This window comes from Thermobia domestica, chromosome 12, assembly GCF_964235325.1.
Source record: "Thermobia domestica chromosome 12, izTheDome1.hap1.1, whole genome shotgun sequence".
Classification (NCBI taxonomy): Eukaryota; Metazoa; Arthropoda; class Insecta; order Zygentoma; family Lepismatidae; genus Thermobia; species Thermobia domestica.
In genome coordinates, this window is record NC_137465.1 from 184,682,868 (window position 1) to 184,827,046 (window position 144,179).

Genomic DNA, 144,179 nt, shown 5'->3' on the forward strand with positions numbered 1-144,179 from the left:
ATTAATAACAAGCTTTCACAATTTATTCCTAATGATCCAAAAGGTATAGGTTATTTGATTAAGATCTTAAATACGTTACCACCACGATTCTGGAATGATGAGAAGCTTGGAAAAGGATTAGTAAATGATTTGATTAATAAACTCCCATTTGAATTACATATTCCAGGATTTTCATACTGTGGTCCGGGAACTAAGCTACAAGAAAGATTAGAAAGAGGTGATAAAAGTATTAACCCATTAGATGAGGCTTGTAAAGAACATGATATATACTACAGAGACAATAAAGATACAGAGTCAAGACATATTGCAGATAAGGAACTAGAAACTAAAGCATGGAAAAGAGCATTTAGTAGTGATGCGCCAATTGGTGAACGATTAGCTGCTTTTGGGGTTGGTACTGCTATGAATGCTAAGGTTAAGTTAGGATGGGGACTATAAGTTTTTAATTGTTATTATGCATGAATCTTTTATGGGTATATTCCATAAAAGCGTTGTTCCAAGATTTTCTTTATAATAAATGGATAGTGTTGAGAGTTACGAGTTACAGAGCTTTAAGGCTAACACAACAACATTTAATAATTTGAATGAAGCTAACAAAGATATTGAGTTCGATTTCAATGTGGGCGATGGGTTCATACATCCACACAAAGCAGATTGTCATATGACTTTTGAACTTGTTGGTGCATCAGTTGTAGGAACATTTGGTGCAAATGATACTATAAAACTTGTAGATAACTTCTTTCCATTCTTCTTTTCTCAAATTGAGGTTAGAAAGCATGGAGTTGTTATAGATAAGATTGAACTACCAGGAATAACATCTACAGCTGTCGGAACATTAAAGATTTCCAAACCAGAAGTTGAATATCTAAAACAAGCAGGATTTGAAACAGATGATAAACTTGGTCTGAGAAAGGACTTTAGTGTTTTGTATCCATTAAGATTAATTCCAGGCTTTTTAAGTGATTATAAAGAGGTTATGTGGAAAGGTGGATTGAGAATAACATTTACAAAAGCTAACAACAATAACGATGTTTTGTACAAATGGGCTGGATCAGGAGCAGCTCCTCATGATGGAAAAATAACAATAAAAAGTATGGAGATAAGAATGCCTATTGTTGAATACGAATCTAATTATGAAAACAAGTTAAAGTTGAATATTCTTAAAGAGCCTAAAATCATGTTTTCATTCCATACTTATCAATGTGTTCAAAAGGCTGTTGCAGGTTCTTTCTTGGAATTTGATGTTACTACTCAATTTAATTCTAGACAATTTGATATGCCTGATTTCGTAGTTGTAATGTTCCAAACTGATAGAAGTGGCAAACAAACAGCAGATGCAAGTAAGTTTGATCATTGTAAGGTAAAGAATATCTATCTTAAGAATGGGAGGAATGAGGTATTTCCAAAAGAATCAAGAAACTTAGATATTGCTAACAAGGATTATTTTAAGATGTATGAAGATTATACTGCGTTTAAGAGAATAACGTGTGGTAATACCGAAATGTACTATGACCCTAAAGAGTTTATAGATAACAGACCAATGTATGTGATTAATTGTAGTAAGAGGAAGAAGGTATCGGTAAATGAGAGAACAAACATAAAGATTGTTGTAGACTTTGCAGAAGCTGTGGCTGCTAATACTATATGTTATGCGATTTTAATTGGACAAAAGAACTTTACATATGATCCCAAGAATGAGAAAGTGGTAGAAGAGTTTTAGATAGTTAACAAAATATCAAAAACAATTCAAGGATCTAAGGGCTACATCAAAGGGAGACAAGAAAAAGAAAAGCGAAGAATAGAAAGTTTAAGAAATGTTTAGATATAAGTTTTAGATGTAAGTTTTTAGATGTAAGTTTTTGTGATTTTAAATGTCATAAAAGCATATTCAATCTCACTTTGGGGTATCCCTCTGTGTTAAATCTCACTTTGGGGGTCCCTCTGTATTAAAGTACAATGGTCAGTGGAGGATTTCATATATAAAAAAGCCTGGTTTGAGGAAATGGCCCCAAACTGGTTTTATGAATACTACTGCTATGCTCATTACTAATTATTTATTTATTTATTTTCCATATTCAATTCCAGGGGGAGCTCATGTCGTTTGCATTCCATGTTATACTGTAGGTCCGCGTTTCATATAGCCTCGCTGTTCAAAGAGACGCTAACCTTAAAATCAACTCAAAATTGACCGCACAATATCATCATAAAAGAGAAATATCGGAGTCTAATTCTGATGTTTCCAAAACCTATGATCAGAATATTTGGCATGGCCAGTGTAGGAAATTTAATGGTCAAGGACCTCGAGTTCCCCCCTTCCCTGCAGTTAGTGACTGTGGAAAACCTACCTGCCTATTAGAATATTAATACTAACAATTTCAAAAATTGTCGCTATTTGCCCCGAGAGTATATCAGTATCTGATCATACTACCTAACACGCTATAACACTATTGTATCAAAATTTTAAATTTTCAGAGCATGAAAATTACGTATCTTAAATGAAACTTAAAGATGTTTTCTGTTGTTTTTACAGGTGCATATCAGCTACTGTGAAGCATAACGTCTGCTGTCAAACAAGGCAAGGACAACTGCATCACATAATCCAATCCGTGTCGCACTGCACCAACTAGTGGTTTCACAAATAAAGAATTAATGACGTTTTGACGCTCTTTACCCCTTGTCGCTCGTTACCCCACATCAGTATACAGGATGAATGAAAAATAACAATAATATTGCTCTAGATGTAATAAATTGTAGCCACAAATACACATTGTCTTGATGCGTATTCATAACAACTTCTACACTAAATATGTGCTTTTTGGTTAACTCAAAATCTTCCACACAAAAACTGCAACTTTTGGTAACTTAACATTTCCTGCAAAGAAAGTGCAACTTACTAGTAGTACAGAAGGGAAGATATGTATATTTTCATGAAAGGAGGAAAGAGAAAAAATGAACATCCAACCCTGCTCAGAAGGTACATTGGCACGTGTCGAATCAACTTGTTTGCTGTGCGATGTTTTGCCTTCAGGCGAACTACTGACGATCGACTAGATAAGAGCCAAGAAAAAAAGAAAGAAAAAGATACGCTTATTTCACGCAAATATGCTTACTTCTTCGCAATAAGTGTTTGAAAACCAAAACTTCTGAATATCCATTTTCTAATTTTCATAATAAGATTGAAGGGAAATGTTAATTCTCATATATATTGGAAGAAAGAAAAAAATATATTTCACACAGATAACAAAATAATTTATTCCACTTAACTACGCCTTGGCCTTGTATGTTTCAAAATTGTTCAGAATGTGTTTCCTAATTCCAATAGAAAAATGATGGAATAAAAAGAATCGTTAATTCCCATAGAAAAATAAAAAATATAATTACAGTTATTAAACAAAATGAACAAGATAAAATATTTCAGTCTGTCTTGGCAATTCCGAATGCTTAGAACTATTTGTTTTCCTTCTGCTCGTGAACATTTTATATTAGTCTTGAACCAAACACTTTTTAATAAACTTAAAAATCTTATAATTTTAAACAGAATAGCGTGTCCACGAACCATGATTATCTATCACGGCATTGATTCGAGGAGGCATTGAATCAATTAGTGACGAAGGAAGACAGGAATGGGAAAAGAAGGAAGTGGACTGGGACCTGTATGTTAGGTGCCATACCGGCATTTGTCTGGTATGAACGAAGAAAACCGAATAGAAACCTCACTCACAAGGACCTGACAAGTTCGAATTGGACGAAATTTCGTATGGATACTAACCCAAGGTCGGTGAATAACGTAGGAGTAGTCATTTGATTCGCTTTTGCGTACTTTATGAGATATATAGGGTGATGCAAAACAGAATGCAACATAAGACAAGTATGTAATCCCAGTCCGAATTTAACGAAATTTCGTATAGGTGCTATTTGAGGTCGGTGAATAACGTGAGAATAGTCATTCGATTCGGTTCTGAATACTTTGCTAGATATACAGGGTGATGCAAAAGAAAAATAACATAAAAGCATTCTGTAATACACCGGTATAAAAGTAGGTTCCAAGTGAAAATAAAAGGAGAAACAGTGTTCGATGTTGAGATCCTGCAAAGAAGTACGAGTCTTTGAGGACACATGTCCCTGAAATCGCACCGTTTACCAATTGCAGTTACACCTTGGAAGGTCAACATTAGAACGGAAACTGCGTTCCATTAGGAACAAGATTTTACATGTTTCCAAGAACCAAAAGGAGAGTTTGGACCTAAAATTAAACAAACTCTAGACAGACACCTTCCATTTAACCTTGTCGTTGATGCTAGCAAGTCGGGAAAACTCACGTAACTACATGTGAGTAGATGGCTGATAAGCGTGTTTATTCCTGTTGTTACGGATGACACGTTACTGTTATTAGATTCCTGTACTGGACCGACTGTGCATGATATTTTTAACGACCCCCAAATACAACAGATGTTGAACAAGAAGACGCTTCGAACACAAATAATTCCTCGCAAGATTACGAGATTTGTGCAGCCACTTGCCACTTACTTTTTCCGGCAGTACATACTTGTCATTCGGAGAATTGAAGAGTACTTTCGACACAAGATTATACTTGAAAATAGTACAGAAAAGTTGCATGATAAAGTCTTTATAATGAAATTACATTCCGTGGTCGATCATCAATTCCGTTTCTCTGCACTGCAAGACATGTTAGTGTATGCGTGGCGCAAGACTGGTTATATAACAAAAGAACTGAACAGTGGTTTCCGAAATATTCTTCAAACTCTATTTTAAGTTGACGATGATATATGTGCAACAGAATATTGTGAGGCAGCAGCATTTTTTTACCTGCACGTACTGTTCCATGGTTCTTTGCCCAACTCTTTTGTTTGCAATCCACACTACCATCGATAGGGTATCTATCGTTTTAACTTTCATTCAATATATTTCAACTGTAGTTTCTTTCCTTTGTATGCTATTATGTCATTCATTATGGTAAAGCGTATGACATGTTGCTTCTTACATAGTTGTCTTATGTTGCATTCTGTTTTGCTTCACCCTGTATATCTCCTAAAGTACGCAAAAGCGAATTAAATGACTTTTCTCATGTTATTCAAAGACCCCAAGTTAGTATCCATACGAACTTTCGTCCAATTCGGACTTGTCAGGTTGGGATCATTTCCTTGTTAGAAAGGCTGGACTGAAAAAGCTGTTACACCTTTTCGACCAAGTGTCCCCGTACACATAGTGAATGAAACATCTTATTTCTCAATACTTTCAATCAACAGTTTTATTGGAGCGTTTTATTTGAGATCTGATATTTGATTATTTAATGGAAGACGAAAATGTCTGGATCACTGTCCATCTGTTCGTTTGGTGTGGGCAGAATAATATTCAACAACAATATCTTTCTTATTGCTGCTACCTAAGGGTCTTCATCCTCTTACCTAATACGTTTTCTTACTACTTCCTTCAAGACTAAGCACAATTCTTCCTTAACCTCCTAATCTCGCTTATAAAGAATTTATATTCCAAATTTTCACCTTAACAAAGAGAAATAATGAAACCTGTTAAGTTAAACGATTGAAACAATATTGGTGAAAATTTCACGAGCTGCAATTACGCGATAGATGATTAGGATATTTAAAACACAACCTATATGATAGTAGAGATGCTAAACTATATGATCTTTTAATTGAAATGTACGACGAATAAACGAAACGCTATAATACCGAAAACTGATACACATGCTATTTATTGATATATGTGTGTTATTGTGTGCAGAAAGTAGTGTTGCTGAGGAAACGACACGACGACATCGTCCAATAGAAATAATTAAACCTTTTTGAGAACGAAATTGAATCTCCATGATACTTCACGAGACGAGAAAGACCCCCTTCGTGAACAACACTAGCAAAAACCACAAAGTTTACCTCGTTGTTGAAAATGGTATGTATGTGTTTCGAATATAAATAACCCTCACAACTATGCTGATGTAATCGCAGTTCTCATTCTTGATATCTGAGCATTTGAGATTAAGAAATAAGCTCTTATACCTTGTTCTGAGAGATCATATATTTAACCCTGTAGCTGTAAGAGGTTCTAAAAACAAAGATAATTAAAAAATGCACTGTTTCTGGGTGTAACTGGGTAATATTTACTGTTGTCTGGGTTTAACAAACGGTTCTATGAACTGAAAATACTGTATTTTAACACAGGCTGAATAGCAACACCGGACCGCGGGGAATTCCCTTGTAATAGTTAGAGTGGTCATCTTCAGCACACGAGACCTGGGATCGAGGGAGTTCGGTGGGAGCTTATGTGGTTCAGATTCCACGTAAAGATATAGGTCCACGTCTTAAATTGCCTCGGCGCTGAACAGAATACTAAACTGTAAATCAATCCATCACCCAAACAATCGACGTCGGAATCGGGAGCGCCTTTCCGTCATAATCTGCTTATAGTGAATCAATGATAGAGCGTTGATTTTTGGTTTTAAGGTCATAGGTTCGATTCCAGGCTATACTATGTAAGTTTGTGTTGAACAGCATTGTGTTCATTTGCTTCTAAGAGTTCTTTATTGCCTTCCACTTCATTCCTCAGTTCCTTTCATTAATCATTTCGTTCACTCATCATCTATTCCTTTAGACTCCACGACATAATCGAGGCTCTAGAAATAATATTTATTCGTATGGCTTTGAGATTTATTAATATTGTCCCCTTAATAATTTTGTCATGTATGGAATGGGCCCAGGGAGTAACTAACGGAACCGCAGACCTGGCCGTGCGGGAGGGCCCACAGGCTCCGGGAGGCCCATAAAGATTAAGAGAATGTTCGAAAGAGGGGACCCAAAATTCAGCAGAACAACTTTTTCTAGGGGGGCCAAATAACCTTATTAATAATTGCCCCCCCCTAGAAAAGAATCTAAGTTAAGGCTCTGGTCATCGGTTGTAGGGATTGCCCCGATTTACATTACATTTCGTCTTTAGCATAACTTCTAATTTTCAAAAAAGAAAAGACAGCAGAAATTATTTTCACATTCTTTGAATAGTATCAATACGATTAGAAATATACAGTTCTATGGTTATGTTCTATAACTACTAGTTTATTTTCTTATATTCATATAAGGGGTTTGTGGCAAATTAAACCGATGGCACTAGCCGAGTGATCCTGGGCATTCGGCTTCCGATAATGAAGCGCAATCCACTAGGGGTTCGAATTCCTCTGAAGTGCAAGGAATTCTAACTGTCCTAAGTAATTTTTTGTGTTCCTGTAGTGTTTGGAATACATCGAACGGACATGAGGTGCCAGTGGCGAACAATGCTCCGGTTGGGGCGATTTGCTTTAAAAAATGTGAAAGCAGGAAACTCCCATTCTAGCTACTTGGGTTCAAATCCCGTCGTGGTTGTTAGTATTTTTTCTGAATGGGAAGATAATGTTTATGTAATTGATGTAATTACCGTATGTTATTCCTTTATTATTATTATTATTATTATTACCACAGAAGGAAAAAAAGTAACATAGGCAAAGTCATTCATAGAAACAGAAAAATTAAAGAGTATGTCAGATGTTTCTTAGTTTTAAACATGAACGCAATAATATTATTACGTTTATGGATTTACAGATAGAATTATCATTTTATGACAACAAGAAATTGAATATAAATATTTGTTAACTGATAACAGTAATGCATTTTGTTTCGCCTTTCTTCTAGGTAGAAAGGTGATGTGATATCTTAAATAGGATCATTCCCTTGACTAGCGTTGTAAGTTCGATCACAATTTGCAATTTGTGCACAGCTACGAACAATTCCTCGGAACTCATTTTTAGCCCATTCTACAGCAGCAAGGACGTATTTAGCCCTATCTGTTCATCAATTCTTGTCCAAACACGTTACTTGCCAGACAGTTACGAAGGTTGATACGGATGGCGTAATTTTGTGTTGTTGGCATTTCACCTGTAAAGGAAGTTGTCTCAACTCTTAGACCCAGTGAAATTAAATATTTTTAATGTTAGTATGGATCAGAAGTATCAGTTTTGTACATAATAAAAATTTCCTGAATTGCCACACCCGGAATCGAACTCGCGTCCCCAACATTACGAAACTAACGCCTAAGCTAGTAATTTAAGACATCACTGTTCTGGGAGAAAGAAAAAATGAAGCTGTAGTGAATTCAGTAATTACACACTTTTACGATTCCAGTGTAATAATACTGAAACTTTCCGATTTCAGTCATGATAAATTAGTAAAGTATTACGCAGAAAGAATAATCCAGAGAAGTCAACTTTAAATTGACAACTCATATGTACGGAGGCGCTGCAGTATGCTCTCGCCTCGGGCCCTGCTTTTGCACGGCACGGCATTGGACAGATATTTATATTGATTGGAATCTGCTGTTTCAGGGCACTGGATTATTTTTGTAAGTTAACTAATTTAACGAACCTTCCTCAGTACCTTGTTTCCTATTTTTACACGTTTTACTGACTTTTATAGTTTTCCACTAACTCTTTAAGCAGAGGCACAAAAGCACAGAAACATGGAGGACAGTAAAACTCGCAAACACAATTCGCGCGTTCTTCCCTTGCTTGAAATAAAACAATAAAATGTAGTGAACATGCAATTCTTGGTCTTCTATTTTCTATGTAGTGTCAAAACCAGAGTTGGAGTGGGTCCGTGGGGCAAATTAATCGAGTTTTCTGAGTGGGTCAGTGAGTCATCAGCATGTGACCCACTGCAACGTACCACACACCGTGATCCACCACTCACTATGACGCAGTCTGACCCACCGACATCTCTGCTCACTGCATTGTAGACAGCATCTTATGACGCGAAAAAAACTCCAATGAACCACAAAATTACACCCCAAAAATATGTTAAATCGCCTATATGTGTGAATTGCTTACATTAAGGTGAGTCTTAAAAACACTAAAAAACTAGCAAAAAAGTATCCCGGAGGGGGCTCCGACCACAAACCTTATGATTGCTGGTCGGGTGTTCTTCCGACTTCGCCACGGAGGCGATGACGTAGACGTCGCTTGTAAAGGGATAAATCGTTGAGATCTTTTTAATTGGGTCAATCAGAGTGCTCTTTTAACCGTACGTAAGGGACGATAACTGTTTGGGATAAGATAAAATACGATCGCCGGGTAATTTTATAACAAAATAATTATACGTGTCTATTTACTTTATTTCATGGTTCTCCCATACCCACTTTCTACTGACCGACAACAGTTGCCATCTAACTTCATACAATTATCACACTCAAGATTTTTCACTTCATGATGTTGAGGCAGACGTAATTCTTGACTCCTGGAGCTCACTTTAGAAACAATTCGTCAGGTAGAAATAACATATAATAATAACCGCATGCACATAACTGACGATAGTTCGTGTTGGTTCCTTCGTGATTCTCCGCGATGAATCGAAGGAGCGCGGACAGAAAGGAAGTCCTCGCTGCTACGAGGTGGTAGTTTCAACACTCCGACGCGAGATATCTATTTCGACTCGACGAAACACGGCCGGCAGTGGGACACTAGCGGCAATCCTTCGACTCGTCTCTATATTGACGATGACGATTTACCCGCAAGTGGGCCACTAGGTGTTGGCGACGTTTTCGGCATGAGGTAGGTCCATGTTTCATATAGCCTCGCTGCTGAAATGGACTCAAAATCAACCATAACAAAAAATACAGCTCTTCGCATCATATATCCATATATGCTTACCATGCGCTTTATAATAATTGCTGAAGCTTGTTTATTATATGGAGCGCTTAGAGCACAGGGCAATCAACCCTGAAAGTTGTGAGAAAAATAGACAAAATTTGTAATGTAAGCTTCTGTATGTTGGTCTATGTATCTTGATGTGGGACATTCAAATTTCATCCGTTTTTCCACTGAAAAGTATAGATAACTCAACAAGAAAATAATTAGACTATGATAATTTAATTGAAATTCTTCGTAATTTTGCCCATGACAAACACTTTTCCATTTTATATCGTAAAGGTCAGATCCATCATTATTGTAACAGAGCCTTGCTTGAGGGATTGGCCTTAGAAATTCAAACTCCGATTAGTTAGAATTTGACAACCTGGTTTTATTTCAAGTATAATTTCTTTAGTCGGTAGAAAAGAGGACGTGGATTATGTGTCAGAGTTGATGACGATGTGTTTTGGTGGGTGGAGGTTCAGGGGTCAGAGTGGGTCGCGGTGGGTGGTGGGACAAGTTATCATTTACCCACGCCATCGTCACAACCTTTAGCGTATTATAGGGAGCTAGCTTGTTTACCAGCGGGGGCTGAGGTAAAGGGTTAAGAAATTCAACAATACTTTTGCCTGACTCTTGCAATACTCCCTTACCTTCCTTCTATATGTAAGAGTTGCCAGGGTTAAAAATTTGTCACATGAATGTCATTCTGAAGAGTTATTGTGAGTTGGTTATTTGATCTGTACTGTTGTGGTTGCGGTTTTGTTGCTTATTATTCAATGGCTTCACAACGGCCATTGTGAGAGGGCAAACTATACACAGCGAAGCTAGAGAAGTAATAAGGAAGGCCATAGTGCAGTGCGACGAAGGAGTGGGGGAGAAAAAACTGAAGCATTTGTTATCACAGCCTAATTTGCGTGTGTCCACGTATACAGCGATTTTCGATAATGATTGCATAATTGCATAAACTCTTTGAATTAATGAGTATTAGCTGAATTTTTTGACAACGCTCTGGCAACCCTGTCCAGGACCGTCGAGAGGCCGTTTCTTGACGATGGGGTGGGGAACCTGCCAATCAACTCTGAATTCCTCAGCCTCGCATTAAAGCTAGCTCCCTATAATACTTCATGTAGATATAGAAAGGTAGAATGTAGTGTCCAGGCTTGCAAGTAAAATAATGAAAAGTAACAGTATAATATTTCCCTCCTCCGTACCCTTTAAAGTGGAGTGTGTTGATTATTCAACAAAAAGACTTGAAGTTCAATCTGAAAATTCATAAAATATAAAATATGTAGCCAAGTCTCGACTTTGCAATAATAATAATAATAATAATAATAATAATAATAATAATAATAATAATAACAAAGGAATAACAGAATTACAAAATCAATTATGTAAACAATACCTTCCAATTAAGAATAATGATTGACACAACGCAGGTCACTGCCCCCCAAGGAAGCTCTCCGCCGTTCGAGGGATTCCCATTTTAAGACAAAATTAAACCATATACGATACGAAAATGAAATTATAACTGAAGCATCAAACAGGTTCACTACAAAGAACAGCATACTAAAGGTAAATAAAACAATAATGAGTCGTGGGCCAATTTCAGTAAAAAGAATGTCTACTATTAGGGGCACTAGAAATAATATATATTCATATATTACTGTCAGATTTGTTCAATATTGTCCCCTTAATTAATTTGTCGTGTATGGAACGGGCCCAGAGGCATAACTAATTACCCCCGCAGACTTCGGTGTGCGGGAGATTCCAGGAATTTCAGATATCCTCTGATCTTATTGGCCGATACAGATAGGACATCAAGAGTCATGACCTACATATAACGGAAATTAAGGCGAACTGCTGTCGGCCCTCATGGCTGGGTATTCTAGGGCAACGTACTACTAATGAAAATAGTTTTTGGCCTGTTTTACCTTGCCCACGGATTTTTTAAATGTTCATAATACTTTTTTTTTCATTAAAATAAGCTTGCAGTTTTACTATACGAATCCATAGAAAAAGTAATAATAATAATAATAATAATAATAATAATAATAATAATAATAATAATAATAGTAGTAGTAGTAGTAGTAGTAGTAGTAGTAGTAGTAGTAATAGTAGTAGTAGGAACAGATAAGAAGCTCCGCAGGAGTTGGTTAGGTTCTGTTCTCTTGCTCAAATTATTCTGTACATTTTACATGACCAACTTCAAACAGCTATCTAGGGAAGCGCGCGAATACTGAAACTCTTGGGATCATCGTAAATGCAGCCGGCTCTTCTTCTTTGGAAATTAGAAGTTACGATGAGGAAGAATGGTAGTAACGTAAATCTGGAGCAGTCAAAAACGATGAGGTAGCCTCAACTTGAAGAACGTTTCGTGATATTTTCCTCAGTAACGAAGATTTATATAACTTGCTTTTGAGTTAAAGAAGGAAATCTCGAGTAAGTCAGTGTGACACTCATAAGGAACGTCTTCTCATACGAGCATTAGTAGTTAGTATAGTCTTACATGCACCGATTTTAACTAGCTAAAAGTTTTGGTAAAAGGTTAAGTGACTCGGTAGGTAAGTGGTTAGCGCATTGAACTCCTGTTCGGCGGGACCGGGTTCGAATCCCGGCCAGCTTGAAACTTTTTGAAATATTTCAATTCCAATACATACTCAGTGTGACAAGAGAGATCTTCTCTCCTCCAGAAAGAAAAAGATGTTGGAATGAGGAGAATTGGAGAAAGTCTCTCAATGAATTCAATCATTTACCAACCTATTTCCAGCAGTTAGTTGTTCTAGATTTTATATTTTCAACTACTTTCAAGCATTTTCCGATTTATGCGTGGTCAGAATTTTTATTTCTCTAAACATTATAAAGAAATAATACATTACATACAGAGCAATATTAAGATAAATGTATGGTGTTCTTTGGAAAACACGATCAGAAACATAGAGATTCATCTTAGAATGGAGAACTGTTTCGTTAGTCACTACTTTACAATTTTATCTGGATAAACACCTGAATCAGGGCTGCCAACAGCTGTTAGTGCCGAGACAAGTTACGTGAAAGTTGGGTTGCATCTGTCTAGGCGTTCTCACAACTGCAAATTACCTGGACCCCAAGTAATGGAACTAGAGCACTTAGGGGGGAGATACTTTTGTGGTTGAGTGTACCTTACAATTGGAATAGGGTGCGGTGCAGTGTGGAAATTTGAGTTTTCTTCGTTAGATGGAAACTTCGCCAAGGTCAATCGGAATTGTGCAGTATAGTTTTGTGCTACTGTGTATGATTAGAACGCAGTGAGAAGAGTCTACTCTTTGGAGCAACATGAGTTTATCATTGAAAGCTTTTGGAGAACGGAGTCTGTTGTTGCTACGCAGAAGGCATTTAGAAACAAATTTGTTTCATGTTCTGCCACAAGATAGAACATAATATGGTCGCTAGTGAATAAATGGGAAGAAACAGAATCGTTTCTGAGTAACCCCGCAGGAAGTTGTTGTAAAAGATGTTAGTTATCTATTCCTTAGGTAACCTAAGAAATATCTCCGCCGTTTGTAACAAGAAACCAGCTATAGCTATTCATTATATGTTTAATGGGTGTTACCCTAACACTTAATTTATATTCTCATTAACATTTAATTTGTATTCTGCAATTTGCTTAAAAAATCCGAAACCTCATTCCAATTGTAAGGTAGGCTGGTAAAAATTTGCTGTTTTTCTTGAAGCATGTTCGATATTATGCAGCATGAATTTAAACCAGTAAACATAGTCCCATAAATTTCCCATCCTTGCTTGATCATTTGCCACAAATCGCATGAAAATCGGAGTTCAGTTAGAAATTCTAGACCCTAATGAAATCCGTGAGCTTTAAAAAAATCACCCTATATTTTTGCTTCCATTGCACATTAAGCTGGGACTCACGAAAAAATTTGTTAAAGCCATGGATCATAATGGGGAAGGTTTCCAGTACCCATCGAAAAAGAAATCCCTAAAATCAGTGATGTAATAAAGGAAGACATCTTCATTGGCCTCCAAATTCGAACTTTATGCACGATCCAGCGTTTGAAAGTTGCTTGAATTCAAAAGAGATGGCTGCATGGGAATATTTTACCACCATTGTCAAAAACGTGTGAAAATCATACCTAGTGTGGTGTAGGGAATCCTTTTGCATCCAAAACAGCTTGGATCCGACGTGGAATGGACGTATACAGCTCCTGAATCGTGGTGTGTGGAATTTTTCACCATTGTTCCTCCAAATCATGCTCCAGTTCCTTAAGGGATGCTGGTGAAGGATAATGAGACCGAACACGCCTTTCTAACTCAGACCACAATGGCTCAATGATGTTCAGATCTGGTGATTGTGGCACCCAGGGGAGGTGTTATAGCTCCTGGCCATGCTCCTCAAACCAGGATTTTTGCAGCGTAACAGGGTACCAAACCATCTTGGTAGATGCCATCACCATCAGGGAACAATATTTGGACCATCGGTAGAACCTGTTCTTCCAAAATGGCCTCATACGTCTTAGCACTCATCATCCCATGCAGGACTATGTTGGGACCTGCAGAAAACCACGATATCATTGAACATACTGTAACAGAACCACCCCCATGCTTTACAGTTGGGAGCAGACAGTCTGTATCATAGGCCTGCGACGCTGCTCTCCGTACGTAAACACGACCGGAAGTTGGAAACAACGTGAAGGTCGATTCATCGAACCACATGATGTGTTTCCACTGCTCATGATTCCATGCCTTGTGGTCCTTGCACCACTGGATACGCCTCTTCGCATTTACTGCTGTGACCAGGGGTTTGGCGATAGCAGCCCTGCTATGAATTTTCATTTTATGAAGTTCCCTTAGCACTGTTTTCGATGAAACCGAGTTCTGTAGGCCGGAATTGAGTTCAGACGTAATTTTCATTGCTGTAGCCTTCTTTTTAGCTGCTACAATCCGTTTTATTGCCCTCCGGTGCCTATCTCTCAGGATTGTCTTTCGACCTCTGTTGTGCTTTGCAAACGTCGTTTGCCCATGAATTCTGTATGCCCTCGTGACATTGGACACAGTGCCTTTCGATACCCCTACAACGTTCGCCACTGTTGCCACTGAAGCTCCAGCCAGACGGGGTCCAACGATAATGCCACTTTGGAAGTCTATCAGGTCGCCCATTTTACCGCACCACGTTCACATCACGACACCCACAGGTGAACTGGTTACTGCTGACGGAAGAGGAAGGTCCACATGGCACATTGAATGCCAAAAACAATCGGCAAGCACAACAGGGTGGCCCATTTTAATCTTTGCACGGAAATATCTCGAAAACGGTTGAACATAAATGAACTGAACAAAAACTCAAATAGGAAATATCATGGGGAAAATCGAATGGTGATGTTGCGGTGTCCCCCAGGGCTGCTCTTCAAGGGAGCCCGGGGTCCAACTTTAAATTTTAAATGGAAACATGGGGCGAGTGACACCTTGTTCGATAAATTTTTAAAAACTAAAAGGCGATGTGGCAAAAGATTTTTCTTATCGGTCACCGTATTCAAAATGGCCACCAAGATATGTTTCCTGTATCAAATAAAACGTCCAGTACCACTAATAGGAAAACGGTTGGAGATAAATTAACAGGATAAAACATATAGGAAATCACAGAGCGTATTTATCATTCTACGCCTCGAGAATAATCCAACGGAGAAAAAGATTATTAAAGTATAAGTGAGATAATGGTAAAGAGGAAATCTAATTCTTAGAAAATTATCTTTCCGACCTCGCTGCGTAAGTGGGTGAAGCAGGAATGAATGGTAAAATCTCAAATGAGAACCCCACTTTTGTTTGTAATAAGTATGGTTTCTGAAACACTTCGATGTACAAGTAACTGGAACTTAAATGAACCAATATTGTGCAGACTTTTGAGCAATACTTTCTGTGATTTCCTATGGGAGTTTTATTCTGTTCATCCGTTATCATGGTGGCCATTTTGAATACGGTGACCGATATGAAAAATCTTTTGCCACATCACCTTTTAGTTTTTAAAAATCTATCGAACGAGGTGTCACCCGGTCCATGTTTTCATTTAAAATTTTAAAGTTGGGCCCCAGGCCCCCTTGAAGAGCGGCTCTGGGGGGTACCGCAACATCACCATTCGATTTTCCCCATGATATTTCCTATTTGAGTTTTTGTTCAGTTCATTTATGTTCAACCGTTTTCGAGATATTTCCGTGGAAATATTAAAATGGGTCACCCTGTATATATATATATACGTTATCTACCAAAAAGTCATCGGTCAGTCCTCCTGCAAGGCGGTTTCAAGTGCGGCAGGTGAATTTGGACGAGTTGGTCTGGACCTTTGACCTTAAACACCACTCTAATTCATCCCAAAGATTTTCCACTGGGTCAAATCAGGCTATTGAGCAGGCCAATGGAGTCGTTGCACATTGTTCTCGTTATACCACGACATAACATTGGCAGCTTTATGGCAAGAGGCATTTTCATCCTGATAGTAACGCGGGTCCATTCCAAAGAATTTCCACAATGTGGTAAGCACTGAATTGTCGAAAATTTCCAGATAATATGCACTCATTATGTTAGCAGGCACAACAAAATGCGGGCCTAGGTCATTCCAACAAAATGCACTCCACACCATTACACCACCAACAACTATATTTCACTTTTGGCACAATGCAGTCTGGTAAGAAGCGTTCCTAGGGTTGTTGCCACACCCAAACTTGAACATCTGACGTGAAACACATGTAGCGTGATTCATCAATCCATAACACATGTTTGCTTGTGGGCAGGTGCTCTACCATGGAAAACAAATGCATGCAGTTCTGCCCTGACAGTGTTCAGCGAAACTGATGTGCCCAATGTAGTGTGGATCTCGTGCTGGATGGCAGATACAGTTTGATGGCGATTGCTGGATACCATTCGTTTCAGCACTCTCCGGTCAATGTCCGTCTATTTCTTGGGTCGTCCGGGCCGTTTAGGAACAATGGTATTTTATATTGAACTGCTTTATCGTTTTTGTATGTAGACAACAGGGTAAGTGCGTTGAATCTGTCTTGAATCATCGAGCTCAGACTTGGAGAAATAGAATGGTAATCAACAATGATTTTATTACTGGTTACCAGCAAATGCCCTTCATTTTTGTTAGGATACAATATTTGATCTGGGGTAGGGTATTTGCTACTCGCACTGAAACATCCTATACTTCACGAACTAAAAATTAACTTTGAACGAACACTTTTTCATTATGTGATAAGCAGAAAAAAACAATCTTCTTGGGACAAACCACTGATTTGAAGAGAAACAATGGTAATCCAAAGATATTTTTATCCTTAAACTCGAACTGTGTAGGGTACTATATAATGCATACAGTAACTCTTTCTTCCTAGGCGAATCGGGTAACTGCCCAGGGCTATGCGCACGAATGGACCTTCTGCTTCAGAGTAATACCTTTAGTTTCTTTAGAATAATTATAGACAACAGATTATGTGTCATTCAATAAAATTCTGAAGCGTTGAAAATCCCGAATGTTCAAAATGATTTCAGTTCAATAGCTGTCCCATCTGTAGAACACCAATATGTCCATTCTGAATAAAAAATGATCCCATTCTTCCTCCATCAAAATGTTCAATGCATTAGTAAGCCTGTCACTGTTCAATTCATCCTGTAATTTCTGGAGATCAGTACCCATGAGGGAAGTGCTCTGTGATGTCATCGATACATGCTTTTTAACGGCATTTATTCCGAAGTTGATCCTGGTTTTCGACGGAAAGCGTAATAACAGAACGAAAATGTAAAGATAATCCATTTTTGGGCCGCTTTATGAGGGCATAATAGGGTAGGGTAGGGTAGAGTTGCGTAAAGTAGTAATTAGTAGTGATAAGTAGGGTAGTGTAGGGTAAAGTAGGGTCAGGTTAGCTTAAGGTTATGGAAGTTTTGACCAATTTTGTTAAAATTAATAGAATGTGATTTCTCGTCTCTCCGTAAGGATACCAAATGGAGCGTCTCTGTACGCCTGTAACCCTGTTTAGAATACAAATGTTCGTTCGTTACTTTCTTACAATATAATTATGCGTTAACATTGCGCGAAGTAGTTCCCTCACTGGCCAAATAGTTCTATGTTTATAATTTCTTATAAAGAAAAATAAACATAACTTAAGCTCTCCTTACATATTATCAAGCACGCAAACGAGTAAATTATCCATTTCTTACCGGTAAATTTTCAAAATTTTACTAGGAACGGACAACCAACTTTGGAACTTAAACCTTTTTAACTCCGAGGAAACTTCGAAGCTCAGACAGATCATTCAGCTGTCGGAAGAATTTGTTGCGAGACTAAAATAACGTTTTATCAACAAAATTTCATATGTCAAAACAATCATAACTTTATCCAGTGTAGACCTTCCTGTGTTTCTTGAGTAATCATTGTCAAAATCTTGGTGAATTACTTATCAATTTTCATAACATGCTAACAGCTAACTTGAGTGTCTCAATCTCTAGCTGAGGAATGCTATTTGCTAGAGGAGGTGAATTTGTATAATATTGTGTTATATTGAGAACTCTTTTTTGGGTATATGTTTAGCACAGAGCCTGGGTTCGATTTCCATTGAGCTCATGTGGTTCGCATATCATATTAATATGTTGGTCTATTTTCACAAAGTCTCGTTGCTGAAAGGAATATAAAACTTCAAACCAAAATATTTTCCCCATAAATAATAGATGTTACGTATAATAACGAATTAAGTAATCAAATGTCAGTACTTCGGAATTAAGCGACTCAATATCTCATTGCATTCTGAAAACAAACGATATTAAACAGTGAATACAGTCAACAGCAAAATTATCACCTTCCCTGACATTCGACTCCATATCCTCGACGCCAATTACGTTGGCATATTCACTACGTTACACTTTTGCCTTTAATAGTATGACAATATTCATAGGATTAATTCGCCTCATGATACCGATGTACACTTTTTACACTCTAACCCACAACCAAGCACTCTAAAAGAAGGCCTCTACTCCAGCTATACTGTTCATATAATTAGAATGAGCAGATCTTCGTGTAGGTACAATATGCCATCGTCTAATGGCGGTAGCAGACGACAACTGCATTTTACATGGGAATGACTCACACCACTGTTTCAGGATGAGCGATTTATAATCTCAGCAGATTTTCGTGCGATTTTGAGCGTTCGAGGTTCACGCACATCCCTTGTTAGTATGGTTCAACGTGGTGAAACGGCCGCGATCACAAAAACACCCTCATTGAAAGAGAAAATTTCCTCTGTACATTGGACTTCTGGTGCATAGATGGACAGACCACAGACAGGGGAGAATAGAACAGAGGACTCTGTTGATACTATACATGACATGAACGACTTGTCGTGGCCAGCTTACGATTCACGACAGGATGAACAGAATACTGTGTATGTGAGGAGTCTTGCAGCAGTGGCCGAAGATATAAATTGACCTGTTAGAATACAATATTACATGGACATTACTATACAGACTACTCTAAGAAATTAAATCTCGCGCAAGCCACTGTCATAACTACCGATCACCTTCTGTACGCCATTGCTAAATAAAATCATTGGAAATATCCAGAGTACATGGTGAAAATAAGGTCATATTACCGTGAGGTGGGTTACAGATTGAAATGTCCTTTGTGTCTGTCATAAGCACATGGTTGAGTGAAGCAAACTTAATGCTCAGTCGAGCCGATGCACTCCTTACAGCACCTCATGTGAAACAAGTCAGATATAGCCATGAAGATTTGAAAATTCTAACCTGTTCTGCAAGATATTTTTCAGTATGTCAGGAAAGGGAGGGCGATGTCAGATGTTTTTTTTCTCACGAGAATATCAAATTTCCCGCCATCTGGATATCTGAATTTGGAAATCTCACACCTCCAATACGCACATAAGAGATTTTGAAATGTTTTGAAAAGAAATTTGATAGGGGTACAAGTACTGTCACCTCCATTCCTCAGGTCTTATCATTAATGGAGCGGTGCTGATACAGTAACTGCAACCAAAAGTAGCGAAAATTTTGCAGAGTATACCGCAATTGTTAACAACTGAATTTCTTCTACGCTCCTGGACATTAACCCCTTGGACATTGTCTTTGACCGCTACATTGAAACAAACTTGAAAACACAGGCACTTCAGACGGGTGGACATGGCAACGGTTTTGTTGTCAAGTTAACGGAAATTCTTCAAAAGAGTTTCCAAATGTTTCTTGCAAACGATGACAATAGGGAAATATCGCGGAAATCGGTACTGTAACTAATGTTTCAGAGAGAAATTCGTATATTAAACGAACGGAAATCAAGTCGTATACTGTTCCCCACGCTTGGATATTACTAATATTTCTTTTTTGAGTATTCTGCACGTCCGTCATGCCGCTGAGAGGGGACACGAAAATATTACCATTCGCAAAGTTCACTCCAAAGTTATTATCGTTCCTGCATTTCCACATCCCCCACCCATTCTGGATAAACTAGTTGACTTTGGTTGAGCAAATATGCGACGCTTCATTTCTATACATGTCATGTGTACGCGATAATCTTCTGAAACAATAGATTTACTACTGCTTTTCTACAGCTTTACGGGATATTACACAATATCTTTCTTCCTTGACACTGACAAGACAAGTGGATGGAATACGCTGATGGCGTTTAGAAAAGTGAATACAGCTTTATGCTGTCAATCGTTCATTCTCATCCTGTTGTAAACTGGCTATCTCACACGCTATACTAGCAATTTGTAACGATCATGTACATAAGAGAAGTAAACAAAGCCAAACGTATTCTATTCAACAAGGAAAGGCTCACAATAGACAAGATACTTCTCACCGAGGACGTATTCAATCTCCATACAAGAAGAACAAATTTTGAGTACAAAATGTTGTGACAGTGTTTCGAAAAGAATGTGCTGGATTGAGGTTGGAAAGAAACAGACGACGGGCTCGGTTATCAGCTTGTGCGGACTACGTTGAACATGTCCAATAATTTATGGATAACTAGTGGTATGCCGTTGCAAAATGGTCTGTACGGGGACATATACTTCTATGTTGCCTTGTGAATGAGAAGAAATGCTTACAGTGATATCACTATCTAGCAATCAACTGAGAATGTTTACTAATGTGAGTTAATGATGTGAAAGTGTAGGTGAGCTAACTGCTGTAGCAAACGTATTAAAGTTTTGTTATCTAAAGTGTATTACTTGGTACTTAAGATACAATTGGGCCCAATTTCGAGGAAAGTTACTACATTGATGATATTTCAAAATGGTATTACTTCACAAGTCATCCTTAAACTGTTCGCATAAAGTAAGAACCACAAGAAAAAAGAATCACACAAAGTGAGGTCGGGTGACCTAGGAGGCCACTTTTCCAATTAAATGACTTTAATATCAGATGATTCTTGGTATCTATTGTTTTTTCATCCTGTCTGCCAACAGACTGAAGAAGAAGAAAAGTGTTTTCTAAATAATTTATGTAATAATGTATGTTTAGTTGGAAGAAGTTTACCATTTGCAACATAACCTGGAGTTTGGGATAGTAGAACTTTTGAACCTGAAGTGATACACGAATAATGGTCATACCAAAATGAAGCCTTATTCATGCATGTATTTGTAACCTAGGAAGCAACGATTGAAGTACACAATGAACCACCACACAGTGTTGCCAGATGTAACCAAAGGTGTAAATCTTTTTTTTTTTTTTTTTTTTTTTTTTGGCAAAACATGCAAATTGACTCATAACTCATACGTATGGATGTTCTGTCGTTAATTTTCAGTTTGTTTCGTTGGAATAGCTTGGAAACCATGAAGCAGAAAAAAGAATTTTTCATTTACACCGACAACTAATCGTATGAGGCCTCTGTAAGGCACTTGCATAAATTAGATCTGTGTGAGATAAATGGGGATTAGACTTGAATTTTGCGCCTTATGTATATTTAAGCTGAGTAGGAGCTAATTAATATTTTTTTAAAAAAACACTTATAACGTTTTCTTTTTAGTATGTTTTATTTTTTAATGTTTTGTATTGGAACTCACAGATAATGAATTTTGAAACATATGCTAGAGAAAGATGAAGAATACAGTATATAACTAGTTCGATGAATTCGTATGAAGATTTTAATATAGGGCTTTTGTAAAGTAAATTGTTTTTTATATGACTCTACAATACTTTTTTTTGTTTGTTTTCAAACTATAAAAAAGAACGTAACATCGAAATCTCAAGTAGAACATACTGCATGTAAGGAGATTTCATTTTCAATATTACTGCACAAAGGGGCAGGAAGCTTGAGACGGGTCATACCCTCTCTGACTGTATCACTTCCCAAGTGAATTGTCAAAGTTGGTAGGTAGATACAATCTGAAATATATTTAAAGAATAGTTAAGTTATTACTCAGTAGAACTCTTGTAATTAACATAAACTATTACTTACTAACCTATATCGAAGTAAAAAGAGATTCAATTTTTTTATCTTCTAACAAGCGTGGGTTCGTTCCCACTATTATTCCTTGCGAACAAGGGCTGTAAAAGAAGTTGATTTATCAGAAACAGAATGTTAATAGCATTAAATAGAGCTATGTGAAGTTCAAGTAGCTAATTTTAAATCTTTGTTCACGAAGGTGTCATGCTGTTTTATAGATTGACCACCCTTAATCTAGTGCCAGATATGCGATTACGGGACAGATTCCTCTGAATAGCCTCATGCTCTGTTTGCGTACGCCCCCTCTGAGCTATATTTGTTTGGATACCTGACAAAAAACACACATATGAACGTTCCGCCGAAAGCTATTCAAAACTCGGTGCCATTATCAGCTACATATGATAATCGGTTCGATCTCAGTTGATGAATTAAATAAATACTTCATAGTACCTCATGGCATGAGTCCATGAAAAGTTGACCAACGATCCACTGACCCACCACCCATAGTGACCTACGATCCACTGGACCCATGACACATCGTGACCCACTCTGACCCACAACCCACCATGATCCACCACCCACCGCGACTCACTCTGGATTTTGGTGGGTGGTGGGGACAGAGTAGGTCTCAGTGGGTCACTTTGTGTAGACCCATGACTCACTGACCCACTCAAATATCTTGACCCACGACCCACTGATTCACAACCCATAGTGACCCACGACCCACTGGACCTACGACACATCGTGACCCACTCTTATCCACAACCCACCATGATCCGCCTCTCACCGTGACTCACTCTTGTTTTTGGTGGGTGTTGGTGTCAGAGTGGGTCGTAGTGGGTCACGTCCTTTTGACCCACTCCATGTCTGGTCTGTATGGATCAATAATTTAGGAAATTGAGCCACCGCATCCTTCATAGTTTCCCACCCTACACTATTGCGAGCTACCAAGGGCATGTGGGAAAAAATCGGGAGGATATACAAGAAAGAAAATGAAAAGAACTCTGGACTAGATTGACTTAAAAGAAGCTCTGAAATCTCATTTTGCCTGTTGCATTGAGAATTTGGGGGGGATTCTCGTTACGATATGAACCCACAGAACGGCTGAAAATTACTGTAGGGCGGAGCACAACCGAGTATAGTTACAATAATAATTATTATTAATTTTATTAAATCAAAGTGTATTAATTGTTAAAGATTATTATAAACTTGAGCAAGAAATAATAGTATATTCATCTAAACTTGAGTAAATAATATCTCAACTTCAGGATATAATAATAATAGATTCCTCTAAACTGAGTTGATTTATAAATATTTAAATTATACGGTAAAGCTTAGTAATGACGTAACATGAGTAATTTTATATTATAGCATCTACCACAACGTAATCGCGTAGCAATTGCTGTGCTTACTCGTTCGTATGTATGTTACTTAACACACGATTTATTCAGTTATTAACAAATGTTATTATTATTATTATTATTATTATTATTATTATTATTATTATTATTATTATTTAGTTTATGTTAGTGAAAATAATAGAATCCAGTGTGATCATATCACGATAAAGTAACAGCTTACGCACCACGCTACGACCATAAATATTATACATTTAAGTAGCACTTGCCAATATGCCTTATTTACGATAAATTAATCAAATTTTAATAAATTAATTAGTCTTCCCTGGTCTTAAAAAATATATATTTTTTGAATAGATTTTTCGTGAGTTTTATTTATGCCATTAAAGTAACCTGTCAAAATTAAGCCAAATGTAGGATTGTTTCTTTTATTAAATTTCATGGGCCTTATGCAGAATCGTCCTGGCGCGTGATTAGTCCCATACTAAAGACTTCGACTAACATATGTTTCCTGCAGTAGTTAGGCCTTTAGTATGACGCTAATCATATGTCAAAACGACTCTGCATAAGGCGGCATATGTTTAAGTGAATGTTGCCCTGTTTAGCGACGTATGATCCATCTAGCGAGTAAAAAGGGAATCAAATAGTGTGTAGGATTACCAACTCAGAGAAATCTGAATAAATGTAAGTTTTATATAACGTACAACAATTTTTTTCTGATTATATTCAGCCACTTTAAGATAAACTGATTAAAAAGTTTACTATTATTGTTACAATTACTATTTAGTTTGTGTCAGTGGAAATAATAAAATTTCTAGTGATTTAAGACGACTTCCAGTATTGTTGATTGTTAGCTTATTAAAAAGTAGTTATTTATTTAATCAATAGAATTTGTGAAAATTCTGTTTTGTCTTTGTATTAAATGCAAGTTTCAACTTATTTTAAGTCGTAGAACCAAATCAAACGTGAAATGAAAATGATTTCATTTTCACACATCGAATTAATAGTTATTACATAATTTGTACAGTGTTGCGAAATTTAGACATGTTTAGTGAAGTTACAGTAAATTTTCTCGACAATATTCAATTTCCAACATGAGCAGTGCAACTGTAATTTCTTCTTATTTAATAATTCTTTCAGATTAAATGCGAGTATTTCTTTGCAGTCGGAAATAATCACTTCGAAGTCTGATTAGTAGTAATCCTTTTATTTTGAATGATAAGTGGCCTATGATTTAAGTGTACTGGGTTAAGTGCTGCATCGCCGGACCAATTTTAGGAAATTTATAAGGTCAATTGGCTAATTTATTTTAGTTTATGAGGAAGAGTGCGTGAAAGTCAGGTGAGGGGAGTAGTTGAAGATAAAAAAGGTTGTTGTTCTTAGGTTTTTTTTTTTTTTTTTAATGTTGTAAGCGGCACTATATGTGGAGGCAGAAGGGATTATTTGACGGACAGATACACTTGTTATGATTTAGTCCCGGGACAGGCAGTGTAGAAATAGCGTGTCTATTTCTACACGATTGTATACGTACTCCCTCGCAACCGCTCACGTCCTGCTGCTACGCTCCTGCTCTGACTCGGTTAGTGTTTTTAGTGGCCACCTAGCACAAATTAGTATCATTTGCACAATAGTTTTTATCTTATACGTACACTGAAGTACTTCTAAAATAAGTCTGCACAGAGGAATCCAAGTCCACGGCCCCCATTGACGGCTACGGAGCTGGTACTTAGGCCAGATTCACTACCAAGTGATTTGAAGGGGAAATAATAGCCTACCCTTTTCTCTGTGTCCTGGAAAAGTTTTCACGCCTCTGTTTTGAAGATTTAACGTAACCTAACCTAATTTAGTGTATTTCTAATCTAATTTAGTACATTTGGGGACTTTTTACGATGTTTTGTGTGGTCCGGCGATACAGCACTAATGCCAAATATTTATTTAACAACGAAAGTAAGTCATTTATTTCTTCGTAATAATGTAAGCGCATATATTGATGTAAATGTAAATGAAGTGATAATCCATTGAACACTAGTTTGTTCTGTTATGACATTTTTTATCGCAATATATATGCAAAATAAGTGATTCACCTATGCAAGGTTTAACAGCACTTTTGATTAACAAGATTTTATGTCTTATGCATTTCGATTTTCTGTACGAATGGATTGTAATTAATTCTCTGAGTCAAGAATAAAAGAAAAATAAAGCAAATGCTCTGTAATTTAACTGACTTACTTTTCAGTCAGTGGCGAATTTAGAAGGTAAAAACTGGGGGAGCCAGAACCTGGACTATGATAGGTATATCATGAGTTTACTATAAACTTTCAAAAATATATAAATAATAGCTTAAATTATTCTTGTCACTCAAAAAACTGAGGAGACTATTACCCCGGTCTCGGACTAGACCTGCCACTGTTTTCAGTTCTTTCAAATGCTTTGACAAAAAAATTGTTGACATTTTGTTTTTCAAAATTATTATACGACGTATTTGACGAATTTTAATTTTCTGATATTTCTTAGAAAATGATAAAATTTAATTTATTTATTTTAATACATTCTAAAACGTACTGTTAAAAAAAAGGATACCGGTACCTTTTTACCTCTGAAAAAACTGTTTTAACCTATAAGAAATATTAAAGAAGCTTTAAATACATATTTTGTATTCCACCATTTCATTCATTACTCATCATCACCGTCTCCTCTAGTCTAACCGGTATAACCGTGGGGCGTAAAACAAAAAAAAAATCATTTCATTTTTTCATTTTCTTTCCCTATAGCTATATTGTTCTCATTCAGCTGAATAATTATATTCAAGTTTAATTTCTGAGAATATTTTTCGCACACCTTACTTTACGTTTTTTCGCGTACGTTATAGGCAACAGGAAACGTGTAAAGTTTCCTACTCCACGCTCGGTTATATTGTAGTAGACGGTATCATATATTTTACGTATATTGTGATACTACCAAACTTTATCCTATATAACAAATGAAGGTACGTATATTATGATGCCTCAGTAGTAGGAACCTGATGGAATTTGGTTCAGTCCTAAGTAAAGTCAGTTTGTGGAGGTCAGCATCGTAATCCTTGTCTAGTTCTCTCGAGTTTCTCATTTTCTTCCACATTCTCATTTCACTATTTTTTATAAGCAGTCAATCATTCGTTTACTTTAGCCCAAAGACAGTGGCGGATTTAGCTCAAAGTCGGGGGTCTAGCCCCGTTCGCAGTTACTTGAGTGACAAACGTTTGAAGGTTTATAGTAAATTCATGATATACCTATCATAATCTGGGTTCTGACTGTCCCCCCAAGTTTTACCTTGTAGATCCGCCACTGCCCAAAGAGCATAATTGTGGGACATTAAACTAGATATTATATGTTATATGCTAATTTAATGTTTACAAAGGAAGAGACATTGCAACAGACTTGAAGGAGGCATACTAAAATCAAATAATTAAAATTCAAAGTTGATATATATATAGTAGGACAGTTCCCAACATAAAGCAATGAACTTATAACAGAAATCATGTAGGATTCAATACCCTTGAAGTCACGTCAGGTTTCAACACAAAATTTGTAATCAAAATATATATATGCAATATTTAATACTTTATTTAAATATTATATTACATATCACTTTAACATTTTTGGTATATAACAAAAATTACACAAACAGGTAACGACACAACTTACAAACAAATATATTAAATAACAACTATGAGAATACAATACAATAACATAATATCGAATTTACCCTACTTCACATGACAGTAGCGGTAACTAATATATATAAAATTGCATTTAAATAATAATGAACTAATGATATAAATTAAAGAAATAAAGCACATTAGAAGGCTTATTATCTATACGATAATTAGTATAAAGCATCACATATAATTATTGTATTAATTGCTTGAATGTTACACAATATTTTACGAAAATAGTATCTAAGTAGCGGTGAAATGTTATAAATGTCATATTAACTTTCAGTTACATGAAATCGTCATATTAGTGTTTGGTCAGTAGATGTCAGAAAGTGCAATAAATCACTCATACTGGCAAATTTAAGTTGAGAAGTCAGTCTTATAATAGGTTGAAAAGTTCGTTTATTCACTACATTTTTTTCTTTCCACTTAAAATGTCTACGAGTTAAACAGTCAAATGTAGATGTAAATACTCTCATTTAAAATACTCACTTATACGGTATCATAGTATTGATTTGTCTATATAATAATATACGATAGACGTCCGAATAAGATTCACACAATCCCAGATTCTCTTAAGTGAGGTACATAGTACAGATGAAATTGTTACGGCGTAAATTGAATATTAGGTCTATATATGGAGTATGCAAGAAAAGTCTTTATATACGTCCTTCGTCAATTACGTTATAAACGTATAAAAGTAATAATTAAAACTGAATGCAAGACAAAAGTAATACATTAATATGTTGTATTTAATTTTAATCAAAATTCTTTATAAAATCTTATCTTTAAACCATGTTAGCAATAGTGTTAGTTGAGGTTAATTATTGTAAAAATGTAAAAACAAACCCAAAATTTCTAGCTTAAATCAGCTTATGAGATAACTACCGCTACATAATCTTATATATGAAAACAATACATTTTCTCAAACACTTCAAACAAGTTTGTATATTTTGAGTTAATTTGATATTTGGTTAAAAGATGGTGATTAAGTATCGTACACCAGGATTTCTCAACCTTTTCCACCGGCGTACCATGTTATTAATTAATACCATCATAAGCCGTACGTACCACCAACAGCGTCTCGCGTACCACCAGCAGTACGCGTACCGTAGATTGAGAGCCCCAGTCGTACACTATTAGTAAGTTTCATTAAGTACTATTATGATTAATAAGTAATAAATATAATATCCTAAGGATATCCTTTTATATGAGAGCATTGACTAACTTACATTCCGTGTTAGTTTATTAAATAGGTCTTCTTCAACGTAACAATAGTTTAGAATTAAACATGTTAGTAATAAACTGTTAGTATTTTTTTAAAAAATCTTGTCATGTGAGTCAGTCGTGAAGTATTGTCACTTGTATAGATCATTGTTACGTATAGAAATTGTTGTTAACAATTGCTAGATGTCGCCGTCTTCATTGTCCATTTGATGTCAGATTATGTTAAGCTAACATTTTTGTCATCTTAATTTCCTGATGTCGTTAGTTTCAAAAGCGTGAATTATGAATAGCATAAATATTTAAAAAGTTTCAACAATAATATAAATAGCAATAACAATAACAATGCTATAATTATTACACTCCTAAATTACAATAATGTACTTCAGCACCTCATAAATCAGCGAAGAATTGATAATAATGATTATGGAATGATGTCTCCAGGGGGTAAAATGATCTTAGCCATTTTCTTTTACTTGCCGAAATGCTTAAATGGTTGCGCAGTGAGTTAGATATTAGGTGATTTTATTATATGGTCATTTTGGTATGAATATATTACTTTTATTTTTAAAAAAATGAATTTCCACCCCCCTAAAAATGGAATGTACCTTTAGAAGCTTATAGCTTCAATTTAGCCAGTAAGGTGTAAGGTATAGGTTGTTTTTAGAAGTATCACTGATGGCCATATTCTGAGTCAATATTGATATGTCAGTATTTCTGCTAATAAATTATTCCATGTATCAGATCTTAATGGAAGGGGAATATACTACATTTAATTCAAGATAATACAGGGGAATACAGGATAATACATATTCAGATCAAGGTTTTCAAGCTTGTGTAGTTATTTTCTGAAAGGATATGAGTAGTTTTGGGGAGAAAATAGTGTTAATTGCCACCCCAAAATTTCTGTTGATCAGTGGTGATTTTATGCGGAATGGTGGCAACAAGTCACCTCTTCAATTCTAACCACCACAAATGTATATTTAACAACACATATTTTAAGAATAGATTTAATTTTTTAGTTATTTCAAAAGGCTTAACAAGGAGATTTTGTCCACCTACATTTTTAATCTAGTTATGGTGCACTCACTTGAATTACCTATACAATAAAAGCAGAATAACAAATTTCTTAAACAATAATAAGCAATATAAGAACAGGGTAGCTGTTTTTTTTTTTTAATCAAACTTATTAAATTACGTTTATAGGTATTTAAGAAATATCACTATGATCATTTTTCCCCAGGAGTTTCTTTCAAATACTTTGCGCACATATACATCCACACAAATTTATACTATATTAGGCTATAAAGGTACTTTTTTACACATTAGAACATTAGCGGAGATAGGACTGGATCTGGGAATACACACTGGTCTCTGTCAAGATTTTTGTACGATGATATTAAGGAGTATATATATATATATATATATATATATATATATATATATATATATAATCGTTATTTGACTTAGAAAGTAGCCAATATTATTATATGATGAAATTCTTACTACCCAACGTTTCTCTGTTTCTCCTACAGTATTTTTAAGCTATGGCAATTTCTTTTTGTTTACGACTACCTTAAACAAAAGTAGTTAATGTAGTTAACGTAATATTACTCTAAATGTAGTTAACATTTTTCATTCATAATATGGGTTAAAATGATAGATAATACTTAAAGTTGTCTCTATTCTCAGTCATTAAAATATTAATGCCTCTATCAAGTGCTTCTAGTGCTTCTAGAGATGTCTACAGAATAAAATATTTTATTTTTATTACGTCATTTTTGTACAAAATTTCTAAAAAAAAAAATTAGTTATCAAGTAAACTGTTTTTTTTAATGGTAGATATAACTAGTCCAAAGACAAATTTAGATTTCTGCTTAATTTTTATGTTCTGATGATGAGTCTTTGAACAGTTAATTGTTTTAGAGATATTTTATCACGATTTTACGAAAATATAGATTATTCGAAAATGTTCAAAAGAAAACATAGTAATCAACTATAGTAACCAATTGTACTACGATTTAAACGAGAAGAAGTCAGTAGAATTTAATTTTCAAAAATAAACATTTCAGTAGTCATCTTATACTTTGGTTTATATGGAAACTAGTAAATAATAGGATTTTCTTTTTCAAACTTTTGTAAATCATCCTAAGCTACGCAACGCCATTGCACATATCGTCATTATTACTTGTCTGAACCTACAGTTCTAAAACGTTTTGGTGTAAAACTAGCAACATTGTCTTTGATAGAATTTTCAAAGTGATTATGCTGATTCAGATTGCAAACACGCGATGTTACTCAATTGACATAGTCATAAGAATTTAAACTAACTTTTAAGTGATTTTCTTATAATTGAAAGTGCACGTAATGTTTTACGGACACCGTTATTTATCTGTCAAAGTAATTTGTACACTGATATAAGTTATTGAAAAGAATACACACAAGTGCAGAAGATAAAGATAGTCCTAGAAAAGTGGTCGGCACAGCAGCACCTAGAACAATTAATCGTATAGATTAACTCATCGTATTGGGTGAAATTTTGAGCTAATGTTAACCTGTTTGGCCATTAAAGATGCACCAACTGAGCTTAAATTTAGAGACGATTCAGATGTTCAAAATATGATGGTAATTGCCTTCTCAAATGGTGTTTAAAAGCATAACAATCGTAGGAATAAATATATCGAAGTACAAGATTCGTTTATAAATAGCATCTCTTAATGTTTTCGGAGTAAACTTTGTATAATTTAATTAATTCACCTTATTTATTGATTTGTCCTCGTATATATTTATCTCGTTTTTGTGCACTCCCAGCTCGGATGACCTATCTCCGCCTATGTCTTAATGCACACTTAATGTCCATCCTTGGTTTCAGTAGCTTTTTGTTCTGTTAAGTGGCCCCTGTAAGCCAAAATTTGAGGGTCCTGATTCTGAGCTGATCCTTGGAAGCTACGTGCGTAGTGTCCTCCGTGTCCTCCGCCTCCACCTTCGTAACTACTGCTATGTGAGTGTCCGTGAGAGTAAGTTGGATATGAAACAACTTGGTATGACGTTTCCTCATGTCCACTAAATAGTTTCTTCAATCCAATGATAGCTGCTAGTGCTAGAGCTAGTTTGCTTACCAACAGAGCTTTGCCAGCTAACATGGCGAGCTTACCCATTGCGATCATTAATCCTGTACCTGCCATCATCTTCATCATCAACAAATAAGGCAAAATTTTTTTCATTTTACCTCGAGCTGAAACGAGAAATATAAAAGATTATAAATGACAAGTTGTAATAAATATTTTTAATAGGCTTAACCACGAGACCAGATTGTGAGCTTTGTCATCTCGAGAAAGTTTCGTGTACGTGCTATCTCGTCTCAAAAGGTATATATATATCAATATTGGAAGAGTCTTGTGTCGTCTCGGAGGCAACACTATTTGATAATGTTTATTTATATTACATAATGTATTCAGTTGAAAAAGTTCCAAAACTAAAATTTTCTCAAATGCCTTACGTTAATAAAAATAAATAAATAAAACATAACCATACTGTCTACAAATGATGTATTCAACATAGTAAGTTCAGATAATATTTAAATGGTTATCATAAATAACCATTGTTATCATGGCTAGCATTGTTATCATAAATAACTTAAATTAGAAATACAATTCACTGAAGAAAACAACGTTTATTTAAAATAACAAATGTTTAACAGTTTCTCCAATATGTTCAGTTAGACCTCGAAACTGTTACAGATTTATTATTTTAAAATAAACGTTGGTTTGTTCATTCAATTGTATTTCTACTTTAAGGAAATGTTTGTTTTTATTTTCGAAACAAAAGTGTGGTAACTGTGGGTGAAAAAAAATATATGAAACGAATTCAAGATTTCACCGTATTTGCATGTTTTCTTGCCCCAGCATGACAAAAAAAAGAAAAAAAAAAGGCTATTGAATGTTCGTCCAATGTAGTTCGTCTAGAAGCCATACTGCTTAACCTACAAACATCAAATTTTAAACTTAGGTTTATTAAAATATTTTTTCCAAGGATTTTTTTCGAATTTTCTTTCTACTATCGAAGATAAAAGGTATAGTCTACTGGTAATTGAAAAGAAAATATTGCGCGTTCCGCAAACTACAACGAGATACTTTGTATCGGTCGATAATTACCTGTATCTTGGGCAGAAAGTGCTTCTACACAAGCACTATACCTAATATAATGTTACTTAAAAATAACAAAAGAAGAATGTTTTTAAGATGTAAGAAATATACATTATTATTGTATAGTTGGTTGCTATGTAGTTGTTTATGAATATATATAATTAACATGTCTGATTGCAAGACAGTTTGTGTGAATATACGTTACAAGAAAATCAACGAATAAATTATCTAACACTTATCATGGACTTATAATTTCCGTAGAAAAGGTGATAATACTAGTGAATATAAGTACGGAAGATATTTTAAGGTGTAAACGATTACTGCCACTAAAGATTTACTTATATTATTAGCCGAACCAGGGTTGATGACTACCTTTGGTGAGTCGTTGTAAAAATTTTGGTTTACCTCACCCGGGATTTTTGTAAATTCATATCCCGAAGTCTAAAGTAAGGGTGAATTTACCTCTGTAAGAAGGTTCATGAATACGAACTTCACTATTCTCAGAAGTGGCAGAGTAATCACAAGAAAAATTATGATCGGTGAGATAGTAGAAAATGAAACTGTTGACAATGCTAACGACGAGCAAGATATAGCTCCCATTACACCCGAAATGTTGACATTCGAAGACAAAATTTTGATGGCATTACAGCGACAGGAACAAGCCATGAAGCAAAATTTTGCTCAGATGTCCAACGAATTAAAACAAACGGTCCAGCAAAAGTCAGAAGAATTGAGTAAAGGATTAGAGCATTTAGAGCAAAAGTCAGAAGAACTGAATAGAAGATTAGACCAGATAGATCAAAAATCAGAAGAGACGAAACAATCTGTTATCCAGGCGGTGAGAGACATCACATTACAGTTTGATGAAAAGCTAAAAAGATTATCTGAAGATTGCCAGGATAATTACAACCATGTAATCCAAGAAGTCAATTGTGTAAAAAAGGATTTGGAAGTAATAGAATCTTCTGTTCGTCAGCAAAAGATTCAGGTCACAGATAATTCTAACCAAATACGTGCAAATACTCAATTGATATCTACCTTACAAGAGGAAATTAGGACGTTACAGATTAAGGACAACGCATACCACAACAACATGGTTAATGATCGTTTGGAGTTCCCTTGTCCACAAGAGATGACCTCGCATTCACCCGCAGCAGATCAACGTGGACCTTACGTTATCTCTTCTTCAAGTAATCCATCCGATGAGGACATTATTTTGGAAAGAATTCATCCAAGGAATACAGATGGGCGTAAAAGAGATGGTGGAACCACGCATAACGCAGTAGGTAGAAATTGTCACTCAACACGAACACGAAATGGTGAAAGGAATGTAAAGTTAAGTGTAAAGATGAGTGAAATACGTGCTATGAGTAAGTTTAGTGGTAAATGTAATGAAAATGCTACTTCTTTCCTAGAAAAATTTCAGGATGAGTGCAGTATAATGTGTATAGATAAATCGCAATATATGAAATTAATCCCTCATTTATTACTCCCACCATGTTCTTTATGGTTTAAAGCAGTACGAGATCACGTCAATACATATGAGGAATTCAAAGCCGCGCTGATTGCAAATTACGAAAACGACTTTTTACTTGCAAACAGAGATGCCACGATTAGAAACCAACCTTTTAATCCTCGTTTGCACAAATCTGTTGTTGATTTTGTTGTAAATACGTATAACGAATTAAAAGTCGTAAATCTGTTGCAATCGGAATCTAGAGTGATTGCATCTGTTCGAAATCTACTACCGTTTAAATTACAACAGATCCTGTTTTCTACGCAGTGTATGAGTTTTAATCACTTATTAATGCTTGTCCAATGTTATGAAACTCAATACCAGGCACTGAATCATCAAGCGGGAGTAGGTAAAATTAAAAACAATTCAGATCACCTTGTACCTGTTCCTTGTACCTGTTCGTAATCTAAATATCCGTAATGTGAACGATACGGAACATAACCTAAATCGAGCAAATTTAAACAATCAGAACGAGCAAAATAGGCAAAGATATGTTGGGAATCCACCTAACCTAATTAATCGTGACAATAATTATGTCAGATCACTTAATCGAAGTAGACTCAAAAACAGTCGAAATACATGGCGAAATTCCAGAAATACAGTAAACTACATGGATAGACGTAATCGTAATTCAAGAGATGGCACTTCGTATCAAAATCAAAACAATGACGCAATTCATGTACAAAATAATGCGGAACATAATCACGATTGTGCAGTACAATGTACTTTATTAGAATCATATGCAAGTACGAATTTAAATTGACTGCAATTGATGTAGTAAGGGTTAAGTCTATATCAGTTATAGATTCTTATGAACATTTATCTTCAAATTTATGTGTTAATGACAATAATGAAAACAACTCTTATAACTTTGAAGTACAACACATTAAAGGAGTAGGTAATGGATCCGTAGATATTTTATTACTTCTGTTTCAATAAATGATAATTTTCAAATGATTTTAATTCTTTCTTGTTAATGTGAAGAATTATAGTTCGATCCATAATTGATTAAAAGCAAAGGTTATTTATATTATAGTGATTTGTGTTGAAACTTAATTATCAAGGATTATGTTAAGTATAAAGTTCCTTCTATTAAGCTAGTTATTCGATGACTGTCTTCATGCACCACCTTATATGTTACTCGAATAAGATCCTTTTGTATCATGACGCCTTATTGATATAATGTATACTGTAAAATATCAACTGAAGTAATTACTATATAATGCGCCCTAGAAAGACCGAACATTGTTATCGTCACCGTTTTTAATAATGATTGAAACTGTTGATCATTGTATTGTGTTTTAAAATGAAATTATTTCTTACGTTTTTGACTTCGTACCCTTCGCTGATTATATTAGTAAGCGACGACGTTTTTATAATAAAAGATAAATATTAATGAAATAGAAGACTTGTTATAAATGTATTTATATGAAGGAAACCTAATGAAGTGATATATGAGGTGCGATCAAAATGTAAAGGACACAATCAATATAATACCATTATTATAAACGGACCAGTGGTTCTTAAATATAAAAATCAAGCTACCTTGTAACTTTTATATTCAGTCCCATCATCGGGCGACATTTTATACAACGAGATACTTTGTATCGGTCGATAATTACCTGTATCTTGGGCAGAAAGTGCTTCTACACAAGCACTATACCTAATATAATGTTACTTAAAAATAACAAAAGAAGAATGTTTTTAAGATGTAAGAAATATACATTATTATTGTATAGTTGGTTGCTATGTAGTTGTTTATGAATATATATAATTAACATGTCTGATTGCAAGACAGTTTGTGTGAATATACGTTACAAGAAAATCAACGAATAAATTATCTAACACTTATCATGGACTTATAATTTCCGTAGAAAAGGTGATAATACTAGTGAATATAAGTACGGAAGATATTTTAAGGTGTAAACGATTACTGCCACTAAAGATTTACTTATATTATTAGCCGAACCAGGGTTGATGACTACCTTTGGTGAGTCGTTGTAAAACTGCTCTAACGATAAATTCCCTTCGGTCAATTTTCTTAAAACGAGTTCTCTCGTAGCTAAGCAGTTAGAGTACACACCTTTTCGCGTGGGAGATCCGAGTTTGATTTCCGGTGGGGGATAAAGTGGTTCAGATTTCACGTTAAGCTGTAGGTTACATTTCAAATAGCCTCGTTACTGAAAGCATCACTAAACTCATATCAAGTCAAAATCAATTTTCTCAAAACTAATTATGGTGATTTTGTTTATATTTTATACATAAATGTTCGATGAACTATCTCACAATACGATATGTTTTTCTTTCCTGAAAAGATTCACACGGGCTGGCTTATTTTTGCGTGAAATTATTATTATTATTATTATTATTATTATTATTATTATTATTATTATTATTATTATTATTATTATTATTATTATTATTATTATTTGTGAGAAAACACACGCAATTTTGTTCACATTTCATAAATAAATGCGTTTATGGGGTCCCTGGTTCGATCCCCGAGCATGTAAGTTTGTGATAGACAACAACGTGTCCACAGGTTTTCTCACGATACTATTCCCGTTACCTCCTACATTCTCATCCTACTAATTTTCACATTATCATTCACTTGCCTTAATCTTCTGCCTCACTAAGCCTAAAGAATAATCGTGTGAAGTGACGTTTAAGATTTTCATAAATAAATGCATCAGTGATAACTACAGTATTATATAAGAAATGATTGCGAGAAACTTTAGAATGGTCGCCCTACGTTTTATTGCAATTGGAGATGAAAATGACAATTCTATTTGTATATTTAGAAGTACTATTGCGTGAAAAGATGTGTGCGTCTCCGTTAGGAAAAGAACAACAATAATAGTGTAATAACATAATTAACAGTGTGTCTTTTTACATATAAACGTAAATAAATAATTATTTAATCCAGCCAAATAAACAATCAAATTATTATTGGCAATAAACGTCATACGTTTTAATGCAACAAAAGTTGGTTTTCATAGTTTCTCTCAAAAACTACTCATAAGAATTTACCCTCAGGCATATTAGTTTATTCAACTTAAAATGGTCTATCGACTGATATACTGTACATATGCCTTATCTTCGGACAATATGTTAATCAAATAGAAATTAACATTTAAGAGCTAATGGTAACTTCAGGCTTAATCTCATTACCCGTATTAGATATAAGGTCAGGTGTAAATAAACTTTATGTCATTACCCGTATTATAGAACAGATATAAGTAGTCTTTTATCTCATTACCTCTATTATATATAAGATCAGGTGTAAATAAACTCTTTTATCTCATTACCCATATTAGATATAAGATCAGGTGTAAATAAACACTTTTATCTCTTTACCCAGGATATAAGATTAGGTGTAAATAATCACTTTTATCTCATTACGCGTTTTATATATAAGATGAAGTGTAAATAAACTCTTTTCTCTTCTCCTATACTCGTCTAAAGATTACTCAAATGCGTTCTCTGCATACACCATCCGTGTATGGAATGACATTCCACCCAACACCCAACGATTTCGCTCAGTCAATCTATTTAAGAAGTCAGTTGAGCAGACCTTCCATGAGTCTCTCTAGGCTTACTGATATCTGACTAAAATGTTGATTTTGATTCTTCTTACCATTCATTTGATCTTTTATTATCTAAATTTATCTTAATATATTATATGTTTATTTGGGTAATCTATCTATAAACAGGAAACCAGGTAGAGAAATGTACTTTTATCAATTAAAGTATATGAAAACTTTCTCACATTTGTTTTCCGCTTTTACCTGTGTTCATGTGGGTAACATTCATAAGTCCGCGGCCGTTTAGGTCTTGTGCCGCGAAATGATTGTTAGGTCTTGTGCCGTTTAGGACTTATGCGGCGAAATGATTTTTAAGTCTTGTGCCTTCTTTATTCACTTGCCTTAGTTCTGAAATTCGCCACCACCACACGAAACTGCGACGATGCAGTAACTAGTCGGAAATAATGTTACTTACGAAGCTAATTCCAACGGTAACAGTTATATTTGTACTACTAAAATTATTATTATTAACTGTTCTCCAGTTATACATCAATTACATAATATAACCTATTTCATTTCAAGAATTAATTATATAATTGGTTTAGAAATTTTTTTTTTTTTTTTCAGATGAAGGTACGAGATTCCCATGACAAATTCCTAAAAGAAAATTAAGTAAAAAATGTTTAAAAAGGATATTTTACCAGACTTTTCTGAAACCAAGCAAACATTCAGAATTTCAATATATAATCTGTAGCGTATATTTTATTAAGAGTAGGACAAAAATCCACTCTAACTTTCCAAAGGTAGGACAAAAGCCCACCAAAATTTATTTAATTAGGACAAAAGTCCACTGGATATTTCACAAATAAACATTAAATACAAACTGTATACATTAAGAACGCAGTAAATTTAAAATTGAACAAAGAACATTTATTATGCAATACAGTTACTATATTTCACAGTGTGTTTTGATAGAGTTGATATGTATAAGCAAGAAAAAAATCAACAAACAACGCTAACTTATTAATGTAATATGCAAGACAATACGTTTTCAGAAACCAGTACATTGTCATTTAGGGATGTAGCCTGCAAACTTTTCTAGGGGAGCAGGCTTTTTACTAGGGATGCGCTCGAGTCGAGTCGAGACAGAATTTTCCTGACAAAATTCGAGTCGAGACACAGCTCTTCCAATAGAAAAATATATATTTTTCGAATCGAAACATCACTTTTACATCACATTTTCGAGACGAGACAGTCTCAAATCTTGTCTCCTGCGCATCCCTACTTTTCACATATTAAAAGCAAACGAAAAGTTTATTTCCAGATTACGAAACCTTCAATAAGAGAATAAATATATACATACACGTGCATATATATACATAAATACATATTATTATATTTCCAGTTTGTTACCTTTTTGAAACCTGAGTCTTGACAGTGCGTGAATTCAAAATCACAGCTTGTGGGAAATGTACAAATAAGTTATTCATAAGAAATCGGAAACTGTTCATGAAAGTCAATTTATTTGACGTGTTTATCTTTTGTATTCTTACACGAAAGAGTGACTTTCTGATAGTACTACTAGAAGTAGAGTCGTTAAATTTTAATTTTAAAAAAACATTTTCTTACGGAAGCAAGTTATAAGAAATAATTTTTGGAAATACGTATCGTAAAAAGGGTGGGATAAGATTGTTTAGAGTAGTGTATCTCGCAAATCTCTGAGGCTAGTTAAATGAAACTTGGTATATAAACTTTCCACTGTAAAACAAACAGAAAAACTGAAAATTCAACACATAAAAGGGAAAGAACAAAGGGGACACTTTCTTTAATGTTCTGAATTTTACTTATTCAGAAAATATTTATAAAGCAAGGAAGGACTTGCTGAAGCTGGATGCGTGAAACTCGGTAATTGAACTTTTAAATAAAAGTAATAAAATATATGTTTCAGAGTCTTGAAAATTACATTTCTAAGAGGGAAGGAGGGTCAATTTCTATAATATTAAAATTTCCCACTGCTTATGAGATTTGGGCAGAAAACTCTTTCAGGTCTCAGTTCTCCCAGTTAAGCAATTGAGAGTACAAAGTGGATGATTAATTAGGTTCTTTTAATTATTTTAACATATTGACGTAGTTTACTTTTTAAAAAGTGTTTTCTTTCCATTCTATTATAAACATTCTTAATTTGCTGTAATTATTAAAACGTTTAATAAACATAAAGAATACCCTATTTGGGAAGGCCAGGGATTTCTTTTGGATATTAAGCCAGCATTTGCCGTCCGTGACATAATCTTTTATTTTAACTTCACATACAATCAAGGTTCAGGTCTCAAAAATTAAGCATATCTGAATATACTACTAGTACACAGAGAAAAATCCGTTCTCCGGACAGCAGTATATTGTACAAATATACGGTATCCTCTTGCTTACTATAGAAATCAGTACGGAGCATACGTTATCCGTATGCTACATAGGCACTACCCCTAGATGTTACATCATGCCGTTGCAGGATGTCTGACATCTAACAGTTTTCCGTGTATCACATGCATGTATTTAAGCTACCTTCGTCAACTATGTGTTATATACGTCCATTTATATGTGAGATCCTGATCGCCTACATTGTTTCATACGGAAAGTTCATATAGATGGAACACTTATACAGAAAGTATTATAAAAATCCGTTTTCAGTTATACGTCTGCTGTACGTTAAGTCCAAAAACTACAGGAACTATGTACGTTTTTCCTGTATCTTTTTAACTACGCCACCTACATTTTTTCTAAGTAATATGTTATTATTATTGTTATAATAATAATAATAATAATAGTTAATTTCAACATTAACAGCTATGTTAGTAACATTAAATCTATTTTATTAATAATAGTAACGAGTAAGGAGTAATGCTGTGAGGAGTATGAAAACTATTTGCTACAGAAAGACTTGTATACAATAAATATGTGTGTAAAAACAATTTACTTCAAATCAGCAGAAAGAAAGCAAAATTTATGACGTATATAACTAAAAGACAATATTATGTTACTAATACAAGATCAATGGTGTGGAAATAGAAAAAAAATATACATTATGAAAGATCTAGGAATCACATTTGATAGGCAGTTAAAATTTTGTCGCCATACATAAAATATCATGCAAAGAGCAAGAAAGGACAATAGGCTTTATTTATTTATTTTTGAACAGTAATAACATGTACTTATACAAATTACTTGTAAGAACTAAGCTAGAATCTGTTTCTGTAATATGAAACAGTATATTTGAAACTTAACAGATTGACAGTATTCTTGGCATGGACGCGATGATAGCCCCACAAGATATTTTTTGGTCTTGTGCCGTTTAGGTCTTATGCCGCGTAAGGGCGCCGATTCTGGGGGCCGAGTGGGCCCCCCAAAGCTCATGTGGGCCCCCTACTGTATTTCTGAATATATAATATTTGGCATAATTTGAGTGCAATTTGTCTTAAAATTTTCATATATATATATATATATAGATCCCTGCCTTCTGCATCTGAATGGACCCCCCCCCCCCCAAATTTACAGAGAAATCGGAGCCCTTGGTGCCACAAAATGGTTTTTAGGTCTTATGCCGTTTAGGACTTGTGCCACGTCCCCGTTCATGTTAGCCAAGAAGAAAGAGAAGGTATCAGTATTATTATAAGGGAGGTATTAGAAAAAAAAAAAAAAACTTCAGACTACACCGTTTGACCAGAATGATATAAATGTAATTCATTGTTTTCACAGTAGATGACAAACAAAAGCTTCATTAATTACATATCTATTATTCACATCCAGTGCACCCTAAAATATATAACAACGCATAAAAGCTTTTAGTGTTTACACATTCAACTCAAACATTTTAGAATAATGTTCATTTTATAGAACTGAAAGCTTAAAATAAGATTACTTTATTACTCATGATGAGTTAGATATTTTACAGCTTAAAGTTCATAGTTAAGGATACTGATATAAAAAATTGCTTTTCAACAGTTCCGCCTATGTTTTTCTTTACGCATATTAACCCTTGATCAATATTTCGCAAAAAAAAAAAAAAAAAAAAAAAAAAAAAAAAAAAAAGTGAAAAGAGATACCATGAGGCAAGGATATATGTTACTTTTTCAGATAGATTTCATGGAAATACTGATACCCTAGGCCCTTGCTAATGATGCCTAATCCCTTTAAAATTTTCCCAAAATGGCATACTTCCTTCATTTTGCATTTGCTAGGCATGTGTGAAGCATCATTTGGAAGTCTAATTAGCAATGATGTAAGGCTAGAATTTTTGATACTTTCTTTACTTCTGTAACATGTGTCTAGTTCATTATCAGAAACGAAAAGTTTGATATTGCGCTGACGCAAATCGATAAGAAATGGGCCTACCCGATGTTTTTATTTTTTAGTACTAGCATAGACGTCGAAGTTAGGTTTCAATGTTACAAGAAATATCTATGAAGGTTTTCTTTTACTTGGCAAGAACTTTTCCACCTAATTGGGTAATTGGATGGCTTCGGATGGGAAGTTTGCTGTTACGGTACTGACAACACTATGTTACAGTGGCTTCTACACTGATGTGCAAAACTTACGGACCAGATAGATAAAGCAACATAAAATATTGCTTAGAATATGAAAATAAATTAAACCTGAGCTAGAGGTCTCTCCCACATGTGTACAGGGAGCAAGACATTACATAACGTGACATTGCTGCCAACTTTCGTCTTTGCAGTACGAGTTCCAACTGGGGTCAAACGCCACTGTAACGCGGAGGAAGATATGCCAGGCCTTTGGTGAGGGTGTCGTGACTACGCGGAAAATCCAGCGGTGGTTTAACAAGTTTAAGGACTATGGCGAAATACTCCAAGTCGCACCACGTGCCGGAAGATCAACACATGTACAAAATGATCTTCAGGCAGCAATTGAGGTGAACAGTGGCCAGACATTTAAGGAACTGGGACTACAATTCAGTGTGAGTGGAGAAACCATTCGGCAGCACCTGCAACAAGTGGGGAAACACTACAAGTTGGGTCGATGGGTCCCACATGATTTGACTCCGAGCCAGAAGGCAACGCGAGTTGACACGTGTGTTTCTTTGCTGTCTCGTCTGAGGAAGGAGCCATTTCTGGACAGGGTGTTGACATGTGATGAGAAGTGGGTCTTATACGAAGCTCCATGGTGCCGTCATCATTTGTTAGCACCCCACGAACCGGTTCCAAAACAGCCGAAACCAGCACTGCACCAGAAGAAGGTCCTCCCGTGTGTTTGGTGGACTGCTCGCGGCATCGTGCATCGGAAACTGCTACCAGCTGGTCAGAGCATCAATGCAACTATGTACTGTCAGCAGTTAAGCCGTGTTCAAGAAAAACTCAAAACTCTGGAGCCAGCACTTCTGAATCGCAAAGGGTCCTCCTGTTACAGGACAACGCTAAGCCCCACGTGACAACGGATGACCCGGGACACCATTTTACGCCTTGGATGGGAAACACTATTGTATCCGCCATACTCTTCGGATATTGCACCGTCCTATTATCACTTGTTCCATTCCTTGGACAGTCACCTTAGAGGACGCCAGTTCAATATCCTGTAGAGGTGCAAAATGCACTTGATACCTTACCTTCTTCGCTTTACGCCCACAAAATTCTACCGCGATGGAATTCATGGCCTCCAGAACGTTGACAGAAAGTCGTCGATTCTGATGGGGACTATACTTGATCTTCCAGGTACGTCTTAGCCCCAGTTGACATATCTACAGTATGTTGGAAGTGGTGGGTGAGAACTTTCTTGGTTATCTAGGTAGATAGGTTCTGTGTATATATAAGGGTTTAAATTGAATTAGTTACGCACGAAGGTATAATGTTTGGTCGGGGGCAGTAGTTCTTGGTGAAACATAATAAAAACTACCTGAAATATAATTTATGGAGAAATAATAATAATAATAATAATAATAATAATAATAATAATAATAATAATAATAATAATAATAATAATAATAATAATAATAATAATAATAATCTAAGGAAACAGTCTTTTTAGTTGTTCAGAAGGAAATCAACATTTTCCGGTTTTTCAGGCCTCAAAAGGACGCTGCAAGACATTTTTTGGTTTTGTACATTGTAGCTGCCCCCCCTTCAAAAACGACGGCCCCTCCTATATAAACCTGCTGACTACACCCCTAGCATCTTCAAAAGTTTCCCTGCACTGGTAATAAGCTCCATACACATCGTGCCATTTGTGGAAGAAATCATGTATGTTACAACTGTCTATCTGCATCAGTTTGAAGCATCAGCTTGCATACTGCATGACAATAATCCAGTCTGCACGGTTGTTGTCAAAGTTGCAATGGCTGTAGGGTGGATGCTGAACCTCCTGGAAAGCACAGTGTTTCACTTCAGCCTAAGTAACAACAGCCATGCATCACATTATATTCACTCGACCACATGATCAAACCATTTCGACCTCACGCTGACACCATTTCAACGTCGTGCTTACTCAATCTCACTCTCACATTCTTTCGACATCACCCTCACTCGACCTTATGCTGACGACTTCCTATTGACATCACGCTCACTGAACCTCACGCTCTTAACATCCTTTTGACATTACGTTCACTTCGTGAGGTTGAGGTTGGTAAGCATGAGTTTAGAACTCATGAGCGTGAGTTCGAGCATCTTTCATTGTAACACAGAAATAAATCGTTCTGCGATTCCGTTATCAACCCGAAAAGAAAAGTAAATCATGTACCAGAACAGATGAGCAGAAGAAAAATGAATACAGTCGCTCATCCACACATAATAAACATAGAGACTAAGTTAGAGAGGAAAAGTTAGGATTATTAAAATTTAAACAATAAAAATTTCATGTGTTATGCATCTCGTCTGATCAAGAAGAGACATTTTGAAATTAACATTTATTGAATTATTTAAAATAAATGTTATGAAACTGTTATTAGACGTTTCCAGTTTCTAATATCAGAAAAAAAATATAAAAATTACTACCATAATTTACGTATGCGAATCCAACGCTTTGAATTTGTATACTGGACAAACGTACTAACAAAGAAACATACAAATATTTGTTTTTATATATGAGGTATGAAGTGACTTGTATCAGTTTATTTTTGTTGCGTATCAATAGGAGTAAACATAAACAATTGCATAAATAACAGAAAAAAATATCATACTTCGGAAATATTACTGTATTTACAAACGGCAAACGTATCACTTCACAGGCCCGTATCCAGCCAAGACCGCGGTGGCTCAGTGGTAGAGCATTCACCTCTGGTGCTTGGGGTCCCGGGTTGGATCCCAGCCACCGCCAAATGGACCTTGTGTTGGACAAACACCGTGTGTGTGGGTTTTCTCGGGGTTCTCCCGTTTAATCGCATTTTCTTCATTCCACCATTTCATTTCATTACTCATCATCACCGTCTCCTTTAGCCTAACCGGCATAACGTGTGACGTAAAATTTAAATATTTCATTTCATTTTCATTTCCGTATCCAGCCCAAAAATTTAGGGGGTTGGGGGTACGATTTAACCATATTATATTTCCTCACCATATTATAGTTCATTTGCAAGCCTACAGTGAAACTTTTAGGGGAGCAGTAAAAATTTAGGTGGGCCGGCCCACATCCCCCCTTGGATACAGGTCATTCACATTAATAGATGTCGCTGCCAGTGCTGTCACTTGCTTGCTTGACATCAGTAGATGTCGCTAACGAGCAAAGCAATTTTCTGATTTAAAATTACAGTACTAAGACGTTTTATCTGCAACTAAAAAAAATATGTCGGGTTAACATAATTATTCCTAAATTGACAAGGGGTCAAATTCAGTAACAGTCCTTGCAAAATTTTGCGTGCATGTGAATAACAAGTAGTAATCTGAGCATTATAATGCACATATTTGTGGGTGGGCAGACTCAAAATAATGACAATAAAGTTGTTAAATGTTAAACCTGCAGCGTACATCCGGATGAAGGCACAGAAACAGCAACCAGTATTACTAATATTAAATGTAATTTTATGTGACAAAACTAAAATTTACCGCCTCGCATAAGTGGATAATGGATACCCAGCAGACTAAAAATTTGTTTTATATCTTCTTTTACAGACTAGAATCTCTGACCGTTTCACCATAATTTCTTTTAATATAGAGGATAGCTGTGTTCTAAATTGAAAGATTAATGAATTACTTTTAATTTCCAAATAGTAAAGTAATTTCCATGCTTCATATTAATGCAAGTTAAGTATGTGTGTATTTTTTCCCCAGTTTTACTTTCTGTTCAGCAGATAGGACTTAAAGATTATTTCCAAATTTCTGTAAATCGGAAGAAAAAAAAAACGATTTACAGAAATTGAAATAATGTTTGTTTTATCGAAGTGAAAGCTCTGGAAAAATTAAAATAAAACATTTTTCTTGTTGTATCGTAATCTGCTACACCAAAAAATTAAAAAAAGTATCACCTAAAGTTACTCAACATAATCGTTCAAATCACGTATAAAGACTGTCTAATGCAGAAGTATGTAGTACTTTCCTGATTCGGCTGCGCCTTCAATTAAATAAATTCAAATGTTTAAAACTATTTTGATTATTTTTTTCTACAAGATATCCTGAGATTTTTTTTTCCTTGACCAAACTGTATCTTTTCTTTCCTTTTACCAAGCAAATTGCATTCAAGTTACGAAGATTTACAAATTTGTGGACGGTCATAAGATATGTTGTGTCACTTTGTAAAGGTTCTCGCGAAATTTGCGAATCACAATGCATCAGGGAAATTGCAATAGTTAACCATAACTGTTATCTACCAGTAGCATCAGTTCAAATTTTGCTAGGAGAAGGTAAGATTGTTCACTGACATAATAGTTTCACATTGTTAATTAGTATATTAGTTTACAATTTATTAGGGAGCATGTGTTTCTCTAACTCAGGAAAGGAATTGACAACCAGGCCATTCCCAAATGACGTCCTTGGTGACTACTATCGCACACTAAAACTCAAGTTTGGTGTTACGTTGCCGCAAATCGTTATGGTATGAGCTTCTTGGTGAATTTTGCGCCAATACAAATCATGATTGGAAACTTCAAAAATTAAACAAGTGAATTTCATTTCATGAGCAGGGGCGTCATTTAGGGGGGGGCAGGGAGGTGCAATTGCCCCCCCTGAGTTTGAGATTTGTATAGTTTTATCAATAAAATAGTAGTAAATCAGTGAAAAATGCGAAATTTTACTTATATCAAGGGGTCTTGCCCCCCCCCACGCAAAAGCCGAAATGACGCTCCTGTTCATGAGTATACAAGTATAATAGTTTTCTTAACTATGAAGCAGTGGCGGATCTAGATAAGGACCGGGGGCTTAGGCCCCTCTCAGTTTTTGTGACAAAAAATAAGCTATTACTTATATATTTTTCAAATTTATATTGAACTCACTATATATCTATTATAGTCTGGTTTCTGGCTGAATCCCCAATTTTTACCTTCAATATCTGCTACTGCTTTGTAAAGTCAAAATTGATACCGGAAATAGATGACCTTGTCACTTTCGGTTTCAATAGAGGAACATGGTCGAAAACAAAACTTGTTCTTAGAACACTGAATCATTATCAAACAAGTAACACTGTCAAGTACACATCACGTGAAGAAGTTTGTTTTTGTATGACGTAATAGTTCTCAATTAATATTGAAACCGGAAGTAGTAGTATTTTCTACTACATCCGGTTCTAGTAGAGTATTTAGAGTAAGGAAGGAATATATACTTGAGATGTTTAATTGATTGCAGAATCCAGCTTCTCGCTATCTATTATTTATTTTTACTGTATTACGCTAATAAAAAAAAACTGGAAGTGGTTGATTTCTAGTACTTCCCGTAGATGGCTTCATCTCCATCAACGGACTCATTCCTAACTTTAGATTCTCCATATTCTGACCAAAATTGAAAGTGATCCGTCAAATAATTCTTGAGATTATATTTGTTTGCGAACTGACACATATGTTAAAAAATGTTTGGTAAGTCAATCTTCTTGAAAACCGTTTTGTTACTACTACTTGGGAGATTTTGTCCAATAGAATCCAATATTGAAAATTGTAATACTCCTAATTGATTTCAGTCAGACACGTAGCCAAGGGGGGATCCGAGGGTCCGGACCCCCTTTCGAAACCAGAAATGAAAAGATTTAAGGGAGGATAAAACAAAAAGAAACGAGAAAAAGAAGAATCAGCGTAAAAGCAAAAAGCTACAGCAAGCTTTTGTTTACTCTTTCTTATGAGGAGATTTATATTACTTGCAATATATGGTGGCGAATGAGCGGGATATCCTGGACAAGTCGGGGAATTGGAAATTTCTAGAAAAGTTCTGCTACTAGGGAAATTTAAAGCTTTCGAAAGCATAGTACAGTTCTGTAACAGTGTGGACATTTTTCTATCATGATTTTTCGTCATCGCATCTCTACACTATCAAACATGTTATTTCAAAAACAGTTTTCTACTGCTCCTTTAACCTGTTATTTAAAATTGATAGTAGTTGACGTAATAATGAGAACAAAAAGTTATGTCGAAAGAAAGCTCTGTTATCATTTAATTCAACAGAGAAAGGAACGGAGATACTGTAAAATTTTTTACAAGATATTATTGAATATGTACTTTTTTATAATAGTGAAATGCACTTTTTATAGTAGTTGAGATCATAATAAAAGGAATTTAGTTATATTTGAATGAACAGAGGAAGGAACGTAAATATTGAAAAAAAATACTTTTTTTGTTCTTTTACTCAAGATTTCTTCATAGTTTATTAAAATAGTTACTAGCATATTCTCATTTTATTGTCCTAACAAACCAATATATATGTTGTCAGCAAAGTAGTTTAGATCGTTCGAGCTCCTGGGCCTTTTGTATTTCATGTAACCCCCCCCCCCTATTACGAAATCCTGGATGAACGAACCAACATATATTCCAGTAAAATAGTTTAGAATGATCGAGCCCTGGTGTGATGACCACAGTATTTCATGTCACGGAATTCCCTACCCCCTTCACGAAATCCTGGCTACGTGCCTGATTTCAATGGAAGAATGAGAGAGTTGAAGTGGAATCTGTTCTCGGGATCTTGATTCTATATCCAAGAAATCATTTCTGGACTTTTATTACCGTGTTCGTTCTAATAGTTGTAAGTGCCGTAGGAATAAACATTGAAACGTTAAATGCAGTAAACCTCCAGTACATCCGGTTAAAAAAGAAAGAGGTATATGGAATTGGAGATGAAATTATTCTAGGGACAGTGAATCATAAAGTTATTCTTCGTTCTCTTTAACGAATTCTTCTTCCAGAGAGACAACTTTGAAAAGTTGTAAGCAAAATCCTGAAATAATGAAATGAAATCTTTGAGTTTTACGTCCTACGCTTATGCCGGCTAGGCTAAAGGAGACATTGATGATGAGAATTGAATGAAATGGTGGAATGAAGAAAGTGGGAGGAAACGGGAGAACCCCGAGAAAACAAACGCACACAGTGTTTGTCCACCACAAAATTTACTTGGCGCGAGCTGGGATCGAACCAAAAAAACCCTTGCAGCAGCAGGAGAACGTTCTACCACTGAGCCACCACGGCCTGCCGCAAACTCCTGAGGTTTTGGTAAGTTTTCATATATTACTTGCGATCATTTTATGTGTGAATTTATTTAGAAAGAAATTGAATCTGTTAAGAAACTTTTTAGTTCAGTGTAATTTAATAATAATAATAATAATAATAATAATAATAATAATAATAATAATAATAATAATAATAATAATAATAATAAAGAAATGTTTTGTATTGCTGTATAAATTTTACGTATGCCTCCATGAGCGTAGAAAGAGGGGGAGCTTTTGACATTTCTGTGGCGGATATCCTTAGTTACGCCTGCTATCGCTATCAATAAACGTTTCTCTCTCTCTCTCTCTTTCTGTCTGTGATGATCCCAATGAGACCGGAAATTGATTATTTTCTGACAGTTTCAGTTTTAGTAAAGGATTATAAGAGCTATTGTTTGAATCAGTGGTCGAAGTGAGGCAGTATGCGGTGGTATGCCATACCGCCTCTGGATTTTTTAGTGATCAAGACAGACCGTCAAAGGAGAGTAGATGCTAAATACCTTTAGTAAATCCATTTTTATACACCGTAATTGACGAATAGCTTTGCACGTAAGAAGAATTTATTTCTTACGTTCAAATAATCTCTAAGTTGACTACAACGACATTTTTTTTTAAATCTTTTTTCTACCTTTTGCTTTTAAAATGAAGTGACTTCAAAGAAGTTAATCTAGATTATAGTTTAATGTGCCATATTGAATTGCTTATTTTTTATTTTGTGTGTGTCTTCTTGTCTTAATGGATATAAATGTCGTGTTTTGAGCATGGGCAGATCTTCTGGCTGTTTGGAATACCCTTCAGTCGAATGGAGGAACCGGCAGTTTTCCCGCAGAAAATTGTTGGTATAAAAACTCGGTTTTCGAGCATTTCTCTATAATGCAACATAAGAGGATATTTTATTTTTTCAGAGTTGTTGGCTGGGAATCAAAGTCTTTCCATGTCCCTCCCTTCCGTAACTACAGAAAGACTATCCAATGGTTTTTAGTCATTATGTAAAGAGAAATACAATCTTTTTGGCAACCTACCGTCACTGTACTTCAACATTTAGTTAGCCGGTATGTCGAGTCAAAATTGAAATAAAACATAACGCCTCTGCTTTTTTTTTTTTCCCACTTCGAACACTGGTTTGAACACAATCAATATCAGGAAATTGCTTCTCGATATCTCGGACTGTTTTTTCCTCTGTTTCCTATCGACAAATGGAAATCGCCATTTTATAAAACTTCTCATGCTTATAATTAATGTAGTTTGGAAGTTTGGAAAACAGAAAAGTGTGATCATTTTAAGTACTCTTACGAGAAAGAAAACGGATACATTGTGAATAATACCAAGAGCCGTTTCCCATACCAAGTTCACTATAATTTATCAAACTAGCTAACACTTTAATTCTCCATTTCGGAATAATGCTAAAATTTTTCTATATGATTATTTAGATCTTAGTACACAGTGAAATAGCCTATATTAAGATAACACTAGTGAGCCTTGCAATGTTAGTTCGTCCTTCCGTTATTCTGCACGATACCTCTTGAACGTAAGCGAATTTTTGATTTCTTTCCTTTTTCAGTAGATAGCTAGCGCAATTAACCAGACCGAACTCGTTAATGGAGCTAATTCATTAACAATAACTTGTATGCAACCTGCATAGCAGCAGAAAAATGAGGGTTGCCTACAGGGCCGGATCCAGGATTGTCTGGGGGAGGGTGCACCAATAACTACCAAAATAACCAATCACACTGAAACTCTTCAAATGACATGTGGCAATATTCTTTACCCCTGATGCATAGAACGGAGGAAAATATTTTAAAGAGGGTCGCAAGTATTATGCAGGAATAAAATGTTCTCTCCTCCTGGCTTCTGTTTTCTTACCTACTTGACAAATGATATATATTGTTTTGCTTGGTGAATCCTTTGCCTTCAATCTTCAGAAAATCGACTTAAACTATTGCTTTTAGAAAACTCCGCTTTCTTTCAAGTTCCAAACGAAAACATGACGGCAGAAAATTTCGGAGTATTGCTATTTTCACTGTTAGCTTCTCATTTTAGATAGTGTATATTTACGACGAAGGGGGGTGCGCGTGCACCTTTGTACACCCCTAAATCCAGCCTTGGTTGCCTATAATAAAAGGTTATAGAATTACATTATTCTCTCTCCTTTCTTCAAGCCAAGTTTATTACTTTAGAAAACTATGCTATAACATCGATATGATAATACTGCAAGATTTAGAGAACGGCTATAGTTATCCTTTTGTCAGCAAATATCAGAATAAAAATGGTAAGGCAAAGCGGGAAATAATTTCTGTTTGATTTGATTTGAGTGTCCCCAGGAATAATTTTCATCTCCGTTTTTATTTCTCCACTTTCAATGGAAAGTGCTAAAAAAACAAAACTGGATTTCAATATGGATCTCCGTAGAACAAAATCGCTACAAGGTAGCGATAAATAGTTTCTGGGTATTGATTTGGGATCCGAAGAACATCTTTCTACATCTTCATAGATATCTCTTTATTGAAACCCAAACTGATAGATCAAATATTTCCGGGATTTGTAGAATTTTATACCACATAGTTTGATAATCTACCACCAATTCACAACGTTAAACGAAATGCACTTGTTGTCGATATACTCTCCAATACTGAAAGAATGCGCCTTCAAATCAAACATAATGTCACAGTCTTAGTTGACACATTGTAGGCAAGAAGGAAGAAAAATCTCATAATCTTAGCTAGTTGGAAAGCAAGGAGCAGTGTCACATGTACACCACGTGAAGAAGTTTGGCTTTTATGGAGTGATGTTTTCTCAATTACCATTGAAACCGGAAGTGATAGTACATTTCCACCATTTTTTTTTTTTTTTTTTTTTAGTAGAGAGATTGGAGTGATGAAAACATTTGGACATTCTTGGAACATTTCATTGATTGCAGAAAACCACTTCCAGCTGTCTATTACCATTTATATTCTATAGCAATCAACGTTCAAACCGGAAGTAGTGAATTGCTACTACTTCCGGTTTGAACAGAGAGTTAAGAGAGAAGATGGGACCTATTCTTAAAACGCCAAATCAATATAAAAATAACCGCTTCTCACTGTCTGGTACCATTTTTGGCTCTATGTATCTATTTCAATATTGTAAACGGAAGTTGTAGCGAATTTCTATCACTTCTGTTTTAGTAGCGAGTTTAAACATGGAATTAAAATGTGTTCTTTGGACGGTTAATTGACTGTAGCAAGCCAATTTTCGCTATCTATTTCCGTTTCTATACTGCAGCTAGTAAAAATCGTGAAAGCCAGAAATTGTGTATTTCTACCACTTCCGGTTTGAATTCACTTTCGTCAACGAATTGGATTCCTACGTTTCGACTTCCATATCCTGGTCAAAATGGATGGTGGTTCATGAAGTAGTTTTAGGGAATTTTGTTTCCCGGACGGACTAGCAGAGTGAGAAAATACTGTAGATAAAGTAGTTTTTGTAAACCAAATTCCTTAATTAGTAGTTTATTTTGTACTAGCATCAATTACAAGCTTCACTGGGTTAAACTTTGAAAAACTAGTAATATGTTCCATTAGTCAATCACTTTTTACTATTACTAAATTGCTCTTTGATATTGGTCAATTTCGGTGTTTATATATATATATATATATATATCCCTCTCCTTCCATGTTGCGGGGCACTGCATCGGAAGTATCATTGTTCATCTCAGCGACCCCAAAAAGCATGAATTCGACACTGATATTGGTCATTTCAATCATTTATATATATATATATATATATATATATATATATATATATATATATATATATATATATATCCCACTCGCCCAAGTTGCGGGGCTGAATTTGAATTTAAACAGCACTAGAAGTACTACTGTTTATCTCAGCGACTCCAAAAACTATAGATTTGACATAATATCGGTCATTTTCGATCATTTTCAAATGTCTCTCCCCCTCCCTTAAGTTACACCGTCAAAATGATATAACAAAAATCATCTCAGATTCGAACTTCATCTAGGTTGAAAATTTGATCGAGATCGGTCCGGTGTTAAAGAGTTGTTAAGTTTTACTTATTTTTATATATCTCTCCCTCCCATCCCCATTCCCTAAGTTCTACCGTCAAAAGGATATAATAAAAACCACCCCAGGTCCGAACCTCATCTATGTTGATAATTAGATTAAGATCGGTCGGGTGGTTTAAGCGTGATAAAATCACAAAGACAGTCACTTTTATTTTTATTTTTTACATATATGTTCCCTCTCTCCTATATTCTGCCGTCAAAGTAAAATGATGAAATCATCCCAGGTCTGAACCTTATCTATGTTGAAATTTTGATCGAGATCGGTCGTGTGGTTCAAGAGTTGTTAACTCCCGAACATGGTCACTTTTATTTTTATGTTTATTGATTTTTGTATATCTGGCCCTCCTCCCTCTCCCCTATGTTGTTTCGTCAAAGTGAAACGGAAAAATTTATGCCACACACGAACATAATCTATGTTGAAAATTTGATCGTGATTGGTCCTTTGGTTCAAGAGTTACTAAGTTTTATTTATTTTTTTATAAGTCCCTCTCTTCCCTCTCCCCTAACATCAACCGTCAAAGTGAATAGCCAAAAACACTCCCATGCCAATATTACATTTACGTCAAAAATTTGATCGAGATCGGTCTGGTGGTTCAAAAGTTTAAGAGTCACAAATATAGTCATTTACAATTTTATAATATAGATTTCTAAAACAAGAGAAAATGTTTTTAAAAAAGTAAGTTTTTTTTTTTTTTACTTCTAGAATACATGGTGAGGCAAAAGTCAGGTTACTTAGAGACGTATAATGTTTGGTCGATGCGTATACTTTAGCATCAATGCATGTGTGTAAGCAAGGCTTCCATTTCTCTGAGAAAATCTTGTCAATACATTGCTAAATGCATTCTTTCAGATGATGTGTATTCTGAATGTCAACTGAGTAGGTAATAGCTTTTAAATAACCCCACATTGAGAAAAGGTACATCGGCCAAATCCAAATTCTATTGTCACAAGTCATGAGAAGAAAATCCACCAAATATCTCAATTCTTCTTTAAACGACATATAAGCAAGAATTAATAAACTAAGCGAGTCCTCGTCCCTTAACTCACAGAGCAGAAATTCCTATTCTCACGGATGGGATTTCTCTCAAAATCCGTCACTGCATCAAAGAGAGAAATTCATCGGTATTAGGTCTGGAGACCGTGGTGGCCATTCAACAGAACCATGTTCAACCAATCCATGCGTCAAGAGATTTGACACCCAACCATTCACGGACAATTAAACTTGTAATAAGGAAGGCTACCGTTCTGTTGAAATATTCCTCTGTAACCTAACTTTTGACTCCATGTGTTCAAAAAAAAGAAAGAAAAAAGAAAAGAAAAGAAAAGAAAAAGAAAGAAAAAAGAAAAGAAAAGAAAAAGAAAGAAAAAAGAAAAGAAAAAGAAAAGAAAAAAGAAAGAAAAAGAAAAGAAAATATCAAGGAGGAAAGATTAGCACCTTTACTGTCTGGCGAGCATGGTGTCTCAAACCGTAATACAAAGAAAGGGAAATGAAATGAAATCTTTCAGTTTCAGCTCCTACGTTTATGCCTGTAGGCCAAGGCGGACGATAATTAAGGCAATTGAATAGTGATGAAAAAATTAGTGGAATGATAAAGTAGGAGGAAACAGGAGTACCCCAAGAAAATCAAGGAACACAATGTTGTTACCAAACGATTATTTGGCGGAGATCGAACCAAGGACCCCACACATCAGAGGTAGATGCTGTTCCACTGGGGCACTATGCCTCCCCACCATAAGACAATGTGTATCATATATTTTTCCTGCTTCGCTATTGCTCACCCCACAGTTAGGATTGCTAATATATGCCAAATATCACAACATTACTGATTTCTGTGAGGTATTGTTATAAGATATTTTATTTAATTGTTATAAAAAGATAATTACTAAGAGGGGGTCGTAGTGGCTCAGCGGTAGAGCGTTCACCTCCGGTGCTTGGGGTCCCTGGTTCTATCCCAGCTCGCGCCGTGTGGACTTTGTGGTGGACAAACACCGTGCTCGTGGGTTTTCTCGGGGTTCTCCAGTTTCCTCCCACTTTCTTCATTCCACCGTTTCTCTCATTATCACCGTCTCCTTTAGCCTCACAGGCATAACCGTGGGACGTTAAACTTAAAGATTTCATTTCATTTCATTTCATAATTACTAAGAACATTATAAAAATTTTCTTTGGAAAACGTAATTAGGATATAAACTTCTAATTATTAAATATATTTTTTCAATAAATGAAATGTTTTTTTTAATATTTCTAATTTATATATTAGCTATTTGTACTTTCCCTGTTTTACATTTAAAGCAAGACAGGGCATTTGAGTACAATATACTTAGGTTTAAAATAATACAATACTTAGATTTAAAATAATTTGTAAAATACTATTTATAGTAATTACTATTGATTGAATCAATTCATGGATATTTAATATCCTTTTTGTGTACGGAACGCACTAACATCATTTCAGGTTTTGCCACGGAGGAAGGGGCAAGGATGTTCACTGACATAAAACTTTGACGGATTTTTTTTAGTATGTTAGTATGCAATTTGCTTAAAAAAAAAATGTTTCTAAAACTCAAGAGGGCAATTGTCCCTGGTCTTATCAAATGACGCCCCTGACCGAAAGTACTCGTATGGGAGAAGTCCTTCTGCTTAATGTGTGATTCAAGTTGGGTTTTATTTCGAAACAAGTAACCTTATCAAGAATTGAACCCAAGACCAGGCCAAATAGAATTACCTATAGTTCTGATCAGCCCGAGAATATAATCGAAAATAATGTTAATCAAATGGGATTTATTACAAAGTACTGTATTTGAGTTTCAAAGTCTTTCACGTTCGATACTGTATGAGATATTATTCACCAAGACCGCCGATTTCTCTGTAAATTTAGGGGGGCCCATTCATAAAAAAAATACGTATAACAATAACAAATACATATAAAAAATTAATATTCATTAAAATACATGGGGGTCCATATGAGCTTTAGGGGGCCCGGACCCCCCAAGATCGGCGCCCTTGTTATTCACAATATTTCTTAGTGAACTACCGCGTACTAAAGTTAAAAAGTACAAACACTAATATTAATTTTAAATAAAGCACTGTTGTAACGCTATATTTATCAGGTGAAATAAGTTTAACGACGACCATGAACAAACGTTTTAAATTTGCCATCTGTTTACCGTCGCTGTGACTTCCTTATAGGGCACATGCAAGAGAAATAAACGAAAGAAGTGTATCTTAATGCAGACATCTTTAAAGCAGGTAATAAAAAGTTACCGTTTGCACTTCCATCATATCATTACTGTTATTTTATCATTTAAAATTTCAAACAAACATAAACAGGTTAATTTTTGTTTCTGAGAATTAAATGAAAATATTAATGGCTATAATAAAAGTATTAATTCTATTCTGTTATGCTTAACATTTTTTGTTTAATGTTTGAGTTAATACGATTTTAATATTGATAATACAGAACGAAAATTGTTATTATGATATAAAACAATTATGCTGATCTTCCTAGATCCTAAATCCTTCCACGATGCTTTTTTTTTTAACTACTCAATTTATTTCGACTTCTATATCTGTACCTATAGCTTAATTGTAGGTATGGAATTTTCGTATATTCCAGTTGTCATATTTTCCTTAAAATTTTTATCTTTGGTGATAATTTTTGCCTAAATTTGAATTATCTAAGCTGTGTAAGTTGATAACGTAAAGAATTAATAAAAAACTCAATTTTTGATTTGATTTTAGTGTCTCAAATGTCTCAATTCTTATCAAAGAAATCAGAATACTTCTCCACAGTGGCGTATTTAGGGGGGAGAGCTTCCAGGCTTAAGCCCCCCGAAATCTTACTTACTAGAGTAAAGTATATGAAATATCTTGCAGAATTTTCACATTTTCAGGCAAAGCCTTCCCCCAAAGTTAGCAAAGCCCCCCCGAAACAAAATCGTAAATACGCCACTGCTTCTCCATATACATCTATCAAAAATTATAAATAATATTGAATAAAAGTATAAATCAAGAACTACACAATGTTGAACTGTTAAACTAGGATTACAAATAGCTTATTACTCCCTTTACTTGAAAATCTCTATGAAGGTTTTTTTTTTTTTTTTTTTTTTTTTTATTGATCAAATAATCAAAAGTAACAGTCACCGATATGCATTTGTATAATTTGGTTCATTCCTTACTTCCTTTGCTGGCCTAAGTTATTGTACTGCCACGTAAAGCTCTCTTTTGTTTTTAGCTTTTTACCCTGTCACCTACTGACAATACTACAAAGCTTACTGATGCTATTCGTACGTAGCAACATCGCATTAGCATTGAATGACCTTGAACCACAGAATTTCCTGTCTCAGACTATAGTACTGTTATTGTCAACAGGAAATATTAGTAACCCGCACGTCACACCCTACTAATTCTGGAGTATAACTTTTCCATTCTTCGTAACACAAATGTAAACAAAAAGCAGATATCTAAGATTGGTTAAGACATAAGGTAATGAAAGTCCATTAAAGTTATTGTTTAAATAAAATTGATTGTTTACTTTCAGCGCCGTAACTTAGATATTTTTTCTGGGGGCGCAAGCATTAATATTTGGGCCTCCTAGAAAAAGATCGAAAGAAGGGGTCACAAAATTCGAAAACAGGCTCCTTCTTTCCATCTTTTTTCCCTGATTTTGCCCGCCCCCGCCCCCCGTTCCAAACTTATCCCGTCATTTTACGTACTTTCAATGTTCCAAAATGTCTTTACTTCTTCCAGAATGTCGTAAGATGCTTTTTACTTAGCCATAAGATTTAAAATGCATTCTCCCCGAGTGGCATGGAAGCTAGTTTTAAAATTTCAGTGAAGATTATCTTAATAGAAGATTAAATTTAATACTGTCTGCCTCGAAACAACAATACTTCCCTTTTAGAGATTGAAATAGAATACAAATTTGGATCACAATGGTTCAATGCCAGAACGCTCATCTTTGGTGTGAAGTGTTCCTGGTTCGATCCCAATCCATGTGACTTGTGGTGAACATTACGTAAACTAATTCACAATCATTCATTTTCATTATTCATTCGCCTTCTTCAATATAAAAACATACCGATGGGAAGTAAAATTTCAAATTTCATTTTTTTTTCAATTTTTGAAAACGGGACATCTAAAATAGACTATTCTTTAAATTTAATATTATAAAATAAATTATAATAATCCTTACTTTCAGTGTACATATTCAACATGTTTCTCTACTTTAGCACCATGGTTCAGGGGTGGATCCGAGGGAGGAGCGATTGGGGTGATCGACCCCCAGAATAGGATACTTTTTATTTTAAAAATAAAACCTATCCTAAAAATTTTCTCCTTTGTATTATAAATGTAAGATAAACCCTATTGACTTCGAACGACGCCCCCCCCCCAAACTTTCAGTCTAGATCCGCCCCTGCCATGGTTATAGTACATCATCCAATGTTTAATTTCGGATGAAGACTATACTTGTCTCAGCACCATTAGTGGGGGATCTAGCTCTAGGCCGGGGAGCTCAGGACCCTCGGTTTTTTGAGTGACAAAAATAATTTAAGGTATTATTTATATATTTTTGAAAGTTTATAGTAAACTCATAATATACCTATTATAGTCTGGGTTCAGGGTGGCTCCCCCAGTTTCTACCTTCTAAATCCACCACCGCAGGAGGCAATCATCTGGTTAGTTTGTGGTTTTACGTTATTCTCGAGCACTGAAGCCTCATTGATCCAGGAGCGGATCCAGGACGGACTTCTCGGGGGTGGTGGTGATACTGCTACTTAGAGCTACTTTTAAGAGATCCAAACTCTAGGATGGGTTTTATTTATATATAAAAAATAAGAAGGTTTTCACTTCTGGGAGGGCAATCGCCCAATCGCCCCCTGGATCCGCCATTGCATTGATCCTATGTTTACATATTAATATAGAACTAGAACTAAATAGACTCTCAACAGGAATCGAAATTGTAATTTCTTTTAACAAAAGCTGTATTGTAAAGCATTTAACCACAAGGAACGCACTATAGGTCAACTGAACGTGCTATTTGAAAACGAGAATCATTCCAAAAATGAAAAATGAAATGAAATCTTTAAGTTTTACGTCCCACGTTATGCAGGTTAGGCTAAAGGAGACGGTGATGATGAGAAATGAATGAAATGGTGGAATGAAGAAAGTGGGAGGAAACGGGAGAAATTCAAGAAAACCCACGAGCATTGTGTCTGTCCACCACAAAGTCCACACGGCGCCAGCTGGGATCGAACCAGGGACCCCATGAACGCTCTACCACTGAGAGAATCATTCCAATTTTGCGAAAATGAAACATTGCTATGTGTTTTGAATAGTATAACAGCTATTACAGTTCTTTCGGGAAATAAACTTTACAATTACATTATTTTGACAAGTATTCAATGACATACTGACGTAAAGAACAAAAGAAATATGGCCAGAAGTTTGTTCATATTTTCTCAAAATCAGCTAAACGGAATGTTTCCCTTCCTCAAATCACACATTCAAATTAGAAGATTAAATAAATTAAGAGGCAGTGAATTCCAATCTAAAGAACCAGAATTATCAGCAATTAAAGTCTAAATATTGACCTTACACCATACAACCAAAAGACGTGTGCCTGGCCATAGCCAGTTGCGGATTCTTTTGCCAGGGGACTTCAATTCCTTCCTTCGTTTCATGGTCAATTCATTTTGTAGTTCAAAGTTCCTTTTCAACAGTGAAAGCTATATGAAAAGCGACATCTACAATTTATAAAAAATGAAATGAAATCTTTGTTTTACGTCCCACGATTATACCGACTAGGCTAAAGGAGACGTGATGATGAGAAACGATGGAATGAAGAAAGTGGGAGGAAACGGGAGACTTTCGAGAAAACCCAATACATGGTGTTTGTCCTCCACAAAGCTCACTTGGCGCGAGCGGGAATCGAACCAAGGACCCCATGCACCAGATGTGATCGCTGTACCACTGAGCCACCGCGGCCCCCATTTACATTTTGTTATTTAGACATAGGAAATACACAAGAATTAGCCACATGTCTACCGAGAGTTTGAGATTTTATTTTCTAGAGAGGGATTTCGTATTAAGCTGCAGAATCTCACGATATTATAATAAATACAATGAAAAGTATTTATAAGTTGCCCACGCAGGAAATGGACAAAACTTATAGAAAAGGGCAATTTACGGAGTAATAATAACAATACTCGGACTTGTAAATGGGACAAAGTTCTCCCATCGGAAATCGAACCCGGGATTAGGCGCACAGGAAACCAGTTGCCACAAAGAGATACATATTAATACAATTCTATTATTTTTAACTTCGAAAACAATAATCTTAATTGAGTGTACTATCTTCTAGAAAGTTTTTCCTTTCTTTTTTTTCCTTCTTTCTCTCTTTATGTATATTGCAAATATATCAAAATTAATTTTCCTACATAGAAATTACTGACACAAGTAGCCTACATTTTGGTGAGAAGGTACCTTGTTTTCCCAGTCTCTTTTGGTTCTATAGGGCCAAGTTACTAGTGTGCGGCTCTTCTTCTTGTGTGATGGTCATTAGTTCGAATACTTGTTTGCCTCAAATATTAAACCGACTACAAAAATGTATCCAACATGAAGAAATAGATCTTGTCCCATATAGTTTCGGTGTTAAAAAGGAATATTGAACTTCAATCTACCAACGTCTTTTTAGTACACAGTGGTTCAATGGTAAACAACTCATCTCTAGTGTAAGAAATCGTTGGTTCGATATTAAGTTATGATTTTTTAATGGATAACATAATATGCGTGGGTTCACCCGAGGTTTTCCTGTTTCCCCCAACTTTCTCTTTCCACTAACTATTTTACAATAATTCACTTTAATTAATCATCTGTCTCCCTTAGCCTAAAGGGCATAGACGTACAAGATAAAACTGAAATATTTCATTTCATATTTTCTATAAACGTTTTCCTTAATTAAATACAGATATAGTAGCTGTCCATGAATATTACAAATTGTTGAGAGAGAGAAAAAAAAAATATGAAAAGGATACTATGAAATGCAATCAGCAAAATATGAACTGAGAATTTCAATATAAGAAATTAATGAAGTGAAATCTTTCAGTTTAACGTCCCATTATTATGTCTTTTAGGCTAAGGGAACAATGGTTAAGGCAAGTGAATGGCAATGAAACAATTGGTGGAATGAGCATGTGGCAGAAAATGGGAGTACCCCGAGAAAATCCACACTTACTTAACCAGAAATCAAACCAGGGACCCCACGCTCCACCACTGAGCCACCGTGCCCCGTTAATATAAGAAATTAAAATTCACCAATTAATATAACAATAAATTTTTAAAAAAACTCACCTTCACTAATGTTGTCTACGCCTTCCGTAAGATCTGCAAGTCTGAATTGTACTGTCCTGGTCCTCAAGAATTTGTAAATGCGATCCAAAAACATTTCGTCCAATTTTTCTTCTCGAGCCTCTTCACTTCGGGGTAAATTAGCCTCAAGGTCCTTCTCCGAAAGCATTTTTCCTTCCGGAGTAGCTGAGTCTCCAGCGGTTGGTGCTTTAACAAGAGTAATACTATCTGTTAATTTAATATAGTCCATTCTTAGTGCCCTATCTGCAGCCACAACAGCTTTCGTCTTGAGACACGGCATCACATCAGTCCCTTTAGTAATACATTCACTATAAATTTTATACATCATTTTCAAGTCACTCCAGGATGATGATGATGATGATGATGAATCCATGCCTCTTCCTTCTACTTCGTCATCACCGTTGTCTGTCACTTGTTCTTTATGCAATGAAGTTTCTTTGTTCACCGTTGATGACGATGGTAAAGGCGATATTTTGGCTGTTACAATGCCTAAAGCGGTACAGATGACCGCAAGGGTCCACAATAACTGGGCATTTGCCATTTTGTTTTTCTAGCGTTCGTTACACGCACACCAGATGATAGTCCAGCAGCTTATTTAACGTCCTCACTGGGATGTGGCTACTTGCAAAATGTTATGATGTCCTATAAGGTTGTGCGCTTTTATTGCGATAGGTATCCACTTCGATTCTCCCCTCTTTCATCTCTCTCCCTTCTCCTGTACGACTGGCAACAATCAACCCAGTCTAGTTGTTAATCCTTTTCCTCTTTTTTTTTCCCTTAACAATGTTCTTCTCCCTCTAGTTATAATATGCACTTGGCGGTCACGATTTGCTTCTACAAGTCTCTCTCAAGTCCACCTGTGCGAGAAAGAAAGATCCCGGTAGGCGGCGCGGGGGGAAGGCAGGGGAGGAACAGTGCCTCTAAGTGGAGCATAAGAAATCGAACTCTTTTCCTGTTGTTTTTTTAAATAAAAGAAAAAGAAGAAAAGCCGGCAGAAGCCACTATGTCTACTACAATATATGTGTAAAACATTTGCAATTCATTCAAAAGTCCCATATACTTATACTTGTGTTAACCCTTTTCAAAGAAGCTCATAAACGCTTTACTTTAATGGCATCTTTTTTCTTTCATACTCTAATTCTTATTGTCACTTTTCAAGTGCAGGAACACTTTCAGTGTTGCTAGCTTTGAATTAAGTTTTCTAATTAAACAACGAAAATGTAATCAAGTTATAAATTCTATTGTTTAGTAATTCAACTGAACAATGTTTTTTTTTTTTTTTTTGTGAATATGGAAAACACAACGCTTAATGGACTGGTTGGATTTGAAGATTAGAGTCCGTCTCAGCACCGAAGCTGTATGAGATATGGACTTAAAGTTTTAAGATGAAATCAGAACCATCGTAATGCGTTCAATTTTTTAAACCCTCTCCCAGTGGGAATCGAACCCAGAACCCTGTGAACCAACCTCGCGAGCCCTACCAAATTGGACCAGTAGGTAGGGCTAATACTTAATCAAAGTTAATGTTGCTTAGAGACAGATGATCAGACCAGGTTTTTACTTGCTTTTACTTATAACTAGTGACCGGATGTTATGAGGTTATAGGGGAGCTTACCCTAGTACCGGATTGTTCCCAGTGCCGGACAGTAGTAGTTTTAGCATTCCGATGCTAGTGAGCAATAGCTGTTCTACATGCATCTGTAGTATTTATCAACAGGGGTAAATATTTGGCTCTACTTGTCTGTCGTGCGCGCCAGTCTCATGTAAGTAGCTAAAAACTGGTCGTCGCTGTTGTTTTGCATTACGCATATAAATTTTACAGAATATTTTCACCCTCTTCACGTAAGAGAAGTAAATTTATTTTACTCTCATAATACTTTTAATAATTAAAGAATCGTTCAGTGTGGAAGCATTAACTAAAATTTCCATGGTGTCTAGTTGGTAATAATGTTTTCTAATAGATCGTGTGGTCTTCAGTACCGGACACACCGTATGTTCCCAGTACCGGACAGAAGAAATACCTAATTAGTCTTAGTTGAGACGATATTTAGGGTGGAATTTATTTTCCAGGACTTGGCACAAGGATGGTTACATTTACATATAAGAAAGGGAAATGAGATGAAGCGGATCCAGGGAGGCGATCGGGAAAAACTTATTTTATTTTATATAGATATAAATAAAACCCATCCCAGAGTTTGGAGCTCTTAAAAGTAGCTCTAAGTAGTATTCTATGCCTATTCTATGCATTACCCCCCACACACACACACACACAGAAGTCGGTCCTGGATCCACCGCTGAGATGAAAAAAGTATGAAGAAAGCTATGGATTGTGTGTTAGCGGGAAACTGTAGTGTTCGGAGAGCTGCTGAGCAATTTGAACTGAAAGTACTAATATAGCTCATCCTGTCAGCTAACATTGTAAGAACTGGATAATATAATACCTACTAACATAGCAAATAAATTGTATTTGACAGCTATAACGTAACATCTGCTTGCATATTCACAACCACTTTTCGGTTTGATATTTATAGTAATCTGTCCGTTACTGGGAACAGTTTTTTGAACAACGCCATTTTGAGCATTTCAGAAAATCGAAAAATTTAATGTTCAAATCTTATAATAAAAATGTTGTTGTTATACTATATCATTATCAATGCTGTGATTATTGTCAGCGTTTCCTTGTATCGATTTGTTGATTGGTTTTAAGCAAATAGAAAAAATGCTTAGGTGTCCGGTACTGGGGCAAGCTCCCCTATTTATAGTTTCAATTTAAGCCAATTTTATTTTTGCCTATTTTGCCCCTTATTGCCTAAATAATTGCTTTAGTGGCTAATGTTGTCTATTCTATGCATTTTCTTCAAAATAAAACTTCATTGGGAAAATATATAATGCATGTCAACCTTCGGTTTTATAATTAGAGTAAAAGAAGATATTAATGAACAGGTACGTTTCTATATTCTTCAAGCATTATCTAAGACTTGCATTTAATTTTCTTAATTGTATGAGGATTTATCTTCATTATTTCGAGTTACATTTTAGTGCCTATTTTACTACTTACTTTTTTAAATTTTAAGTGCCTATTTGCCTGGCTATTTTCCGGGTTTTCAATGCCTGAACATCCTGTCTCTACTTATAATTTATAGCGGCCAGTGATAGAGCGCTTACCTCGTGTACATGCGGTCCCTGGTTCCATTCCCGACTAAGTAAGTTTGTGGTGGACATCATGTCCATGATTTTTCTCGGCGTACTTCCGTTTCGCCCACTTTTCATTCCACCAATTCTTCCATCATCATCACCCTTGGAATAAATGTCATAATTGTGGGACGTTAAATTGAAACAGTTTATCTATAACTTATCAGTAATTGATTTTCGGGTTTGGCCGAGCATACATACTCGTATTTTTCTGGTGTGGAAGAATGGTGTGATTGTTAAAATGAGGATTGATATTACTAATGCAATAACACCTCCTAGTTTATTGGGAATAGAGCGAAGAATAGCATAAGCAAATAGGGTCTGGTTGAATGTGTACAGGGGTAACTAGGGGATCATTTATATTTATAAGATATGTACTTTATATTTCTAGTATAGTGATTTATTATAGTGAACAATATATAGGCTCTGAACGAGGGTAGTTATTCGCCAAGAAGCCACAAAGCCTAAGGCAAGTTTTCTCAAACTGTCATCCTTTCACCTTGAACATTAGTTCCAAAAAAGCAGAAAAATAATAAAGAAAAAAATCTAAATGATTTTTGCGTATCACGCACTACATTTAAGAATCTCCAAAGTAAGACTATACAATGTCGTCAGTTAAAAATATTATATAAATTTTAATAGCTAATTACAAAACAATAGAAATGTAGTATTATAAAATGTTCTTGCTAGATTTCAAACCCTTTAAGTGGCAAAATTCCCTGTAAGTCCCAGTACAAATATTTCGTTGTATTTAGTTTCTTAGTATCTTACCATGATTTTATAACGTGCTACCTTGCCTGGGTAATGGGTATTATGTACGCTGTAGAAAAAAAATCGGGTGGTTATTTAAGTAACCACTATCCGTTCAGGTATGCAGCGAGAACTTATGAAAGAGTGGGTGGTTAGAAATATAACCACTATCACCTAAAGGGTTTAGAAAGAAACTAAAATATACCCTAGTGGAAGAGACAACTTGCCAAACACTTGCTGTAAGCTTGAATTGTTAGTCGGCCAAAAGAAGTCCCACATCAAGTAGGGTCTACCAATGTCTACAGTGTTGGTGTTGGAATATTTTAAGATATACTCACACACTGTGGCATATTTACGATTTTGTTTCAGGGGGGGGGGGATTTGTCAACTTTATTCCTGGAAATGTGAAAATTCTTTTTTTCTACTTTAAAATAGTAAATAAAATTTCAGGGAGGGCTTAAGGCCGGATGTCCCCCTTAAATACGCCGCTACTTACACGTCTCTTTTGCAGTCAGAAGGCGCCTCGTTATCACAAAACACCGAAATCTACGGTGTAATCACAACCAGTGGCGCCGACTTTCCAAAATTGCTGTGGGTGCATATCAATAGCTGGACGTGTTATAAGTTTACAAGGAGGTCTCGATAATTTTTGATTGATTTCCTTTTAGCTAAAAATCTTTTATGAACACTCTCATAAAGGGCTGTGCTCATTCTGTTCACACTATAGTTCCAATTTTTATTGTGGGAACTGCCTTTAACTAGGCCAGAGACAGGCAAGGAAGGGATGAGTGTGTCGCTTAATTATCTTTGCACAAACACATTTGAAACAAACAATTATGCTTAAGATGTTTAACTCTCATCTCAATGTTTTAATTGATTATTATTTTTAGATAATGACAAGTGAGAAATATTTATTTTATTTTGTTTCTATCAAACTAAAAATTTTTGTAGATGCGGCGCACTCACAAAAATATTTGTGTGGGCGCTGGAGCCTCGGAGCACCCACGTGGTCGGCGCGCATGGCCACAACCCGACGAAGTCCGATCCATGATTTCGGAACTATCTTGAAACAAGGAACGGGTTATAATACCAATCCTGTCTACCTCAGATTAGGGCTAAGACATCGAATACACTACCGGAACCATTGACTCGTGCAGGGACGTACGCAGGAATTTATTTCGGGAGGGGTCTAAAGTGTTTCAGGGAGGTCAAAATACAATTTGAGGCTAAATTATGTGAACATTTTTAAAATTGCCCCTAAAAGTAGACTACATTTAGAAAAAAGTCGGGATTTCGGGGGGAGGGTCCGGACCCCTGCGTACGCCCCTGGACTCGTGCATTCATTCCATTTACGAATGGAATGAATCTCTATTTACATTTGGCTCACCGTACTTTCATGAGAAAGAAAACAATGCCAGCGTAGGATTTACTTGAACTCCCAATACATTTAACACTTTTTAACTAGAGCTTCTTTGTGGCTATGTGGTAAGCGTTCGTATCTTCAGCGACGGTTTCGATTCTTGGGAAAAGCTCATAGGTTCGGGTTCTAGGTTAGGCTGAAGGTCATATAGTCTCAATGCTGGAAGAGGCGCTAACCAAAATCTAACTTTAAAAAAAATACTTTACTATATTCCATAGGAAGATGGAGCTGTGTGATGCTAATGCAAAACTGAGGAAACCGAGATGCTGACATGTTGACGAAATGTCTACCACACTTACTTATCTTTGCTGGATGGGAGTTACCCTCCTTAAAATGTTATACATATAGGCTAACCGGTAGATATGCAGATGTGTAATGATTGCTCGTTCGAAAGTTACCTAGTTCGCACATAAAACATTTCCGAAAAAGGGTAATGGGATACTCCCATTAGCGAAATGAACCGGCTTCCATCTCTCAGTTACACGTGCTGGTGGAGGGAACTGCCCTAGTGAAGTAGGAATCGACCGAAATCTCCAGTTTCGAAGACGGAGCTAGGACATACGTTTTGGTGCCGAGTTCCACGGTATGGTTACAACTTTGCAAAGTTTAATTCTTGGAAGCCCTGGGTAACCTTATGTGCTGAAGCTCCACCTAAACCTCCGGACCCAGTGATGTTAATCGCCCATTTGGAAGATGAGACATGCTTCTCCCCAGTAAATCCAATTCTGGGAAGCCCAACCTGTTTCAATTTTAATAACTGAGATATCACGTGTACTCCCGGATCCAACGTGTTTAGTTGTTCATTTGGGACATAGGACAAGACTCTCCTCCGATAGGGGTCTGAGATGGTGACAATTGAATAGCCTCTGGTTTGTATTTCTTAATGATGTACAGTGTATGTTATTGTATACTCTAAAGTATCGTTAATATTAACAATACTAATTGGTAATCATAAGTTTTTATTATTGAAATAATGCTGTAAATCTACGTCTGATATATTTCGAAAAAAGGTTTAGGATTATTGACATAAATGCAAAGAGTAATGTGAAATATACATCTATAGTTAATCTTTTAGAACATATCTCAATAAAATGTCATATTTTTGGCATATTTTGCACTTTTCAATTTTCTTATTTTGTTATTTTTTTCCTTATACTTTGCCCCTCTAATAAACAAATGTCAGTACCAGCCAGTTATGGCAAGTTGCTCTCGAAGCTTCTCATACGAAGGGATAACGTGGATACATGATTAGAGCACGCGCCTATGACGTGGGAGACCCGAGTTTTATTTCCGATGGTAGCTCATGTTGTTTGAATTCTATACGTCGAGCTATAGCTCCACGTCTCATAGGCCATACTCGGCGCAGGACGGGATGTTAAAACTCCAAAATACTTGATCTTTCGAAAGGACAGCTTGCAACTATATAAAAGTATGGTTGGTATTCGGCACGGGAGATTCGGTTATTTGGATTGGAATTAAATGTTCTTTTCATCAGCACGGCTATTATATGAGACGTGGTACTACAGCTTAACGTGGGATACGAACTGCATGAGCTAACACCGGGAATTGAATTCTTGTCTTCCCTTGCCAAAGGTGTATACGATAACCATATAGCACGAGGGAGGACCACGGAAGATTCGGGTACAGATCCCACTTAATTTCTGAGTCCATGTGTCATGTAGTCGCTACCGATATAGGACGTTGATCAATCAGATAATAGCGTATTACCACAGTTTAAAGTATTCATACTTTTCGGAAATTTGATTAATTAAGAGGAGCATCATTTACAGCTCAAAATATTGCGCTCTATGACGTAAATGTCTTCTAGTGTTTTGATTAGAAAATGAAATCTTTGAGTGTTACGCCCCACGATTATGCCGACTAGGTTAAAAGAGACGGTGATGATGAGAAATGAATGAAATGGTGGAATGGAGAAAGTGGGAGGAAACGGGGGAACCCTAAGAAAATACAAGCACACGGTATTTGTCCACCACAAAGCCCACTTGGCGCGAGCTGGGGTCGAACCACGGACTCCCACACACCAGAAGTGAACGCTCTACCATAGAGCCATCTCGGCTCCTGTTTTGCTTGGCTTATACTAAACTATATCGTATTTTTTTACTTCACATGTGGAATAATGTGATTTTACAAGTTAATATTTTCATGCTATATCTGTTTGTTGATACATAAATTGTTTTTAATAGATAAATAAAATAATTATATTACTGTATTTTAAATGTATAAAGTAAGAATTCTGATAAATTGTTTGAGTCTTTTGAAAAAAAATGAGTATTGAAAAGGTATGAACTTTTTTCTATTTATTTCGTTTATTTGCACTTTTACTGAATAGTCTACGTTATTTCATACATTGGTATCAATCATTAGCAATAATTTGTCTTGGACCACTAATCCAAATCACCAAATAAATTCCTTTTTTTTTTTTTTTTTTGCTGAGATTTTTAAAGATTAAACCTGTGTATTACACATGAAGAGTGTGTACTAATTCCATATCTATAAAAATATTTACATTTCTCATAGAGTGGGTAGTATCTATAGAAGTGTTTTCATTTCTCACAAGTTAGGATAAGCTGAATAGGAACTCTCAACTTTACATTTTGATATTGTATAATGTATGTATTAATAAATCTAAAGCTACTTTCTTTATATTATACTAAATATTACTGTCGAAATGATTGAGCTGATGTTCTACCACCTTTTGGAAACGACATGAACTTTACCACATGCAACACTAGTGGGACGAATTTTCAGGGTCTCCCTACTAACGGAGTGAAAATGAACACTAGAAGGGTAACTTGGAACATGACGGAAACAATGAAACTGAAGACAATTGAGAAATTATGTATGTGTCTGATTAATTGACGGATATAATTCAAGCCTGTTGTTAATATGCTATCAAGAAGTTGTTAATATGTTAGCACTTGCAACAGATGATTGACTTCATGTGTTCTTTAAAAATTCTTTTTTTTTTTTTTTTGATTAGAATGTTCAACGAAATTAAAAAGCTGATTACTGAATTCTCTATGCAGTGACGGATCTACGGGGGGGGGGCGATTGCGGTAATTGTCCTCCCAGAAGAGGAAAGTTTTTTTTTTTTAATCTATATATATAAAAGAGAACGCACAAATCCTTTGTTAGCTCATCACGCTAATACGGCTGAACCAATTTCTTTCATTTTTGGGGGGTTGTTAGGATTTGGACCCTAGATGGTTTTTATCATATCACTTTAATTTTTAATTACCAGTGTCTTGAGATAATTGACCATTCAGGTGTCCACAAATCCTTTGTTATTAGTTCATCATAGGTAAAAATAAACGTATTTATATGCAACCCGCATGACCGTTAACTCGGCGGGTTAACATAAATGACAGGCGATATACAGCGGAAAATAGCTTGAATCTTCTGTTTAAAATTTTTTAATTGATTTGCTTATTTTTACAGACACTTTTACAATATGCCAGCACCGGGATGACCGCAGCGAAGCGGGGCGGGTTAACATAAATGACAGGCGATATAATGTTCACCGGGATGACCGCAGCGAAGCGGGGCGGGTTAACATAAATGACAGGCGATATAATGTTAAGATTTACTGCAATCTTCTATGGTTTTTATCATATCACTTGAAAGCGAAAAAGTAAAAATTATCTAAGTAACAAAGTTTATTGCGTTCCGGGGTGACCGCAGCGAAGCGGGGTGAACGCTGCTAGTTTTATATATAAATAAAACCATCTCCGAGTTTGGAGCTCTTAAAAGTAGCTCTAAGTAGCAGTGTTAAAACCCACCGCCCCCCCAGAAGTCTGTCCTGGATCCGTCCCTGTCTCTATGTCTGTGTGCCTGTCTGTTATTTAGGATTTTTTCAATGTTGAGCCCTCCATTCAACAGAGCATCAAAAACTATCTGAGAAAATGATGACATTTTTCGCTCCACTCTTACCATTCCCGAGATATTGGTCAAAAGACTTCCCATTTCGAGAGATTTAAGGAGCCATATCTCAGAAACCGTAAGTCATAGAGAGATCATATTGATGTTGATCAATATCTAAGAGGATGGTAAACATTTTGGTACCAAATAGTAACCGGTGGCCACTGGCCAACTGGCAATCGTGCCCCAAATATTGGCCAAAGAATTTCGGATTTAAGAAGATTTAAGGAGCCATATTTCGGGAACTCTAAGTCATTGAGAGATGATATTCGTGTTGATGATTCAATTTTGAGCCCTCCATTCGATAGAAAATCAAAAACAATCTGAAAGAATCAACGTCTTTTGGTTGGAGTAAGATTAACTTTTCTCAGCTTGATTTTGGCCCTTGTGCCGTGAGCAGATCAATCAAATTTCTTTTCAGGATGGTAACAACTATTTCGTTCTTTTCAGGCAATTTTTTGGTTACTACGCATGTCTAATCTTTAACCTTAAGGGTCTGGTGCAACTTCTGCGCTCGTTAGGTTTTCCACCGGTCACCTAGATTTGCTTCGAGGGCAAAATTTTTCCGAGCCCTTTATAAGCTGTTTTGGGCTCTATCGGCAACTTGCGCCCAAAGGGTCACTCTTGGATGTCGTGCACATGGTGGAAGTACGCAATTGCCTAGGCACGACTGACTCAATTGGACATTCTCCTTGTTCTTGGATCGCTTAAGGTCGTACTATTAAGACGAAGTCCACAATATCTTAGGACCCAGAGCTCCGAGCTTGATTCCTGGTAAATCCTTGTCGTCATTCTGCCCAACTTCCTAGCAAAGTCATCCTATCTTATCCTCATGGCCAATTTGACACTCTGTTTAATACGTTATTGATTCAATAATTATGCGTCATTAGTTATTGACTCAATAATTATTGCGTCATTAGTTATTGATTCAATAATTATTGCGTCATTAGTTATTGATTCAATAATAATTGCGTCATTAGTTATTGATTCAAGAATTATTGCGTCATTAGTCATTGATTCAATAATTATTGCGTCATGTTATTGATTCAATAATTATTGCGTCAGTAGTTATTGACTCAATAATTATTGCATTAATTTATTGACTCAATAATTATTGCGTCATTAGTTATTGATTCAATAATTATCGCGTCATTAGTTATTGATTCAATAATTATTGCGTCATTAGTTATTGACTCAATAATTATTGCGTCATTAGTTATTGATTCAATAATTATTGCGTCATTAGTTATTGATTCAATAATTATTGCGTCATTAGTTATTGATTCAATAATTATTGCGTCATTAGTTATTGATTCAATAATTATTGCGTCATTAGTCATTGATTCAATAATTATTGCGTCATGTTATTGATTCAATAATTATTGCGTCAGTAGTTATTGATTCAATAATTATTGCGTCATTAGTTATTGATTCAATAATTATTGCGTCATTAGTTATTGATTCAATAATTATTGCGTCATGTTATTGATTCAATAATTATTGCGTCAGTAGTTATTGACTCAATAATTATTGCATTAATTTATTGACTCTATAATTATTGCGTCATTAGTTATTGATTCAATAATTATCGCGTCATTAGTTATTGATTCAATAATTATTGCGTCATTAGTTATTTACTCAATAATTATTGCGTCATTAGTTATTGATTCAATAATTATTGCGTCATTAGTTATTGACTCAATAATTATTGCATTAATTTATTGACTCAATAATTATTGTGTCATTAGTTTTTGATTCAATAATTATCGCGTCATTAGTTATTGATTCAATAATTATTGCGTCATTAGTTATTGACTCAATAATTATTGCGTCATTAGTTATTGATTCAATAATTATTGCGTCATTAGTTATTGATTCAAGAATTATTGAATCAATAACTGTATGGGTATTGGAAAAAAATAATTCTTCTTAAGTACGTTCTGGCAATGCTCTTCGGGCATTAGCAACTGGTTGTAAATCAAATAAAATTTCTTAACATTCCATTGTTAGAAATACGCATCGAGGATAAAGGAGACGCTGATAATGATAATAAAGAAATGACGGATTGAAGAAAATAGGAGGAAACGACAGAACTCCGGGAAAACACTCACAAACCCATAATGTTTGCCTAATACAGAGCCCTCTTGTCAGTAGCTGAAATCGAACCAAGGATCCTGCACGTCACTGATGAGAGCTCTACCACTGAGCCACCTTTCGTTTATTTAGTAAATAATTCGTATGAGAAGTAGATCTTACATGTATGTATACCTTCCCAGTTTTCTTGGGCAGAAGTAAACCTGAATGTTAGGTAAAACACCACCCTCGGCAACTGTACTTGAGACCAGTGGTTCTCAATCAATGTGTCTCGACACACTGATGTCACGCAGTCTCCTAAAATGTGTCGGGAAATTTTAGAATTTATATATGATGAAGAATTGGTCAGATTGTACCAGTCAACATCTCTAACGATGAAAATAATGCTCAGTGCTATATAGAGTCATTATAAAAACTAATTGGTTTCACTATTAATATATTATTATTATTATTATTATTATTATTATTATTATTACTAGTAGTAGTAGTAGTAGTACAAATATTAAAATAATTGTGTTCTGATGTTCTGTATGTTCAGAAAGTGTGTTGTCAGTCAAAAAAGATTGAGAACCACTGCTCTAGACAACAACTTGTTCAATTCCTCGTCGTTACGGATAGTTAATTGCAAATGACAAGGAATAAGCCTAATTTTCTTTATGTCATGCTTAGCCTACCAACGCGAGAACTTCAACTGCCATATTCCATCACTGCAACTAAATACACGAGAATGCCAGTGTGAACTCGTTCTGCATAGTTGACCTTTCTCAAAAGACGATGGATTCTTCCTGTTGAGAATTAAAGGCCGACCCTACTGGAGCGGGAGTTGATCTTACCCTTGTCCTTGCTGTCTTTGCATCGATCAGACATCGTTCAGTACTCTGTCGTAAACAATTAATGGAATATTTTCTTATAAAGAGAAATGTTGATAATTGTTAACGACAATGTTAGAAGAAATACCTATTTAAAACTGAAAAGTATTCAGAGCTATTATTAAGCATTCGTTGTAGTGCATAGAAGAATATATCTATGATTCAGAAATTTGTGTTAAATTGTGATTAGGCCTCACTGATATGTGAAGGTCAGTGCAAGGAGAGTTGAGTTGATTTTGAGTTTAACGTCCTTTTAAGCAGCGAGGCTATATGAGACGGAACGTACTAATTAACGTGGAATACAAACCACATGAGCTCCGGCCAAGAATCGAACCCTGGTCTCCCACGCATCAGTGCGAGAAATGTAAAATATACGAGGATAATATGAACTGTTTTGATTTCAAGAAATTAAACCTTGAGAATTATCGGTCTGATTATTGCTTCCCTGTGCAATTTGGCTCAGGTCTAGTTTAGTGAGACCTTACAAGTAACTAACATTTTTATTATAAAGATAAACCGACCTCAATTTTAAATCGAAGTAGTTTTACAATTGTTAGCCATTTTTCACTCTTCTGGTTTTACTTTCATAAACAATTCTTCTATAAAATGCATTAAAGGCAGTTCAATGTTATTGCCTTAGAAATATAGAATAAAAAGTTTTTTTTTTTTTTTTTTTTTTTGGTGGGGCAAAATGAAGAAGCGTGACTGCAATTTGGTGGTCTTCTTTGCGTTCAGGGCAAATATTCTTATGAATGTGGATATACAGTGTGATTCAAAACAACACCGACAACGTTTGAATTCCTGACACCAAGATAAGACAAAAAAAATATATAGACCATCCTGGGTGCACAAACGCTTTCTTTCGGAGTTATGGGCTGCCGAAAACATGAAACAATGAATTTTAAAGGTCCATTGCTCCAAAACTATGGTACCTACCGTTGTCGGGTCAAAACTTAGCCGAAATTGTCATACTCAACCACAACCTTAGCGTCCAGCATTGTTTTTCATGGGTTTTTTAAGAGGTTCTTATGACCGAGTCATAAGAAAGAGTCCGAAAACAACGTTAGCAGAATTAGCGGGCACATCCCAGGTATAAAGAACAATGGTTGAAGTACTAGTCAAAGCACTGGAATTAACTACAAAGTTTGATTCTTTTAGATCAATGAGAGGAACAAGTCTCGACCTGTGTTTCCTTGCATTTTCTGTACCAAAGTGTCCAGTTTTTGTCACACAATACGGGCAATGAGAAGTGGGTCAGTACCGAAACGTAAAGCATTGCAGGACCGTGTCAAGTTTCTGAACTATCACAATCGGCGTCCAAACCGAGAATTTCATCCAAGAAGGCGTCACTTAGTGTGCGAAAGGAAAAATTCACTGGAAGACTTTAAACTTCGTAACCAATTGTCACCGTGTACAGTTATTACGGAACAGAGTACACAAAACATTCCGATCCAAGCAACCAGGCCAATCACCAAGGAGTACTCGTCATTCTACATGAGAACCCTAGACCGCATACGTTTCCCATGACATGCCAGTAATTAATGGACTTTGGTTGGGATATTTCACCCTATCCGCCCTACTCTTCTGACTTGGCCCTACAGACTATGTTAGCTGTTTCACGTATCAAAAAACTTCTTCCTGGGAAAATTTCTGATCATGTGAAGGCCGTGAAAATTGGCTTGTGTGCTTTCCGACTCCCAACCTGCGGATTTTCATGATGTAGGAGTCAACTCCTACAAAAAGTATTGCAAGACTCCATCGATAATGATGGTGCTTATAAATAGTCCTACGTGAGCTACATCTTTTTCTGGGTGTGTGTTACTACAGAGTGCCTGGCGTAATGCTTATGTTTAGGTAGCTTGTTGCAAGTTCAATGATACCTCAGTCAAATCATAACTTTGGATCATTCCATGTCAAATCACCTAAAGCACTGTGCTTCAATGTCTCAGATTCTCTTCAAAATTTTTTCATACATAAATACCAATGAAATTATGCTAAATAATTTTTTTTCCGATTTTTTGGATGACAAATGGGCCGGGGAGAGATTTTTGAAAAATGTGAATTTTGCTTCAATTTCAATTTTTGGCACTCAGCATCATGGATCTAAATTACCATAACTTCCTTATTTTTGAAGTTATTGGGCTCATCCAGATATCAAATGAAAGCTTAATTTTCACTCTTTGAGTAGATTTTAGGGGCTACAATGTCAAACATTAATGGGCATACAAACAAATTTTAGTTTTTATTTTAAAATACAAATTGTGCCATTGCTCAAAAGTTACAACTATGAAACTTTTTTTGTACATTCACCTTAACACGTACTTGGTATAGTTAAAAAATAAAGAGGGTGTTTTTTTTGTATTTTTGTAATTATTATTTTTTATGTACGGAAATATACAGTTTTAAGTTTTGTTACAAGTTGTGTCATTGCTCGTAAGTTACAACTATGAAACTTTTGAAATTTTTAAAATAGAATCATCTTAGCACCAGGGGTGCCCATCCCCCCCAAAGCTGATGGCGCACTCCCCCCAAAACTAAAAATCTCTTCCCTCCTCAAAACTCAAGTCCTCTAGAAACAATTGCCCAGTGTAGCAGTAGTTTTTATAGTACTAGTAATTGTTATTTTTGTTGTTGTTTTTATTTCCTGTAGTAGTATTATAGAATGCTTGTAGTAGTAGTAGGGGTAGTAGTAATTATAAAAATTGCATTACTTTTATTAGTAGTCTTGGTAGTGTACAATAATAAATATGTTCTATAAGGATATTGAAGGGTATAAAAACTTCTACACACTGTGTATGGCAGAGGTATTCTTTTTTACAATTAGTAGTATTATTTTTTTCTTTACAAAATATTGATATATTTCCCTTGTACATGAAAAGTAAGACGCAAGTTACAAGCTATTGAGTTTGATACCAAAAGAAAATGTTATCCTCGAAATTAGCCTACAAAAAGAAGTGATATCCAACAAAAAACATTCCTGTAAAAGAGCCAAGTACAAGTGGCCTTAAAAAGAATTGAAATCACAAAAATAGGTGCCAAGTTCTGGTGGACAACAGTTACAAACACTCACTGGCTCACTTCAAATTTAGATTTGAAACTTGGCTGTTGTCTGTATGGTTACCACTAGCTTACAATTATGTAAAACTACTTTATAATTTTCAACAGACAACATAGGCAAGTTTCAAATCTAAATTTGAAAGTGATTCCTTGAGTGTTTGTAACTTTTGTTCACCAGAACTTGGCTCTCATTTTTGTGATTTCACTTCTTTTTAAGGCCGCTCATACTTTTTTTTTTTAAAAAAAAAGAATGATTTTGTTGGATTAAATTATTACTGGTCGTGGTGGTGACATTAACCTACCCTTGATGTCTTTATAGTTTTTTTTTTTTTTTTTTTTTTTTTTGCTCACTCGACAAAGCAAATTTGTCTATAATATCGCTGTTGGGAATGCATTCTAAAATGTCTTTAATTCATTTATTCATTAATTCATTTATTATACATCATGTAGTAATTGAACAGCATTACTTATTAAGTGTCGTACATGGTATAAATAAGAAATAAATAAATGCTCCCAGCAGAAAATGGGTAAATTACCTACACAAAGCGATAAACCGACCAGCCCATCCTTTCGTATAGCAACTTCTGCGGTACTTCATTCATAGAGTTTCAAAGCAGGGGGTAGGGGGATTCACTCGAGATTTTAAAAAAAATCGCATCGTGTTCCAATGTTATTCTGACGACAGCAAAATTACTTATTCGACATTAGAGTAAAATTCTTCCCCAATTTTTTTATTCCCCCCAATTTTTTTCTCGATGGCACAACTTACGCCATTCATCCCTCCTGTGAGCGGCCCTTCTCTTTTAAAACGAACCAACCTTTCCTTTCATACGGCTACTTGCGCGGTACTTCATCATCGAGTATCGAAGCGGGGGGTACGGGGGGTTCACCCCGGAAAATTTTAGCTTCTCAAAATGGTGTTTTAATGCTATTCCGACAGTAAAATTGCTAGTTCGAAAGTAGAGTAAAATCCCCCCCTCCCCATTTTTTCTCAATGGCGCAGCTTGCGCCATACATACCCCCTGTGGGCGGCCCTGCTTAGCACATACATGATATGGTTAAAAAATAAAAAGGGTGCTTTTGGTATTTTTGTAATTATTATTTTTGTACGTCAGAGTGCAATTCATGAATCGCTCTGGGTCTTCTTTATTCTACTGGTCTCAAGATAAAGGCTTTTGTTGGATACCTTTTGAAAATATCATCTGGGAAGTTCCTGTTCCATCTCTTAGAAGCCAATCAGCCCGGACTTACGGAACTGAAAGCAAAATTAAAAGAAGACCACATCATCAATGAAAAGAATGAGCTGTGAAATATAGCACACAACATTTTGTATGTAAATCTATGTGATTTTAAGAAGTATTACTGGTATGTATGTTTATTGTTTCATCTATGTACATTAGTCTATTATTTCTTATTTCTGTTGATAGGGTTTGTAATAATCACTCAACCCCTTACATTGCTAGGCCTATATTTTCCATTCACAAAACCGCAAGATTATTACAAAACAGGTATACCTTTTTGTCATTTAATCATACCTAGTAAATGCAAACTAATCCCATAACAAGTTACAAAAGGTTGATAGTTGTAAGCGATGGTACAATTGGGAAAAGAGTTTAACGTCATAGTTAAAGTACAAAAATATAACATTATGGTAATACCAAAACTACACATTACACCAGTTCTATTTTTAAGCATACCTAATATTTACTAAGATGATTATTTGAAAAATTTTAAAGTGTGACAGTTGTCACTTCAGAGTAGGAATAACCAAAATTTTCCGGAATCGGAAATTTCACTTTCCGAAATTTTTTCGAATTCCAGATTTTTCTGAAATTAGAATTTTTCCGATTTTACTTTCCGGAATTCGGAAAGTAAAAATTCCGGAATTGGCAATCACTACTTCAGAGAAAAGGCATAATCTGTTGACAACAGTAAAACTGTATATTTCTGTACATTTAAAACACAAATAGTAATAATAATAGTTGCAAAAATACCAGAAGCACCCTTTTTATTGGTTAACCACATTATGTGTGATAAAATTATTCTCTAAAAAGAAGCTTCAAAAGTGTCATAGTTGTAACTTATGAGCAATGACACAATTTGTAACAAAACTTAAAACTGTATATTTCCGTACATGTAAAATAAAGAATGAAGAAAATACCAAAAGCACCCTTTTTTATTTTTTAACCATATCATTTATGTGCTAAAATAATTCTATTTAAAAAGTTTCAAAAGTTTCATAGTTGTAACTTACGAGCAAAGACACAATATGTAACAAAACTTAAAACTGTATATTTCCATACATGTAAAATGCAAAATAATAATAATAATAATAATAATAATAATAATAATAATAATAATAATAATAATAATAATAATAATAATAATAATTACAAAAATACAAAAAACACCCTCTTTATTTTTTTAACCATACCATGTATGTGTTAAGGTGAATGTACAAAAAAGTTTCAAAAGTTTCATATTTGTAACAATTGAGCAATGCCACAAATTGTTAAAAACCCAAAAATTTGTTTGTATGCCCATTAATGTTTGACATTATAGCCTTTTGCAAGGTTACTTAAGATCTACTGGAATAGCAAAAATTAAGCTTTCATTTGACACCTAGATGAGCCCAATAACTTTAAAAATAAGGAAGTTATGGTAATTTAGATCCATGATGCTGAGTGCCAAATAGTGAAATTGAAGCAAAATTCACATTTTTCAAAAATTTCTCCCCGGCCCATTTGTCATCCAAAAAATCGGAAAAAGTTAATTTAGCATAATTTCATTGGTATTTATGTATGAAAAATTTTGAAGAGAATCTGAGACATTGAAGCACGGTCATGTTTTAAAATTAGGTGATTTGACTTGGAATGATCCCTTTATTTTAAAAAAAGAAAGTTATGTAACCAACATTGTTTGTATCGCGGGTTGTCTGCTTGACAATTAAACACTTTGATGGCCAATAGAAACACTCGAAAAAATGCTACATACTTACTTTAATGTTACATACTAAAACAGAATGAGATATCGCTAGCCACTAGACCATATTTCATTTGTTGTGGAATAGTCATGTATGTCTTGAATTGTTTCCAGAGGATTAGGAATGTTGTGTCATTCCTAATACAATGAAAAACTCAATTCTGCCGGAGAGATGGATGAGAATATCTAATTCAGAGTCTGGGCTCCAGAACTGACAAAAAATTGTCCAATAATGTTTAAATCTGGGTATTGAGCGAGCCAGGGGACATGATATAGATCGTACATTGAGGATGCTGAATGGAGTAACTTACAGTGGGATAATTTACACTTGACATCAAGATTCAGTTTTTTGCTTGTTCGTAAAATTTGATAAAGAAAATATGCGTTGACCTCTTCATATGAGGCCTAGACGTAGAGTTCAACTATAGATCACAACAACATGAACCACAAGCCAGATCCCTCGCATTAATGAGGAAAATTAATAATCTAGCTCTTTACTGAAACACGTCTTAAGAGCCTGCTTTACAAAAAATAATGCAAAATTTACCATTTTCCTTTTGTTTGTTTTTCATAAGTGAAAAGAGATAATGAAATGAAACTCTTTATTCCCGAAGTGCCTGGAGGGATTTAACGTGCAATACCTTCCAAACTGTACAAGCTACGGTAAAATGTACTACACCAGTGAACTACGAAGAAAATTGTACATGAATTTGATGTATCATTTGCACCTATTCCCATTTTAAAAGCCGAACGTTGAATCCAATATGGCGGATCCAAGATGGCTACATGGGGTGGGTTACATGTGTCAGAGAAGCAGCACTTGATCGAATTTGTTTTGCACATGCCCACATTCAAGTCCAGGTAGTAGTGTATGATATGATTGAATTCCGGATATATGAAGGTCCATAAATATGCAAATTACCGGTATGGGCCGTTAAAATTAGTACAATACACATTGGTCCGCGAAGAACTTTGCATTTCAATCAATTTTACAGGAATCTCGAGGGAACACTTCGCTAATGATGTACTTTGTAAGGAAGACGGATGATTAAGACAAGCAAATAAGGATGGAATAATTATTGGAATGAAAATGTGTGACGAAACGGCAGTATTCTGAGAAAACTCACGAACACAGTGTTGTCCACTACAAACTTACTTGGCAGAGTATTGAACCAAGGTACCCACTTTTTTCTTTATAGAAGAAAACTAATTATATCATTCGAACCAAGGACTCTATTTCTTCCCTTATAACTAGTTCTATCATTTTTTCCTGAGAATATAGGTTATCGTCTTTTCGAGAGCAGAATAGCACTGAGAGTAAAATATTACATAGACGCAATGTCTCGTAAAGTCAGCGACGGAAGTTCTTTCCGTTTGTTAAAATTTATTTTGCTAATAACAGTGGTATAGCTGGAACGTACAGAAAAATAAATTCTTTTAATTTAGTGAAAACGATACTCAAATTGCGTTCCCATTCTGAAGTTATTTGCGAAACTTATTTCATCAAATGGAAAAAAAAAACTTTTGTCGCTGACTGTACTATTGGATCCCTTCGAACAACAATTTGCGCGCTTGACGAGGACTGACCATACATAATACAAATTAAATTAGACAAAATTTTAATACGCCATGGATTAAGAAATATCCACTTTAACATTGGATCATCATAGAATGTTATTCATAAGTATTATCGAGTATATTAATGAACTAAAGGTAGTAATGTTGAAAAATTTTAACAAGAAGTATATTTGAGAATAAGGTTACAAGTTCAATCCGGGTTTTACATAACATGTTTATTATTAAAACTAATATACATCACATTGTTAGGTCCCCTGGAGTGGAAACTTAACTGTACATTTCTTTGAATATAACATTAGTTAAATAAAATGCATAAACGTAAGTACTTTTAAGTGACATGTTTAATATACAACACTCTTCAAAAGTGAGAGGAAGGGGGAATATGTACGTTCATCTTCAAATATAATGTTGATCATTTAGTTCATAGGACAAAAAATAGATACATTAATACATATATATATATATATATATATATATATATATATATATATATATATATATATATATATATATATATATATATAAAGTGGATGTCTCTAGTACTTCGCAAGACGTGCTGACCTTATTATATTCTTAAAGTGTGTCGGCGACCATTATCAAAACGATTCATGGCCAGTTTTAATCTTTCTCATCAGTTCTTGATTCGTTCAGCAGCATATAAGGGTATTTTTCTTCTTCGTATTATGAGGTTAATGGAACTTTTTTTTCATAGACTTATAGAGTTACGCACTACATGACTTACTTTTTTCTATTTTCAATAATACGGTGGTTTGTTTTAAATTTTATCTATAACGAACCATCATTGGTCTAAAAACAAGCAAATGTGTATTAAACACATAAAATTAGGGTTAGCAGAGTTTTGGATACTACAATACAGACAACTTGAATTTCGCTTAGGATTGATGAAATCATTTGAGGCAAAACTATGTACTTAACAGCATATTTATTAAAACTCTCTGGTCAGACAATTAGTTAAAAGATGTGTTTATGCTACATGACACATAGTCTACATGACACTGAAATTCTTTTTTTTTTTTTTCAGTTTAGTCAACTTAAGTGATTTTTTATTTATTACATGTTACATAGTCAAATGTGTTAAGCGGTGGAACACTGATGGAAGCTACGGGACCTCAAGTCCAGGCGCGCACCCAATTTTTTTTCTTTCTTGGGAGAGCTCCAAGCTTGGGGGGGTGTCCAATACCACAAGCTATTATGTCTGTGCAGTACTGAACGAGTATTACTCTGTACCCGAAAAGACGATAAATAATAATTATAAAATACTTCCACCTATATTTTCAGGAAAAAAATGATAGAACTAGATTGTTTCTATAAGAGAAAGAGTAGGCCTACAGATGAAGTGTAAGATCAAATTTTTATGCTACATCAATCACTTCCCTATTAAACAAGTATACACTGAGGAAAAAAAAGGACTAGGATTTCCGTATGGATACATCGTATTTACGCAGGTGCGCTCCTTAAGTAATGTAATTTCATGTATAAAAGTACACCAGGTGGGAACACCATGCCAAGTCTGGAGTTCGGCGTCGTGTTAAAAACATCTTTCCTCTCTTTCCTTCTCACAGAATGATATGACATCCTATTACTCTCGTAAGGTAATGAGTCACAGATTTAGAAAGAACCAAGAGAGGACAATCGTAGGAAGGTAGTAACAACATTATATAAGTAAGTTACCACAGACGGAATGGGTATGGCGTTAATTCTAGGTTTGAAATGGTGGTCCCACAATACAAAATTTTCGCTGGACGGTGGTGTGATCGTACTACGGATGAAACAACATTACTTAATGTGGTGACGCACGTAACCTGGTAAAAACAGCATTTACATGCCGACTGGATTATGCATTTTTCTCCGTGTAGTTTTATTGAGAAAGTATACACTGTATGTTGAGTTAGGAAGTTTTGGGGGATTCTGAACTCCCCGTGGGTGCATCCCTGCTCAAGTCTGTATCTGTGAACGACTTTTCAAGGCGAGGCATCTTGCCCAGTATTGGAAAATAACATTTCCAGTTTCACTAAGAGATTGTTTCCTCCTCGCTCACAACTCTGGGCACAGTTCATAAATTCACTCGAAAGACCGCTGTGATTCTCTTACAGAATCCAAAATCTGTTTCGGTATCTTTCATCTATCTATAATATGAAAGAGTACAAAGCTTACTCAACGGTTATTTTCCTTGATGAGCGTTCATATTTAAGAAAATAGTTAGATACTAATTAATATATTTTCCGACATTTTGTCACTTTTTAAAGAGTACGATACGACCACGGACACATGTCTTAATAATATACAGACTGTGTGCACTAAATACGGACTTCTAGCAACTCTACATAAAATGCATCGTAATGCATACTATATAGGAATGCGCACGAGACAAGATTTGTGGCTGTCTCGTCTCGAAAATGTGCTGTAAAAGTGATGTCTCAACTCGAAAAATTTATATTTCTCTATTGGAAGAGCCGTGTCTCGACTCGAATTTTGTCAGGAAAATCCTGTCTCGACTCGTGTCGTGCGCATCTCTAATACTATAATACCAACTCGGGTATTATAGCATCGTAGAAATGCAGACATAAGTAGAGTATGTAGATTTTAAAACTAAAAATACAAATCCTGAGCAAATCAACGTTTATTTAAAAATAATAAATGTGTAACAGTTTCTTCGACTAACTTAAAGTATTGGCTTCATCAAACACTGTAAGAAACTTCCATAACTGGGTAAAATTAACCTAACATAAGGATTTTTGTTCTTTTCACATTTTTTAAAAAAATTTTCTGGAAAGAAACCGGAAAATACTGTTTTTTACCAACAGGTTCAAAATTTCTGGAAATTGTAAAACACTATCCAGATCTTTACTGAAGGACTTTTATCATCATTCATTAACTTATGTAACTAACTAGGGACTGGTTGTTTTTTTATTTTTGTTTTTACCAAGAAGAGAAGGCTAATAATAAGGTTTCACTTATCCACATTTTCTGCTTATTTTATTTTTATTTTCCCCCCGATCATTCTTAGTATAAGTAAACTCAAAACAATTCTAAATATTAAAATCAAACTCTCTAATCCTTAAAATAAGCAATAAATAAAAATTTGAACTCCCCAGAAAGGTCTATACCCCTCCCGAAATAAATTTCTGCTTACGTCCCTGTAACTAACGATCCGCAATTTTTTCAGTTTCCTTACGCCAAACGGGTTTGACCTAATTTGCTCTAAACATACAAGACATACACAAAAATCTTCATTTCTCTTAACAACACGGTTAATATGTTAAATTCTCAACTCACACTGGCGAAATTATCTACTGCAAATCAATATTGATGTTCATAAATCCTTCATCAGGGAAACATTTCTCGATGTGAATTTTCCCACAAAGACTTGGCAACACTTCATTGAGTGGATTAATATTACCAACGACCTATTGTGTAAAAGGTCTTTCTTCTTCTTTCATTCTACTTGTATCAAGTATCAGAAAAGATATAACATAATTTTTACGCTCCAGTGATAAAGTGGCATACCTCTCATCCAAGAGTTTTATTTACAAAAGACCATCTGATTAAACAAGGTATTCATTTTTTCGTTCTCCCTTTTTTTCTGTGTCCAAGAAAATATCAAATAAAACGGAAAATTATGCCAAGGAGTACTTTGCTGAATTTTAAGGATTTGAGAGTTTGATTTTAATATTTAGAATAGTTTTGAGTTTACTTATACTAAGAATGGTCGGGGAAAAAAATAAAAACAAAATAAGCAGAAAATGTGGACAAGTGCAAATCTTGTATCCGCGAAACCTTATTATTAGTCTTCTCTTCTTGGTAAAAATAAGAAACACTCATCACAAAGGATAAGAGGAAAGGTTTGCAATACGACCTTATTTCCTATACATTTTCAAAGTACTTTCCACCACACATTACACATTTTTTCCATTCTTCGAAACCAGTCGTCGAAAAAACTCTACCATCTTTCGGCAGAGATCTGGGCACACTCATTGTTCCAAGTCCTTAGTAGGGCGTCATCGCTTGTAAAAACGCCTTCCTTTCAGCCTGGTCTTTACATGGGGGAACAGCGCGAAGTCACAGGAAACGAGATCTGGACTGTACGGAGGGTAGTCTAACAGTTTTAGTCCAGTGCTGGCCAAATACTCTGAGCAAACTTCTGAACGTTGCACTGGAGCGTTATCGTGGTTAAGAAACCATGTGTCCATCCTTGAGTTCGGGCGCAACTGTTTGAGAGCTATAAGAACTTTAGGCAGACATTCCTCTGTATACCACTTCCCTGTGACTGTCTTCTGTGTTTCCAAGACAACTCGCTCGACAATTCCTCGCACACTAAAAATACCGCCACCATTCTCTTCTTCACTGTTGTGCACTTTCAAACAACCACGAGGGTCTCCTCATCTTCGAACACCCACATTTTGTTTTGAGCCTTAGTCGGCACGTTATAGTAATAGAACCTAGTTTCGTCATCTGTTACAATACTGTTCACAGAGGAAGATTTTATATACTTAATTTTTTTCAACATTTCACGGCACCATGAAACACGGTGTGCCATCTTATCGTTGGTCAAGTCATGTGGTACCCAAAGGGTACAAAGCTTTCTAACTCGAAGGTGATCGTTGAGAATAGCACGAACTGGTGCTGTATTAATGCCCAAGCACACCTCTACCTGATGGTATGTAACCCGTCTATCTGTCTCAAGCATTTTCCTTACGGCAGCAATGTTTTGTTCAGTCACAGATGAAGATGGCCAACCTGACCTTGGAGCGTCCTGAAGGCTGAAATTTCATTTTTGAAACTCTCGGTACCACCTAAATATCGTTGTATGATTAGAACAATCCTCTTCAAGCACAGGAGTCATTTCCTCTAAACACTGATCAATACTTAAACCACGTAAAAAATTGTAGTGCAAAATTGCCCGGTATTCAGTTTTTGACCACGACGACATTTCCACCTTTTTCACTAACATAGCTGAAAATCAACTGACACTAAGATAGTGGCTAGAGCTTCTACAGTGCAAGTTTGGACATGTGTAAACACGCGCTAAGTTGCAAACTCCTGTGAGGATCCGTTCTGTTCACATTATCTTTGTAAGTTTGTCTATAACTGTTGTGCTTTAGTAGTCTACTATAATTATTTCTTGATCTTTTGTTATAGACAATCTTAGTCCTAGGTAAAGAGTATACCAAAATTCCTTTATACAGCGTTATTACAAATGATTGATCTGATTTCATAAATTCATTGTAGCTTTATATTGCCACAAAACTTCGCAGACGAATTGAAAAACTCAAAAAAGTTATCGTGTGTGTATGTGAGAGAGAGTGTGTTGCCACAGCCGACTCGATGTTTGTCCTGTCCCTTCGATGTATGGGTGCTGCAGATTTGCTTCTGATTTCTACCACAAGAGCGCAGCAGTGAACATTTATTCAAGATGGCAACAGACTCAGACAAAAGCTTATGTTGTACTTGAGTTTCATTCACATCGGTCTGTCTTAACAGTGCAACGATATTTCCGAAGGAAGTTCACTAACCACTAACTTCAAGATCCACTAACTAATCACCAAGATCCACTAACTTCCGAGTTCATTTGGCAACGGTATGCACAATTTATATCTTCAGGATGCCTCTGTAAGAGGAAATCAACTGGTCGGCCTACAGCGAGAAACCTTGGAAGATCTTACGGAAACGGTTGAAGCAGAAGTCTTACCCCTTGCAATTGCTTCAAACCCTGACGCCTAATGACTAAGTCACACGCTTTGAATTTTCGGCACAGTTGCAATAGCTTATGGAAGGCGATGGGTTTTGTGAGAAACCAACGTTCAGTGATAATTTTTTTTTTTTTATGAGTGTCACTTAGAAAAAAAACTTTTTGAGTTTTCCAATACGTCTGGAAAGTTTTGTGAAAACATGTCCAATAATAAAGCTGCAGTAAATGTATCAAATCGGGTCAATTATTTGTAATAACCCTGTATATTTACTCTGTCTGTGTGTTTATCCGGGAGATACAATATCTCAAGATCTACTTGATGGATCACCATCAATTTTGGCCAGGATATAATGGATCAAATGTTAGGAATGAAGTTCGTTGATGAAGGAGACTCATCCAGTCAGTCGCGATGATATGGACAACCAAAACTCGGTTCCCTACATATTCCAGTTGGAGTAATTATTGATATCATTATTGCTTGCTTGACCCGAAGTACTATTAAGATTAGCATGTTAATATAATGCTCAGGATTAAAAATACTGATGTCCGTGGAATATGACGCTAGAATGAAACTAAATTACTATCAACCAAGCTTCTTCAAGCCCTAGCTATTGTGGCACTACTACTTGCTCTGAGTTCCACAACCAGCCAAATTCATTTAAATTATTTTTGATTTCGGAATTAGATTGTGTATAAGTAAAGGAAGTCTTGGGCAATATCATTGTCGATCCGTCTGTTTGTCGGTAGATATCAGAGCAAGAATGATAATACAGTAAGAGAAAGCTTTTGATACATTTAGCATCCCAAGAAGAAGTTGCCACCCTCATCCACATCTTATTTTCCTATTGAAATAAGAAATGATACATCTTCCGGTTTGAATATCAAATCCCATTTTCGATTTCAATATCAGACTGAAAACAGTAAGAGAATATTTTTTTTCCTAATAAGGTTTGACTTGACCATCCTAAGAATGGATTCGATCTTCTTTCTTGTCCCAGTATTGAAATCACTGATTGAATTACACTTCTGGTTTTATCATATGAGCGAAAAATATAATTATTATAGATAACGATTAATGCTTTTATATGCAGTCAGTGTCCCAAGAATACGTTTCCCCTCCTGTCTTACAAGGTTAGACCTATATTCAAAATGAAAGAGATGGTAATCAGGATTTCCGGTTTCAAGGTTGATAACCACAGAACAAAAACGGTTACAGATAGCGAGAAGTCCTTTCTGGAGTGGATTTAGTGTCCCAAGAATAGCTTCCGTCTCCAGCTTTGCATCTCTACTAAAACCGTAAGTTCTTGAAATCTACTAGTACGAAATCCTAAGAGAAGCTTATATACGAGGGCAATTCTGAAAAACCTCCGTTTGTGCATATATTACCAATGATCAGGAAGAGCGACGTCAGTCCTGTGTGTAGTAGTCATTATACAGAGAGCAGTGTAAGAAGATTGTATTGCAATTCACTCGTCCGCTATAACAATTGAAAATGAACGGTCCAACAGAAAAACTCAGCAAATGTGAAGTGCGTGCGATAATACGATTCCTCAGTGCCAAAAACTTTCGGCAGCTGTGATTCATTGCGAACTGTGTGGTATTTACTTACCAAACGTGAAGAGTGAAGTTGTCGTATGTGAATGGAATCGCACGTTCAAAGATGGATGAACTGACGTGCACAATGTGGCAAGAAGTGGGCGCTCATTTGTAGTCAGCAATGAACTCGTTTAAGGAATTGACAAAACTGTTCTTGAAGTCCGTCAGTTCAAGATATCTGAACTTTCTGTTCTGTCTTCAGGCACATGAAACAGTGGGTTGAGTCGCACCGTTCCAACAATGACAATGCACTTCACAATGCTGATAACGGATGACTTTATTCCCAGGCGGGAGTTTTTTTTCTTTTTTTTTTTCAGAACGAACTTCAAACCTTGTAAAACGTTATGATAAATGCCTTAATTTAAATGGTGAAAGCAATGTAATGTTGTACTTTTCTAATGTGTAGCCTATAATAAAAGTTCTGTATCTGCGAGTTTATGTCAATAATAAGCAAACTAAACAGAGGTTTTTATTTCGAATTGCCCTCGTATATACAGGGTGTCCCAGGAGGAAAGGGCAATATTTTGGGAAATGGTAGTATGGATGATTCTAAGCAAAACAGTCAATATGAACATAGGTCCTAATCTCAACGGTTTGAGAACTACAGGTTGTGAACCATTTTTATATTATATTGCGTATTGCTCGCCCTGTAGTTTTTCTACAGATGTGGTACATAGTGGATTTGAAAGGTAATGGAATGACCTTTCCAGCGATATGTAATATGTGTCAGTGGTATCTTTGGAAGAGAACTTATTGAGGGATATTTTGGAATCAGTGTTGCCATCCAATTTCTTTAAATAACCTCAACTTTCTCCAATTTCCCTCAATAGCTTCCCTTCCAAAGACAACACTGCCACATACTTCATACCGTTGGAAAGGTCATTCCATCACCTTTCAAATCCTCTATGTCTTGCCTCTGTAAAATAGTTACAGGGTGAACAATACGCATCAAAGTCAAAAATGGTTCACAACCTGTAGCTCTCAAACCGTTGAGATTAGGACCTATATTCATTCGAACTTTTTTGGTTAGAATAGCTCATACTATCATTTCCCAAAATATTGTCCCTCCCTCCTGGGGCACCCTGTATATTCAGTGTCGCAAAAATAGTTTCTACCGTACCTTCATTTTTCTACTAAAATCGGAACCTGTATAAATTTGCTACAGTTTCCGCTCTCAAATTCTTGTCCCATTAGTGAGAATAGCGATAGGAAGCAGGAAATATTTTGTTTTTCAAATGAAATCAGTGTTCCAAGAATAGTTTACATGTTTGTCCTTATTCCTTTATTAAAACCGGAAGTGATAGACAACTCGGTTTCAGTATTGGCGTTTGTGCAGGATCAATTTTTATGACTCGCTTATAACTGCAAGCTCAACAGGTGATCATTGACCTATTGAATAGAAGTAAGTACTTATACTTAGTATGTGTGTCAAGTGTTATTATGAATGCTCATGCATTAATGGACCAGAAACTTTTCAACAGACAGTTTGCCTTGTATCTCGTTTTGATTTGTAATTTCTAAGTCTAAACCTTTAATAACAAACAGCAGAAGCTTCATCACGTTGTTGTAAGGGATTATTTAGTGTAATTGATTGCATTGTTATAATGGTGGCTTTGAAACCAAATACTTCAAAACTAAATTTATTGCAGACAAACCTTTGTAATTCACGAATTTTTGGATTTAAAGGCTCCTTCCTCTCCTCCAAACTTCGCATGAGTATAAATCTCTGAAACTTCATCGCGAGGTAGATATTTCGTAAGTTGTTATAATGTGCTTGCTACTACGATACTTGGCAATCAGTGCGTTAAAAATTACAGACAGATGGTTCATGTGATTTCGTGTTAAGAACAGTAATAAAGATTTCACAGGACTATAGATGATAATAAGGTTGTTACTGTCTGGGAATCTCTTCAAGCTTCTTTTCAAATATTACAATTGAATATGTGTCCTTGTTCCTGTTGGCGTCAGAACTTCTCTTCAGCATTCTTTTGGTTCTATTTTGCCTATCAAGTAGTTGAGCTGATGATCTAGGTCCTTCGGTAGATGTAGGACCTCAACTTGGATAAAGATGTAACCTCTAAATTCCCAGTAACTTCTGCGTTTTTTGTCCTTCAAGGCACATGGCAATTATGTATTCCAACTAGGGTGTTCATCAATGATTGATTTTTATTCTTACTATATGAACAGAAGCGCTTATAACGATTTACTTTTATTTACAAAACGAACGGAACGGTCAGCAAGTTTTTGCCCTCGTATGGAAATGTGCTACAGATATGAATTTTACATAGTTAAAGTCCAGATGTAATTTTTTGTTTCTAGATACAAGAGATTTGAAAGTATGATGTCTGGAGTGAGTGAAAATGCTGAAATGTGTTCATTCGTTTTCAGAAAGAACAACGAGTTGATTGTGAATCCTAAATGTTGGACCTCTGGGTACCCAATGAGAAAGATTATTAGAATTGTCTTCTGGCCATGGATGTGTTGGGTATATTGTTGGTTATATCAGCATGGCCCAGAAACCTAATTTATGAATAAAGAATGGGAACATTACTGCACGTTTCCACTCAAAAAGACCCATGTGCAGGGTCGTATCCACGGGGTTCACCGAATCCACTCCTCCCCGAAATTTCGTAACTCGACTAATATTCGTAGACTTTCTTAACAGAACTATATTTGTTTAACAGAGAAATGATTGATGGAGGGAAAAAAATTGGTTTTACGTCTCATCTGTCCTTATAAAAGTAATCTAGTCTATTAACTTTTTCTAAAAATATATATGTGGCAGAAATTAACAATTACTTATCTTCTTTTTAGATGCACAATAAGACAGGTTCCATATCACATACACGTATTGGACCCCTCCAAAGGTACTTTGGACACTTCCTAGCAAACATTTCTGGGTGTGCACCTTCTCCTAAAGATGTTCTCAGTTTTCTGTGCGTGGTCCTCACTGATAACCCAGACTACAGTTATACCATGAACTGGAACATATTAAAAAGTGATTGCTGCAAAAATTTCAGGGTGTTCTGAAGTTAAAGAGCCGTGGTATACTTAGAAAATATGTCTGCCTGTTATTTGACAATGCTCTGCCCTCAATGTACAAGAAATACTTAATGTTGTGTAAAAACCTCGGTTATCAGTTAATTTACTATTCCGCCATATTCCCCTCACATAGTGACGTCAAATTTATCCTTGTTTTCAAAAATGAAGGATACGCTGAAAACAAGGAGTTTTGTCGGATGCTAAGACTAGTGAAACCGGAAATGGATAATGGCTACCACTTTGGGTTTAAATAGGTTCTCAAGAAAGGAGATGGAACCTATTCCTGGAACACCCAAATCCACAGTAGAAGTCATGTATTGCTACTAGTGTTGCCACGAGACGAGACGAGACGAGACTTCAGGCTGTCTCGTCTCGTCTCGTGCAAACATGTCTCGTCTCGTGTCTCGTCTCGAAAAAACGTGCTCGTCCCGTCTCGTGTCTCGTCTCGAGAGGTTCTGTCCCTCTCGTCTCGTCTCGTCTCGTTTTGTCTCGTCTTGTCTCGTAAAAATATAGCAGCATACCATGGGAACGAAAGTAAAATGTACCAGGTTGCACCATGCTAATCAAGATACAACTAAGTTATTACCCAAAACAAACAAGACAAGAAATGTCACGGTCAGAGTTGGCGTGGGTCAATGAAAATTTGACCTACGACCCACTGACCAACCACCCACCATGACCCACTCTGACCCACCATGACCCACCATCCACGGTGACCCACTCTGACCCACCACCCACCGTGACCCACAATCCACCATGAACCACTCTCATCCACTTTGATCTAGTCTACCTCACCAAAATCCATCGTCATGAAGTCTGAACATGATCCACAGCCTCTTCTGAACTGACTAAAGAGTTTACACTTGTAATAAAACAAGACTGACATTGTCACTAATCGGAGTTTGAATTTCTAGTCAATCGCTCAAGCACCACTCTGTTACAATAACGGTGGATCTGACCTTTACGATATAAAATGAAGTGTTTGTCAGTGAGGAAACAGTTTGAGGTGGGGGAAATTATTGTGTGCCTAAAATATACTTGTACTAAGAGAGTATTCTAGCAAGTGTTAATTTTTGAACGCATTCCAAAAGAAACTTCTATTCGCAGGAAAATACCCCTGTACAATATGGAAAAGGTTATGGTTTCTCAGTTCACAGTATTTTTCTCACAAAAGACTTGAAAAATCAGTTGTTCATAGGGTATAAAGGTGCTCGGGTACCCTATGTGAGAGCATCTCCATAAAGTATGCTCATAATTGTAATTTGTGTAATCACTAAAACACCACGTTAAATTTAAGTTACAAATATGCATAATTACAATTATTATGAATATTTATTCAAACGTAGTTTACCTAAACCAAAGAAGAGAGTTACTAAAAAGTAGGTACAAAGTTGAATAACACAAATAAGCCATTAGTAATACAAGTATACATTTTCCGTAACTCGTAATTTTCCACCTTAAAACAAATCTGAAATCGGATTTATTTCCTGTTGGTAACTTTCTGGCGGTAAAACATCCGCAGTGGAATGATGTTCATCCTTCAGCCAAGAAATAACTAGCTCGTCTAATTTGAGCTTGTCTAGCGGTGGGCCATTAACATTGATGAGCAACAAGTTAGACAATGTTTGAGCACTTAATATATTTCTAATATCAGTCATCTGTAAATTCATAAGGAGAAATCCCCGTTCGCACTCTGTCGTGGAAATTGATAATACTTCTACCCGATTTCTGCAACTTCTCATCGACAATCTACTTGTTAGACTTAAGCCTGATTACGATTTTTCTCGGTCAGTTTTGAAATACTCAGCAAGAAGTATCATGTCTCTATCACCATACAACATCTTTTCCATATAGACATTTCATTTGGCAATGTCGACCCATGTAGAACAGAAACTTCATATACCACGCCTTTGATGGGGAATCTTGTGAATAAATTATCAATCAAAGCCTGATAAACTGATGATTTCTTATTTGTTTATAAATTTAATTTTTGTAATTACACATGAAGGTTTGATACCATTACCAAGTTCGTTCCCCCGTCTAGAAAGCGAAAGGGAACGAGGTTTCTGGAAAGTATTCAGAGGTTAATGGGGAAATTCCCATTCACCTCTGAATACTTTCCAGAAACCTCGTTCCCTTTCGCTTTCTAGACGGGGGAACGAACTTGGTAATGGTATCAAACCTTCATGTGTAATCACAAAAATTAAATTTCTTCAACTTCAATTACCACACTGCTGTTTTCATGTGCCAAATTACGATGAGTTTCAGTTAAATTATCATAGTATAATTATTTCCTTGTTGAATTATCAATACTTTTCAGTGGAAAAAGGATGAAATTTCGAAGTTCCAAATCAAAGTAAGTAGACCAACGTAAACGAAAAAAGTGTCAAATTTTCCATACAATTATGCGTACAATCCAAATTTCAAATTTCCGTGTATTTAAACTTACAGTACAAATTTTATGCCTATTTTTCTCACAACTTTATGGGTTGATTACCCTGTGCTGTGAGCGCTCCATATAATAAACAGAAGCTTCAGCAATTATTATAGCAGAAAGCAATTTATATATGAAGCCAAGCACTGTATTTTTTGTTTCTGATTTTTTTTTCTGAAATAACATCGATCGTTTTCGATCCTTTTTATAAACCAATTCACTACCAATTTTCCATGTATAGAAAGTGCGCCCCTCTCCCCACATAAAGGAGCATTTAAAAAACTGCTAGGACACATTCTGTTTATTTTCAATAAAGAGTTAAAACACTGAATTTCAGCTCCGTAAGTTTAACGGCTTGCGAGATACTCATTTTGTTTCGCAAAAATTCGGATCCTCACTACCTCCTTAGGATATTATGCATTATAATAAAAGCAATATAACATCCTAATTTGGATTAAGGTTTAACTATATACCAAAAGTAATTTCATTTGACTTTGCAATTTGACCGTGATGATCAGGCACACATAGTTACATTCAATTTTTTATAAATAATTTATATATTACAGTGATTCAAAAGTGATTTTTTCCCAGTAGTTAGCTCTAAAAACCCACAGGTCTCTAAAGCCAAGTTGTAGTGTAAGTCCTATTGCTATTATTACTATTAAAATATTAATATCCAAAAGTGCCCGAAGTTCTTTTTTCACTTGGTTAGATATACTCACCTCAGGTAAGTAGACAGAAACAAGTGGAAAAGAAAGGGAAATGAAGGTCTTGAAAGTGAAACGGAGACAAATTTACCAGTCTTCAGAAGATACTCTCTACAATGCACTGAGCAGAGAGTGTCGGTAGATCATACTGAGTCGGTGGGTCGCAGTGGGTCACGGTGGGTGGTGGGTCGCAGTGGGCCATGGTGGGTGGTGGGTCACAGTGGGTCATGGTGGGTGGTGTGTCGCAGTGGGTCATGGTGGGTGGTGGGTCACAGTGGGTCATGGTGGATGGTGGGTCGCAGTGGGTCACGGTGGGTGATTGGTCACATGCTGTTGACCCACGACCCACTGATCCACTCAGAAAACTTGACCCACTTGACCCATTGACCCACTCCATCTCTGGTCACGGTAGCTACACCGTGAAGCATTTACCTCTGGTGTGTGTGGTAGTCGGTTCGATCTCGGTTAGTGCCATGTGAGCTTTGTGGTGGACAAACATGGAGTGTGTGTGTGTGTGTGTGTTTTCTCGAAGTTGTCTTGTATCCTATCACTCTTCGTTCCACTAACTTCCCCATCATCATCTATTCGGAGTGGGCCAAAGTTGCCTGAAGGTCTTAAAAATAAATTCAAATAAGCTGACAAGGTAAGGGCAAATAGTTTACAAGATAATATCTCTGCTGTTAGTTGTCTGAGGCTTCTCGACCCTAGCCTTTTTTTTTTTTTTTTTTTTTTTAACATTTTGAAACATTGAAATTTGTTTCACCAGTTTCAATACACGAATATATAGTAAATTGCTCATAGGTACGTGGAAGATGAAGACACTAATGTCAAATGATGTTTTCACGACAAGCAAAGTCCGATGTAAAGGTGTCACCATCCCCGACACTACCGTATACTATCAGCCCACTTGCTTTATAGTGTCGGTATATATATATATATATATATATATATATATATATATATATATATATTAGATAGATAGATGTGTGTGTACACTTTGATTTCATATATTCCAGCCTTTAGGTTTCACAGTGTTAACCCATACCAATCCAAAAACTACTTTCCATTTTAGTATGTTTAGATTTGTTGCAATTATTATATTATATTATATATATATATATATATATATATATATATATATATATATATATATATATATATATATATATATATAAAAAAAGGCTTGGAACCAAATAATTTTATTGAGTAATGGAAAGTATTTGATTGAAATTTTAAAGGTTACTGCACAGTAAACTCTATTTGACACATCGGAGGAAAGAATGCTTGGGGCCAGTCTACACCTCCATGGTACAAATCTCTTCCCATACCCGCGGGGTGTGTGTCCCTATATGGTGGTTGCCCCGTTTGTGTAACAAACTCATGACAGTATACCCAGATTAGCTTGTGGTCTAAAAAAATGATTTTTGGGTGGCCATTTTGGATTAAAGTTTCCTATATTGTCGTGATCTATTCGTAATCATACAACGTACATCTTCATACCAAACCGAGCAGTCTGCGGCGATAGACTATCGGCTTGAAGGCCACGGGTTGAGTCCCGGAAGGGTCATGTGTATGGATTTTAACAGCATTTGTTTTTCCGTATTGTGTCAGGGGGCAAAATCGTACGGAATAAACGGATTTCAGTCTAAAAAATTTGGAGAGAATATCCTGGCCAGGTTACTTTCATGGGAGTACGGAATTAGTAAAAATATAGGATATACATTTTATAGCAGGGTTAAAAATATGGTTTGGGTATCCTATTTCTTTTCTATTAATTATGTTCTTCAATGTTCGAATTTTGATCATTCTCATAATATTTTCTGCTTTCAACGGAATTCCATGAATATCATACCAAATGTTCTTTACATTTATTAAGTTCGAAAGGCTTAATGCGCCTGTAAGAAACCATTTTTGAAGATAATTCAGGTCCTAATGAATATTTTTCACTAGGAAAGTGAAGTATTCCCCTCCTCCGAACATGGAAGCAGAGGGCAACTTCGCACTCTGGTCAGATCAAACATTTCCGCGTAACAAAAGGAAGGCCCCCCTGTAAAACCTCTTCAGCTCCAGGGTTATTGTTACTATAGGGGTACCATAAATTTGCTGAAAGCAAACAATTTGAACGGTTCGTCGACAATATGTTTGCTTTCTTTGTCCTTCGCCGGCTTCCAAACGAAGATGTGAATTTTTCAACATGACTGCTGTAAGCGGGCGATTGGTAAAACGGAAAAAGTGTATTTTTATGTGTGTGTGTGAGAGAGAGAGGGAGGGAGGGAGGGAGCGAGAGAGAGAGAGAGAGAGAGAGAGAGAGAGAGAGAGAGAGAGAGGACAAAATTTTAGTTGCAAGATGTACTTCAATTGCAGTTTTCAGTTCATTTAGTAAAAAGAATACCGCCGCGCCACCAGAGAATAAAGACAAGTGTTGCCTGTTTCTCTTTGCCACCTCAGCCAGAACTTTCTACTACAGCCTGTGATGAGTATAGACCTTACCCAGTTTTCAAATTGAATAGCTGGTGGTGGTAGTTCGGTTTCTTGACCTTGTAAAAATCTTCCCTGTCTTTGTTTTGTTTGTCACCATTCCAGCCAGAAATGAAAAAAAAAATGAGAAATCCTCAGTTTACAGCAAGGAGAATTTGGGACAAGAGATTAAGGATGATATTCATGGAAGCTCACGTATCACGATTGTTTCATTCAATAGACAGAGGACACTTTTCTATGAAGGCTTTTCAACTTCTTTTCTCACAAAGGGGATTTTCCTTTTGCAATCTATATGGCCACTGGCAATTTCAATCTTGGCCATTTCCGCCAGCGTTTTGATTTTCGAGACACGAGACGAGACGAGACATTTCACGAGACGTCTCGTCTCGTCTCGCTTTCAAGACGAGAAAAGTAGTCTGTCTCGTCTCGTGTCTCGTCTAAAAGGGTTCTGTCTCGTCTCGTGTCTCGTCTCGTTTACGAGACGAGACGAGACACGAGAAATGTCTCGTCTCGTGGCAACACTAATTGCTACGTCATACCGCTTTTGTTCTGATACCTGTCAACGGACGAACGGACGGATACAGCCGTTCTATAAGATTTGTTGATTAGAGTAGATTTCAACGTCCCTTTCGGCATCCAGGCTATATGACACATGGACCTGTAGCTTGACGTGGAATCCGAACTAGATGAACTCCCACCAGGAATCGAACTCGAATCTCTAGGACAGTCGAGGACCGATTTTCTAGCAAATGTGACGCTTTCTACAATAAATGGCTGTGGAATTTTAGGAGACCGTATATAGACAAGTGTGTCACTTTGGCTAGGCTAAGTGGGAAAAGGACCAATATCAGGTGCCAGTTTCAAAACTTCTATTGTTTTTATGCGATGTCATTGTTAGGACTATGAGTGTCACTGTTAGGAAAATGTCAAAGTTTTAAACACAATCTGCTACTCAATAATGTAAAGTTTTTCTATACAGTATATAAATGTAAATAAATGAATATTCTAGTAGGATAAGAATAATCAATTACAATTGACAACGACCTACATTTTAATACTAAAAAGAAATAACGTTTATCAATTTTTCGAATAAAATTTTATTAACTATTAATCAAAACTTTAGGCTACATCTCATGATCTGTTCGGATGCTCAATTCATATCAAAAATCGTTTCTCGACATCTTTTGGCGTGTTTGAACTAAAAATATATCTAACGTTTTTCATTGTTCAAGCTTTGCTTTCAGTAGACGTAAATTTGATTTAAACGTTTTGCCGAGCAAAACAATAGGTGGCACATTTTTGGATTTGGAGAACCAGAATTATTTGGTTAAAATTCGAACTTTTTCGCTATATTTTCTGTATGTTTTGTTTGTTTAGGTTATGTTATGGTATGCTATGTTAGGTTAGATTAGTACAGTAAAACCTCTGTAAAGCGGACAGCCGTGGGGAATAAAAAATTGTCCGCTATAGAGAGGTGTCCGCCTTAGGGAGGTTTCAATATTTTCTTACGTAAATGAGTAAACAAGGTAATACGCAATTCGAAACAAATATTTTTTGCATGAATCATATATTTACGATTGTTGCCAAAATGTTACTGTACCCACATTATCCTTCGCCATCCAGTACTCTGTGTTCGAGGGATAACATGGAAATAAGATGTTACAGTTCTCTGCACTTTACACTTATCACTTTACTACGTTTTCAGTGTGTCGCTTTAATTTGTGGTTAATTACAGTGCAGTAGTGTCTTTTTTGGGATAATATGCGTGCCCGCGGGCAAAGAATACCAAACTTGTCTTTTTCTTGGTTAGAGATTCCAGCGGGACAGTAGAATAGCATATCATTCCAAACGGCGGACAATTTTCAATCACTTTTGTGTCTAAAACAGTTTGGGTGGGAGTGAGATGCAAGCAAAAGACATGAGAGTGTGGTTAAACAGAGGCGCTTCGTCTGGATTGCAAGCAGACAGTTGAGAAGACAAAATGCTGTCATAATGCTTCCTTGGTGACACATGTATGAATTATTAAAATGTATTTTTACTGTACCTTTCAACTTGTTTCTAGAGAAAGTGTCCGTAATACGGAGGTAAATAGTACCTATTAAAGACAGAAAAGACTGTCCGTGTCCGTACTAGAGAGTGTCCGCTTTAGAGAGGTTTGCCAATATGTTTTTTCCTATTACAGTGTTTGGGGATTACAAAATATGTCCATTACGGGAGGTGTCCGCTTTACAGATGTGTCCGTTAATAGAGGTTTCACTGTACTTACCTTTATGGTTTGTAGAGATCGTTTTGCTCGCTATTTTTATGTAGTTTTTGTTTATTCAAGTTAGATTAGGTTAAGTTAACTTAGTACTTACCTTCACTTATAAGTTAATAATTACATTATCGTAAGATCAACTTATTTATACTGTAAACATTGTATTGTTTACCTGATTTTGGTCCCCAAATCCAAATCCTTTTTTTTTTTTTTTTTTTTTAAGCATGTAACAGTTTCGCCAACTATCCAATTTTGCTTCATCAGACGCTTACATGATCAGATCTTATCAGGTATGCCTGATGGAGCCAAAGTGAATAGTTGGCGAAACTGTTACACGTTAACACCTTGCGCTCCAGGTGAAATTTTCCTATATGCGTGGTTTCCAGGTTTCCATTTCAGGTTTCCATTTACTGTTAAAAGACTGTCTAGAACGTTATACCGGGCATAGTATTTGTGCACGCACGAGTATCACGCTCATACTATTGATTTAAAAAATCTGGAATATTTGGACTGAAAAAGGGAAATTTTAATGTTCTGAAAGGATTTTATGCTGCTTCAAGTTGGCAACATTGGGCGGACATCAAAAACAAAGTTCTTTCATATTTTTTTCTTTTTTCCGATCTGGAAATACGATCTCGAATTTGAAATTTTGTTTTAACGTCAAAACAAACACATGTGTGTCGCTATTGAATGTTACCTTAGCCCTGCCATCTATGGAGACAAGGCTTTTTTTTTCTGTCAATAAGGTGTTGTCACCTAAGGAGAAATAGTAAAACTAACTCGTGCCTTGTAACCACTAAAAAAATTCATCACCTTCAGAATTAATACCATCCTTAATAAAGGATACGGTACGCTTTCATGACATCCCCATGGATGTCACTGGTATTTTGCAACGGAGTATTTTATGACATTCGCATGGATGTCACTGGTATTTTGTAACGGAGCATTTTATGACATCCGCATGGATGTCACTGGTATTTTGTAACGAAGTATTTATGACATTCCTATGGATGTCACTGGTATTTTGAAACGGAGTATTTTATGACATTCCCATGGATGTCACTGGTATTTGGAAACGGAATATTTTATGACATTCCCATGGATGTCATTGGTATTTTGCAACGGAGTATTCTATGACATTCTTATGGATGTCACTGGTATTTGGAAACGGAGTATTTTATGACATCTCCATGGGTCACTGGTATTTTGTAACGGAGTATTTTATGACATTCCTATGGATGTCACTGGTATTTTGAAATGGAGTATTTTATGACATTCCCATGGATGTCACTGGTATTTTGAAACGGGGCATTTTATGACATTCGCATGGATGTCACTGGTACTTTGCAACGGAGTATTTTTATGACATTCCCATGCATGTCACTGGTATTTTGCAACGTAGCATTTTATGACATCCTCATGGATGCCACTGGTATTTTGCAACAGAGTATTTTATGACATTTCCATGGATATCACTGCTATTTTGCAACGGAGTATTTTATGACATTCCCATGGATGTCAATGTATTTTGAAACGGAGTATTTTATGACATTCCCATGGATGTCACTGGTATTTTGAAACGGGGCATTTTATGACATCCCCATGGATGTCACTGGTACTTTGCAACGGAGTATTTTTATGACATTCCCATGCATGTCACTGGTATTTTGCAACGTAGCATTTTATGACATCCTCATGGATGCCACTGGTATTTTGCAACAGAGTATTTTATGACATTTCCATGGATGTCACTGCTATTTTGCAACGGAGTATTTTATGACATTCCCATGGATGTCACTGTATTTTGAAACGGAGTATTTTATGACATTCCCATGGATGTCACTGGTATTTTGCAACGGAGTATTCTATGACATTCCCATGGATGTCACTGGTATTTTGCAACGGAGTATTTTATGACATCCCCATGGGTGTCACTGGTATTTTGCAACGAAGTGTTTTATGATACCCACATGGATGGATGTCACTGGTACGCAAGATGTTAATTATTTTTACAATAAACGTATTGTTCTGCTCAGCGAATAGTTTAAACTAAAAGTATATATATATTGAAATCAGAAATGGTAGTAGATTTCCAACACTTTCGGTTTTACTTGTAGTAGAGTGATAAGAATAGACGTGACACTTATTGTTAGGTTGGTGACTTCAAACCGGAAAGCAGCTTCTTGCTATGTATTACTGTTTTTACTTTATGGTGATCAACGTTGAAACCGGAAATGGATGATGGACACCATTTTCGCTTTGAGTAGATGATCAAGAAAAAGATGGAAACTATTGTTGGAACACTGAATTCACAGTAAAAAATATTTATCTCTACTTCTTACCGCCTTTGTTCTGATACCTGTCAACAGACGGACGGACATAGCCGTACAGTTGATTGAATTAGAATTTAACATCCCTTTCAACATCGAGACTATATGGCACGTGAACCTATAGCTTAATGTGAAATCCGTACTAGATGAGCTCCTACCGGGAACTCGGGTCTGTCATGTCAATGGCGCGTACGCTAACCATATAACCACAATAGAGCTTACCAACTGATCAGATATATTTCTTGTTCTTACTGGCAAAGTATAATTGAACCATTAAAATTATATTGTATTTACTACTGTGGTTAAGTTGTTTACTGATAAAAAAAATAAGATAAGCTATTCATTTATTGGATGCCAGTGAAAATTCTAATTTGTAAGTTAAATAAGGGTTCTGTTATATAAAGGGGCGACCCTCTAATATATTCACAATATCATGTGCTTTCCTAATTAATTGGAAGAAAAATATGTTTAAGACTTCTGATGCTTATGCACAACATAATTTTTGAAGTTGAATAATATATAATAATGTTTTCAGAGGAATTTTAACAGATACTGTATCACCAATTCACACGATTCGATTTTCTTACCAAAAAGTTCTTCACTTGAGAGAGTTTTAAGTAAGTTCGCATATGTTTATCATTAATTTGATAATTTGGGTCTGCTTGAATTTTATTTAACTCAATTGACTTACAATCAGAAGTAACTGTAGTTACCGAATCTAAGACACACACCCATTTCTAAAATTCAAAAGTTATGTCAATTTCGTGTATTTCAATTCTAAAACTCATCCTGTATATTCAATGAATCAACTCAGAATTTGACAAAAATACATATTAAATGATTACGGGTTTATTATTTTTCAAAATAAACATATTAATAAACATAAACATGTCAATATTAAAAAGAGAACAAAGGTACTATCTTACAATATTACTTACAGTGTGAACAGAGGACATCCTGCTTAAGCACTTTCACTGTCTGAACACAAACTTTCACTATCACTTTTATGCGATTCCAAGACACACACCACATTTTACACCTGAAATTTTAGCAGAAAAAGCGCGTCTTAGAATAGAGTATATACGACGTTTAGCTTGAAAATTAATTGACGACAGTAAAAAAAAAGTAATACATATTTACAATTATAATATTAGAAACTATTTATAAACGAATAACCTCTGTATATCTCTGATAACTCGTTATCTGCGGATGCACACAGAAATGTTCAGGCGCGGATGCGATATTTCCGCACAGATATCTAGTCATTGTCATCTATGGATATATATGTCTATATATCTATTATATTTTTCATTTTGCCAATATTACGGAGTTATTGTCTCTTCTAAGAAATTATGAAATAATACTAACCCTTTGTTTATCCCCAGACGGTTCTACCAAATTTTGATACGTTTCTTACATTTTCAGGTTAGGTTAGAGCTTTGTATTTCTTTTAGCAGAGCATGCACTAAACGAGGAGCTCTGTTACTACTTGCAGGTTGACTTAACGAGGGCTCAGTATAAATACAGTGTGGACGTACGGCATAAAAACTACAGTGCGTAAAACACGAACCAACTTCTGCTAAGTGGCCACTAAAAAGTACGAATACTTTTTAACCGAGTCAGAGTGGGAGCGGAAGCGAGGGCGTGCATCCGTAGGGGTATACGCATAAACGAAGGCAGTGGAAGAGCATACTTACACATACAATAGTTTCACTATCAAAGTTCATTTCTATATTCTCTCTACTGATAGTGATTACTTACATTCACACTCTAATTCCTTCACGAAAACGTTTCACTTTATATTTTACCTATAATTTTTCTATTTGATAGAACCGTCTGCTCGAGTGAACCCTATTCGAATAATGTAACAACAAATCTCAAATTTTACAAATTCTCTCAATATATTCAGAGTGCTATTTTCTTTAACCGCAATATATTTCGGGAGAAAACTGAAATCGCCACTAGTATTATAGATTATGCCAGAGTAAATTACTACTACATAATGTTTTGTATATGAAATAAAACTGTGTAAATCATGTATACGTATGTGTGTATAATAAGGGCTGAGAAAATTCCAAGCGCCAAGGTACCAGGAAGTACGAACCCAGCGCCCTCTGTCAATGTGAATAGGCTACGCTCACTCGCGTAGAGGAAGTGAACCAAATTGTAAACTTAAGGTTTCCGTAAGGTTCTCCGGAAAAGAGTTTCTCAAATGTTCTCCCTATTCCCAAAATTAAGGCTAAATTACTAAAGGTTGAAAATAAAAGGGTTGCTATATTTTTCGAAAACGGTTCTAACGATTTTGTTTATATTTCACTAGCAACTCTGTAATGAGTTATAAGTCATTTCTCTGGGAAAATTCGAGAATGGGTTGTGTACTCTTGGGGATGACTTTTACTCGGAAGATTTTCTTAAAAACGACCCAAACGATTTTATTCGGATTTCATAAATAAATATTTCATTAATAACCCTAAACTTAAATGAAAATATCCACAATAGTTTTGTTTTTCTTGTTTGTCAGTTTTTTTTTTTTTTAAATAACTTTCTCAATTACGATTCATGTGATTTTGTTTACATTTTATAAAGAAATATTTCAATATATGAGCTTGACATAAGTCACTTTTCTTGAAAACATCCACAAAGGGTAGTTTACATTTAGAACTGAGTTTTTTCTTCGAACGAAGTTTACCGGAAACATAATTTGTTGGTATTTTATAATTAAATGTTTCAGTAATAACCACAGTATTACATGATTTAGTTTAAGATGCTGGAGTGAGAAACTTTAGTGCGGTTGCACATGCATTTTATTTCTGCCATTAGCTGTATTTTCTATGTGCTTGGGTGGATTAAAAGCAAATTATAATAAATTCATTATAAATATAAAGTTCAAAGTTTACATTTGATCTTAAATCTTAATATGAATGGTCCATCACAGAGCAGTTTGACCCATTCACAACACGGTAATTTGTATTTATATGCTCAATTTGCTTACATTACTTACGTAGTCGAGTGGTTACTGTGTTGATCAATAAGTGAGTACTGAAGTTATCAGTATGCAGTGGCGAGGCTTGAGGGGAGACAGGGTAGACAGCGTCTACCCTTTAGAATTTTATATGCATTGACCCAAGATAATTTCCAACTTAAAATTACTTATAATTTCTTTTCCTTTTTCCACCTTGGAGCTAGATCCGTTTTTACTTTCGAGATCGTGAAAAATATCAAATTCGAGATTTTAAAGGATTTTACACGTTTCATGGCTCGTAGTTACTGGAAAAATGATTTTTCGACATCTGTCCATCTGTTCGTTAGTTTTCGTATTGAAGTGTACTCACTTAAAGAACATAGCTACTCTAAATGCTTCTCAACAAAATTTTAAAGTTATTGTGTGATCTCGAATTTTCTTTCTACGCCTAAAACTAAGGATAGTTTAATTTAGGGTAAAAAATAAAAATGCAATTTTCTCAGAAATGGCTCAAAAGATTTTGATTATATTTCATAAATCGATTTTCCAAAAACAACTCCATCATGTGTCGTAAGTGATTTCTTTGGGAAAAATCGAGACGGGGTAGTTTATTCTTAGGGTGATTTTCTTTCGATTTTTTTAAAAAAACAACAATTAAGACTTCCTTCGTATTTCATAAATAAATATTTCATTAATAATCTGATAATATGACATAACTCATTTGTCCAGAAAGGGGCCTCGGTAGCACAGTGCTGGATTCGAGTGCTAGCCGTCTTACAGATGATGATCAGAAAAATGGAAACACCTGTAGTTGGCAACACGTCAGATCTATAGGTTGGCAGTGGTGTCATGGCGTCCGCAGCGCTGGACCGCTGGTGGTGGTGTGTTACGCCGGTCTCCATGCTACGTCAGGCGCAGTGGAACAGCAGTGTCCAGTGGCTGCAGCAGACGGAGGTAGTGTAAAATGGGAGACCTCTCAGACTTTCAAAGAGAGCAAATTGTTGGTGCGCGGTTATGTGGAGTGAATGTGACGGCAGTGGCTACTGTGTTAGGTGTGTCGCGTGGGACAGTGTAGAAGGCGATGACGGCCTACACAACACACGGGAAAACCACATCGGGGAAGCGGAACAGTGGGCGGAAGAAAATTATGAGTGACAGGTCACGCCGGGTATTAAAGTGCATTGTCACGCAGAACCGTCGTGCCACTGCGGAGCAAGTGACGGAGGAACTCAATCAGCACCTCCCCCACCATGTTTCGACAATCACAGTCCACCGCGAATTACATGACGTGAACTTACGGGGTCGTGTTGCACGGGCCAAACCGCTCATCAGGGACCATAACGCCTTCGCACGCCGCAAATGGTGCCGCGACCATACAACTTGGACCGTTGAGGACTCGAAACGTGTGATATGGTCGGATGAGTCATCCTTCACCCTATTCCCAACCACGGGCCGTGTTTATGTGTGGAGAACGTCCAAAGAAGCTTATGATCTGCAGTGTCTCCGCCCAACTGTGAAACATGGCGGCGGCTCGGTGATGCTGTGGGCCGCCATATCATGGTTTTCATTGGGTCCTGTGGTCACACTTAGCGGACGAATCACTGCCAACGATTGTCGCAATTTTAGGAGACCACTTGCATCCTATGGTCCGGATGTTGCTCCTGGACAATGACGCCATCTTTCAGGATGGTAATGCACCCATTCACACAGCTGGCGTTGTTGCAGCGTGGTTTGAGGAACATCGGGATGAAGTTCAACAGCTCCTCTGGCCCGCCCAATCCCCAGATTTCAACATAATTGAACATCTGTGGTCCGTCTTGGAAACACGATTCCGGCGACGATTTCCACCTCCATCCTCTCTCACAGAACTGGCCGATGCCCTGCACGAAGAATGGTGTAAAATTTCACTTGCTACCATTCACGAGCTCTATGCCTGCATCTCACGTTGCATCAAGGCTGTTCTGAAGGCGAAAGGTGGCCCGACACCATATTAATCTGGTAAGTTGCAATTTCGTTCAGGTGTTTATATTTTTCTGCTCACCATCTGTATTCTGCGGACGTGTGAAAAGTGCTCTGCGAGTGTGTTCCTATAACGTGCTGTTTAGAACGCTGTTTACCCGAGAACGTATAGTTCTCTCTTGGTGTTTTGTTTATCAGTGAATGATGAAATACCGTCTATATTTAGAAATACCGTCAAATTTGAGTTTGATAAGAGTTTACGCCATTTAAGACCGACGCCACTTGAGGTTCATACCTGGCTTGCCGATAAATTAAAGCTCACCTTGGACCAAGTCGAGGCCATTCAATTGCACAATGAACATTATTGCCTTTATGCTAACTTTAGTGCCCCTACTATATATGATAATCTTTTTGCTTACAAGACCTGAAAATATTATTTTTACTTATTTTGATGGGACTGAAAGTTTTGTCCATATATTGAGCGACTGTGAGGATGTCACACGAGTATGGGCTTTAGAATTGTCCATTGAACTCAGTCCCGAAGTGATTCACGCAACACTAAGCCTTATGGATCTATTTCTAAAGTACTCAATGAACAATGGTCTGATAAATTACATTTCCCTGTTTATAATGAAGTTCGTGTTGTGTATATGACTCTAAAAAAGCATATTCCGTCTAAATTGACATGTCAAGGTCATCGTGCTATAGTTATGTATCCTGGTCAGTCCCTTACTTGTTTCTACTGTAGCAGTAATACACACGTTTATAGTCACTGTACTAAACGCCAGCCTCTAATCTACCTGCACAACATTCACCTGGACCTCTACACATTATTGAGTTATTCGTCGGACATTCACCCCAAACTCCACAGTATTAAAACTCTACTTCGTCTCGTCCCAACAGTACCTTGTCAGAAGTTGTGGGTATGATCGAACTTGAACCAGGTGTTCCTAACATAAGATGTGCAACTTTTCCCCTCCTTACGACCACCTGATTCACAAGCGTTATCTTTTGTTATTAGTAGTGCTATCGTGACACGTTCTGATATTCGTACCAGTGTAACTGCTTCCGATGTTACGGAAAGTTAGTTGCCTACTCCTGTGCCTCCCATCCCTAATACTTCATCAAGTCTACGCCTCAATAGTGATGACGTGTCTGCTAACTCAAGCACTAATCTTGACAATTCTATAAGTGAAAATCGTACTGATAAGTTATTGATGCCTACCCCCGAAGACGCAGCTGGGCGAAACCAAAAAAGGAAGGTCTCAACAGCTAAGAAAACGTCACGTGATCTTCCTGTACTTACTTCAGAGGGTGCAAAGTCTTCTCCGAAGCAACAAGTAAAGGTCAGTTGCCTCCCAAGGTTACTCCAGAAATTCCTACTCAACCATAGTGTTTAAGTTTCCTTTAGATTGTGTTTTGGATTGTGTTTTGTTTTCGTATTGAAACAAGTGACTTCTTCGTTCCTCTATCCCCAAGATGTTCTTTACGTCCATTTAGACAGCCCCCCCCCACCTCGTCAAAATACGTCGAAAATGGTGTCAATCGTTTGTGCATCGTTTGTGCAGAAATGTGCAACACAAATTTTCGTTTGTGCAACAATGAACAATAAGCTAGAACGAAAACAAAGTGGGGGGGCTGTCTAAACGGTAGCCCCCCACCTTGTCAAAACTGGCCGAAAATGGTGTCAATCGTTTGTGCATCGTTTGTGCAGAAATGTGCAACACAAATTTTCGTTTGTGCAACAATGAACAATAAGCTAGAGCGAAAACAAAGTGGGGAGGCTGTCTAAACGGTAGCCCCCACCTTGTCAAAATTGGCCAAAATTGGTGTCAATCGTTTGTGCATCGTTTGTGCAGAAATGTGCAATACAAATTTTCGTTTGTGCAACAATGAACAATAAGCTAGAGCGAAAACAAAGTGGGGGCTCTCTAAACGGTAGCTCCCCCACCCTGTCAAAATTGGCCGAAAATGGTGTCAATCGCTTGTGCATCGTTTGTGCAGAAATGTGCAACACAAATTTTGGTTTGTGCAACAATCAACAATAAGCTAGAGCGAAAACAAAGTGGGGCTGTCTAAACGGTAGCTCCCACCTTGTCCAAACTGGCCTAAAATGGTGTCAATCGCTTGTGCATCGTTTGTGCAGAAATGTGCAACACAAATTTTCGTTTGTGCAACAATGAACAATAAGCCATAGCGAAAACAAAGTGGGGGTTGTCTAAACGGTAGCCCCCATCTTGTCAAAATTGGCCGAAAATGGTATCAATCGTTTGTGCAGAAATGTGCAACACAAATTTTCGTTTGTGCAACAATGAACAATAAGCCATAGCGAAAACAAAGTGGGGGGCTGACTAGACGATAGCCTTCCCACCTTGTCAAAATTTGCCGAAAATGGTGTTAATCATTTGTGGATCATTTGTACAAAAATGTGGAACACAAATTTCCGTTTGTGCAACAATGAACAGTAAGCTAGAGCGAAAACAAAGTGGAGGGCTGTCTAAACGGTAGCCCACCCACCTTGTCAAAATGTTCCAAATAGGTGTCAATCGTTTGTGCACCGTTTGTGCAGAAATGTGCAACAAAAATTTTCGTTTGTGCAACAACGAACAATAAGCTAGAGGGAAAACACAGTGGTATCTGTCAAAACGGTAGCCCTCCACCTTGTCAAAATTGGCCGAAAATGGTGTCAATCGTTTGTGCATCGTTTGTGCAGAAATGTGCAACACAAATTTTCGTTTGTGCAACAATGAACAATAAGATAGAGCGAAAACAAACTGGGGGCTCTCTAAACGGTAGCCCACCACCCTGTCAAAATTGGCCAAAAATGGTGTCAATTGATTGTGCATCGTTTCTGCAGAAATGTGCAACACAAGTTTTCGTTTGTGCAACAATGAACAATAAGCTAGAGCGAAAACAAAGTGGGGGATGATTAAAAGGTAGCCCCCACCTTGTCAAAATTGGCCGAAAATGGTGTCAATCATTTGTGCATCGTTTGTGCAGAAATGTGCAACACAAATTTTCGTTTGTGCAACAATGAACAATAAGCTAGAGCGAAAACAAAGTGGGGCTGACTAAAAGGTAGTGTCAAAACGAAAATTTGTGTTGCACATTTTTTCACAAACGATTGACACTATTTTCGGCCAATTTTGACAGGGTGGGGGGATAACATTTAGACAGCCCCCCACTTTTTTTCGCTCTAGCTTATTGCTCATTGTTGCACAAACGAAAATTTGTGTTGCACATTTCTGCACAAACGATGCACAAACAATTGACACCATTTTTGGCCAATTTTGACAGGGTGGAGGGCTACCGTTTAGAGGGCCCCCACTTTGTTTTCGCTCTAGCTTATTGTTCATTGTTGCACAAACGAAAATTTCTGTTGCACATTTATGTACAAACGATTGATACTATTTTCGGCCAGTTTTGACAAGGTGGGGGGCTACCGTTTAGACAGGCCTCCATTTTGTTTTTGTTCTAGCTTATTGTTCATTGTTGCACAAACGAAAATTTGTGTTGCACATTTTTGCACAAACGATGCAGAAGCGATTGACACCATTTTCGGCCAATTTTGATAAGGTGGGGGAGCAACCGTTTAGACAGCCCCCACTTTGTTTTCGCTCCAGCTCATTGTTCGTTGTTGCACAAACGAAAATTTTTGTTGCACATTTCTGCACAAACGGTGCACAAACGATTGACACCTATTTGGAACATTTTGACAAGGTGGGGGCTACCGTTTAGCAGCCCCCACTTTGTTTTCGCCCTAGCTTATTGTTCATTGTTGCACAAACGAAAATTTGTGTTGCACATTTCTGCACAAACGATGCACAAACAATTGACACTATTTTCGGACAGTTTTGACAAGGTGGGGGGGCTACCGTTTAGACAGCCTCCACTTTGTTTTTGTTCTAGCTTATTGTTCATTGTTGCACAAACGGAAATTTGTGTTGCACATCTCTGCACAAACGATGCACAAGCGATTGACACCATTTTCGGCCAGTTTTGACAAGGTGGGGGCTACCGTTTAGACAGCCCCCACATTGTTTTTGTTCTAGCTTATTGTTCATTGTTGCACAAACGAAAATTTGTGTTGCACATTTCTGCACAAACGATGCACAAGCGATTGACACCACTTTCGGCCAATTTTGATAAGGTTAGGGGGCTACCGTTTAGACAACCCCCACTTTGTTTTCGCTCTAGCTTATTGTTCATTCTTGCACAAACGAAATTTGTATTGCACATTTCTGCACAAACGATGCACAAACGATTGACAACATTTTCGGAAAATTTTGACAAGGTGGGGGGGCTACCGTTTAGACAGCCCCCACTTTGTTTTCGCCTTAGCTTATTGTTCATTGTTGCACAAACGAAAATTTGTGTTGCACATTTCTGCACAAACGATGCACAAACGATTGACACTATTTTCGGACAGTTTTGACAAGGTGGGGGCTACCGTTTAGACAGCCTCCACTTTGTTTTTGTTCTAGCTTATTGTTCATTGTTGCACAAACAGAAATTTGTGTTGCACATTTCTGCACAAAAAAAAACGATCCACAAGCGATTGACACCATATTCGGCCAATTTTGATAAAGTGGGGGAGCTGTCGTTTAGACAGCCCCCACTTTGTTTTCGCTCCAGCTCATTGTTTGTTGTTGCACAAACGAAAATTTATGTTGCTCATTTCTGCACAAACGATTGACACTATTTTCGGCCAGTTTTGACAATGTGGGGGGGGGGGGCTACCGTTTAGACAGCCCCACACATTGTTTTTGTTCTAGCTTATTGTTCATTGTTGCACAAACGAAAATTTGTGTTGCACATTTCTGCACAAACGATGCACAAGCGATTGACACCATTTTCGGCCAATTTTGATAAGGTGTGGGGGGCTACCGTTTAGACAGCCCCCACTTTGTTTTCGCTCTAGCTTATTGTTCATTGCTGCACAAACGAAAATTTGTGTTGCACATTTCTGCACAAACGATGCACAAACGATTGACACTATTTTCGGCCAGTTTTGACAAGGTGGGGGGGCTACCGTTTAGACAGCCCCCCACTTTGTTTTTGTTCTAGCTTATTGTTCATTGTTACACAAACGAAAATTTGTGTTGCACATTTCTGCACAAACGATGCACAAACGTTTGACACCATTTTCAACCTATTTTGACGAGGTGGGGGGGCTGTCTAAATGGACATATGTTCTTTACATATTGGTGCTTGTGCATTCCCCTAGTGTTTTTTACTCCGTATATTATGTTTCCCTTTCATTTTACAACAATTAACTTTAACAAATCTACCAGTTCTCTCAAATTTACTGCTTTACAGAACCTTTTTACGTTTCACTCCATTGATGTTTGCTTCTTACAGAAAGTTGGTATTGAATTCTTTGTGAATATTCAAGGCTACAATGTTTATAATAAGTTCACTTACAACGCTACAGGTAGCGCTATTCTTGTTCGTCAAGGTATACAGTTTGACAATGTTTTTACCACCCATCTGGTCGCTTAATTAGTGGTATGAAAGGCGATGTCAAAATTTTGAACTTGTACTCGCCCTGGTGAATAATCAACGAGCTGCCCGCAACGAATTTTTCGAAACAGTTGTTGCTCAGGAATGTGACGTACATTATACTGGTCTCATAATCGGAAGTTGTTTTAATTATGTTGTACATCAATCACAGCAATTTCCGGGCTTCAATTATTGTGCTACTCTGCACAGGTTGGTAACAGGCTTTAGTTTGAAAGATTGTTGGCTTAGGATTTACCTTTTTCACACATACAAGCTCGTCCAAAATAGATTGTTTTTTGTTTCTCAACCCCTGTCTCGCGTGCTACTTCATATGCAAATTTCCCCCACGTGTGCTTCTGACCAATTTTTACCATATTTAAGTATTATATTAAACGTTAACAAGATACCAAGAGACAGAGGTCTCTGGTATCTCAATACATCTATTCTAATGGAACAATTATATGTACAAGAGTTTACAGACATCCGGCACCGCCTCATTCAGTGCCGTTCTCCTCGTAAAACTATACCTGACTATTGGGAATATAATGTTAAACGTACGCTTCGTTATATATCTGTTTTGTATTGTAAAGATAAGGTGCATGGTTTCAATCAAATGCTTATCTTTTATTATGGTGTACTACATAATTCATATGATCCGGCCCTTCAAGTGGACAAACGAGTAGCATCCATTAAAGTAGTGAAGGCAAAACTATTACAAATACATCGCCGTCAACGAGCGGGAATTCATATTGGTAGTAAAACTCTAGCCATGAATTCCGACGAGTGTCTGTCAAGTATTGCGTGAGCGTCAGCGCTCTAGGTATCAACGTATTGAAAGTATCACGGATGAAAACGGAGAATCCGCCAGTAAGTTTTCTGATATACAAGCTATCATCCTTCGATCCTACCAACAATTATTCAATTTGCAGGATTTTGTTGAAGCACCACCCATTGACTACTTTGCCCATCTGCCGCATAAATTAACGGCGGAACAACGACAAGAGCTCACTCAACCATTTTCTCAGGAGGAAGTGAAGCAAGCCGTCCTCATGGCTAAGAATTCTAAAACATCTGGCACAGATGGACTAGGTGTAGAGTTATATAAGATCTTTTTCCAGTTAATGGGACCATGCTAACTGAATAGATGAATTACCGGTATGTACTGCAAATAGACATTTTGGGAGAATCCTCTCGAACTGCTGTCATTGTGTTGATTAGTAACTCAAAGAAGCCTCATCCTCGTACAGTGGCGGACTATAGATTTATATCTTTACTGACCCGTAATTATAAAATTATTAATCGATGTATAAGTGCCCGATTACAAACTGTTATTGCCCACCTTGTCGGGCCTATACAACATGGTGGTCTACCACATAAACGTGCCCAAGATATTCTTGCTGCTATACGCGACCTTATCACCTACCACAAGATATTCAACAATGTGACGCGGCCTTAGTTAACTTGGACTATTCTAATGCTTTTGATCGAGTGAACCATACGTATTTATTTTCTTGTCTTCAAGCCCATGGATTTGGAGATATTTTCTGTAATTGGATTAATCTGATATATTGTAATTGAACAATTAAACTCAAGATTAATGGATATCTCAGTTCTGCCTTTCACATTAGTAATGGCATCCAACAGGACGGTCCGTTGAGCAGTCAGTTTTTTATTCTAAGTTTAGGGCCATTTCTATATATCGTCCTACATGCCCTTCATAGTGTCACTATATAGGCCTATAATACTTCTGTGCAAGTTTCCTCATTTATGGACGATGTTGCATGTTTTACGACTGGTCACGCCGATTTAAACGTTTTAATACAGCACGTAAGGCTCTACGAATCAGCCAAGCTTAACCCTAATAATACGTACGTCCACCATTATTACTACTACTTCCATTGGTCAGCTCAGTAGTCAGTTAAAATCTTGGGAGTGACTTTCAGTTCTCGTGTCGTTACTAATAATGTTAGCTTTTCTGTCAATCGACTAACTTATGTTCTTGAAGTCGATTTCGTAATCTTAGCCTCTTATCTCGCCTGGAATTTGTGCGTTTGTATGGGTTATCTCAATTATTTTATATTGCCCAAGCACAGCCTTTTCTACCCGTCAACTTGCAAAAGTTAAGACAGTTGAAGCGTTCGATGGCAAAGTGGCGTAACTCATTTAAAAAAAAAAAAAAAAAAGAGAGAGAGAGAGAGAGAGAGAGAGATTCAGTCATTTTCGTGAACTTGAAACCATAACCTTAAGAATGACAAAGTTGCGTATCTCACAGTTAAAATACCAGACCATAGGCCAAAAGATGGCAGCACAAAGAACCAATTTTGCCCGCTTTTTCTATATCAATTCTAATAAAAGTCTCAACATCTCACAATGTCTCAAAACTGAGTTACGTCACTTTGCCGTTCAACATCTCAATTATGGGTAATTTTCTATGGAAACTTACGATTTTTCGTGTCTCCTACCAAACCATGTGCAACGAATTTGAAAGATGTCGAATTGCAAACTAAAGCACCATTTCTCCAATGACGTTTACTCCTCGAGTATCCTGATCATCCTATCACTCAGCTCTTCATGAAGTTTTTACACCGTGTTCCATTAGAAGCACCATTCTATTTTTGATATCTCCCACCTAAATATACTTATCTGAAACCAGTTCTGTATGAGGTTTGTTATCGACTGTTGAATAATGATTTAGATGAAGTGCCCTCTGTCAAAAAAAAAAAAAAAAAAAAACTGTATTCGGCCCTTTGCCAACCTTGTACTCTTGCTCCTAATATAATTGCTAAGCATCCCCATCATAATTGGCAACGTATTTGGCGTGTTTTACATGTAGCTTATTTAACTTATCGTGCAAGATCCGTGTGGTTTATTGTGGTGCATAAAATAGTTGATGCTGTAGCCGGACGACATTCACTTGGGTTTAGTGACTCTGATCTTTGTGGTTCTTGCAATGTAAAAGACACTATTCAACACCGTCTTACAGAATGTGGTGAAGCAACAGTGATATGGTCCCAGTTTTGTCGTAATGTACCACATGTACCGCACTATTCCCACGGCTATTTCAATAGACATTTTTTTTAGACTTTTACTTGTTTTTCCAAGAACTAAATACCAAGCTGTTAATTGGTTGATTGGAAACACTGCTTTATATTTGTTAGCAGAATCTCAGAAACTTAATCATATTTCCTATACTATGTTTTCATATCCACAGCTAAACCAAATTCCTTTTGCCATGCGCAATAGGTTATTTGCATTTTTTTTTTTTTTTTTTTTTTTAGAGTGATACATACATAATGTACCTTTTCCTGTACCTCCAATTTGTATCACATTTCTTATTTTGTCTATTGACTTGTACTGATATTTAGTTGCAATAAAAAGTGGTAGAGCGATCACCTCTAGTGCATGTGGTCCTTGGTTCGATCCCAACTCGCGCAAATTGAACTTTGTGGTGGACAAACACCGTGTGCGTGTGTTTTGTCTGGGTTCTCCCGTTTCCTCCCATTTTCTTCATTCCACCATTTCATTCATTTCTCATCATTACCGTCTCCTTTATCCTAGCCAGCATAAACGTGGGACGTAAAACTTCATTTCATTTTCATTTGTCCAGAAAAAAATGTTAAGAGAGATTTTTTGTCCTAAATTGCCTTTCCACCAAAGCAACCTAAACTAGTATTGGAAATATGTCTCTATACCGTTGTAGAAAGGTGTCGTTTTCGCAAGGTTGATCAGAAAATACGATTTGAATTTTACAACCTTATCTGTTTACCTACAAAGGTACTACAGAATAGATCAGGGCTGCCAACTTTTCTTAAGATAACATCGAAAAAACTGAATTCATATCAACCAGTTGCTCAAACCGACGATTTTTTTTCACATTTCTACATCAAAAACACATTTCTAGCATGGTTGTTATGTATTTACTCGTAACATTTCTTATACCTGTGACTTTTACATTAATAAAGCCTGAGATGATTAACCGAGTTACGTTTTAAGTAACGATCTTCACATAGTAGAATAAATGAATAAATGATGAAGTTTGTGCAAATGACTATCAGTATCGAAACAAACTTGAATACTATCTAACGTTGTATTTGTTGTTGTTGTCTTCTGAGTCACCTGTCGACAATAAATCTTACCAAAATATTTAAAAATGTGAAAATCTACAAATTTTAAATTGTTTGTAGGATGTAAGTTTTATCCTTCATACATTTACTACAAATTTATTTTTATTCCTTTCAGAAATACTGAACTACTATTGTAAGAATGTATCCAATTTTGTTATAAATATTAAGTGTTAAGAAGTGTTGTAAAAAATATTGTGTTCTTGTAAATATTTAATATTTACTGGTAGATCTTCATTGGGCAAATTTAAATCCTTTCCTTCTTTAAAGTTATTTCTGCTCTTAACCTATTATGCCTGGCATTATTATTATTATTATTATTATTATTATTATTATTATTATTATTATTATTATTATTATTATTATTATATGATTAATTCTTTATTCAAATTGTATAGGATAACAAACATAGTAGCAAATATTGCTTATAAAATATAGGAATTTAGGAATCATTGCTAAATCCTACACGTGAAATACTGACAGTGAGAAAAGTCACAATGTCTCACAGCAATTTAAAATGAAAATATGTTAAGAGAAATAACAGAGCACTTTTTACAAAAAATTAAACTGTTTTAAAGTTATGACAAGGGATCAAACTGTCAGTCCTGATTTTATTGTTTTTATGTATCTTCAGTGTATTTTTACGTTATAATCTTTTATTCAAAGAACCGATCTTTTATGTTGAAATATGACAATAAGTGATCCAGACTTTTTGCATGCCGAATATGCACTTTTAAGCAAGGTGGCTCATTCTTTTAAAGGGTAGTTTAATGGAACTTTAATTTGCATAGTTCTGTTACTGGTATATTATGAAACTGACTTTTTTTTTTTATTGTAATCTTCTTTGTAAATCAGTTGCAACCTTATAATTTGAATATATTAACCTTCTGACAAAAGCCTTAACCTGCTCAAATATTTATTCTACACTATAAATTTTCTGGTCTCTTTAAAATTATTATATAATGGTTTAACATAGTGCTGTATTTTTGCCTATGAAATATTTGTAGCACTTAAATATTGGTATTATTATTATTATTATTATTATTATTATTATTATTATTATTATTATTATTATTATTATTATTATTATTATTATTATTATTATTATTATTATTATTGACCGGTATTTTTATCAGGCTCAACTATATTGTAATGTCTTTTCAGGTAGAGTCAGCAACGGTCCGGATGTTTCCCCTTCTGTCCGGTGGTTAGCATCCCATGAACATGTACCAAAACAGCCGAAACCAGCACTGCATCCGAAGAAGATCCTCCCGTGTTTTGGTGGACTGCTCGTGGCATCGTGCAACGGGAACTGCTACCAGCTGGTCAGAGCATCAATTCAACTATGTACTGTCAGCAGTTAAGCCGTGTTCAAGAAAAACTCAAAACTCTGGAGCCTGCACTTCTGAATCTCAAAGGAGTCCTACTGTTACAGAGCAACGCTAAGCCCCACGTAGCTAGGATGGCCCGGGACACCATTCTACGCCTTGGATGGGAAACATTATTACTTCCCCCATACTTCTCGGACATTGCACCGTCCGGTTAACACCTGTTCCATTCCTTGAACAATCACCTTACAGGACGCCAGTTCAAATCCCTAGCACAGTTGCACAATGCACTTGATACCTTCTTCGCTTCACGGCCCACCAAGTTTTACCGCGATAGAATCCATGGCCTTCCAGAAAGTTGGCACACGGTCGTCGATGCTGATGGGGAGTATTTTTTTATCTTCCAGGTACGTCTTAGATGACATATCGAAGTTCGAACGTGATGGGTGGAAAGATACAGAACTTACTTGGTTTCTTTTACAAAAACATTTGTTAAGAACTGGAAACACTCTTTTTCGGAATTTAGATTTCATTTCTTATTCAAGATGGTGAGTGTTGAACGACTGTGCATAAGATACCACAAGAAGCATATTTTTCTTTTAAATTTCAAATTAAGTTTGTTATTTGAGTGCAATGAACACTAGTAGAATTGAGGAATTTGATGCAGTAAGGGCGTAAGTCTGAAACATGCAATTGTAGAAAAACGATGTTGAAAATTTAAGTAGTGTTCTTTTCTTACATAAAACAATGTGTTATGAAGCATTTTATTCCCATATTGAATCGAAATGTTACCAGGAAGATAAATAAGCATGGCAAAAGCCAGAAATGCGTTTGATGCAAAAAGAGTGTAAACTCGCTTACGCCCTTATTGCATCAAACTCCTTAACCCTGCATCCCTCGCGCGGGGTAAATATGACCCCAGAGGGATATTTTTTGTTTGGCTCTCCTAGACAGTTGGCAATTCTGACCCGGCCACCTACTAGCTGTCTCTTGTATTGTCTACTTCAAGCTGTCTGTTGTATTGTCTACTTCAAGGCCAACAATTACTGCAACATTTTTCGTACACACAAAAGAAAACGTTTAATATAAAGTGGGGTCTCTGTGACCCCACGCGAGGGTTGTTGATACCTAACACCGCGCGAGTGGTGCAGGGTTAATTGTTGCGCTGTGTAGTTTATGTGTTAGTGATAACCAGCGATTAGTACGGTAAGTTATAATAAAACACAAAATAATAATAATAATAATAATAATAATAATAATAATAATAATAATAATAATAATATTGGAAGTTTCCATTGTTATATTACAGTACATTAAGAGCTAATTTGTAAGTTACGATAATCGCGAACACTTAAGAACATTAGCATACAGGGTGCCCCAAAAGTAGGTATACAGTCCCGTACTTATCAAATCATTGCTTTTTATATAATTTATTATTGTTATTTATCAGGTAGACTTAGTTTCTTTATTATTTATTCTTAATATCTTTTTACTGATATCTTAAGCTCGGAACAGCCGAAGCAAATAAACCTATAGAAAAAAAATAAGCTACAATTTTATACTTGATCAATGAAGGGGTGTATGCCTACTTTTGCGCCACCCTTTATACGCACCACAAGTTTCAATAATAACTTTTTCGTCATGACTCCCATCCTGCAGGAGTGTACGCGGTGGCTCAGTGGTAGAGCGTTCACCTCCGGTGCTTGGGGACCCAGGTTCGATCCCAGCTCGTACAACTGAAAGATTATTCCTATCCTTCTGGAGTGTCTTCAATCTATAGTAAACATTAAAAAGACCTTCGTACATTAGTACGAGGTCACCAAAAAGAAAACTGCTCCTACTGCTTCTGCAAGATCATCAGCCAAATTTTAAGAGTTCACATTAATAAACATACTTTCCTTGGTAAGAACTTCATACTTTTTAATACCCTCGAGACAAATGTTGACTTGATTTCAGATACGAAGATATAAAACAAGATTCAAAACCAGATATTAGTGACATTAAAAATTTTACATTTTCGTTAGAAAAGTTTCAAACATGTACACGTAAATCTCAAACTGTGAAAAGAGTTATTAGCGTGACATCTCATATTATTAAAGCGCTTTATACTCGATTGGTTATCACAGATTAATACAGTAAAAGCTCTTTATTCGCGGGGTATATGTTCCATAAATATGCCGCGAATACAGAAACCGTGAATACGGAATTGTAATTTATATGGGATTATAGAGGATACGTTCCTAGGTGACAAAATAAAAAAAAACTAATACATTTATTAAAAAATCAATTTACTGTAATTGAAGTTTTTGACTATATTGATAAATTATTATCTTCAGGCTTAGGCAATGGTTTGAAGAATTTTGTAATTTTTTCTTGCTTGGCACTTTTTAAAAGCTCCTTCAATTCAGACTGATATTCGGCAGTGACATTAGCAATTTGCCTCTTAAAAATAAGACTTCGTTCCATAGACGGATCAATTTTCATAAAGAAATCACAAAGCTCATTTGCCATTCTTAAACCTTCACTAAGATTTTTCAAATTAAATGTCACGTTTCCAGTGCTTGTTGAAGCCTCTTCTTCAATGGACTGTGAATTTAACATTTCCTCCAAGTCGGTTTCAGTCAAATCTTCATCTTGCGATTCAAGCAATTCCTGAATGTCACTTGATTCTATGTGTTCGATCCCATCTCGTCCTATTCCATTCGCAATTTCGGCTATGTTTGCAGTCAAAGTTTGAATTTGCACACATTCTTCGTCATTTTCCGCAGTCAGGGCAGGCCACAGTTTTTTTCCAGCATGACTTCAATATGTGTGCTTTCCAGCATGCTTCAGTTCTTCCAATGATTCTTTTATGTTTACGATGCATTTTGCTATGTCAAATTTCTTCCAGCATTCCATAACATTCATATCAGGATTACATTCCATATTATCCAATACGATTTTGAAGGTTCGTCTAATGTAATAGAGCTTAAAGGCCTGGATTATTCCTTGGTCCATAGGTTGAAGCAAAGCCGTCGTGTTGGGAGGTAAAAATGTCACTTTTGTATTTGGATGCATAGTTTCAGTTCGCGAGGATGAGCTGGTGCATTGTCCAAAACTAGAACTGTTTTAAAGTCTAAATTCTGCTTTTTTAAAGTAAGTTTCAACTTCAGAAACAAAACAATTCCGGAACCAGTCACAAAAAATAGCGCTTGTAACCCACGCTTCCTTATTAGCACACCAGAACACTGGCAGGTCGTCCTTGTTTTGATTTTTTTAAAGCCCGAGGATTTAACGATCTGTAAAGCATCAGTGGTTTAATGACACAATCTCCAGATGCATTAGAACATAGCAGCAGTGTAACTCTATCCTTTGCTGCCTTAAATCCAGGAGCAGACTTTTCGCTTTTAGAAATGAATGTTTTGTTTAACATTCTCTTCCAAAACAGTGCAGTTTCGTCTGCATTAAATACTTGCTCAGGTTTGTATCCTCCATCAGCTACTAAGTTTGCAAATTCTTCTGGATATCGTTCTGCGGCAGCAGTGTCTGCAGATGCAGCTTCTCCAACGATTTTAATGTTATGCAATGATTGTCTCACCTTAAATTTATTGAATCAACCTTCCGATGCTTGAAATCCTCCATCTGTACATTCACCACTACAACTTCCATCAGGTTCTTTAAAATGAGCGTAAAGAAGCTTTGCCTTCTCCCGGGCCATTGGACCACTAAGGGGCACCCTTTTTTGGTTGCGATCTTCGATCCATAATGACAACGCCACTTCCATTTTTTCTATTGCTGGATCACGAACAATTTTCGCTGACAGTGAAGTTGAAGCTACAGACGACCTTATTTTATCTTCGGATTTTTTATCGATCGTACAGTTGATTCGTTGACATTGAATGAGCGTGATATGGATGCAAACGACTCTCCAAGGCGTAAACGATCAAGCATTTCTATTTTCACTTTAAGCGGTAACACAGATTTTTTTCGTGTTGAAACTCGTTTCTCATTTTTTTTTAGTTGACATTACTGTATAAATTAGGAAGACAGCGGTAGAGACGTGTTACTCCATCACAATTTTTGTAACGAATGGAAAGACGAAACAATAAAACACGCAAAGCAGCTCTTACCAAAGGACGGAACGTCTAATAATGTGGCGGCATTTAAAAATATACTTTATTCATTGAGTAATAAGGTTGCTTTTATTCTGTTTGTTTACATTCTCAAAAACACCGATGGCGGCGAAGGCGGCTTATGTCAAAGTCCGAACCAATACAGCGGCGATATCATTTAACAATATACTTTAGGCAAAGTTGTAATAAGGTATATTTTACTTTTTATTAGTCCATTTGACGGCGTTTACAAAGGATATTGGGTTGGATACCTATTGGAATCCTTTCTATTATTATGTATGTACGTACTGATTAGATCCGCGAATAAAGAAATCTTTAGCCGCGAATATAGGAATTGGGTCGCATTTTTTTAATCCGCGAATAGTGAAAGCGCGAATGAAGGAAGCACGAATAACGAGCTTTTACTGTAATCGTGTTATTTAATAACAAGACCGCATAGCTTAATAGAGAATGAAGACTAAGAACTGAGTGTGACTGTGTTTTGAAGGAAAATCAAGAAGTAAATCTTGGCTTCTGAAATATTATAATATTACAAGAATCGTGTTGAGAAAAATGCAATTTCAACATATTTAAAAACTTGATATTTTAAACAGTTCAACAATTCGAATCTTCCAGTTCCCGCTATGTCTATCAAATCATTAGTTCAGATATCTGCTAACGTGCATGTTTGAACAGAGCTACAAAGCGTATGAATGAAAGGCCAGTTCGTTTTCTCTGTTCTGCCTGCGTTACTTTGTAATCAGTGGTGCTATTTTAATTTTTAACAACTGGTTCTCTCTCTCTCTCTCTCTCTCTCTCTCTATATATATATATATATATATATATATATATATATATATATATATATATAGAGAGAGAGAGAGAGAGAGAGAGAGAGAGAGAGAGAGAGAGGAAAGTGCCCTAAACCGGACCCCTCCCCCTAAAGTGGACCCCCGGTCTCCTGCCTATACGTTCTCCTGAACTCTAGCAGGACAAAGTCTAAATAGTAGTTTAGACTTCTACCACTCTCTAATAGAGCGCACACGTCTCTCGCTTCACTTGTTGCTTATCAGTCCGTCATTACGTGTTTTGACAGTGGAAAAAGTTTTTACGTTGTGCTACACTTTTTATAATTTCTCCTGGATATTAGCAGGTAAGCCTTTCGACTTATATATATTCTTAAATAGTAAGGTTTTGGGCTAATGTTTATCACTAAATCGCTTCGTTTAGATGTTTGGTTAAAAATCTATTGAATTAATAAACTGTAGGCTATAGTCGCGCAAACCGGACCCCCTTCAGTTGCCTAAACTGGACCCCTAATTTTTCATGTTTAAAGTCTGGCTGAAGTTGTACACACTCTTAGAACTATTCTCTTTGAATTACGTTGCAGATTCAAAGAAGATAATGGGGAAGGTTGAACAAAGGAAGTGGAGTCCGTCTAAAATGACTAAAGCCATTGACGCAGTTAGGAAAAAGAAGATGGGTTGGAAGAAGGCCAGTAAACAATTTAATGTTCCGAAAACTACACTTATGCGGTTGTCTAACATGAAGTACGGGACTCCTGAGGAAGCATCAGTTACAAAAAGAGGTAGACCAACAGTTTTAGGTAAAGATTTTGAAGAGGACCTGGTTCACTATTGTCTCGCTATGGAAAATTCTTTTCTCAGGCTTACTCATAATGACTTGCGAAGAATGGCCGTACAGTTGGCAGAGAGAAATAATATTCAACATCCTTTCAAAGATGAAATTGCTGGGAAAAAGTGGGTTAGTCTTTTCCTCAAACGTCACAAGACCAAGTTGTCAGAAAGAAAGCCCATTGGAATATCCTATAGTAGAGTTCTTGGATTCAGTAGAGAAAACACAGTGACATTCTATAACCTTCTGCAAGATGTTTATGAGAAAGGTAAATTCACTCCTGACAGAATTTGCAATGTTGATGAGAGCGGAATTACTGTGGTGCAATCTAAAGTAGCAAAAGTAATTGGCCTTAAGTGTAAAAAACAGATAGCCGCCTTGATATCACGAGAACGTGGTGCTCTCATAACGATAGTTGCTTGTATGAGTGCTAGTGGCTCATTCGTACCCCCTTTAGTAATTTTTCCAGCTAAAGAAGCGAAGGAAGCTGAACAGCAAGAAAGGAGTCGTGCTCAAGGACGCAAAAGCAATCGCGGCCGGGAAAATCGTTCAGCAGTAGTGTGTACAAAAGGGAAATAATTTCTGGGAAAGTGTCTTAATTTTGAGAAAAAATGCGAAAGAGTCAAGCACAGAGGATTAAAACAGCATGTCCTCAGGAATATCTGAAGTAGAGTTTTTCCCGGGAGTTTCCCAATCCAAAGGTGATGACGCCTGGTGTATGTTTTGTGATAGGAAATTTTCCGACGATTCTAGAGGAGAACTTTGGATGATGTGCGTTCTATGTTTGCTGTGGGCCCATGTGGATTGTGCCGGGGCTGGAAACAACGTGTACATCTGCGATTTTTGTCGCTAAAAGATTTAATTTATTTTCATATTTTCTGTGTCTTCATATACACAGATACATGTATGCTGCATATTTTTATTAAAACTAAATCATGTGTTTGTTTTATTGCACATATACTTAAAAACTAGATTATGTTTGCTGAGATTTAATACATTTTTCTAATTTTGTTTAGTGTTATTTCGATAATTTTTGCAAGGGGTCCGGTTTTAGCAACTATTTTTCAAATCACCAAAGTGTAAGGTTTTGGAAAACATTTTTTAAAATAACAATTGCTAATGATTTTTTCTGAAAGTACAATGTGAATGGTGCATAACATTGTAAAGTAAATATTTCATGGTTTTAAAATAGTTTCTTTAAGTAATTTATATTTTTAAAAAATTAAAAACAAAATGGGGGTCCGGTTTTGGGTACTTTCCTCTCTATATATATATATATGTGTGTGTGTAGGGTGTTTCAAAACAACACCGACAACGTTTAGGGAGTTATTCCTGACGCCAAAATAAGACAAAAAGTATAAACCAACCTGGGTGCACAAGTGCTTCCTTTCGGAGTTATGGGCTGCCAAAAAACATGAAAAAATGAAATTTAAAGGTCCATAGTTCCAAAACTATGAGACTTACCGTAATCGGGTCAAGCCTTCACTTAGGAACTTGTATGTGCCCTATCCAAATATCAATGTTTTGGCATTCTAAGGTACTCTCGCAACAATTTTTATAGCGGGAGTTTAGTGATGTGCATAGAATTTGAAGTATTCACAAACAACCTTTAAAGTTCATTTCTTTCATGTTTTTGGCTGCCTATAACTCCGAAATGAAGCATTTAAGCATTTGCGCACCCAGGTTGATCTATACTTTCTGTCTTATCTTGGTGTCAGGAATCACCTCTCAAACGTTGTCGGTGTTGTTTTGAAATACACTGTATATATATATATATATATATATATATATATATATATATATATATATATATATATATATATATATATACCGGTATATATGAAACTAGAAATGATTGAAATGGTGGAATGAAGAAAGTGGGAGGAAACGGGAGAACCCCGACGAAACCCACGCACACGGTGTTTGTCCACCACAAAGTTCACTTGGCGCGAGCTGGGATTGAACCAAGGACCCCATGCACCAGGGGTGAACGCTCTACCACTGAACCAACGCGGTCCCAGGGAGAACTTATGCACGCGGTCTGTATACAAGAGAGATAATAGATGGATATGTAGATAGATAGATAGAATTTTCCTAAGGAACAAACCATACAAGGTAGATAGAAGCAATATTTTACTGGACTAGTAGAGACCTACACTGTATCCTAATACAAAGTGGTGTGACAAAATTATGCAGCACTGCAAATATCTTGGAAATGAATTGTCCAAGATAGATTATTGTCAAAGAGTATTGAAAAGACCTTCTCGTGTGTCTGGGTTCTCCCGTTTCCGCCCACTTTCTTCATTCCATCTTCTCATCCATTTCTCATCCTCACTGTCTCATTTAACCTTAGCGGTATAATTGCGGGACATAGCTAATTGTAATGACGTAATTGTGGACGTAATGACGTAATCATTTTGAAAAGACCTTCATCCACCAATGGATCAACGATTGTTGATAACGCTGCTTCAAATATAAATAATGGTGTTTCAAATGTAAATAACCCTCATTATTTCTCTCATATGATACTAATTCTCATTCTTGATACCTTGTTTGGATGTGTGTGTGTATGTAAGTACATTGGCGAAATATACGTACACCGTATATTTCTTGCTTAATTCTTTATAAAACAAGATGTTACGTATAAACGATCTCTCCAAATTTTTCCCGTGTCCCCTTGTTTGGTACTGCACCTACAGTATATTACGCAAATAAGAGTAACACTCTTGCAACAGACGGTGTACGTCTATTCCGTACGTACTGTACACATGAAAGAGCATTATTGATATTTCGGTACGTATAAATGACTTTAAAAAAATTAAAAAGTAATAAACATAATAGAGAAGTAGACCACGGAGATGTCAACCATTACCTTTCATAATCTATACTAATTCATAATACTTTCTACATATAGAAGTGTTTATATTGTCCCTAGGTTTACAATATAAATATATTTTGAAATATGGATTACTGACTGCCAATATTAGGTTGCTGCAACTGAAATGCCTGGTTTTGTTGGGATACCAACATTCGTAACGAAATCAATAGATGAGCCAAGGCTACACCTACGAAGTCATGAACTCCATACTTGTTCCGGAAACAGAATGGGATACCTATTCACTTAGAAGGCAGTTAGTAGTTGAATAGAGTCGTGTGAAAGTACACCATGATCCTGGGAAAAACACAATTGCTAATGACTTTACCTACTGAGATATTTTACACATCTGGCACAGTGTAATTAGGCTAGAAATTGTGAATGAACACATGATACCGTTGATTTACAAATTATGCCGATGACACAACATTTGAAAAATAAGTCCCGCTCCAACCTACCATAAGCATGATGAGATGAGCTCCTCAGGTACACTGTGGAAGCATAAGGCAAAATCTCACGGGACGAAAGTTTCCCATAGCGATTTCTTTAGTGTATTTTAGCCCTATAAGTCATTTAAAAATAGCATATACAGTAAAATCTTCATTAACGGATACCTCTCAGTAACGAAAATCAAAATTAGGAATATGTCAGTATATTTACAGATATGCCGGTACTTATTTTGTAGAAAATGTGAAATATTTGATATATTAGATATTTAAGCTATATTATAGGCAATATAGAGCAAATTAAGCAAAATAAATTTGACTATAATTGAAATATAGATTACTTTCTTCCAAACGACTTTCAGTTCGTTCAAGTTTTGTCATATGTCCAACATTATGAAACAAACACTTTTTCTAATATCCTCTCTCTAATTATGACAATATACACAGAGGATAAAAAATTCGTGAAATCTGCTAATACAATATTGTGGTTTTTTCCTCTAAAACTAGTCAATGTAATTTCTAAAGATTGCAACAATCCTTTGCTTTTGTTTAAATACGAGAATATACATTTATAAGCATAACTAATTATCTTCCAGAATTTACAGAGAGTAATTTCGTATGCAACCCTTTCTAGATCTTTCCGCGCTAAAAGCTTTGGTTTCAACAAAGCATTATCTCAAGCATTCATCATTCCAGAGATGCATCAACGAGTGATAAATTTCATTTGTCCTACTAACATTAATTTGTCATGCCATGTCCTTTATTTTAATTTACAATTTATCACAACTCTTTTTTTCGGGAGGCGAGGGAACAGGTGAAATGAATTCAACTTTTTTTCAGTAATCAAGAGTAGACACTTTTGTTATGCATTTACTAAGTAACATACTAGGTGACTCAAATAAACTGTGACCGATAGTATTCTTTCCCGGTTGTTTCCACCAGGGGTAAAAGTGGATCTGAACATGTAGAGAAACGTATGACATCATACCGTCCTCCATGCCTAAGTTTGCCCATTGTAATTTTATTAGGAAGTTGAGGAATGCCATAGGTATTTTTTGGAAGTGGGGTAACGACGTCCGCCCGAATTCCCCCTCACTTTTACTCCTGGTTTCCACCCATTTATCTAGAGAATTCAGTCGGACGATTATATATTAAGTAAGTAGCCGTGTATCTACCTAATTCAATTCTAACATTAGCACCGTGTTTGTCTATGTAATTTTCCAAAATCATTTTACATGATACAGTATGATATACTATCTATGCGTTCTGTAATTATATCATATATTTGAAAATAACTTACCCATATAACACAAAGAATGTCCCTTAGATGTCCAAGGGATGTCAGTTCCTGGATATAAAATAACATACGTCATATAACAACAAATAATCAAAATCATTAAATTAGTTACACACTGAGGTTTGTACCGTTTTATTCACGCCTAGCATCTCATGTCATAAAATTTTACTATCAGAAGTATTCTACAGCAGAGAGTTTGCTTATGTTTAGGTTACTAAAAACGTCTCGCAAGACTTCCCAAATAAGATTTCACACTTAAACGTAACCACATCATACAGTATATAACACTTGGCCAGCTTCTTTCTTAGTCCAGTGTTAAACCTGCTACTTAGAAGTGACTTGTTCTTGTTGAATGCGTCTTTTACTACTGCAATTCTTGACCTGATCTCCTTGGTGCAGTAACCGTCTCTCATAAAAATATTTCCCGGTATTTGAAATTATCGACCTCTTCAAGCTCTCTTTGTTCATAGGCTTCAGTATACTTATCTTTTTTTTCTTATAATTTCCATTGCACTTTCGTTTGATACCTTATCCACGCATCTAATTTTCAACATCCTTCAACAACACTTCATTTCAATATTTTCATTCTTTTCTTTTATCATTTCCATTACGCTTTCCTTTGATACCTTACCCATGCATCTACTTTTCAACATCCGTCAACACCACTTCATTTCAATATTTTCATTCTTCATTTTTTTCTTTTATCATTTCCATTACGCTTTCGTTTGATACCTTACCCATGCATCTATTTTCTAACATCCGTCAACAACGCTTCATTTCAAGATTTTCATTCTTAATTTTTTTCTTTTATTTCCATTATACTTTCGTTTCATACCTTATCCAAGCATCTAATTTTCAACATCCTTCAACAACACTTCATTTCAATATTTTCATTCTTTTCTTTTATCATTTCCATTACGCTTTCGTTTGACACCTTACCCATGCATCTATTTTTCAACATTCGTCAACAACACTTCATTGGTGTCGAGAATTTTGCGCCTGGGAAATTTGCGCCCTACCTCAAGAAGAGGGAAAATTGCGCTCGCGACGTACCTGCGCCGGGAAGTTTGCGCCCTTAGAAATAAAAGAATCTGTTCGAGCTCACGTACATGTTCAGAGGGGTGGACATTACAGAGTAAACAATCTTCCCCCACAGCCGTGCCACCTGCGATTCATTTTTGTTTGCTGATTGTGATAGCTTGGGGCTATATAAGGGAAGAATAAACTTCAATCATATGCCAAACGAATTGTGTGTTTGAAGTGTAACTCCAGCAAGCAAACATATTGCACATAGTTTTTATGATAATATTACTGAAATGATTTTACATTCACTTTACATCTACCGTAAGACGCGGTTACTTTGCACAAGAATTAAGGAATTTTAAAGTAATATTTTCCATAAGTAGAAACTTTGCTTTGTAAAATACTTAAACACAAACTATTTGCTGAACGAAACAACATATTCACGTAAATAACTACATATTTGTTGCAGTTTCGCCAACTAACACTTTGGCTTCATCAGACGCTATCAATTTTAAAGGAAATCGCAAGTGACTCACAAACGTAATGATTTAGAGCGAAGTATTTTAAACATATAATAGCTAGATATACAAGTAAAACATTTGTGGAAGTGCATTAGTAAACATTTAGTATGACCATAATTATTGGAATATAAACTTTAGTGCAAAGTAACCCCACTGCACAACATACCAAAAAGTATGTTCAACATACGAACATAACGTTTCCATGCAATGTTTTCCCTTCAGTATTTATACATTGCACTTCCTAAACAAAACTGTATGCAGTCTACAAATATTGATATTAGAATGATGGTACTGGTGCCAGTACTTAGTATGAATTATCGATATTTGTAAAGAAAATTATGTATTTTCTGGTACTCTCACAGGAACCACATTCTAATAGTTTTGCATATGTCCTACAAAAATATCCTCAGGAACAAAAAAAAAAAAAAAAAAAAAAAAATCCTCGTGAACTGATTTGCCTTGGTTATTCCTTAGTCCAAGAATATCATCCCAACCGTAATCAGTGGAAGATTTATGGTGTTGGGACTTACAGGCTGAAGCCCACCCAAATTGCACGATTTATTTATTTATTTATTTATTTATTTTTTTTGAACTAATGTTAGTCATTCCTATGCGTATAAGCTGCAAGCCCCTCCCCCCAAAAAGGTCTAGTGATTTCTAAGAAACGAAGCCTTTGTGAATGAAGCCCCTCTCAAACTATTTTTCTGGATCCGCCACTGTTCATAATTTATTTTCCAACAAGAAATCCATTCCGGCATCTATCTAAACAGGAAATTTACCTAAAATTAGAGGTACCAGCAGTAGTAATTTCCTATCTAAGGAGTTACTTTGGACAAGTGCAAAGTAACCTCGATCAGAGGCTGAAACCGCCTTGTTCCAGTTTTATCTTTTTTTATGACTAAAACGTTTCACGCTTCAATCTCAATTATTGTTTCAAAATCTCATTATACACAGTAGTGTTCTACAAAACTGACTTAGCTTTCACGGAAATTCTTCTAGGTGATATGAGGCCTGATATCTTTCAAAATTTTCTCGGCCTTTACAGTGACTGCTTTCTATACCTCTACAACAAACTCTCCTGGTAATCAGAAGTGAAGTTAGAAAATAACTGTCAATATTATAACCAAAATACAGTAAGATGTTCTATTTTACGGTGGCAGTTGAAACTTTCTCCTTACAGTTCACTGTTTTACTGAGTAACCCCTGATGTGCAAAGTAACCCCGTCTTACGATACGTTTCTATATTTTGTGTCCTGAAAAGCCAAACAGCTCGCAAGGATTGTGGACAGAGATATCTGGCTACAGCCAAACAGTCTTGTATAGATTAATTATACTCACATAGTTTAATTAATTATATCAATATATACATATCAATAACTTACACTTTTATTGTAAATATTGTAGTATAATGAAAAACTGTATTCGTACGAATTGCCCTTTAGTGAACTAAAAGTGTATTTTTTCCCCTTAGTTCGGGATATTATAGTGAATGAAGTAATAATAACTGAGACGACTAAAGGCAAGAATGGTTCAAGTGTGCAGGGAACCTACTTTTCACGATACAAAAACAAGTTGAATTGTAGGGTGCAAACATCCCAGTGTAAATATATAGCGGGCGCATTTTTCCCTGTTTGTGTGGAAGGGCACAAATTTACCGGGCGCAAATTCTTCATTTTTTTCTTTCATTTCCATTATGCTTTCGTTTCATACCTTATCCAAGCATCTAATTTTCAACATCCTTCAACAACACTTCATTTCCAAGATTTTCGTTCTCCATTTTTTTTCTTTTATCATTTCCATTACGCTTTCGTTTGATACCTTATCCATGCATCTATTTTTCAACATCCGTCAACAACACTTCATTTCAAGATTTTCGTTCTTCATTTTTTTTTCTTTTATCATTTCCATTACACTTTCGTACATATCTTATCCATGTATCTAATTTTCAACATCTTTCGATAACACTTCATTTTCAACTACTTTCATTCTTCATTTTTCTCTTCTCCTAGAGCAGTGGTTCTCAAACTTTCCGATAACACGGACCCCCTGTGCATTCGAAAAGTGATACGCGGACCCCCTGTTCATTCGGAAAGTGATCCGCGGACTCCTTTGCAATGATATCTGAAATTTCACATGGTATTAAAAACTATACTGATTACCACTGACAAGAAACAGATCAAGAAAAATATTACAGTAAGTAATTTATTCTAAAGATACATGATTATTTCATAGTGAACAAAATATACTGAAAATCAATGTACTTTTTTTTAAAAAGGAAATTCACTTGATAAACAATGTTCTCAAATATGAGATCACTAATATGAGGAATGAAATTCTTTCTGTTTTTCCATAATTGCACTGAAATCCGAAATAAGTTTTGTCACCATTAATCTTAAGTCCGATTCCACATTAAGACTATTTCGCATTCAGGTTTTAATATTACAAAAAGCAGAAAAGGACTGTTCACAGAAGTAAGTGCTAAGGAAAGGCATCAAATGTTGCAATGCCTTTTTAGAAACTTTTCACACTCACAGGTCAGAAATTTAGTAAAGTAGGAAAACATTTAAATTTAGAAACGTAAGTATAATTTCTAATTGCTTTCGTTTTAGTAACTGATAAAATACTTCTTGTATAACAGCTGTGAGTTCCATTTTATTATTACACATTTCAATATTTAGGCGTCGCGGACCTCCTGACTACGTCCCACGGACCCCCAGGGTTCCGCGTACCCCACTTTGAGAACCACTGTCCTAGAATTCACACCTCACATTCATACAATGTCACATACGAGGTGAGGTGGTTGTAGTCTCATCAGCCTTTTCTTAAGCTCTGTCGACATTTCTTAATAACAATGTTATAGGGATGAAGATACAGCTTAAATACTACAATACTGGGTGCTATAAAGACACGTACTTATTGTGGCCCTTGATCCAAAAACTAATTATTAGCCCAAAAGATCCAATATATTTCAATCAAACATTTTCTTGTACTCCTTATATCTGGAGAACTACATATAATGTAGCCAAACCCAAACTATCACTTAACTCAGTATGACGTGCTTATTCCGTAGAAAATACGAAAACTCGATTTAGGGGCCGTTCAAAAATTTTGTGGTCCCTGATCCAAAAACTAATTATTGACCAAGACCGCAATCTTTTGATCCATTTTTTGTTCCTAAAATTCTTGTAAATCTGAATTTAATAGTATTTCAATGAACATTTAGAAAATGCAGTGTTTGGTGTAGTGTAGCGAATTTGTGTATGCAAGGAACATATTTTTCTCTCACTAACCTGCTGTTGATAATGTAGAGGGATTATCTCTTTTAAGGTTGGAAACATTTTGTCCTTGTATATCGAAGAATGAGACTAAACACGAAGTCCACTACTTATCCATAGAACTTAGAATTAGGATAGGTTATGGTGTAGGTCTGCTAGTTACGGCTGACTATACTAGAGACCGAACTGAATGAAACTAGGAAGTCCCCAGTTTATATACCACTGAAGAGAAATGAAGTTTTACGTCCCATGATTACGCCGGCTAGGCTAAAAGAGATGGTGATGATGAGTAATGAATGAAATGGTGGAATGAAGAAAGTGGGAGGAAACGGGAGAGCCCTACACACACCGTTTTCGTCCACCACAAAGCTCATTTGGAGCGAGCTGGGATCGAACCAAGAACCCCATGCACCAGAGGTGAATGCTCTACCACTGAGCCACCACGACCCACCGCGGAAGGGATAGTACTGAAACGTGGAGTACTACCTGTGGTATCTCAAATCCAAACTCTCGAAGTGTGCAGAAAATTTGTCATTGTTGCATACACAATTTTACATAATACGGACGTTATACAACGGAGATAACATACCTCACATATGGAGACATAAGTTTATTATCTTCTGACTTTTTCTGAACGATTCAAGAAGCGGATAGAGAAACCAAAACTAACAAATCCATGTTCATCAAATGAAGAAACATAAATAAACATAAAGGTTTCGATAAAATTATAACACATTGATTATAATTTTTACTTTCTAACTCCACAACTCGATGTCGATTTTTCCGGTTAGAAGTTTTTCTCTTCGCAAACATTTTTCACTTGAACTATTCTGAATTTTACATCTTGCATGTATCTATTATCGCTTCCTACTTCATTCCCTAAATAACAGATTTCCTGCTCCTCTTTCATTATATTCCATTTACCGTTATATCAATGAGCAAACGACCTTAAAATATTTGATACAAAATTGAAGTTCCATGGCAGTATTTATTAAAATGACCCCCTCTTTCTTTACTTTAGTTCACCAAAAATTAAGTGCTAGGAACCATCTTTAGCTTGAGCAATTGTTTAAAACTACAATTGTCAATTTCTTTTGTTATACAAATTTCAATAGCCCTATCTATACTGTTAGACAGAGATAAACCACGAATACCATCAAGTGTCCCAAATCTTCAAGAAATCACGCTTTGTTATTGACCCATAACGTCATTCAATTTTCTGTCATTATATCAGAAACGAGAAATTGTTTGATATTAGATTCCGTAAGATGATTATGTAGACACTCTTACCCTATATTTTTCTCCATGACATAAATTATCGTAGCTTTTTTTTTTAATCTTCTCTTTAATTCTTTCAGTATTTCCTTTCATATTCTCTATAGAATACAGTTATTTTTGTCTTTATGCCCAAACGGCCTGCTGAACTGTCCAGCAGATGATATTTATTACATGACCAAGACACGTTATGATGACACAACAAAATTCTCAGCTGTTGAAGAAAGCAAATACCACTTCACAAAAGGGAATTGTTATCAAACGTACTCTGTATTTTTTTATAGTACAATGCCAAAAAACAAATATATACAGAAGAGAATGTTACTGAAAAGAATGACCATCTTTCATCGGTTAAACAATGCTTCCGAAATGTTAAGAGGATAGAAGTTTTGGTCGTTTGACCTAGCGCCGTCAGGCAAATACAGAGATACATGAAATGTGATGTAAAGTAGCGAATTCTGGTCTTGAACACCAGAAATAACTGAGATGGGGATTGGTAATATAACTTCAAAAAATAACTTAGATGGGGACTGGCAATATACCTTCATAAAATAACTGAGATGGGGACCGGTAATATAACTTCAAAAAATAACTTAGATGGGGATTGGCAATATACCTTCATAAAATAACTGAGATGGGGACCGGTAATATAACTTCAAAAAATAACTTAGATGGGGACTGGCAATATACCTTCATAAAATAACTGAGATGGGGACCGATAATATAACTTCAAAAAATAACTTAGATGGGGACTGGCAATATACCTTCATAAAATATGTGAGTGGGGACCGATAATATAACTTCATAAAATAACTGAGATGGGGACCGACAATATATCTTCATGAACTGTAATTGGGTAATAATTTTATGTACTGGCTGACTGATTGATTCAAGTTCTTAGTCCCTTATCAGCATCAAAGTCATGTGAAACGAGGCTTGTTGCTTAAAGTGTGAACTGAACCACTATTCAGCTATAACCCGAGACAATTATCCCCATAGAGAATCCGCCTTTAGCGTCGGAGACCGGGTTCGATTCTCAGTGGGAATTCATTGCTTCGAATCCCACGTTAAGCTGTTGGCCCATATCCCACATAGCCTCGGTGCTGAAAAAGAGGCTGAACTTGCTAGTCTGACACTCGGACTCAGCCAGACTCTGGCTCAATAACTAAGCACGATTCTTACTGTAGATAAATATCCCGAGAACATTCTATGAGTAAAATATTCCGTAGTATATAGCTACTATGAAATTTTTCTGAGCACACTTGTTGTTGCTTGTACAGTATAAGATTAAAATATAGCTACTGTACGAGCAAGGGCACCCATTTTGTGGTTTCCAAGGGGAGCAACTATAAGCGACATTTCAAATATAGTTTCAAATTTTGCTGTAACTAATGTAAAAATTCTATTGGGTTTTCGATATTACGAAGTACGGTTTCCTCTAGGGAGGCGAGCGCCCCACCTTGCCCCCCTGATGGGCGCCCTTGCGTACGAGAAAATATGGTAATTTTGAAGTTACAAATTTGATTTGTCAGAAAGTGCCAGTAATTTTATTTTTCAGAGCTGGCAACCTTAGTTACAGTGAATCAAGTAGTGGTTAAATTTTTTATTAATCCAAGACATCCCAAGACTACACTTTTCAAAACGCCTCTGAATCTGTAGAATTTTCTTCTATAAATATAACGAAACATTTTGGAACATCTTATGAATCTGAGACCATTAAGTAGATACAACGAACTTCGCTGTGCAATGTGAGCATGGAACTTTTTGTGAATATCCTTCTTATAGCCGTTAGCGACACCACTCGTTAGCGACAGGGTAATGTAAAAGTAGCATTTCGGTGACCTCTGTACTACCCTTCGGCAGCCTTCGACCTCCAGGTTCTTCAACGCTTCTATTTGACAGAAGCTAAGCTTCATTTGGACGATCCGAAGCCGGTGGTGTGATCCCATAATCCAGCTCTCTAGGCAAAATAGTGAGATGTGGAACTGCCTAATACTGTGAAAGCTAATTTTGCATGTTGGTCTGCACCCGCGAACTATATCGGATTCAAACCTGCTCCTGGATTAGGTTTCAAATTAATAGTGTTTCCTGTCCTTCATAACCACAGAGCCTCATTCCGTAATAATGGAACGTGAAGTTTGCGTTTTGGTTTGCGATAGTCGGCATAGCAGTTCTCAGCACTTACTGCAATATTGGTGTCCACGGGGATCAGCGTGACGTCATGCGTCCCCCTACCTTTTCAGATCCACTTTTACTCTTGATTGTACTATTTACGATGCGGTGCAATACGCAAATTTTCGCGAAGACTTTTACAGAATGAAAACCACGGGTTTACTTAAGGATGCAAAATAGAAACTCAAACTCACATTTGAATTAGACCAGAGTCAGAAAATAAATCCGTTCTGCAAGGATAGGAACTGGATGGTAAGACTTTATTTTATGCAATTTATTTATTATAATTACTACTTTTTGGTAGTTAACTTTTATACCTGTTAGAGGAGATAAATATTCTTTAGCGAAAAATTACGTTAGGTTAGTTTTTAGGAAGAGACAGATATAGAAGGTAAAAACTGGGAGGGCAGCCAGACCCCAGACTACGAGAGGTATATCATGAGTTAACTATACACTTTTTTGTCACTCAAAACTGGGAGGCCTAGGCCTCCGGTCCTGATCTAGATCCGCCACTGGTTTTAGGTTAGATTTTAGGTGTCTTAAGGAATCGAATTATTGAATGAATTGCCTAAAGTAAATTCTAACCCTGGACCAATTGACATGAAGACACCTTACTGTTTACTTGACTGCGGTCTGAGGGTCTTTTTGTTTTGTATCTTTTCAAAAATGAGAATAATATTGCCACAAAAGTCTAGCATCTTTTCTACCATGATATGGTACTACTGCTTTTCCGCATCAAGTAAGATAAATAGTGTTTGATTGAGCGTAACGATCTTTCTTGTCCTTCGAATAGAAGCAATAGGCTTAACACTGTACAAGAACAAAACAAAAAGCTTTAAATCACGTTTCTTACTGGTAACTATGTTTTAGATATCTGATAATCTTATTGTTATTACTACCCTTTCATTTCTTATTATTTTAATGTAAACCACAAGTATTCCACACAATTTTACCATTAACTTTAACGTGTGCCGCATAAAAAAAATAGGTCTTTTAATGATGTTCAATTGTGAGAATATTTTATTGACTATTTTCTTTACAACTAAGAAGATCGTTAATTACGGATTTATTGCGTCTTGTGACTGACAATATAGAAAAAAGAAATATATGAAACTAAAGAAAAAGATTTTTTATAGACTATATACAAAATAGAAGACTTCTTTTTACTTTCGAAAGATGAACGAAGAGAAGAAAGTGTTATGATCATGAAAAAGAAATCGAATTCAAAATTTCAGCGAACTTACAGGTTTCGTGGTCCATAGATACTAGTACTGTTAAAATTCGAATAATAGATTCTTTGAATATTTGTTATTCGAATATACGAACAAAATTCGTTATCCGAATATTTGAACAAAATTTGTTATTCGAATATTCGAACAAAATTTGTTATTCGAATATTTCAACAAAATTCGTTATTCGAATATTCGAAAAAGTCGTTTTTCGAATAATTAAACAAAATTTGTCATTCGAATAATTATTGGAATATTTGAATAACAAAAAATAATCGAATAATTTTAACATGAATACAGTTTAGAAGGTATAACATCGTTGGCTTCCCGCGCTTGGACCTGCTCGTTAATGGGGGTGTGGTAAGAGGAAAAAAATGAAATGAAATTTTGAGTTTTACGTCCCACGGTTATGCCGGTTAGGCTAAAGGAGACGGTGATAATGAGTAATGAATGAAATGGTGGAAAGAAGAAAGTGGGAGGAAACGGGAGAACGCCGAGAAAACCCACGCACACGGTGTTTGTCCACAACAAGGTTCACTTGGCGGGAGCAGGGTTTGAACCCGCGATCCCTAGCACCAGATTTGAACGCTCTACCACTGAGCCACCGCGGCCCTCTGTGGTAACAGGGTAGCCAATCACCACCTACCGTCTACTGCGCTCAACGAGCCACGAGTAACAAAGCTGGCCACTCCCCATAAACGTCACTACAACTTTTCGCGGGAAACCAACGACGTTATACATTCCGTACTTTAATAGATACCGGTACTGAAAAAGTGACTTTACGACATCTGTCTGTCTGTTCGTCCGTTACGTCCGTTTGTGCTGATGTACACTTCCTTAGAGGCTGGGGCCGCGGTATCTGCGTGGCAGAGCGTTCATGTCTTGCGTATGGGGACCTTAGTTCGATACCAGCTCGCGCCAAGGAAGCTTTATGGTGAACAAATACCATGTGCATTAGGGATGCGCACGATACAAGATTTGAGACTGTCTCGTCTCGAAAATGTGTTGTAAAAGTGATGTCTCGACTCGAAAAATATATATTTTTCTATTGGAAGAGCTGTGTCTCGACTCGAAAATTGTCAGGCAAATTCTGTCTCGACTCGACTCGAGCGCATCCCTAATGTGCATGTGTTTTCTCGGGGATGTTCCGTTTCCTCCCACTTTCTTCATTCCACCATTTCATTCATTTCTCATCATCACAGTCTCCTTTAACGTACCCGGTGTAAGAGTAGGACATAAAAGTTAAAGATTTCATTTTCCATTAGAGGCTATACCGTTCAACGTATCTAAACCAAGTTTTAAACTTAAGGTTTTTATGATTCTCCAGAGGATTTTTCTCGAATTTTCTTCCTATCCCTAAAAACAAGGGCAGTTTAATGAAAAATGGAAAACAAAAATTACTATTTTTCTAAAACGGTTTGAACGATTTCGTTTATATTTCACCACGTGAATTGGGAATTGTTTTTGGGAGTACTAAAGAAAATTGGGTTTGAATGGAAGGATCAAAGAATCACAAGAAACTTATATATTGATTAATAAAAATGTGGATTTCTTTTAAACTGGTGAGTTTAGGGCAAGAATTTTGGCAAAATTGTTTAACTTTTGTTTTGCTAAACAAAGTAAACTTAAGGAGCAATTAATATTCTTACCCGTAGGGAATATTTAAGCATAAGAGGCAGGTTCCTCTCTTTTTCTCCAAGGAATTTAAGTAAAAGAACCCTTTTTTTTCTAATGCTCAACTACAATTTATTATTAATAAAGAATGTTACAATATTTGCTAAAAGAAAACTTACTTACACAAGAGAGTGATCTTAACTTGAAGTAAGCTTTTGCTAAGTTCTACATTAAAACGCTAGGAGACCAAAACAAGTTCAGACTCCGTTTTTAACTATTTTTACATTAAGAAAGGTGACTTATATGAACATGAGATTTGACTCTCTCAACCCAAATATCATGACTTTTTTCTTACCTTTTCGCTATTTTGGCTGTTTCCTCAATTCGGGCCAAGACCAAAAATTTCCCCCAGACCCCAGGTTCCTCCTTTTTATTTCAATTTTTTTTTCTGTCATTAATTTTTAATCAGAGACTTAAGTTATCCCAAGAATTCTATTATCCATTATAAGGTCCATCCTGTGGCGGAACCACCAAAATTATATAACGTAACTCGTTATACAACATAGAAATCGTTATACAAAGGTCCTCAGTCCAAATTATACTACAAAAAATCACATAAAACAGTTTATATTACATTTTACTTCCCCTCTTTGTATTGTGGCACACTGTTACTGAAATAAATACACCTTTATAATTATACACACATTATTTTATGAGATGGTTCCGGAATTATAACGATTATTTTCAAATTATGACAACGTAAAGACAAAACTCATCAAATCCAATCTCTTTCCTTTTCATATTTTCTTCTTCTTCTTCAAACTGTTTATTGTATATTTTAAAATCATATATTGCCCGATATTTAAAATTACACTGAAAGTTCAAGATGCCGTTGCACCATTCCACTATTATACATCACCTTTATCGTTCATAACAAGTCATTTAATTTCTATTTTGATTTTAGTCATCTTGCACATGACCATTGTTCTAAAAGACAGCTTATTTTCTATCCATTTAGATTATATTATTAAGGTTATTTAGTTCATTTAATTTGATTGCTTAAAAAAAGTAAATTACTTTTTCTTATTTACATTTACAGTGATAATTTCTTTTTTTTTTTTTTCTTCGTAAGTCCCTGCTTTCATTACAACATGAAACAACAAATAACTGTTAGAATAGGGGAGAAAATGACAGAGAAGAGTACAATTGGAAGGAGAATTCGACAGGGATGCTATCTCTCCCCAACATTATTTAATATCTAGCTAGAAGATACAGTGAAAAAGAGCCTACATAATCGAGATGTCATTTCGATAGGAGGTACAATGGTTATTCTACATGTATATGATTTGTAGATGATATGGCACTTGGGATGGAATCTGAAAAGAAAATCAATAAAATTTTAGAAAACTTGAGGAAGAGTTGTTAAGAATAGGGTCTATGGGATGAAAATAAATGTTAGAAAGACGAAAGCCATGGTGACTGGAACTAAGCGGTCGGTGTCAAATATAGAAATAGAAGGGAAGAGAATAGAACAGGTGACTAGTTTTCGATATCTAGGTAGTATTATTAGTGATGATAATTGTAAGAGCAAATGTGAAGAAAAAAAGCAAAAATAGAAATGGCGAAAGAAGCCTTTAGGAGGAAGAAAAGTCTGTTTTATAGAACCTTGAATAAAGAATTTAAAAAAAGACTCATAAAATGCTTCGTTTAGAATACTGTACTGTATATGCAGTGACATGGACATTACGCACAAATTATGAAAAACAATTTAAAGCTTTCGAAATGTGGATGTGGAGGAGAGTGTAGAGAATTACTTTGATCGAGCGGAAAACGAATGAGAGAGAAAAATGATGGGGAAGAAAACAAAAGTTTTAGATATTATCGAGATGAACAAGAGAAACTGATTGGGACATTGGCTAAGAAGAAACTGTATCATGAGTGACGTGCTAGAGGGTGCAGGAAAGATAGGGAGACGGAGAAGAAGACTACAATTTATGTACGATATCAAAACAGCAAAATCGTACGTGACGAAGTTTGCGGAAGAGAGAGGAGTTTCCCAGTTGCGGCAAGTAACCTGCCAGTAATAGCAGAATACATATAATAATAATAATAATAATAATAATAATAATAATAATAATAATAATAATAATAATAATTATTATTATTATTATTATTATTATTATTATTATTATTATTATTATTATTATTATTATTATTATTATTATTATTATTATTTCATAAATCAATCTTTCAATAACAACCCCGAACTGTAGTACGCCATATCTATCGGAAAAATCGAGAATTGGTAGTTTACTCATGGGAGTGAGTTTCTTGTGGACGACTTTCTCAAAAATGACTCAGGTCAAATGAGTCAGGTAATTTTATTCATATATCATATAATTAATTTTTAATCTGACCATATGGCTTACTTACTTCTCCTGAAAAATCAATGATGGATAGTTTATTCTTGGAGGAAAGTTTTTTTTCCGGAGATTTTCTCAAAAAGGACTCAGACAATATATGCATATGTTATAATAAATGTATAATTAGTAACCTGACAATATCGATAACTCTTTTATCCTGAAAAAATCTACAAGAGGTAGTTTATTCTTGGGAGTTAGTCATCAAGTCAAACCGGACCTGAGAAACAAGACACAACGCGAGTGACCCGGAGAAAAGCACCCCACTTTACTCTGCCCATCACTGCAACACGGAGGTCATGAAAAGCATTAGCAGCTAATTTTAACATGAGCTTTGAATTACAACTGAGGCTTGAATTGGTGAGCGCACAGACTGTCATGCAAGATCATTAGTCATAGTATAGGCCGTTCCTCACCCCATTATTTTGCCTTCAAGAGAACTGGTTTACAGGAGCACGTTACCATCTTTGGCAAAAACAACAACAACAACAAAAAAAAAAGAGTCTAAAGTTTCGATACTATGGTAATGTCTTCACCAGGAATACGACTATAGTATCGAAATTTTACGTTGTATGTAATTATTTTCGCTGCTTTAGTGACTGCTGCGTGCCTTTGGTGCATGAGGCCGCGAGTGCGATTCTCGGTGGGGAGGGCATTGAACATACTACAGTGTTTAAGATCTTACTTTAAATAATGTATCTCTCTCCACATAGTAGAGACGGATATTGGAATAGCTACGAGACATTCCTGGGAGAATAGTGAACGTACTACATTGGTTAAGATATTATTTTAAGCTTTGCATTTCTTTCTATATACCCACACAACAGAGAGACTCCCGGGACACTGAGATGTCCACGAGACATTCCAATTTTGCCAGTGGACATGGTGTGGACATCCTGCGGAAATCCAAATGTCCGCTTACGCCGTGGAAGTGAGACTTGATGCAGGATTTATGTGGTACATTTTACAGGCTTTTACAAAGTTATCATAGGACGACGATTTGGAGATCCAAATACTGTTCCGTAACAGGCACGTCACTTCAATCCAGCAAAATTCTGTTGTTCTTGAAACATCTACTGTGGTCCTGAATGTTCTGTGACAAGTATAGGAAGTCTGGGACACTCAAAGGACGTCCTATAGACATGACAGGGTTACCATTACTGCTGACAAAGGAAGAAAATAGAAATACAGTAGAACCCCTCTCGTCCGCCCTTGACTGGTCCGCCACTCCGGTTGATCCGACCGTGCTCGTGCCGAACTTGTTCCGAGTTGTCGATAACTCACGAGGCCCGTTGTCATTTACTGCCGTCGCGGCATTGTTGTTTACTTGCTGTTACCGCATATCCGCTTTGGTGCTCCCTCATCTTTTGTATCGTTTCTTTCATTGTGCGTGTTTTCTGTACTGTACTGCCCAGTTCTTATTGATCATTGTTCGATTGTTTTTACTGTAAAGAACAATATAGTCATTTTTGAGTTCAGAAATTATTTATTTTACTATAAATCCCTATTTTTCTGCATTTTTTCTGATAATCCGATCTTTTTGCTTTCTGACCATACCCAAGTCTAAAAGGCGACTAATTAAAGGGTTTCTACTATATATGTGTTATGAGGCCTCATCCCCGCGAAATTAAAATACCGCTAATTTTATAGTAATTATGTGATATCTTCAAATAGATAAAAGATAATCGAAATGTGGAACAAGAGCGCCCTAGGGCAATATCATTTTACATGAGATACCGTTATCACGACTCACTTATCTGCTTTCGATTTCGAGCCATTTTAAAAATCGGTATTTATTTTCGCGTTTCTAAACGGCTGAAAACGGAAAGCCACTAGGTGACTTGTGACTTGTGACGGTACCTCACGCAAAATGATATTGTCTAGGGCGCTCTTGTTCCACATTTCAATTATCTCTTATCTATTTGAAGATATCACATAATTACTGTAAAATTAGCGGTATTTTTATTTCGCCGGGATGAAGCCTCTTAACCAATCAATAAGTATCCACTGGTTTTCCTCAGAAGTTTGTTTCTACAAGGAGAAAAAAAAAACAGATAATAAATATAAGAAGTAAACTAGCATATTGAAAGAGATGAAACACGAATTAACAAATAAAATAAAATAAATAATTTTGAATAAAATATGTAATCTTGTTTAAAAATCTGAAAAGAGATTTGCAAAGTAAATAACTTTCTTCATGCATTATTCACTAAGTAGGAAACAGTTTTAAAGGTCATACGGGGGAGAAAAATAAAATAATTAAAAATAAACACACAAACACAAACAGAAACCACTTAACGAAAGGAAGCTAAGTGTCTTATAAAATTAGCTCTATCCGTTTTAATTTCTTTTGAAGAATAAAAATGGGTTGA

At 36.0% G+C, this 144,179-nt stretch overlaps 1 protein-coding gene across 1 annotated transcript; it reads right to left on the reverse strand.

Annotated features, from left to right (window-relative positions):
- Nucleotides 1–27,102: 27,102 nt before the first annotated feature.
- Nucleotides 27,103–62,453, reverse strand: LOC145666889 (uncharacterized). Its single transcript, XM_081734474.1, has 2 exons — nucleotides 61,610–62,453; nucleotides 27,103–31,623 (listed from the first exon to the last, which is right to left on the reverse strand). The coding sequence occupies exons 1-2, from the start codon at nucleotides 62,166–62,168 to the stop codon at nucleotides 31,238–31,240; spliced, it is 945 nt and encodes a 314-aa protein (XP_081590600.1). The 5' UTR covers nucleotides 62,169–62,453; the 3' UTR covers nucleotides 27,103–31,237.
- Between the last annotated feature and the right edge of the window lie 81,726 nt (nucleotides 62,454–144,179).

What these genes read in the sequence shown, in the direction of transcription:
- LOC145666889 (XM_081734474.1), bottom strand. Translation starts at nt 62,168, where the DNA reads ATGGCAAATGCCCAGTTATTGTGGACCCTTGCGGTCATCTGTACCGCT. An exon ending in CGTAGACAACATTAGTGAAG is followed by an intron (nt 31,624 to 61,609) that starts GTGAGTTTTTTT and finishes TTCTCGTTTCAG; the next exon opens with CTCGAGGTAAAATGAAAAAA.